Source organism: Haemaphysalis longicornis, unplaced genomic scaffold (genome assembly GCF_048455015.1).
Source record: "Haemaphysalis longicornis isolate Haplotype H1 unplaced genomic scaffold, Haemaphysalis longicornis Haplotype H1 scaffold_2, whole genome shotgun sequence".
Taxonomy (NCBI): domain Eukaryota; kingdom Metazoa; phylum Arthropoda; class Arachnida; order Ixodida; family Ixodidae; genus Haemaphysalis; species Haemaphysalis longicornis.
In genome coordinates this window covers 157,080,550-157,224,728 of record NW_027526295.1, presented here as the reverse complement: position 1 = coordinate 157,224,728, position 144,179 = coordinate 157,080,550, and the positions used below count along the sequence as shown (strand labels likewise).

The following is a 144,179-nucleotide window of genomic DNA, read 5'->3' as shown; positions in this document are numbered from 1 at the left end:
AAGCCCAAGCCAAAAAGGGGGTCTTCCCATGAACCCCCCCGACGACATGGCTTACCAGGCGCAGTTTCTTCTCTAGTAAACTTACTAAGAAACTCTATGCATCCCCCTTCCCCGGTCCGTTGTGGTGTGCCCACGGACGCCGATATGTTATGTCACGTCTAAATATTCGCTATGTTACAGTTGTATATTCACAGTAATATTACAGGTATAAAATTTTATTCCTGGAAGTGTGTGCTGTAGAAACAATTCATAAACCAAAGCGTTATAACCGTAGCACCCGTACCCGTAGTACCCGTGTACCCGTAGTACCCGTGTGTGTGCGCGTGTGTGCGCGGGGGGTGGGGGGGGGGGGGTGGAGGGGGGAGGGGGTTGCGCTCCTGGTGCTTAATTGTGCATCGATTGGCCAGAAATTGGTCATATTTCAGGAGGAAATTAGACTGTGGACTTGAGCAACAATGTTTCCCTCAACCTTACCCCCAACTCTCCAAGTCAGAAGAAACGGCTGACCGTCGCATCTGAAAGAATACTGTCATTCACGCAATTCGCTTACACCGCACATTTCCCACTGAATTTTACGTCCAATTCACTCTATACCAAGTGCGTACAGCCCACACCTCCCACCTCTTCCTTTCTCATCTTTCCCCTTCCCTTAGTTGCGGCAAAACCTGATCACCACTAACCATCTGGACGTCAAGCAACTTCTGGAATGTACGGCATCGATCGTCCGGTTCCACTTGCATTCCCGAACTAGGGAACAACTCTTACTTCACGGCTCAAAAACAGTTCAACAGTTCCGTACTACTATTACTACTACTACTACTACTACCTCTACTACTACTACTACTACTAATAATAATAATAATAATATAGCTACTACTATTACTACTACTACTACTACTACTACTACTACTACTAATAATAATAATAATAATAATAATATAGCTACTACTATTACTACTACTACTACTACTACTACTACCTCTACTACTACTACTACTACTAATATTAATAATAATAATGCTACTACTACTACTACTACTACTACACCGTGAAGTCCTAGTGTTTCCGGCATGATATCTCAAGACTGCTCACACCACCGATGAATATTAAAGGGGCCCTAAACAGGGATCCAAAGGTTGAGATTTTACGTGCGCAATCATTGGAGTACTATCCAAAGAACATACATTCTGTCGCAAAAATTGGGCCCATCTCCCCGCGAGGAGGACTCGAGTAAATGCGTCGCATAGGGGGTGGGTGTATTGCGTTAACGTTTAGTGTTTGGGGAGTTGGTGGTAGTGAATGCGTTGTATCAGCAGCTTCTTGACGTAGTTTGAATGAGTCAAGGATATAAGGCGCGTTCGTAGCCTCCCATTCTGTGTCGGCTTTGTGGCGCAGTGGGTAGAGCACCGTGTACATTGCGTTCCGCCCGCAAGGTCGAGGGATCGAAACCAGGCGCCGGATAGTATTTTTTTTATATAGTGTAGGGGGAGGGGTGCGGACTACGACTACGGACGTCAACGCGGGTGACATCGTGAGTTACTGAAATGTTCTGCATTTAAAATGATTTAAAAGCGTCCAGTATTAGCCGAGCTATCGTTCATAAAAAGGGCCCGCAACAAGACCTGGCGCATTCCCTCTCCGTCTCCGCTCCTCCAAAGCACTGTGGAAGCGGAGACGCCACCGACCAGACGCAAGACCTGATCGGTGACACCTACAGAAACAGGGTTGCGTCAAGAAGCGCGAAGCCATTGGCTCCGCTCGGCGGTACGTCACGCTTGTAGCAGACGACGGCAAAGCTCCGCCTACTACTGCTACTACCGCTCAGCGGAGTCGGTCGGTGGCCGGCCCGCATCGAACGTCTCCTCGCGTCGGCCGTGCTCGCGTCGGCGGAAACGAGCGCAAACGAGCGTTTGAAGGCAAGATAGGGGGCTTCCTAACTCAACATGCTCGCTAACGACAATAATTGAAGATTGCCACCGACGACTATAGCGGCTCGCTAGCGGCTCGCTAGCGTTAGCGTTTCGCGGTGAACTCGTCCCACCGAGGTCGGTGAAAAGGCTTAGCATCGCCGCAGTTATCCAGACACTGCTTTGCGAGGCCGCGACGACGACGACCCCCCGCGCAATCTTTCGCTGCACTATCACCCCCTTTCGCGTATTTGCAAACTGATTTTCAGCAATAGTCCCGCACTGGCGGGCGGTGACAAGTTTTAGCTGCTGCGGTGTATGCGTTATCGTGCGTACACCGCACAGTGGGCTGCTTGCCGACCGAGCAGGCAGATGCTTGCCGCGGTCGCGCGTGTAGCGGCCGTTTGTGCCCGCAGAGATTTTCCGTGTTTTTCAGCGTTATTAATACCTTGTAAACGACTACAAACTCAGCTACGCTCGTGTAACGGATGGCGACGATAAACATTCGTCCGTGCCACCCGTGCAGGACGAATACGCCGTGCCGCCGGTGCAGGAGCGCTGCGCGCAACCGCGTTTCTCCCAGAGCCGGGAACGCTGACTGGCTACAGCACTTAACGGGGCCCACCAATAGCGCAGCCGTACTGTTGAGAGCTTCGTGCGTCACACGGGTGCGTGACAACCGCTCTGTCTCACGTCACAGCGCGCAAGTGTGGCGGCAAGGAAGCGGTAGGTGAGCAAGGAAGAAAGAAAGCATCTTTATTGCGTGTTTGTGCGGCCCCTGCTTTACGCAGAGGTGTAATATTTGGTATACATTGTCGTGAAGGGGTACTCTAGCGATTGCACGATTGAAATGGCGACCTTCAGAAACCTATTTAGGGCCCCTTTAATAGGCGTATATAGCACGCACTTTTAGAAATTGAGCTTCAAATGGCCGCCTAAATACGTACGTTTTTTTATTTATCAATCATTGCCAACATCATCATTGTCATCATCCGTTTGTTCCCACTGCAAGACGAAGGCCTCTCTCATGTTCCTCCAGCCGTTCTTCTCTTGCAATGTTCTGCAGGTACATTTATTAGTGCGGTGCACTTTGGCGCCCGGTGCAGTGGTTTGGCGGTGGCGGCGGCGGCGGCGAGAGCGATGTCTGCGTATCAGAGCGAGCGAACGAGACACCGAAGGCAGAAAGGAAACGGAGGAGGAGCGTCTGGCGAAAGCGTGAAGGGTAGGGCGGCACGCGCTGCTATGGCGTCATGTCTCTCACTGCCACCCCCTACATTTCCCCCATGCGTCGCCGTCGAGGGGCGCACTCCCCCTAACACTTCCGGCAGACGCTCCTCCTTAGTTCGGAACTGTTTCCGAACCGCTTGACATTTACGCGGGAGGTTCAAACACGATTTGCAACAACATGCTCGGCGGCGGCGATGCGCTGCGAGATAACGGCGCGCGCCACCCCGCGTTCGCTGATCAGACGATCACTCCCTGACACGCAGCAGCTACGCGTCGTGACCGAGAAGACTGCAGTTCGCGCTGCGCACAAATTTCGCATTAGGGAGCATAGTAATCGTCAGCTGCGTTTTTGCTCCGAATTTTAAAGTGAAAGCTTTTTTTAGTGGGAGCCATGGCGTCCTATAAAGCAAACTAATACTAATACATTTCCCCATAGACCAGTTGCTCGACCGAAAAGCTCTGATAATATCTCTGGACACTCGGTGCGTGCGTGAAAAGGGGCTTCCACTGCGTCGAAATGGTTACTTGAACATCGCGAAAAAGGCATGGTTTTAAATAAGACAACACACGCATCGATCATGAAGAAGGAGTACAATAGTATACCTTTACCTCATAAACCACGTATCGGTATATGTTTAGGTCGTTCGTAGATGCATTTACTTCGTGCGCGAGAAACCGTTGTATGGGTTTGTTCTTCGTTTGCGTTTTGGGTCTTTGAAGGCTTTACGATCGATTGAACGCACCTTCAGCGAAGGTGGTTGGACGCGCTTTTAGCGAAATTTTTGACGCACTTTTGACGCACTTTTGATGCAAGAAATCGTTCGCGCTTCTCTCAACTTTCTTTAGGAAGGGATGGTAAAGTTGTTTTGATTTTTGTCTTCCTTCCTTAAGTTAACTGTCATCATCTGGTTGCAGTGCCGTCTCTCGGTCATTCCCTCTTTGTGATTCACGGTTTGTCAGTTCTCCTTATTACGTGCTCAACCTAAGTCCACGCACCCTATTCTTAGTTTAAGCTACCATGCCCTCCACCCGAATTGACTCTGTTTTACAAGGTCCTCATTTACTAACCATGAGCGTTACTCATCATGCTTCTTTCTAATTCTCGTTGGACTGACCTAAGGTTTCCTTCAAAGCGCTTGCAAGGTGGCGAGTTTACGGGCCGTACTCAGAGTCCCCCCTCCACTCCATTTGCTCCCTCCACTCGGCTGAGGGGAGGATTCTGCAATTCTTATGCATGGGGAAATCGATTTCAAGGACCGCCTCCACTGGAGGCTCGAGTGGAGGAAGGGACTCAGAATACCAGGGTAAGCCTTGTAAGTCATCAGCTGCAGTACGCATTGATTGTTGACCTTACTTTGCACTGACAGAGGTAACATACCGTTCATTATTTGAGCATGCTTGCCAAATGACTCCCAAGCACTATTATTTCTACGCCAGAATTATTTATTGAGTTTCGGATAAGCTCTTGCAACTTCTCCAACGTTCTTACCCCTATTCGCCAAGCTTTTGAAGTATTTCTTTACCTACGATAAGGGTTAATCTTTCTGTGTGCCTGTTTAATATTTCATTTGATTTTTTCATGCTCCCCTTTAGTCATATTACAGAGCTTTAAAGTTAGAAATATTGGCTTCATTCTAAAGAAGGTTTGTTGTGTACAACTGTTCCAAACGACGGAGAAAATTCTGCAAAATCTTCAGGAGCACTGTCGAAAACCCTTCTTGTTTCACCACTGTACGCCAGCAGAACGGTGCAGCGGATCTCCTCGCGTTTTCAGTGGCCAAAGCACCTCTACAAGCTTTGAAACTCCGCAAATTAATAGTCGAATCGATAATGCCGAGGCGTTTGGGACTCCAAACGAGGCCATTATGGAGCCATCCGCCCACTTTGCGTTCCCTGGGCCAAATTCTACTTCGTGGACGTGAAACGTTCCCGAAAGTTTTCATTAAGTGAGCTCAACTCCTCAAGCCTTTGTACTTTAATTGGACTTTGGACAAGCGTTTGTTTTTTCTTCGTTTCTCTTGCGTGGAGATAATTCCGCACTACTTACTTGTTCCCTAAAAAACTACATTAATCGGGCACCTTATTAAATAAAACGAAGGCGCCTACGCACCCAGGGTACATGGAGTAAGGATTGGCAATTACGAGAGTACGGCTTCCCTGGCCTTGAGCAAAGTAGGCTGTTCACGCCGTTTTCGATTTGAGAAAGACCAGACCGTGTACGCTGGCGGGGTCCACTAGTAATTACGCCTGAAGGAACTATACGTGCACTGAGGCATTAACGGCATGGTGCGAGAAGTTGTGCCCAGAGATTAGGGAGATTCTTGATTTAAGCGAACAAAGCAGAAATAACTCGTTCTTTTTTTTCTTTTAAGCTATTGCTTTTTCGCAAGTGTGTTTCTTTATCTGGAATTTCTGGTTCTGGCTATTCTTTCTACGGGCTGCTCAAAGGCTGTGCTGCAGTATTCGTTGTTCTTTTTTTCTTACTGCTTGTGCATTGAGATTTATATATTGAAAACTGTGTTAAATTGTGCTAACACAAAAAGCAGACTTTCCGAGCATTTTTTACACTTTACAAGGTCTAAAGCTGTCCTTGTTCATTTATTATGGCTGACAATAGAATGTTTCAGGTACGCATTTTGCAATAAAACTTTATGTTGTAATTCAAGTTTTTTTAAAGGTGCTGGTGAATACGCATCGCTGGGGAGGGAGAGGGGGACCTCGACGGCCTTGCCCCAGGCACCAGTGGAGGATAAGAGGGGGAACTCTCCTGAGCGGCCACATGAGCCGCCTGGTTGCCTGAAGAAAATGGTTCGTGGCCAGGTACCCAGTCGACGAGGATGTTGGAGTTGTTCCGTTTGAGGAGTTGAATTTGAAACAGAATTTCGTGGACGACAGGGTGGGTGGAATCATACGATCGCAAAGCTGTGAGGGCCTCGTACGAATCTGTGAGTATGCGTATGGAGGGCGGTAGAGGTGGGTCACAGTCAAAGGCGATAGCTGACACTGCGTTGTTAATAGTGTACAGCTCCGCATCGAGGCTGGAAAGTTCTTTGCCGAGTATGGTAGTGTACCCTGAGAGAACTGGTGCCTCGGGGCATTTCCAAGCAAGGCCCGCGCCGTACTGGTTTACGCTTGCGTCCGTGAAAATGTCCAGTTCATTCTGAAGGCGATCCCTATGGAGGCGTCGGATTCGCCGCTGTCGCAATAGAGTATTACGGCCAAACCCGGCTATAACGAACCCGGATAGAGCGAATTATGCTATATATCCAACAAAAGTATTTCAGTTACGGAAATACATGGGAAACATATTCCTTATAACGAAGTTCACATCCGATATATCGAACTCTGGGCGCCTAGAATGGCCGCCGAAATGCATGATCTCGGAGCGGCGATTGAGATGTATATGCCGCCACCACTGAGCAAGAGCCGCGATTGAGACATTGCGCCTCGCACGGAGCGATGTGACGCCCAGTACTTTCCGTAACTGTTTCCGAGGCGCGGGACTCTCGACCGGAACCCACCCAGTCAGCGAGTCCGAACCAAGACAGCAGCATCAGTGAACTGTGGAAAGAGCTCAACAACGTTCCCGATGATGTCGCGAGTGAAATCCGTCCGACGCTTATAATGAAGCGCGTTCGGCAGTCGATGGGCTCCGCCAATGCTTCTTAGATTTTTGAGGACGGGGACTCGAACTGGTGCAAACAATGTTTTGTGTAGAGAATGCTATGCTAGTTGAAGCCGCCAAAACGAAAGTGAAAACAAAAATCACCGCTTTTTTTTTTTTTTGCAACGTTGGCAGTTAAGGTGGAAAGTAGCTTTATTACTTGCAATAAATGGATTATTTTGGTATGGTAATGGCTACTGTACTGTGTTCGTTTCTGCATATGCGGATGGCGGAGTTGGGGGGGAGGGGGGGGGCGCTCCCGCGTATTGCGAACGCGTAACAAAAAGCTCGTTATAGGCGGGTTCGGCTATATCGAACTATTGTATATATCGAACTAATCGCGGTGCATATTGCAGTTCGCTATAAACGGGTTTGACTGTAGTACGCTCTATAGGTCTGCTATGCGTAGAAGTATCAATTGCTGGTCGCTGCCAGAGTGCTATGGGGACTGGGTAATCGGAAAGTACTGGTGGTCTTCTGGCGTCCCACTCTACTAAGGCGTGTCCCTGTTGTGTAAGGGGTCTTTTGAAGTCCGCCTGGGCTTTGGCCTCCTGAATGATGGCTTCAATAGGAGGAAGAGGTACAGCTTGCTCCAGTTTACCAATGGGTGTATGCTTTGGTAAGCCAGTGACTGTCCTGAGGGTCGCCCGATGTAGCACCTGAATGGTTTTGGTGTCGGTCTTGTTGAGGTCGTAAGCCGTTGCACCGTACGTGAGGGTGCTCACAGTGACAGCCCTGGCCATATTCAAGATGGCTTTCTGCGATGCTCCACCATATTTATTCGACAATCGACGAATGGAGTGCAGTATGGCATTCCATTTCTGTTTTAATCTTTTGAGCCAAATGCCAGGACTCTTTTTTGTTCCAATTGGAAGGCCTAGCAGTGTAATGGGCTCAGTTGAAGCAGATACATCACAGTTGACTAGGTTGACTACAATTTCTTGGGGCGGGTCAGGTGGCTTACAACCGTATACTGCCAAAAATTCGGTTTTTTTTTTTCAGGTGCGAGTTCTAGACCTAGCTGAGCCAGAATGAGCTCAAGGCTATTAGCCGCGGCCTGTAGCTCAACAACCTGGCCCTCTAAAGAATCAAAGTCGGCCGCTTCAGTCCGGACCGTGATATCATCGGCGTATATGGTGAAGCGGGCGCCTGAGTCAATTTCAAGTTGTCGAGCTACTCTGGTCATGGCCAGGTTGAAAAGTAGAGGGCCTAAAATCGACCCTTGGGGAACACCGCGGTCGAGGTAGTAAGTCGTAGGTTCCCATCCAGGGTGCGAACCGTGAAGGCGTACAGGCCGCCTTTGGAGAAATGCTCTAATCCAATTTTGCGTGCGGGCACAGGGGTAGGCACGAGCAAGTTCCTCTAGAATGACCGGGTGGCTAACGTTGTCGAACGCCTTTCGCAGATCAACCGCCATGATCAGGTCAGGAGTGCCGCGATGGTAGTGGGGGCGGTTAATTACCCTACGCAGAAGCCAGAGGCTATCATGCGTGCCAACATTGGGCCGGAAACCTGTTTGGGCTGGGTGAAAATACGGTTGGACATATTCCAAATAATGTGTGAGCCGATTGTTGATAAGGCGCTCGATCAATTTGCAAATAACGGGCGTGAGGGATATCGGCCTAAGGTTCTTGATTTCACTGGAATGCTTGTTGGGTTTGGGGATAGGAAAAATAAGTGTTAGTTTAAGGTGTTCTGGCACTTGCCCGGGCTCCCAGAGGTCATTAATCTGACATAAAAGGTGTTCCAAGGCCTCAGACGGGAGGTTTCGGAGGTGCTTCCACGTGACACCGTCATGACCGGGCGCAGAATGAAGCCGTCCCTGGCGGATTGCGATGCGTAACTCGGCCATTGTAAAAGGTAGCCCCAAGTCAGGGTCAGGCTGAGGAATATCAATAATTGGAAGTGGAGCGGGGGGAGAGGTGGAAGCATGGGGAAAGAAGGTACTTATAAGTCGCCGCTCCACTGTTGACGGGTCTGCGCTGGGGGTTAGGGTAGCGAAAAGAGGGGTTCGTTTGGCAGTCTTCTGAGTGAGGCTGCGGTGCAGACGCCAAAGCGCCGGTAAGCCTCTCGCGTGACTGAGGGTGTCACATAGAGTTTTCCAGTAATATTGGTTTAGCTCTTTTTGATAAGCGGTAATAAGTTGGTACTGTTTCCGAATCTTTTGGAGATCTTTCTGGCATTTTCTATTAGATCCGTAGGTGCGAGTGAGCTTATGTACTTTTTTCCAAAGGTTAGCCATGTGGTTGTCCATGTGCGGTGTTTCCATAGCACATTCGATGTCCTCCTGTGCCCGGGTAGATGTTGTGGTGATTAAGGAGCAGAAGTCCCGTAATGAGGCTGGGGGAGATGCACTCATTATAGCCTCCCGAAAGACATTCCAATCAATTCGCTTCATGGTCTTCCGTCGGCGGATCTTCTTCCGACGGAGATGGATAAGTATTGGGAGATGATCACTGCCCCAAGTTGTAGAGAACGGAAACCATTTGCGAGTAAGGCCAGGAGTAGCCCAGGTTAGGTCAGGGGTCGTATCTTGCTGCGAAGAATGAAGGCCAACTCGAGTGGTCATGCCTGGTTCATTAATTAAAATGCGATTTGAGGCCTCGGCGGCGTCCTCTCGCGCTTGTCCACGAGAATGAGTATGGGCATAGCCCCATGTGGTGCTCTGTGCATTGAAGTCACCACAGAGGAGGATTGGGGTACCGGGAAATTGGGCCATGAGAGCAGGAAGCCAGGCGAAAGAGACGTTAGGTTTTGTTGAGACAGGTTTGTAATAGGCAGTGGCCACGATAATAGCCTTACCGCTAGGTAAGCGGGTGTGCACACCGCGACGACTTCATGGTTGTCGGAGTTGAATTCGCTATGAAAAATTTGCTGGGCACCTACGGAGGAACGCACCAGAACTGCAGCGTAACCGGGGAGAACAGAAGTGGTAAGAGAACCACAGCGGATGTGATGAGGTATAGAGGGGTTAGAAAACGTAACATACCCAGCTACGTGAGGGGTACAGCGCGTTTCTTGGAGGAGAATATAGAGTTGTTGAATTTGTTTTATTTTGTGTTTGAGGATAGTTTCTTGTTGACAGAAGCTTCTGCAATTCCACTGTAGGGCAGTCGCGGGTGTACCTATTGTGGCTGTTTGGTGGGTCGCGATGGGACTTTGCGAGGGGGTTCTTTGGGGGGCTCTTGCTTGGGCAGTTTCTCAATAACAGATTTAATTAGGGTTCTGATCTGGCTGAGTTGGTTGTCAAAATTTTCCTGGTCTTTTTCTCGATCTGCCTGGCGCGCGAGATGCTCATAATGAATTTCCGTGCTGACAGCCTGGAGGGCAAGTTGAAGAGGGGAATCATGGGACGACTTCTTGGAGGTTGGCGTGCGCTTGGTGCTGGGGCTACGGCTAACGGCTAAGCCCTAACTCCAGCTGGCTACCTCAGCCGCCTACCTCCTATTCCCCCCTCAGGCGAAATTTTTATTAACAAATATATTGCAAATTCAGCGTACACACCTGAAACACTTCGCAAGTGGTATACCCCTCACCTGCCCCCTCGATGCCCTTACTGCCGTACCACCACTCCATCAGACCTCACACACCTAGTTTGGTGGTGCCCAGCGTTCGCCACGCACCGTACATTTAAATCTCCCCAACCCCATCCCGATCCACAACAAACTGATGTACAACTATTATATGAAATAGCGGTTTATTCAATTAAAAGCGGTCTGGCACGGGTTGTTTGAGCGGGTCCTCCCCCGAACGAACTGGTGTATGTGCACAAACCCTATTGCGATCACCATGAACTGGCCCATGAATTGCAGGTTCCAAGAACTGGCCCAGTTATTGAGTCCACTGAGAACGACCAGCATTAATTTGTTTATGTTCTCTTACCCTCCCTCCCCATTCCTTTCCCCCATCGTGACCAGTGGTCATCCTTTTCTATTAAAGGTTGTCTCTCTCTCTCTCTCTCTTTAAAGGTGCGAGTGTGATTTGTGACCCGGTGTTTCCACCGGATCTTGACCATTGCCGTAACCTACATGGCGCGAACATCGGGTTCACGCCAGTGACACAGCGGGAACAGCGCATGATCGCAGAGAAGGCCAATCAGAGATGGACTGGTCTACGTCACCCACCAATTAGAGCGGCGGGAGTTTTTAAAAAGGAGGAGCTCCGCCACCAGGTGTCGATGCGGCTTGCACTGAATGACTCGTCGCTAAGGAGCGAGTGCGTTGCTAAACAAGGAAGGGTTGACGACGAGAACATGGACGCAATATGGGAATGAGGAGCAGAGACTGTGCCAACGGGTCACTGCAGAACAGGGATAACAAGAAGCAGAAAAAATGGGCTTGGTAACGCTAGCAAGAAGAACGTGAAATGCATTATATATCGTATATATTTTGCATAAGACCTTGTTATTATTACCATCACGAATGAACGCGAAACTACGATCTCAGTCTCGCTGAAGACATATTAGCCTAACAAGATATAACCTACCATAGCTATCTGGGGCAGTCAGTTAGGGAAGGGGGGGGGGGGGGGGGATGAGAGGTGCCGCTTTAAAGTTGAGGTGACTCTGCAATCGTTCCGCTTTGTTGCGACGCCGGAATGGAATTGAAATTTATTGGCTACTGCGCTTGGAGTAATCGAATGGCAATTTAATTAGACGCCATTTTAACACAGATGGAGTCGGAATCAAATAGGTAGTTTTTTTAGATTAACTTTTTCGGTCTTAACTTGGATCTACGCAGCCGTATAGCGCAAAGCAATATGCTAGCCATTGAATTAGCATCATCGTTGCAACCAAAGCAGCTAACCCCTGCCTTTAGTGTCTTACCGAACGGTGAGCCATAAGGGACGAAACTGGTGGTTTACTCCAAAAGACAAAAAATATGAGATGGTGCCACATGTGCCTGGCACCCGCGCACAGGCTGTTGCGGAGGACAACTGCCACATTCCACGCATGCGTCATTCCACCCCCGTCCCTCTGCTATTCTCACCAATTTGTTATGCAGTGAACTAGCCCAGACTTACGCCTTAGTTGCCCCCATCTCCTAGCAGTAGCAGCAGAGCTCCCACTCTACTCCGCCGGGGAGATTTCCGCCTGTTTCCATGATTGTCGTTTAACAGAGAAGCTGTTAGACTCTGGTTGGTCGGGATTTTTCGTGGGTTTGCGGTTGCAGAAAGGACGTTGGAGCGGAGAAGCGAAGGGAATGTACGCGACACCATCGCTCGCGTGCCCCTGAAGAGCAAGAAAAAAATAAAAGAAGGGACAATAAAACAACTTCACCAAAGAATGAACGCGACACAGCCACGCGCGCGACTCACGAGAGGCCGACTCACCTGCCGAAAGTCAGCGCCGTTGAAGACCAGCGATTAATGCTGGGACTTCCGTTCGTGAAAATCTGCCGTCTCGCTCACGGCCGTGGGTATTTTGGAATAAAGGGGCGAGTCATTAGCGCGCCCACAAACGCCCAAACCACAGGCAGCCGTTCCCCAAATGAACATTATCGCCATGGTTTGGACGAAATTACACTCTTCCAGCCCGCATTTTTTATGCCAATTGGTTTTACCGTGCGTTTGCTTTCGTAAATCCAGCAGCGTCGTTCTGCTCTGTTACATAACGTAACAGAGCAAATTTCTTTAATGCGAAATATTTTTTTGACTACTTAACCCACTTTGCGGTAGCTAGCTGTCTGGCTGGCTGGCTGGCTAGCATACGATATAGCCTCATACGCGAGGCCATCCCCTACTTGCCCCTCTTCCAGAATCCCCTCATTCAAGCTGTGGCAGGAGGCACTGATAAATGAATTTTGCTGACAACTGAGGCTGATCAATAAGCAGGGTTGCGCGAAAGGCTGGGTGGCTGGTGGTGTCGTGCGGACTCACTTTGATGTGGATACAGTGGACCCAAAATTGTGGGTTTGTGCTGCTGCACAGTGCGACTGGTTGCGCTGCATGCAGTGGTCGTCCACCGGCATCGGTACAGTTAACGTACCGGTACAGTTAACGTACTGTGGCTGAACTTCAATGCGCGTAGCATGGCTGAACTTCCGGCAGCCGTAGTCCGGCTGGAGTCCGAGGACCGCATTTCGGCTGACCTTCAGCGGCCGTGCTTTGGCCGCACACCGGTGGCTGTCAAATGGCCGTAGTGCGATGGCTGGGGTCTGTCCGTATGAACGTAAGCCGGTCGACTGGCCTACGGAGACGGGACGTTGGATAGCCATGGGAGTACGGCTCTATACGGCCATAAGGTCCACATTTAGTCGCGGGCCGAATACGTTGCCGGAAAAAGGGCAGATAGAAAATTACTGGCCAAAGTACATCCGCTTGAGTTAGGCCGAACAGTCCTGTTCTGCCTGGCTGGGCAGCTCGGGCTTGCAGACTTAGAAGAGTCTCGCGGAACGAGCTGCTATGGTCACCGGCAGGCAGCGGCTGCCGGCCACCCACCGCACTTAACCAGACTTCTGAAATGAAGTTTACTCTCTCTCACTTTCTCTCTCTCGCTCACTAACTTGCCTGTAAAGGGTACACCACGGCACAAGGTGTACTATGGCGGTGAAGAAAACGTCCAGTAATGACGCCACGCATACTCCCACAACCCGCACTACTCACAATATTCAGTGCACTCACACCCGCAGTACGGCGTTTCTTTTCTACGACGAGCCGTTGATTTTTATCTGTGGATGCCTGTGAGGTAATTGCGGGTCATTTTCCCAAGCCAAACAGTGCATCACGTTTAATGATAATCATGTAAAATTACTGCGAGTATCAAAGTATCTGTCCTGAAATTTCAATCGGATGCTTTTCATAATGTTGCATGTTCGTGTGCAGAAACTGCCCACAAAATATCTATTTATTGTGTCCCTAGACGGTTCTATAACTGTGCGTTTTGCCGCATGGTAACTTTTATAACAGTTTACCCAAGTGTTTTGCGCTTAACACGAATAGCAGCGCCGCACTACTGCATCCGCGAATCCCAGTAGTCTTGTACCATTTTGTGTCATTCGTATTAGGCGGAGAACAAAATGCAGGTACTAAAGGCAAATCGGCGCTGAGTACTTTCACTGAATTCTCGCAGACTCACGCAGAAAAATGGGCCCACTGTTGCCGGGACAATGAGCGGGAATATGGAGCACTCTTTCTACATTACACGGGTAAGGTTCAGGCCTTGCCAAGAAATTAACAAATCAAATGAGCACTGTAAGGAACAGATAGCGAATTTCGTGGGATGGTGGCAAAACTATGGGTTAACGCTGTTATGTTACCCTGATTCATAGCCAATCGCTCTGGTACGATAGTTTTTGATGTCAGGGTTAGTAAATTTATCGTCCTGCTGCCTGCATTGAGTTGTGAAGAGTATGCTGCGGCATGCCAGCGAGCTAACGACAAAACAAGACAAAACGGCGCCAAATGTTTCCGCGAACACTATCAAGACAACAGGAAAAGACGTGACTCTGAACTCTGACATATATACTGCAATATCGCGCAGGCGCAAAAGTGATACGAAGCTCCTAATGCCAGCTATAGGGACCGGTCACTGCTATAATAAGTACACCTAGCACCGCCCCGTGGACGCTTGAGCAAACTTTGGGTCGGTGAGAGCCAGACGGTTGGCGCGCGTTCATATGTTCGACACCTCTTGATTGTTTGTTTTTGCGATTGTGTGAACGTTTTTGAAAGGTGTCTCGTGTTCGAAAACTGTTATCGTGAATAGTTTCCCCATGTCTCAAGTGCTTTTGTGCGGTTTCCGGACAATTACGGGGCTGGACTACTACTTTCGGCCTCGCGTGCGCGAGAAGGGACAGAGATTGTACGTTGCCGGGCACGTGTACGCCGTGAAAGAAATTAGAAATTGACGGGACAGACATCGTTGCGAAGTGCCATTCTCAGCAAGGGAAACGTATCTACAGCGCTTCTCTCAAGGTCAGTACTACGTTTTTCGTGTATCACGGCAAAATAAAGTGACTCCGGCGTATACAACGGCGTCCACAACACGTGCGTGTTTGTGTTGATTTCTCTGTTCGCGCAACCACACTACAGTTACTTTTTCTGTGGCCTTCTTCAGCACGGTTGGTTTTGTCACTAATTAACAATGCATTCTAAACGTTATTAGCTGGTGACAAAGTAAATCCAGTTCCACCCAGCGTGAAATCTGCTAATACAGCGGAGCTGCGCGTTGTGTTTACGAAGATTCCGTTTAGTTTCAGCTTTTTTCTTGTGAGTGCTGTTAGAGTCGTCTTAGCGGTAATTGTGATACAATTCGTTCAGGCCGTTCAGAATTCTCTGTAAAAGTATTTCCTCCTTCTCCCCATCCTCTGCTTAAACAATAATAACCTCAACTTTCACAGTATGCGCAAAACGCATTAAAGGAGTCAAAAAACGCGTGTGAATGTCACCTTGTCTTTGATATCTTACGCTCTCACTTGGAATGCATGGCCGAACTCTGTACACTTCGGGTAACAAAGTAAGGAAGTAGGCGGGATGCGTTTTGACATCGCTTTTGACACCACCTGCGAAAGGCTGTGTGCATATTCTTGTGCCGTCTTTTGGCATCCATTCGATGCCGTGAATTCCGCTGAAAAAAAAGGTTACTGCTGATAAAACAATAGTAGCGGAAGCCGTAATACCTTGTGTTATGCAAATACTACGGCATGCGATTAAAAAATATCGCAGTCTGTGATGTGTGTGAAACGCTGAAAGGAAACGTTTTAGTTTTACAGCCCTTCGCGTCTGCGCTGCGCACAATTTTTCTCCTTCCACTGACAAAAAATGTCATGGCTTTCTTACTCGACTCTTCGTACTGGAGAAATCCATTTCTTGCGACGCTCATTCTTTCAAGGCTGCCCGGGAAACCTGTACAGAGCGATGCCAGTCGGGACTGTGGCAGTCCTTCACGCAGCAGAAGCGGCGCTGCCACGAATTCTTTCCTGCAGTATTTTGATCCTTTCGGACACTATAACTTGTCATTATAACCGTTTCTTAAAAAACTTCCGCCACACAGCGTCGAACCGCACGCAGCGCGCGTGTTATCACGTGCCCTGAACGGCCGGTCACGACATCCACCGACCTAAAGTTGCTAAGCGGCGGCGAGAGGCGGCGCTGCAGTCCCAGGCAAACTTCACTGTCCCACCGCCACAACGTTTAACGCCCAACAAAAGAAAATTCTTTGGGAACTTTACTCTGCTGACGAGATTTTAAGGCGACAGCCTAGTGTTACATTCGGCAAGGCGTCCCCGAACCGGCCTTCATCGCCACCGACATGTTGTGGTAGCGTGGTGGACGAGCGGCGAGCAGAAGCAGCTGCCTTAGTGTTGACGACGCAAAGCCGAAGGCAAAACTTTACTGGTTTACTGCAGGGATAGAAATGGACAGCCACGATGCAGGAACAGCACCGTTCCGGGCGAGCTTACAGCATGACTTCAACGGAGCAGCAACAGGACCAGACGATGTCAGTCGAATGAATAATGCGCTCGGAGGGATCTCGTATTTATAACCCGAAGTGCTAACGGTAAAACAGCTTTCCTAGTGCTTTGCACATGGACCCACAGAGTACAGACACACGCGAATACTCCCGGGTTCGTGAGAGCGGGCGGTAGCGGCGCACGTTGAATCTGAGAGGAGATCTCGGCGAGCGACGTCCACTCACAGATGCATGTCTCGGCGTGCCTCCACTAGAACAGTTTGTTTTAGAGGCGAAGCTCCTAGAGCCGTGGGTCTGTCCATCCCTTGTGTCTCGTGGTACGTGACCGCCTAGTTCGATGACTCACTCGCAGGTGGCGCTACGTGACCGCCTAGTTCGATGACTCACTCGCAGGTAACGCTGGTGTGAGTGACGTCATGATGACGTCACTCGAACGTGACTGACACTATAAAAGGCAATCGCTGTTGACGCGCTTCCTCTTTCGCAACGAGTCACCGGATGGAGGAGGTGGTTGTTGACAAGGCTGCGGAGCGGAGGGCGCGCAGGGCGGCGGCAGCGCGCGCTCGCCGACAGGATCCCACCGTGCGCGAAAGAGAGGCCGAAGCATCTCGTCTAGAAAGTCGCGCTTAAACCGCGCGTCGGCAGCTTCGGGCTGAGCTCGCTTGATGCGTTTTGCAGCCGCCTCGCGAGCTCTCACTGCATCGGGGTTTGCCTGCCGATACGAGCGCTTGCTTGCAGCCTCACGAACCCTACAACAACAACAACAAACGAACAAGAACAAAATAAAAGAACAAAATAAAAGTTGATTTGTACAATGTACGCACACAGTCTTACGTCTTTCTTAATGATGTAATGGGCGAACTTTCACGGGAGAGTTACGGTTACCAATGATCTCCCCCTCTCGAGCTTCGCCCCACTTATCATCATTCATTCCGTGGATATGGCGTGATTTTTTGTATTTTAGCAGCTGCCGCGGCATGAGCCATGCACCGCCAGCGGGCACCTCGCAGCGGGTGCTTGTAGTTACGCGTTCCTGGAAGATGGGCTTTCCGGCAAAGCACAGGAGAACTTCGCCGCACTACCCCAATTTGTAGCACGCGCGCACAGGGTAGTGGTGCCCTGAATCGTAACGCCAGCGATGGCTTGCGTCTCTCTCAGGCTTGCGTCTCTCTCTTTGGTTTCGCTTCTTTATTTCCAGGAGCGGATTACTCTGACAGTCAAACTGTCAGCTGCAATGCACGCGGCAGCGTCCCCACAGCTCCTCCGCGTGCGCATGCTCTATTCCCGTGCCATCACGTTCACCTGTGACGCAGCTTTCACCAAGCTAATTATTGTTCCTTCTCAGACAGTGTGCTCAGTTAGCAGTGTGGCTAGCCTACTCGGCTGCGGCTCAGAAAACTCGCGTTCCAATCCAACGCGAACCATACAGTGTTTTAGGGCGCAGCCCTTTGCCGCCCGTCTCTGGGCATAGCCGCGTCGCTGTCGTAGCCGAGTGAACGATGGCAAGACCGAATAGTGAAAGAAAGCAAAGGAGGAGAGTGTCGCGAAACTGTGAGGGGAAGGCGGTTCGCCGTGGCGTCGTGAGCGCTCTCCGAAAGTGTGCGGGGGGAGGAGGGAGGGGGCAGTATGCTGCGCTCGCACGAGACGCTCGTCTGGGCGACACTGGCGCAGGCGTGAGGGAGCGTGCGCGTGACGATGGTCTGCGATCCCTGCCTAAGACGCGGGTCTCAATCCTTTCCTGAGACTCACTCCACGCCGCCGACGCAGAGGCTCATCATCGCTGCCGTCGAGAGAACCCACGAGTGAGTGCTGCCTCAGCACACTGTTGCTGTGGCCAAATATCGCATTAGGGAGTATCGTAACCACCAGCCAACTTTTTATTTTATTTTCTTGTTTTTGTTATGAAAAGAGAAAATATTTTATCAAAAGAGAAGAATATCATTTTGTTTCCATTTTGGTATCATTCTCGTTGAGGCCAACGACAGCGACGACGGTCACTTATCGCGTTTGTTGAGACGTCGAAAGCTTTCGCCTGCATCATAAAAACAACAGTTGCGCGAGAAAAACATTGAAAGCAATGAACTAAATAAGGTTTGTTCTACATTGTGCAATTTATTAGATGTGTCGCTCTCTAATTGAATAGAAGTGGGGCCACTCAACAGTAATTTTACTGCTTACCTAATTTAGTCGCGCGAATATTCGACACACGGCGTAATATCCCCACTAACGGAAATGCTCTCGTACTCAAATATACACCTATTTGCACTGCGCAAATATGACCTGAGGAAAGCAAATGGGGGTGGTTCGTCTTTTCCCTTATTGCTACTTTTTATAAGGGTTCGGATTGTCGTCGTCCTACTCGCTATTTGGCCAGCGCTGGCAGCTCGAATTCCTATGCAAGGAAGCACAACTAAGTTATACACATTCTCCCGCAGCTAGGGTCCCCGTTGGGCTTCGGAGGCCTAAGCACATAGTGCAGCTTGCCGGAAATGGGAAATGGAATGGCCCGTCCTAGAAGGGCCTCCCTTATAGCTTTGCACCGCACAGCGAGGTGCAATGGAATTGCTGAAGAACAGCTAAGATGCAAGATAGTGCAAAAAAGAATGATTGTCCTGACATTTCAAGATGAGTGCAGTATAATTGTAGCATATATGAGCCGCTCTGAGTACCGGAGATGGAATCTTGCGTACTCTATAAAAGGAGATGCGATGGGGATGATATACTCGTATGGGGCGGCATCACAACAGAGAACAGCTGTTTTGACAGTCCGCTGTTTCCTCGCTACGCTCTTTTGCGGCGTGATTCTGTCGTGTGCTGTTTTTACACCGTGCTGTTTTGTCGCAGCTGTTTTGTCGCTGGCTCGATGTGCGTCCTTGTCATTTTCGCCGCCTAAATGAAATGCTTGCATCCGGCAAATTTTCTGGGCTGCAGTTTTACTGCACAGACAACATCTATGTGCATCGCTAAGGCGCTGCACTACTGAGGGTGACGTCACTGGTGCTTTGAACTCGGTAGTGTTTACCACTTGAATGTGTCGAATAAGTAGCTTCGCTGCGTATATCAAGGAGCTGAGTGAGATGGCGGAAGTCGTGAAGCCTTTAGAGTTGAATAGCGGCCATATTCTATACTACCGGTGCTATGGGGATCGAAAGGAGCAGGTAGTATTCATTCATTCATTTCATTTTTCATTTGACTCAAAACATGAGGCTTTACAGGAGGGGAAACTTTATCTGGCCCCTGGCCGTCCAGCAGCTCGAGGCTGCTCTCGCCAGGCAGAAGCGGAGCGAGTCGCAGACGGGGGGGAAAGGGACGAACTCCCGAGTACCTTTCGCGCACCGCTCACGCCGACACCGGCGGGGCCTAGTCCCGAGGACGTCGTGAACGTGGGTGGGATGTGGAGGCTCTGCGCATCCCGACCTCCCACTCCCTGCTGGCCTCAAATAAAGTCTTTCTCTCTCTCTCTCTCTACCGGGCCCGTGGTGTTAATGCACTCTGAAATGTACGCATTGCGAGAAAATACAAAAACAAGCAGAATATAAGACATAAAAAGTGTGGAAATTTGAAGGACTACGCATAACAAGGAAAACAGTTCAGAAATGAGACATAATACGCGCGTGCTGAGATGACCAAAGAAGAAAGACAGGGTTTATAGGAAAAGACGTATGATAGAAAACATTTTATAAATAAAAGAAGCATAATAACCGCACACAGAGCTGACTATAACGCTAAAGTTTCAGTAGAGGAGGAGGAGGAGGAGGAGGAGGAGGAGGAGGAGGAGGAGGAAACTCTCAATTACATCGACGAGGCCACCCCGCCGACCAACCGGGGGCCCCTACTTGGTTCGTCGGATGGGGTGAAAATGACATAAAAAATTCGCTTACACACTTAAATAAATAGAAAAACCGAAACACACACAACATGCACATGCGCAATGAAATGACAAACTCATATGAACAAGAATTTACAATGTTCTGCCGAGTGCAGTTTCATGAAGAAACATTACGACTGCTTTTGTTACCATTCTGGGCCAAGAAGTTTCTGGTCCGTCTAGAGATCTGGGTGGATCTCTAGACTCATATGACAGGCTCGGAGGAGCCTTCACGGTATCCTTGCCCGTTCAAAACGAGGATGAGATGTCCCGGGCAACACAAGCCAGTTAAAATCGCCGGTGGGTAAAAAAGAGATTATTTTTAATTATGTAAAGAGCGATTCTGAGTGGGCCGCGCATGTGCAAAACATCGTTACCCGCGTCGATCGCTTTTGTAGCGTGAGCTACACTGGCCGAGGTTGAGCAGTTTCGCGTGGCCCCTGGAGAGCCGTGCTGCACATGCGCGAGGAGCAGTGGCGTCTCACGGCGCACAGCTGGCTCGCCGGAGCCGCTGCCGCCCCGACTGGATTGGATTGGATTGGAAATCGTTTTAACAGCAGTAGGCATGATAGTCGGCTAATCCTAGACAACCAGGAAACCTAAGAATAACCAGCTGAACCTTAGCTCACGCTACGTATATCCTGGCATAGCCGAGCTAAGCCACTGCTATTTTTTTTTCACTGTGATGACAGGCGCAATATCGGAACAATAAGTATTGTCCCAAGTTTCGACGAGGTATGTTAGGTAGCTGTGAAAGGTACCAAAATAGATGACTTAACATTGATAAAAAGGAATGATAACGCTCTCGATATGGGGTGAAGCAGGAGTGGCTCCCTTTTCTGCAGACGGTATTTATGCATAGGTCGGCAAAACAGAAAGAACTCACTCAAACTCAATCACAATTTTATTTTCATTCACGCTGTACTCAATCAAACTCAGACTCAAAAAGCTCATCTGTTCACAAAATCACTCGTACTCACTCATCAAATACTCATTTGTAATCATGCTCACTTGTACTCAAACGCATTTGTCCTCACGAGTATTCGTACTCAATCTGTACTCATGAGTACTCAATCTTCTGTACTCATGAGTACTACTCATTCTACACCCACGAGTATACTTATTCTGCACTGATGAGTACTACTCATTCTGCACTCATGAGTACTCAATCTGTACTCATGAGTATTCAATTTGTGTTACTCACGAATAATCAACTTATCTGCACTGTTAGCTAGCCGTATCTCGAATGGAAGAATAAATAGAAAAAAATAAAATGTTTAATTGATTAGAAAAACATACGTTACATATATATCAGGACAGAGGAAGAAACGTCTGACGCGGTGCACTGTCGTAGGGCGACTTACTGCGCGAAGGCACGTACATGTGAGAGAGCGAAACGGAACGTAAGCACTCGCGTTGCGTCTGGCGTCTCCTCTTGTTTCAGGAATAAAACGACGAAGTCTAGGCCGGGTCGGGCTCAGGGGAGCTCGGGACTTGTCGGTGCGGCCGTGGCCGTAAACTGAGGTTTTGTGCGTGTCTTCGGGTGGCAGCTTTTGTCGTTCGTTTTCGTTTCCGGGCGCGCTGATACTCTCGTAATCGTGCTCCAAATCTGAATTGTGCCTGCCCGGAGGCACAATGAAACGTTCGCGTAGATTGACGTCCGTTCGTATCCAGATCACTGTCCGCTTATTCACAGTTGCTCGATGCTGGCGTTTGTTTTTTTATTGTTCTGGATACTAGAAACTTCGTTAAGAAAGTGTTCGTCTCGTTGAGTTTCAGTGAATTTCAAATCTGCTTGATTTTATTTTGTGTGTGCCGTGGGATTGCCTTCGTCAGAACTGAACTTGACAGTGTTTACGGCGTTGCGTTAGCCGCGCCGCTTCCGTCGGCGATTGTGTTCGTGTAGCTCGTCGCGTACGTGCTTGATGCATGTGGGGGTGTAGACATCCGGTTTGTCCGGTGGCGAGTTGCGTTGTGTAGGGATAGCATAGTTCGGCGCGTTGAGGACGTTGCTTGAATTGTCGTGTGCGTTGCGTATGGTGCGGGAGCCGTTTGGCTTTTCGTTTAGTGTGCGGTAGCGTGGCGTTTTCGTAGGGTGGCATGGCTGATCGGTCAAGGTCGTTGCGGCTCCGTGCTCGCAGTCGCAGTGGTTGTTTCGGAAGTGAAACCGTTGTGGTGGGGTAGCAGGCGTGGTTCATGCCATCTGTTCAGTCCCACATTCCTTGGCATCACAAGCGTGACTTCATCGTTAGGGCATTCGATGCCTTCATCTGGATCGGGTTCATTTGTTTCCGTTCTTGCCGTGTCCGTGTCGTCGCTCAAGCCCTCGCCTTCTGCCCGTTGTTTCGAGAATACTATAATCGCTATCTCTCCCATACAAGCAGGCTCCGTTCGTCCCGAGTCCGCTTGCTCGCGGTTGCGTCCTCTTGTACAAAATGGTGTTTGTCGTGTGAGTCTCGGTCGGAGCAAGGGTGCCAGGGATCTTGTTCGTTCTAGCTCGGACATGCCGCATGCGCTGGCCGTGTCGTTGCTCGTTGACGGACCTACCTGCACGAGTGTTATGTCGTTCGTCCGCTGGACATCGAGCTGGAGCAGCGGGTGTGGAGAGCTCGTACGTTCCGGTAGGGTTGAACTGCGTGCGCTGGGTCTATTGTTGCTTGTGGCCAGGTGATTTCTGCGGTTGTAACATTCACTGGCCAAGTCCGGATAGCAGCAGTGGGAGCGGAGGATGTCGCGAATAGTAGTTTCCTCCGTGTGTGCTGGCTTGGTGGCGTTCCATGCGCTGTGCATTTCGTTCGCCGTGGTCATCTCCACTGGTTCAAGTTGGATATCGTTCGTCGCCTCTCGTGCGTTTTGTGCGCTGTGCGTCTCGTTTTATCTAGGAAACTTCCTTATAATTGGTGTGCGGTTGTTCGCCACGTATGGTGCTTTTCGGCCGCCGTGCGTCTTGTTCGCTTGTCGTGGCCATATCCACCAATCCGGATGTGATGTCGTTGGTTGCGTGGACCGGCGCAGGGACAGCACGAGCGAAAAATGTACGTACTGGCTCCGTTGCGTTTCGTGCTCTCAGCGTTCCGTTCGTGTACGTCTGTACCGGAATAGCGGGTGCCAGGAACGTGGTGCCTTCTGGCTAGTGCCCGCAGCGTACGTTGCGCGTCTCGTTGCTCGTTGCTGGAATGACCTGCGCGAGGGCGATGTAGCTCGTGGGCGAAGTAGCAGAGCAACGTGTGTTCGTTATCTCGCCAGAAATGCACTGACCTTCGATGCGTTTCCGTAATCGTGGCGATTACCTGGGAGAGGTCCGGTGAGCACGCAATCACAATTTGGCATGCGTCGTATCGTTCATGTGCGTGCCGTCGTGTATTCTGCCTATGTCCGGATCTCGTGCAGTCCAGGCACCGTGGGAAACGTGCGGCCGGCTCTCGCCAGTTGTCTCTGAAAACTTTCTCGTTCATAACGCACTCTTAACAACTGACCTGATCATATTGTCAAGTTTCTTAAGATCGTTTTGTCGTACCTTGAGATAGGGCACTGCATATGTTATGCGGCTGATGACGAAGGCCTGCACTAGGCGGAGCGTCTCGCATTCCTGGAGGCCCCCGTGTTTGCCTGATACTCGACCGATCATGCGGCTGATTTGTTCACACGTGGATTTAAGTTTGTTAAGGCCAATGGCGTTATTGCATTTGTTATAACTCCGTTCTAAAACGTCCACCGAACTTTTAACACAGCTCGGGATGCACAATACGATCACTGAGCTCATAGAGGCTCAGTACACGAGTCAAATCATGCGACTGTCAGTGACAACTACTGGCAGGCAGGTCCTTGAAGATCTCCGCATCGCTCTACCCCCTACCACTGAAGACAGAGCGGACATCCCTCCCCCTTGGCGCCGCAAACTAATCGTTAAACCTGTGCTCCGTAATGTGCATCCTGACCGAAACTCAGGAAGAAGGCAAGCCCGAGCAACAGCCCTAACGAAACAATATGGCACCCGTAAAGGCGTGTATTATGTAGACGCAGCGGGGCCCACACCGGAGGGCATTTGTACGGTTGCGGTCCTGCATGAGGGAATACAGGTGGATGGACTATCGGTGAAAACGAGTAAAATTGAGTTTGCTGAAGAGACGGCTATAGCTTTGGCCGCCACTCACTCTGACGCAACGCACGTAATGTCTGACTCGCACCACCTTGCCGACATTTCATCAGGGGTCGGATAGCACTTCTAGCTTGAAAAAAAATTCTCACAAATGCCAATCCAGAAACATCCGACACCATAAAACAACTTGTATGGGTACCTGGCCACCAGGGAGTAGAGGGGAACGAGGCTGCGCACACAGCCGCCCGAGCGTCTCTCCCCCGGAGTTCCTCTGACTTCCCAGGCTCTGACCGTACACTTGTACCTTACCCGCTAGCCACATTCTCTGAGGTCACAACATACCTGCGCCACGGTAGGCGCGCGTTCCCGGTGCCCGCCAAGGGTTTGGATAGAACTGAGGAGCGCCATCTTCGCCGGCTGCAGACGGGCTTATTCTACAGCCCCGCAATGCTCAAACACATCAACCCGTCCTTCTCGGGTTCGTGTAACTTCTGCGGTCAGTGGGCAGACACGTATCATATGGTATGGGCCTGCCAGCATAATCCAGGGTTAAAAGTCAAAGTGAAGCAAACGAGGGAGGGCTAGGAGGCGGCCCTGTCCGGTTGCTCGGACCTAGAGTCTCAGCGGGCTCTCGTCCAGCGGGCACGGGCGGCGGCCTCGACCAATGAAATCCCGGACTGAGGAATACCACCCACGCAAGAAAGGCCTAACCGCCTCTCGCTCTCTTTATCTCTGTCTTTGTACATTAGGAAAATTTTCCTCCTCCTCCTCCTCCTCCTCACGCAGCCTCCTGCTCTCAAACAGCGCCGCTTGCAGGGTCCTCTGCCGTTTGGTGGAGGAGGCAGCCTGAAGTAGCGTTGGCACATTCGTTCGTTTGGAGAGATGACGACGTTCTCCGTTGTCCTCTAGAAGACGCAAGACGATGTCGTCCTTACGGTCAGAGCAGGGTAGCCTTCGTAATCGTAGTGCGCTCACGAACGGCTGTTTATTCGCAGAGCATAGGACGTAGCGTTCCGTTGAAGACAGCAGTGTGTCGACCACCACTGGCATGGAGTCCGTCGGTGCCTCACGTCCGCGTGCCGCATTCTCGTAGTCGTGGTGCGGTTCGTCCACGTTGTTCGTCTCTTCGTCCGTTCGTCCTCTCATGGCCTCAAATCCTGATCCTGTCGACTGCAACATCTTAGCTAGGTCGTGGCTCGAATGAAAGGCTAAACAGAAAAAAAAATAAAATGTTTAACTAATTATGCGAGGCTAAACAAAATATGCGAGGCTAAACAAGGCGTCGCACGCGTTCAACTGGATATTATGATGTCCGATTCACAACTCACAAACGTGCTTAGGTGTACTCGGATATTTTATTTCCATTGCTGGGGCAAATTCCACCGCCACGCCTGTACGGTGGGGCTATATGCTCACTTGTAAATGGCACTACACGAGACCATATTACTAGCGAACCTGAGCAAAATGTTTCAAAACGGGAACCTAATAAAACCATATGGGCGCACGTACATCAGCCAAATTCTCGCTTGAATACGCACAGCGGAATGGTGCGGACAATTTCGGTGAGACAAACGTTACAAACCACGCAGTCGGTTTGACGGGAGTTACGTAAATTAACTGCGACTGTTGAAATGAGTGGTTCGGCTCACGAAACGACTACACAGCGTGACATGCGTCTACGGAAACTTGTGAAGACCGAAAAAGAGGGACTTCAGTACGCCTAGTACGTGCATTGTTAGCAGCCTCCACCACCTCTCCCCTAAAACAACTGGAAGGGAACAAGCGCAATGAAGCCGTCACGCGTTCACAGGCCGCGTAAACAAAAATAACTGGGGCAGTCAACAAGTGCCGTAGGAGTAGAGCAACTGCAGCCACGTTTCCCGCCGGGCCCTCACCCCCTCGTTTTCCCCTCTTCACCGTGACCCCTTTGCGAGCGACCGCCGAGAAACGCTTACAGCGCCAAACAGGGACCGGGAAAGGGAGGAGGTGCAGTTTTCGTTGTCTAATTTTGCCATCCTTGACTGTTAAGCTGCACAGCGGCACCGCTAAATGTTTGCGACTCGTACACGTGCGTCCGGACTCGAGCTCGTGATAAAACTTGCTTGCACTACTGTACTCACGAGCGCATATACTCAAGAGTACAAGCATTCGCAAAACCAGTATTCATGAGTATTGTACTCATGAGTACTGTGTACTCACGAGTACTGTGTACTCATGAGTACTCATACTCATTAGTACTCAAACTCATGAGTACTCGTACTCATGAATACTGTACTCATGAGTACTCATAATCATGAGTAGTGTACTCATCAGTACTGTACTCACGAGTAGTGGACTTGCCCCTCTACTCACTCGTCATCATACTCACCTTTTTTTTCTGGGTGTGTACTCAATCATCATCGTACTCACTCGTGAGTTTGAGTACAAATGAGTACAAATGAGTGTACTCACGAGTGAGTACGCCGACCTATTTGTTTATGTGTTCGTTATATAACGGAGCGACGGATCGCACATGTATCTAAGAGTTAGAACTTTTGCATTTCTGCCAGCGCTGCCTATTTTTAATTTTTAATTTTAATAATTTGCACATTTGAGTACTAAGTCACGGCATAGCTTGTTTTATGTGCATTCATTTATAATGCGTTGTTGGTAAACCATTGCACGATGTTTGAAAGTTGACTTTTAAGAACTTATTTTATATATTGACTCCCTACGTATGTCACGGCAGATAGCCTAGGAAAGTTCAGAGAGGGGCCTGGAAACGTGACTATTAAGTTTCTGATGTAGCATATGGTGGTCAACAGTACCGAACGTTTTTCACGCTTAAAAGATCTTAAAACATCGCCGGTGTTATTCAAGAGTTATATATTATATTGGTAAGGGTTGTGACAGCCATAAAGGTCGATTTGTTGGGGCAGAAGGTATGGTGGCGCGATTACAGGATACGCATTTTATTAGAAATTTTTAAACTCGTGTCAAGGTACGTTTTTCGTATTCGTACAGTGCGTTAATCACGCTAAGCAGGCATATATATATATATATATATATATATATATATATATATATATATATATATATTACATGATACAGGATACGCATTTTATTAGAAAATTTTAAACTCGTGTCAAGGAACGTTTTTCGTATTCGCCCAGTGCGTTAATTACGCTAAGCAGGCATAATATATATATATATATATATATATATATATATATATATATATATATATATATATATATATATATATATATATATATATATATATATATATATATATATATATATATATATATATATACAGAAAGATAGGTCGGCAGTCTACAATGCCAAAGGAGGCATAGGGGTGTGGTTAGGCTCTTTTCTTTTTCACAACGGTTAATTAAGTAAACATTTTTTTTAAATATACAGAAGAAAGAAAGAAAGAAAAACACGCGCCCAGAGTGGGGACCGAACCCACGCCTTTCGATTACATGTCGAATGCCTTACCCATGGAGGAAAAAAAAGCTTAGGAGAGGCCCCCAGCTATCCCCGCGCATTGGCAAAAGTGTGGAGAAAGTCACGTGTTTTCGGCGGCCATTGGAAGTCGCGTTAGCAACGGCGTCCTAGCAACAGCTCGCCCGCCGTTCGCCAGTCCTATGGAGGAAAGGCTGCGCCTGCCTTGTCGTCCGATTGCGAAGATTGCTGCTTCGCTTTGCTGCGCTGTGGTCTTGCGGAACTCGAAAAGGATGCTGCGAGTTGCGACAGCTGCGCCGATGTGAATATGTCATTTAATTTCTACTTGCAAGTGCACCTTGTACCACGTCAAGCTTTTGCTCCGGTCGCGATCACGACGCTCCTATTGAAGTGCAGATATTGTGAACGCGCCGTCCCGTCGTACGCGCGGACACCCGTCAGGTAGATTTTCGGGAAGTGATACACGGTGTGCAGTACGTAGGCGACTTTCAACCGAACAATTCGCAACTCAATTTTTTTGGTTATCGCCGCTGCATGTAGTTTGCTAGGCCGGCAATGCGCGGCAGTGCCTTTGCAACGGTAGATTCCCAGTTGATATAATTCCATCGTCCTATTACCTCAGTAGGTGTCCGTCTGTTGACTGGAAGAGTGCTGGATCTGGAATCTGGATCTTTTTGTGGTCTCGCTCTGGATTTCGCTTTTCAACGCGTCACACTGCGAGCTCGTTATAATGTGTATGAACGTTTTCAACTGATATCACCTTGAATTTATTGACACTGAGACAAGTTGAAACTTGGCGAAAAAAAGTTTATTGACGCCACCCACCCTCTCCTTTTTGTTTTACTCAATAAAACGTTTTGCAACCTCCTCCTCCTCCTCCTCCTCCTCCTCCTCCTCCTCCTTCGCAAAAAAATTCTATCGAAGGCACGCCAACAACGGTAAAAACATTCCACAATTTTTTAGCTTGAAATCTGCATGAAGTGCTGCTTACCTATATATATAAAACGGCCGTTTAATCGACTAGTCATCTCTGGGATTGCCAGTGAAACTGCAACGCAAACTTGGGCACTTTCCAGTCCGGTAGCCGCACGGCGTTCGCCCACTGTTTGCGGCGTTTCCATCGCTCGGGAACCTATAAACGGCGGCGATTGCAAACAAAGGATGAATGCACACCAATGTACAGCAATACTTGTCAGCGGAATGATGCACTAACCGGTGGAAAGTGACGCCCAATTCCTTGGGTACCGATCGCGACTTGCAACCTGGCACCGAGCATTGCGGCATTGTTAGAGCGATCCGCTTCGCAAAACTGCTGCGGCCACACTAAAGACGCGTAACGGTGTAACCGCGCGTTTAGGTTCACGGTCACGCGCTGCAAAACGTCCTACTACCTGCCTATCAGCTTATTTCCGCCGGCTCGGCGCTGGCAGATGCAGACGACAAGAGAGGTGATACAGGACGGAGGAGGTGGAGAAGGTGCACCGAGAGAGAGGGAAAAAGAGTCCGCCATTCGACTTACAGAAATGGCGTTTCCGGCTGCGCTGGGTGTGACGTCAGGGCCTCTCCTAAGCTTTTTTTTCCTCCATGGCCTTACCAATTCGGCTATCTGGGCGACTGTGTTCTCCTTCACTTTCTGGGCTAATTATATTTACTAGAAGTGTATCTGACTCTTGAGGGTGGTAGCCAGCGCCACTCTGACTACACGGGGAGAAGGGGACCTTCTTTTCAACCCCCGGGGCGTGACTTGAACGTCTACAGCCTGTCATGAGCGGGTTACTGGCGGGAAGCCCTCTTATGCTACCTAGGCATCAAGGCTGCCAGAACCGAGACCCTCGCTAGGCTTTCGCAGAATAATATAGTAAGGAAATGAGGGGCTCGTTGACGAAATACAGAAAGATAGGTCGGCAGTCTACAATGCCAAAGGAGGCATAGGGGTGTGCTTAGGCTCTTTTCTTTTTCACAACGGTTAATTAAGTAAACATTTTTTAATGTTTTTTTAATGTAAACGGTTAATTAAGTAAACAAGTAAACAAGCGAGGGTCTCGGTTCTGGCAGCCTTGATGCCTAGGTAGCATAAGAGGGCTTCCCGCCAGTAACCCGCTCATGACAGGCTGTAGACGTTCAAGTCACGCCCCGGGGGTTGAAAAGAAGGTCCCCTTCTCCTCGTGTAGTCAGAGTGGCGCTGGCTACCACCCTCAAGAGTCAGATACACTTGTAGTAAATATAATTAGCCCAGAAAGTGAAGGAGAACACAGTCGCCCAGATAGCCGAATTGGTAAGGCATTCGACATGTAATCGAAAGGCGTGGGTTCGGTCCCCACTCTGGGCGCGTGTTTTTCTTTCTTTCTTTCTTCTGTATATTTAAAAAAAATGTTTACTTAATTAACTGTTGTGAAAAAGAAAAGAGCCTAACCACACCCCTATGCCTCCTTTGGCATTGTAGACTGCCGACCTATCTTTCTGTATTTCCTCAACGAGCCCCTCATTTCCTTACTATATATATATATATATATATACATATATATATATATGTATATATATATATATATAGTCAAGAGTTCGCCGAAAGTTCGTCTGGTCAGGTATGCGGTCACTGACCAAGTCAAGGTAAAAACAGAGACGTTTTGGAACCCGTGCGGGTTCTTTGATCAGCACTAACCAAGTCAAGGTAAAACCAGAGACATTTCCGAACCCGTACGGGTTCCGAAACGTCTGTGTTTTTACCTTGACTTGGTCAGTGACCGCATCTTCTTCCTCAGCAAGATATATAGTTTTGAAAGTTCTATTCTCCCCTTATCAATGTATAGGTGTTATATAGCTTCTTTTGGTTGGTCATGGCACGCCTTTAGCATAGAATTCTGTGCTTAATTCCTTCTCTAGACCTGAAATAATTGGTGATCTAAAATAATGAAAAAACCTCGTCACTTCGTTACGCCACATGATGCGAAATCCCAAATTTAAAGTTCTACGAACTGCGAATCAGTTTTGCAGGAACAATAAAGAACGTCCCACAATTCAGCTTTCATTAAAGGTTTACTTTCTCTCTCTCTCTCTCTCTCTCTCTCTCTCTCTCTCTCTCTCTCTCTCTCTCTCTCTCTCTCTATCTCTCACAGTACTGAACGGTGATTAGAGGCTTAGAAAGGGCACACTGGGCTCAAAAATGCTCTCGCAAAAGCGAGAACATTCGTACTCAAAATTTATTTTTATGTCTGCCAACCAACGAGAGATTAAGGAATAAAGAGCTCGAAGTAGTAGTGAACTAGGCAGTAAACGAAGCGAAAGCTTGTATATATCGTTGTAATCCGGTATTTCAAAGCCGTGTGTGCCGAAGGGAGCTAAAAGCGCCTGTACAGATGTAGTCCTAGAAATACAAGCTAAAAAGGAAGTTTTTAAGATCTAACTTAACTATTATTTCTTGTTTTCTTTTTTAGATGATTTGCACCACCGGAAGAGTCATTACTTTGGGCGTGGGAACAATTAGTCTGGATAGAAGCTTATCTGTACTTTGGCAGAAGCTCTTGGATTGTTCAACTCGAGGAGTTTAGCAAAGCTATCCTAACGACGGGTAAGTTGAATCTTTTTGCCTTTTTATTATCATTCCCGAATTGCGTCTGTTGTAATGCTCTGGTTTAAAACTTTACGCTAGTTATCGACTTTGCGACGCAGTTGTTTACGTGTCACAGTTTGAAAGCTGCGTAAAATTAATTGCGCAGTCGGATGAGAGATTCAGCCACGTTCACCGAACGCGCCGCACGAGATTTTTTGTAGACGTCTGGGATTACGGAGCTTAGAATGCCGTGGCCCGTTCGGCAATCTAGTGGGTTAGGAACTTCTAAGCACGAGTTGGCACAGAGATTCAGAGAAAGGTCTGTTGCTGGCGGCATAATGAAAACAACAAAGGTATACGCCGCCCTTGTTTTTGAAGCTAGAGTTCCTTCCTCATTATAAAAAGCTTTTTCACTGCGCGCTGTTTGCTCTTACGTTCTGTTTCCATTACTCTGAGAAACTGCAACTGAAAAAGAACAAAAAACCGTGCTAAAACTGTTATTTAAACAAAAACACCTGTCAATTACGAGTACTCATGCTAACCTTTGCCACCTACGTGGTGCCAGTGCGTAGCCTGCCTGCTTAACTCGTGCTTTTTAATTAACTTGAACGCTAGCAACCTGGCATTTGAGCCAAGCGCCCAAAGACTTCAATGTGTGTTTTTTGTGTGTTTTCTCGACTCTCTCTTGTAAACACTTGGATGTACGATTTCTTGCTCACGGTTTGCGTTCTTTCTCTTTTCAGCTTTGCGCTTTTACGTTATTCTGGCTAAGGTTCCTCTTAACCCTGTAATTCCAAACGTATCAAATAAGATACGCCGTCTTTAGGATTTTTTTACTCGCTCCTGAGCCTTTCGACCTCCAAGAAATGCAGACTGTATCATTTCTGATACCTCCTAAGACTTTTTCAGGAAAGTATAGCGTGATAACTGGCCACATGAAGTACCAAATACAGTTTGAAAGGTGTATTCCTCCATCGTAAGCGCACCCGGCGGGTCTACACCTACTTTCAATGGGTGTATCAAACACTTTCAGAGGGTATGTGATACATTATTAAATACTTCTTGTGTAGGTATACATATGCCTACATGTAAATGGTTATATGCTACATTATATACCTACAGTATATATGTAGGTATATGTAGGTATATACTATATATGTAGGTTTATACTTCTTTTTATGCTTTTATGGTACGTTGTGTAATTTATAACTCTGGGAGAAAAAGTTTTCTTTGCGTTCTTTTATTATTTGAGTCACAAACTATAATGTAATAAAGCATTATAATTTTTATCTATTGTTTTCATTGTTTGGGCATTACAGCGTTAAAAATGCTTCAGTGCAAGCTTATTCATACTGAACCATTAACCAGCTCCACATGGGGAATATTGCAAGCAAATGCAGGTTCAAAAAGAATATTTGAAGAGAAAAATTGTCAATGTTATTTTTTTGAGGGAGAACGATCGATTGTGCATATTTTTCTTTTGGATTGCTTAGCAAATTGAATGCATAATCAAAAAATTGGCCGCGTATCTGCTCCTTTTGTTGCAAATGTCGACAAAAGACGATAGTCTTTATCGACTTTGGCCAAGCAAATATCTCCCTTCGCTTTCTCGCTCACCTCTCATGTTGCTCCTCTTGCATCGCACTCCTCCCAAGATAAAGATACCAAAGGTTTGCTTAAATCATTTTACATTTACCGCGTTCCACTGCTCCAGGCCGGGTTTCTCGATGCCAACGCTGCCGTACGGCGAACGCGAGTGAACGAGGGCGCCCTACTTCAACGTTTATACAACCGCGTTTCCCTACTCCACGTGCGTTGCAAGCAGAACGTGGAACCTATCTAGTGGAACCTTTCGTAACTGTTGCCGGTTGATTTCTTAAAATGGCGCCAGAAGCTATAGTGGCGCGGGCGACGGCAGGCGACGGTGGAGTGATTTTTTTTTCTGCAGTTTATGAAGCATTTAATTTCGCAAAATTCAAGCATGTATGATTTTTTTATAAAGGAACACTGCAAATATCACTTCTGTATTAATTTGTTGTCTTATATTTGCGTAATGTTTTGTTCTTATTCAACAATGTTGCCAAGTATGAACATTACACCGGACTTAGACGGATAGATTTAGCTATGACTATATACGACTATTGCGCAGGCATTGTTTTACTTTGGCCGGGTGGCTGAATCGAGTCACGACCGACAGACAGACAGACAGACAGACCAAAATTTCTGGGTTTAAGTAGCCCAAGAAAGAATATCGTCTTTAATAAATACATCTGAACCCAAAGCACGTCGCAGCGTAAAAACATTGATGACGAGACGGGGTGGCCTCTTGCGGTGTGCGTCAGGATGTGAGATTACTTGGCATTTTTTGGGCCTTTGTAAGTGTACGAGCTGTCACCTTGGTAGCTGCTACTTCACTGCGGCACTGTGTTCTGTATACGAAAAAAGGTGAATATGATTAGAATGCAGGAAATTCAAAGTTCTTGTTTGACAGCGTTGGCTGTTTAAGGGATGCTGCCCGCTGTTCGTCGGATACGATGCCACGACCATAAGGCTGATCTTTGAAGCGTGCTCCACGGCAAGCACGCTTTTGCTGCGGTGAAGCTAGCAAAACAGGATTACCAGTGAAGGAAACAACTGCAGCGTTGGGTGATAATATTAATAACAGCTTATGGTCCCTGTACTTATAGCCTGTGATTATTGTGGTAATTTATAATAATTTATGCCTATGGCAATAAAACCTGCCGCCAACGCTCTACAATAACCGTGCGCTGGTGTGTTCGTGTGGCCTACTATCGACAGAGATAGAGAGCGAGCGGCTGTGGTACTAATTCTTGATACTTCTTCCCTGTTTAATAAAAATAAGAAACTAATAACCAGCAGTTTCTTAATAACCAGCCAAGAGACGATTATGTTTAAGTTTTCCTATTTCTTACCGCTCTTTTACCTGTTTTATACTTCCCAAACCGCAACGTATTCTTGGGCCACTCGCATGGTCGAACCAAGTTACATAAGTGACGGTCTTAAGCGTGCCTTCAGTGCGAAAGTTTTGCAAAAAGCTCGGCGTAAATTTTTCTCGAAACTAAATAATATCTCTGGAACAGAGGTTCAATAGAGGTAGGTAATGGCGTGGGTTCTCGGTCGCCTTTTCAGAGTAGACACTAAGAAGGTTTTCGTTGCCATCGAGGATCACTGAAGTGGCCTCTGAAGTCGGCACGCCCGTCTCGGGACGGTTATCCCGCGCTTTGTCACGTCGTAAATGTTGACCGGCCCTTCATTTTATGACACGATCGGGAGGAAAATCAAAGTCGTAACTGGCCTATTTTTGCTCGTAAGGCGTCGGTACTTTCCTGGACAAGTACGATAGCGATGGTCGGATATATCTTGGACGCTCTTCACAATTTTTTTGGTAAAGGATATTCCCTAATCTTTGTTTTAGTTTTTTTCCTTTAGGCTACTCTACTTATGATTACTGCGACGTCTTGGATAAAATAATCGTTCCACTCACTATGCTTGTGTGAAAACAGCTAAAGCTGTTTCAAAAGATGAGTTACAATCAATCAACAGTTTCAATCAATGAGTACCAACCTATAAATAATTTCAAACAACGATAACTTCATAGAGCGCCAAAATTCGCAGCAACAGCGCGTAGTCTTTCTCAAGTATACCCTGAGAGCAACACACAACCACAGACTGCGATGGGCCGATGCTTGATACAACGAACAATTAGATAGATAGGTTCAGTCTATGAATTATGGCCATCAGCCATGCCTGAAGCAATGAATAAATTAGCTCACATGAACAATAACTCAAATCGGTAATGATTGCAGCTAGCGGCTGAAATTCGTGCACCCCCTATTGTTTCCGCTCAATCTTGATTTCTTGCTTTATGTACCCGTAATCCCTAATTTACTCCCCTATCTCCCCTACTTGTAAGGGCGGCATACTCGTATGATGAATTTATTCATTCTTTCGTGCTACAGGCATTGGGTGGGTAGTTATCAAATATGTCCGCGTTTGCGTCACGTGCGCTTCTGCGTCCTGCATGCGGGAGTAGCGCTGGCTTAATCTCGCTTCTCTTGCTACCTGTGACGTCAGTGGGAAGCGTCAGCCATATCAATGCAAGCAAAGCGTTCCGGAAAGAGAGAGAGAGAGATTTCTTTAATGAGATCGAAGAGGTCAGTCCAGCATAATGCTTGGCTCGCTACTTCGGATGGTTGGTGATCATGTAATGAGGATTAAATGCTAAAATGAAGAATACAAATAAGAAAAGGAAAAACAAAAAAACAAAATTTATCAAGCAGACGCACGCACACACATGTACGAAAAAAACAGCGACAGAGGCAGTCACAAGCTGGAGTCGAGTCCAGAGTCTCTAAGGAAACGCACAAGAGCTTTACAACCCCGCAGCGCACTGTCTTAACTATTCGAGGGGCCTAAAGAGTCCTTCATGCTGAGATTTCACGCCCGTAGTAAACTTCGTATTGTCATTCACGCCGAGCAGAAACATGGACAAACACAGAACAGGTGTTCAGTGTCCTCTCATACGCCGCAAAGGGGACTCAGAGGGGATGTCAGAAGATCGATCTTTTTAAGAAAGGTTTTGATATAAACTACTTTGAGGCGCAGGCGATGTATAGCACACTCTGTTTGCATCGATAAAGCGTTTAGTACACAAAACGTACACTGCGGGTCGACAGCGCAAAGGGGGGCGTACTGCAGGTCCGGGTTCCGCCAGTGCTGCTATTGCAACTCAAGTAAGTTTGACCGATGAAGTTTTGACTTCAAGAATTGTGTTGTAAAACGGGATCGAGCATTTTGTACCTCGGTAAGGGAAGTCTCTGGGACCAATGCCATCCCACGCGAACCAGATTAGTTCCCTGCGGGACACCGGCGTAAAATCAGTGTCCTCCTCGCCTCGACATGGCGCTTCAGTGAGTTTCAGTGAAGTGCCGGAAAGGGATATGAGAGCTGTTTAATTCGCACATCATCGGACGATAAGATACAAACACAGCTTTTGCAGCCAAGTCTTACTGCAAGGCTGTATGAACAATATAGAACACCGGCCGACTCAAATATATTGAAATTCTAGTCATCGAGTTGCCTCTTGCAGGAACGTATTAAGACCGGTGTACGAAGGCAGTAATTTTCTCGCACACGAGTTTTTTTTTTAGCAATCAACAGCAACACCTTTTTTAGAATTTTCGGGAACCTCTACAGCTTTAGAGATGCGGCTATTGGCTGGCAGCTATGTGGAATCACGTAAGACCAACGTTTTATTGTAGTATTGCACACAAGGTAACCTGCACCAACTGTAAAACTCGCGAAAATACCGTGCAGGACACGAGAACGTCTCGTCAATTAGTCCTAATATAAGTGCCATGTTCCTAAATGCTGCAGATACCTTCAAGCTGGCGAACGTCTAGCAGTGAATCAGTTAGATAAATTTCCGAATGTGCTGCTGGAATTTGGGAAATCGATAATATTTTTCAAATGCAGAGCATTTCAGTAACTCACGATGTCACCCGCGTTGACGTCCGTAGTCCGCACCGTCGTTGTCCCTACTATAAAAAAGAAAATACTACCCGGCGCCAGGTTTCGGTCCCTCGACCCTGCGGGCGGAACGCAATGTGCATGGTGCTCTACCCACTGCTCCACAAAGCCGACACAGAATGGGACGCTACTAACGCGCCTTATATCGTTGACTCATTCAAATTACTGCTGACGAGCGCTCTCTCGTCAGCAGTTGCCACAAGTGCAACAACATTAACGTAACGCAAACTACTTAACGTCGTGTGCCCCCGGAAATGCTCTGCATTTGATCGTGCCCCTCGCGATGGGGATGTTTATACAGGAACTCCTACTTCTAGCGGACTCCTGGCGCCCTCTTTCTGCCATTGTAGAGACTATGAGGCGGTCTTCCAAGGGCGCCAAATTTGAATTCTACAAAATCGATTTTTTTTTCCGCTGCAGCCCTTTATTATTCGCTAATGTGCGCTTCGTGGGCACTTCGACGACGCAGTTTTAGGGGCGAAGCACCTTAAGGCCTAGGCTTGTCCGTCCGGCCTCCGGCGTCCGTGCTCACGGCACAGCACCGTGTAAATCGAAACAGCCGTGAACAAAAGGTTCACAAAAGGTTAACAAGAACAAAATAAAAAGGTTCACAAAAGGTTAGAGAGAGAGAGAGAGAGAGACGCACAACACCGTGTAAATCGAAACATATGTGAACAAAAGGTTCACAAAAGGTTAGAGAGAGAGAGAGAGAAAGGGGGTGGGGAACGCACAGCACCATGTAAATAGAAAGATCTGTGAACAAAATGTTCACAAAAGGTAAACAAGAACAAAATAAAAGATTCACAAAAGGTTAGAGAGAAAGAGAGAGAGAGAGAGTGTGTGCTCCTGGAGAGCCGTTCTGCGCATGCGCGAGGAGCATTGGATCGGATTAGGTTGAATTGGATTGGATTGGATTGAATTGGATTGGATTGGAAATCGTTTTAGCAGCAGTAAGCACTCTCACGGGTGATTTACGGAAAGAACGATCCGCAGTGCTTCGCCCACTCGTCATGATTCCCTTCGCGGAGATGCGTGAATTTTTTTTGTCCTGTATTCTCACCACGGTCCCATATCCATTTTACATGGCGGGAAATTGGAGCTGTTTTGTTCCTCCGAGCCACTGCGAAGCCGCGAGTCGTAGCCACGTTACCAAGTTCATGCCCGAACGAATTCTTGGAACAGCGGGATGTGCACGCTCAATATCTTGTTCATTATTTACAACGTTAATTCACAATGTTTAAGTGCGTCAAGTTCTCTCAGTTGTCCATTCATTAGAAGTCCTTATTTTCTACACGCTTTCAGGTATTTAGTAGAATGCATGTTCACACAAACAGGCCAATAATAACGTCGCGACCTGGTAACGCAAAATAGTGCCACCAACCAAACTGACTGTGGCTATAGAATAAAAATCTCTATCTAGGCAGCAGTAGAACTTGCCATCGTTTTGGTCTCCACCACTAGGGACAATTACCTTACAGTTATGGCGGACGTTCGAACCGTCTGCCGTAACATCCTGCCTGGTCGCATACCCCCACGGCGCTCAAAATTATGTACTGTGCGCCGGCTCCCGGAAATACACATCATCTGGGCCCCCGAACGCCTGTCCTTCGGGATAGGCGAAACGGCAAACGCCGCGGCCCGCGTACGTACCCACTGGACTTTTTTTCCCTAGAAGGCGGAGACACACAGCCCCTTCGCTCACCCAAGCCCGTTCGTCTTACATCAAACACGGGCATCCTCGCCCAATACCATCACGAACGACGACGGTGCCCACTGCCCGCCAGCGCACCCCCGTGTATTTAGAGTCGAGGCGACGGCCATTTGCCGGCTTCGGCAAACACCTATGCCCACTGCACTCTCCTCCGGGCCATGTACCCCACCCTCCATCATGCTACCAGTATTGCTCTCCGCAACCTGGCACCCCGTACCCCATGGTATAGGAGTTTCGGCGAACCTCAACCCTTACCCCCAAGTCCCAACCATCACCCAACTTACGAGCAGTGCGTGGGCCAGCTGGCCAGCACCGACCTCTCAATTCAGCGCAGCCTGGTGGAGAAGTAAAATGCACTAAAGGGGCTATTTGGCCGTGTTGGTTGAACATGATGAGGGGGAAAAGTGCCCGGCTGGCGGCCGAACAAAAAGAATACTAGACACACATGAGTGCTCGTGTGTATGCACTTTTTTTTTTGTTCGTGCGCCAGCTGCGCTGTCATTCCCCTGGTGGAAAGGGCCTGGGCAGCCAGCGCCGACCAGGGCCACAAACAGCGGGCGCCCAACGACCAGTGCCTGAAGCTTGTTATCATAAAAGTTGATTCCGTCGACGCACCGCTCTGTCGGGACGTCCCCTATCCACTTCCGTACTGGACCAGAGCAGCTTGCGCAGCTCTGTAGTAACATATCTCAGACGGGGCGGCGATGTCTGGGTGAAAGTAGGTTTTAGGGGTGAATCCGCCTAGGGGCTTCGGCTGCTGGCGTATCCTGTCGTCTTTTCATGTAGTCACCGTACTAAAACGCGAGGACACTCGTTTCCCAACGCCTCGTGCTAGAACGTTTCATCTCCGTGGGCAAAAACGTGCACTAAAAGAACACACCGGCACACTCGTTTTCCAACGCCTCGCGCTAGAACGCTTCATGCTTAAAAGACACGAGACTTTTACAGCGAAGCTGTATTCCTCTACTTCCCAACGGTTTCATCTCCGTCGGCAAAAACGCCAAGGCGCCAAGAATACACTCATACACTGCATGCTTCGCCCTTTCCCACGTGTCACGTTAGTGGAGATGGCCCGGGATTTTTTTTGTTGTTGTTACCTTATTCAAATTCAAAATTCAAAATGAAAATTCAAACTTTTTTTTCGCAAAGTTGTGCAATGTTTCTCTGTATATATGTGTGTGTTTTTCTTCAGTAAACTTCGGTTGTTAGTCAGCATTGTGTCCGTGTTTCTCTCGACCGTCCTTCATTTCCGTGCGTTCCAGCTGAAGGTTTTCCAGTGATCTTGAACCAACTCGCCCAATCCCAAGCAATACTATAAAAAGCTAGGGACAGTCATCTACGAGTAGATCAAATCAAATCGAACGCAGATACATTTCAGGATGCTTACTCCCGGAAACTACAAATGTATAGCTTTAGAAGAACCACCTATTACAGTGAAAGGATTCGGACCAACTACGGTAGGCAAAAGCTAACGCACCTTATTCCTTAGTTTCTAAATTCAATCACCATGGCCACCAGCATAGAGAAAAAAAGTCGAACATCAGCAATTTTCATTTAAAAAAAAGGTACACGCTTATCTACTCACGCTTCAAACATGTTTTTTTTTTTAAAGATTTGTGCATCTCGTGTACTCTTTCGGAAACGCACTGCGCCTTAAATTCTTTCAAACCAGGCATAATCTTGTTCACCTGTTCGCAAATTTTCACTTGTTCACTGCTGTTCAAAAGTACGGTTTTGTTTTTAAAGGGCCTTTCAAAGGGCCTTTTATGTGTAAAGAGTGCATTTATAGGTGTGTAATCACTTATTTTCCTTTCTTCGCTATATATCTACAGTTATGGTATTTCCACTGTATTGAATTTATGTATTTCTGATTTAGACAAACATATTTAGACAAATAAACTTGAAATTTCCAATAACTTTTGTTTTCAACACAAAAATGTGTGGGTCCCCTGGACAAAAAAGGGATCATAGAACCTTGAAAGTGCCTACGGAAAACTCTCCTCATCTAGGTGCTCTTTCGTGCGGTCTCTCTCTCTTCTTCTTAATCCCTGGTAAGCTCAGATGATCGACTGCGAATTTTTTCATTGTCATCCTGTGTGCTAAGCTTTGAATTAGCTGCAGTGCAATAGCGATAGCTATAAACTGCTACTGCTGCTCACATAGCCTTCTCTTTTTCCAGCAAGAGAAAACCAAGGCCTGCAACCGCAAGGTGCCGAATTCGGGTGGCACGCCAACCTGGACTTGAATGCATGCACACACTCAATGCCGGCTTCGGCTTCGATGGGGTAACAAACAGGGCAGCAAGGATGGATGAAAGCCCCTCAAAAGGGAGGCCGTTGGCGGGTCCCAGCCGTAGTCAGGAACAAGTCCTACGCGAATCGTTCGAAGCGCAACCTCCTCGGCACGGGTAAAACCCAGGGGGAAGTTGGCTAGTGCACGTGTGTAGCGGTGCCGTAGAAACTCCTTTCTCGCGAGAAGAAGGGTGTAGTCATCCAGCTATAGCGGAGCACACGATGATGGAAGATAGGTGGCAAGGCAGTATGCAAAGTCTGCGTCTTACAATGAGGTGGAGGAAGGTAGCGCGGAATCCGTTCAACTTGATGTGAATGAGAAACTTTGGCAGCTTCAGATATTCATTTCTGTGGCGCCAAACGAAGCCCCCTCTAGAGCAAACCTTATTCCGAGGAAGCAAGACGCTTAAGTATTCTGAGCGGCTCCATTAAGACAGAATTTCAGTAGGAAGTTTGGACCAGTGAAACACCTGTAGCGCGTAGCTAAGCCGTAGTGGCGCTGAATTAGGGCCATGCAGGTTGAAAATTTTAATCGCAACGTTTATTTTTTTCACCCATGTAACGCCGGAATACCCACGCAAATGACTGGCTGGTAAACAAAAAGTATGTGCACTATTCTACAAATAAAGGCAAGTGCAGTCTTGAGCGAGTGCAAGTGCCCTCTAGTACGAGCTGCGAGCAGAAAACAACGCTTTAAACAATATGGAAGATTTGTAGATGACTCTCTACTTTGTATTTTACTCTTGAGTGAAACTAAAGCGACAGAAACGAAGACAAGATAAAGAAAATACAGGGACTCCAAATGTCACTCAAACTCGCCCAATTTGCATAAGTATTGCAAACTGAGCGAATTTGAATGAAAATCTCAATACAAACCGCGTAAACCAAAGAAACCAGTGCAATAAAAACCATTGCAATACAAACCACGCAAGTGCGCGGTTTGTATTGCCCTGCCCGCACTTACGGCTCACAGGCGATTATACCTTCGGCGTACATACTGCCGAACTGAGAGAGAGAGAGAGAGAGAGAGAGAGAGAGAGAGAGAGAGAGAGAGAGAGAGAGAGAGAGAGAGAGAGAGAGAGAGAGAGAGAGAGAGAGAGAGAGAGAGAGCTTTATCCGGCTGCTCAAGTCCGAGCCACGGAGTTATCATTCCTCGGAGGAAGGGGGTGTTTCACGCTCCTCCGACGGTGGCGGGCTTGGCGGAGGTGCACAAAGAGTTTCAATGTTGGCAGCCAAGAGGGACCACAGGGCTGCCCGTAGGTTTTCGGAGGGAGTGGTCCAGCTAGTCGAAACTTGGTCGAAACCTCAGCAGTCATTCAGGTATTACGGTCCCAGGGGGTAGATGAGCATTATGTAAGAATACTAGAGGATATCTACAATGGGTCCACAGGTACCGTCATCCGCCATAAGGAGAGCAGTAAAATACCTATAAGGAAGGGCGTCAGGCAAGGAGATACAATCTCTCCAATGTTATCCACAGCATGTTTACAAGCGGTATTCAGAACATTGGATTGGGAACAAATGGGCGTAAGGGTCACGGGAGAATACCTCAGGAACCTCAGAGTTGCAAAGCATGCTTTGCAACGAATTGCAAAGCATGCTTTCCGCGCTGGACAAACAGAGTAGAACGGTGGGCCTGAACATTAATATGTAGAAAACCAAAGTAATTATCAATACCCTCGGGACAGCACAGCGGTTTGAGATAGGTGGCGAGGCAGTGGAATTGGTAAGCGAATATATCTACTTAGGCCAAGTTGTGGCCCCGGATCCCAACCATGAGGCAGAGATATTTAGAAGGATAAGATGGGGTGGAGTGCATACGGCAAATATTCTCAGATAATGAATTGCAGCGTATCATTGTCCCTGAAGAGGAAAGTGTATGACAGCTGCATCTTACCAGTACTCACCTACGTGGCAGAATTTTGGAGGCTCGCTAAGAGGGTTCAACTTAAATTGAGAACGACTCAGCGGGCAATGGAGCCGAAGATGATAGGTGTAACATTAAGGGACAAGAAGAGAGCGGAGTGGGTCAGAGAACAAACGCGTGTTAAGGACATATTAGTAGAAATTAAGAAGAAGAAATGGACGTGGGCAGGGCATGTAATGCGAATGCAAGATAACCGTTGGTCATTAAGGGTAACAGAGTGGATCCCTAGAGAAGGCAAGCGTGGCAGGGGGCGGCAGAAAGTTAGATGGGCGGATGAGATCAAGAAGTTTGCGGGGATAAAGTGGTCGCAGTTAGCAAAGGACAGGGGTAATTGGAGATTAATGGGAGAGGCCTTTGCCACGCAGAGGGCGTAGATAGGCTGGTGATGATGATGATGATGATTATCATGATGGTGGTGGTGGTGGTGGTGGTAAACCACGAGTAGGGACGATTAAGTGCGAGTCAACGTTCGGGCTCCTCACGTGATGCGCCCGTGGCTGATGCATGATCTCGTGGCGCGGTCGGCGCAATGACTGACCCTTCTTTCACTGCGGGCAGGATGTCTCCTAATCGCTTCTTTTCAAACCGCAGAGAGACGACAACGACGGCTTGCCTTGCACTTTACCTTGACAAAAGACTGAGCCATAATTAACGCTTCGTTGAGAAATGACTGGCACTTTGTTTCGCGAACAATTGAAATTTCCGAAAGTTTCGGCTGTAACGTTATGCACGAAAAGGCATGCGTGCTCAGGGAATTCATGTGGAGGATAGCTATAGGGTATTGACGCCGAACTTATTGTTTACGTGCGAACGCGTATATCATGAGTGATGACGCTGAGGGCAGAATCGCCAGAGGCTATTGCAAAGCGGTCCATGAAGAACGTCGATGTTGCTTAAAACTAGGGCATGAAAAGGTGGGCTCTTCTTTTATGTAGTCGGAAAGTAGCCGGACCAACTACTGATTTATTGCGCGCTTATCTATACGACGGGGCTCCGTGACTTATTACCGCCTTTCGTATCCGGGTATAAATATAACCTTATCTAGTCGTTAAGCTCGTACGCGCACGCTTCCGACAATGCACGGGCTGTCTGGAAGACTACGACGCTGGCAAAAAGAATCAACCGGCCAATATGCACAAAATGCCCTCCTAGCGTGAAATTCTTTCTACCGTGGGTCCCAAAACCTTTGGAAATAAACTTGCCACTCGCGGTCAACCTGAACTAGATGTACACCATTTGTCAAAATTTTGTGGACCAATCCTAAGCCTTCTCGAACACAAAGAATTCAAAGAATCGGCTTTACCTTTACACGTGACAAAAATATTTTAAGGCAATAAGGAAGGAAGGTTTTCTCTAGCTTTTGTGCATAAAAAGTTTGAGCCTCGCTCTGTACGTAAGCTTGTACATTGATTTTTTGCAGCCTACGTGTTTCCGGCTTGGCCCACAAAATTTTGACAAAGACTGTACATTCAGGTGATCATTTTAGGGGCTGTCTGGGCGTATTGGTTGAACATAATACTCTTCTCTTTAATGTAATTTCACTTTGGCAATTATAGAGTTCCCTTTTATTGCACAACTCACCTTTTTTGCAAATTCTGACATGCAGTCGCAATAACTTGAAGGCCGCCGCCCAAGCTTCGCTCTGAACCCGCTGATTAGCTTGATGATATAACAAGAGGAATTTGACCAGAGTGGCCCAATTCAACTCGCGCTTAAAATGGTTTTCTCCTATAGTGGCCATATGAGTAGGAATGACAGTGTGCATGCTGTCCTCACCGCCTTCTCGAAAGGACTGAAACCTGGCAAAAATGTCCGCGTATCTAGACAGCTGTTGTAGAGAGGGCACGAGGCGCGCCTACAACTCTCGAAAAAAAGGCCCCGGCCTTATCTCGGGCCACATGCAACTGACTGGTTCCAAACCGGTATCCAGTGGGCATGCGCAGCCCCGTAAACACGAATGCCGTCTCTCCTCACGCTTTGTCCCTCGTCTTAGCTTCTGCACCTCTTGTCGCCGTAAGAAGCTGCCCCGACTGGGCCGGGCCGGGCAACAAAAACGGAGAATTACTCGGCTCAGCGGGAGCTGCATGACAGCACACTGGAGAGGGTCATCCTGACTGGGCTTCCCTTTCTTCTCTTTTTTGCGCAAACTTGAATTATTTTTGTTGCGTTCTTCCTGCGAACCCACTCAGCGCATTCAGTCTTCATAAAGTAATCTCAATTGCGGAGAGACACCTGGCACGTGCGCCTAGGAGCGAACAGTCTATCTCCACATCGGCTCCGTGGTTTTCATGATTTAACGCCGAATACTCGCGAGTTATCGCCTACCTGACAAATGTACGACCTTCCTGGGGTGTTTCGTCACCCGGGGAGGTACGCCTAACGCTTCCAGAGCCACCCGCGACCACACTATCGACGCTTCAAGCCAGGCCCGAACCGCCGCTTCGCTAAGCCTAAGCAAGGCGGTGATGGGTTCGCCGTTCCCGGCATGGCGGAGCCATGGGGAGCAGCAGGCGCGGCTGCGGCACAGAGCAACGACGCATCGCCCGAGCGCACAATCGTCGCTCAAACTCCGAACACGTCGCGGCAAGTCATCGGAACAGCGGTGCGGATGGTAACCGTTGTTAAAGGGGAACCGATAGCAGCTCAAGAGCACGGTGACACCGTGGGATGGCTGCAATGCCATCGCCGAAAGTTCGGCCAAGCTCTGCAGCAGTTCCAGCGTGACGCAACGAGTCCACGCCACCACTCCACCACCGTCAACGACACAGCGACGTTCAACAAGGGGAAGACCCCCCAAGGGCAACGACGTCCAGGCCTCCCTGCGAGTAAGCGCCCCCGTCCCAGACCACCCAGAGACGATATCAAGGTGTCGTCATCCGCCCGCGGGAAGGCATGAATGTAGCTCGTGTAAGTGACGCTACGTTGAGAGACAGCGTACTACAAGCCACCGGCCTGGAACTGGCCGAAGCAACCGAAGACCTCCTCAGAGTTAACCACGAGCAGAACATCCTTGTGGTAAGTACTGCCCTCTTAGATCGAGCTGAACGTTATGCGCGCATCGAAGAGCTCAAAGTAGGGGAAACCTCATTCTCCGCCAAAGCGTATGTCATGACCCCAGAAGACTCCGTAAAAGGTGTGATCCACAGTGTCCCTGCATACGACTCGGCAGAGGATATAGCTCAAACCATAGTTTACTCAAGAAACCCCACCGCATTGCATGCGAGACGCATGGGCCGAACAAATTCGGCGATTATCGCCTTTTCCGGCAATAGAGTGCCGTACTTAATCTACTACAGGGGAGCCGAGTACAGGTGCTACATTCACAAGAAGAAGCATGAAGTTTGCTTAACCTGCGGCAAGCTGGGTCACCGAATGGATGTGTGTCCTTATCCGTACCGTTCCTACTGCAGTGCCTGCGGACTCGCTAACCCTATGGACGAACATGAATGTGTCATCCAGTGCGCCCTTTGTGGCAAAGACCATCCCACGGGCGACAAACAGTGCGTGCAGCGCTAGCGCACTCCATTTATTCTCAAACAGCGTCAGTGGCGGAAAGAACAAACCGTTCGTCAGTCTTCGCAAGGACGCCGAAGGGACCGCTCCGCTTCTTTCCCCCGGCTGTCCGATGCCTGGCCTCCTGCAGGCGCAGCATCGGCAGGAGACACCAGTGTACCAGCCCAGCGACGACCTCGCTCTAAATCGAAGAAGCGTGGTCCGAGGCACGGCTCCACTGTAGAGCAGGATCGGCAGAGCATCAGAAGAACACCGGATGGAACGTCGCAGGTGAGCTGGGCAGCGACGGCCTCCCTAAAGGGCAGTTCGTAGGGACACACTCACCAAGACCCTTCCCAAACATCAACCGGTATCGCATACGCCGAATTAGCTAGCATACGCGCCAGACTCGATCAAGTCTTGGCTGAAAACAGACAGCTCAAGGCAGAAATAGCACAACTCAAACGTAGCAAAACCGCTACATCTACTCCGGCCACGAAGACCGCAGTTCAAGTCACACATTCCTCAGGACTGACCCCTTCCCCAGCGAAATGACGAGCCGACGACAACACGTCCCGTCAACAACCAATAGTACACAACGACCTATAATTACTGGAAAGCAAGCTGGAAAAGAAATTCGGCGAGCTATTTGACAAGCGGCCAACATGGTAACCACTCTGGCTGGAGCACTGCCGGGAAGGTAACATCCCTGGAATATAGCCTTTGCGCGTGTTCCGCACAGCTCCCCAGGTCCCACAAGGCCTCCTCCCTACGCTCGTACGCATGCAGTGAAGGCCGCCACGATTCTGAGCAACGAGACTGAACAAAACACAGCTCGCAATGATAACGAGGAGACGTAAGAACAGCTACCACATATGGCAGTGGAACTGTAGGGGGTACAGATCCAAAAGGGGAGTATTACAGCAGCACCTAAATTTCCTATATCATAATTAACAGCCAACGCCTTTACGCCCGATGTAATCGCCCCACAAGAAACAGAAGTTCCGGCCAAAATCTCAGGGTATAAATCGTATCACTCGACCGCAGCTGACCCAAACGCCCCACAAAAGCAGCGGGTAACAACATTGCTGCACAGAAACATCCCCGCCAAACAACTGTATGTTAACAGCCCTTGCCCTGAATACGTATTTTTAGAAATTCTTCCTACGTCTGCTCGGCACGTCCAGAGATTGTACATTTTAAATGTGTACAGCGCACCCAAACAGTCGCGCAACCTCATGCAGCTATTACACCAAGCCTTCCACACGTCCCGTGGACACCCGTTGGCCATTTTGGACGACTTCAATGCTCCACACCCCGCATGGGGCTACACAAGGCCAACTAAAAAGGGCAGAAAGTGTAGGAAGCCATACAACAACTCAATTTGACACTTCTGACCGATCCGGCACACCCAATGAGGCGAGGCAACAGTGTCCAACGAGACACCACCCCTTATATCACACTCGTATATAAGGCTCCAAGCGCTACTCGGACAAACACCTTTAAAGACTTGGGCAGTGCCCACTTCATCTTGGAGACTACGCTTACAGCAGGATCGTCTAAACCCACCGGCCGGAAGCACAAGATAGTAAACTGGGACACGTTCCGTAAACTAAGGCGGGTGCAGGACACAAAAGAAGAGGACCCTACCATCGAGGACTTGGACACATGGGTGCAAAGTTTACAAAATGACGTTGACCTGTCCACACACGTAGTACCGGAAGAGGCTAGTCTTGAAAATATAGACTCACGACTTCTGCACATGTGGGAGGCCAAAGACAGTATACAGAAGAGGCTCCGCACGCAGCGGCATAACCGCTCCTTGCGCAGAAGGCTCGCTAGACTCAACAAGGAAATCGAAAAACACGCCGCGTACCTCACCAACCAACAATGGAACACTCTGTGTGATCGGATGGAAGTGCAGATGAATACCCCCAAAACATGGCACACCATCCGCTGCCTATTAAACCCAGAGGGAAGACGCGTTACTCAGCGTAACAACCTACTGAGTATTTTACACGAGCATCAAGGAGATGAAACCGCATTACTGCAAAAGCTGCGCGACCTCTACACTCAAACTGCCCCCTCAGAACCAGCTAGGCCATATGCCAGTAAACCCAACCTCGAGCTGGACATTCCCATCACCAAAGCAGAAGTGTATGATGCTATCGCTCACCTCAACACGCGATCTGCACCAGGCCCTGACGGTATTAACAATTGTGTAATCACCAACCTTGATGACTCGTCCATACAGGCTCTTACCGCCTACATGAACAAGGTGTGGGACACGGGAAATCTTCTCCCCACGTGGAAAAGCGCCCTGATTAAGCTCATTCCCAAAACTGGAAAGGCTCTAAAGTTAGAGAACTTGAGGCATATATCACTGACCTCTTGCCTCGGGAAGCTGATGGAGCACGTGGTTTTGACCTGCCCCAACCGCCACATAAACACACATCAGCTTTTCCCACACACCATGGTGGGTTTCCGGTCTTCCCTATCAACGCAAGACGTGATGTTACAACTTCAACATCAAATAATTGCCAGGTCGTGTCTCCACTTGATTCTCGAGTCATAATGGAGCTTGACTTGACTAAAGCCTTTGACTGTGTGGCCCGCAGTGCCATCCTTCATAATCTGAGTGGCTTAAATGTGGGCAACAAGGCGTACAACTACATCGCCGACTTTCTGTCCCAAAGGACCACCCGAATAACAGTACAGGACCTCAAATCTTACCTTATAAGTCTGGGTAGCCGTGGCGCCCCGCAGGGGTCGGTCTTATCACCATTTCTATTTAATGTGGCCATGATTAAATTACCTCCCCTACTACAGCAAATCTCTGACGTGCATCACAGCCTCTACGCTGATGATATAACAATCTGGACCGCAGGATGCAGGGACAGAGACATTCAAGAAAGACTACAAGAGGCTGCCACGATTGTTGAAAACTACGTCTCCTCACGCGGACTCATGTGTTCGCCTCAGAAGTCAGAGGTCCTCGTCTTCAGACCCACCACAGCCGGTCCGAGGCCGAGAAATTATCCGGATATACAGGTTCAGCTACAGGGAAGATGCATACCTCGAACTGGGTGTATGCGTATTCTGGGTCTGCGCATACAGGAAACGGGGACCAATACGGTCACAATACAGGCCCTGCAAAACGCGGCTACTCAAATTAGTAGGCTAATTGCAAGAATAGCGAACAGACACCATGGGCTCAAAGAGGGCAACATCCTACGTCTCGTGCATGCTTTCATTATAAGCAGAATTACCTACGTCACTCCGTACCTCAAGCTCACTCGAACAGAGAAAGAAAAAGTTGAGCGTATTATATACGCAAAGCCATCAAGTTAGCAGTGGGCATCCCAATCTCGGCCTCTGACGAACGACTGATGGAGATGGGCATACACGACGAACTCGTCGAAGCCCAGCGCACAGCACAGTACAACAGACCATAGCCAAAAGCGCCACCGGAAGAGCCATCTTAGATCTTCTCCGCAACTCCTACACAGACCAACACGGAACAAAAATTTTGCTTGGGGACGAGTTACGCGCGCACCTCAGTGTGGTCCCTTTACCTAAAAATATGCATCCGTAGCATCATCAAGAGAGACGGCTGGCCCGAGTCACGGCACTTCACAAGCAGTACCACTCCCAACTCAAGGTCTGCTACGTTGACGCGACGGACTACACCAGACGAAGAGCGGCAATCGCTGTTGTAGTAAACCAGCAGGGCAATACGGTCGCATCATGCTCCTTCACAGAGGCTCATCCTGAAATTAGGGAAGAGGTAGCCGTCGCTCTGGTCGTTGCGGGCACGTCGGCCACGACCATTATCTCCGACTCCAATACCGCACTATGAAATTAGAATAATATCCAAAGCTGCAGCCAAGATAATTCAAAGCAAACCAATCCTGCCCTCACGACATATTCGTTTGATATGGACACCAGCACACTCGTCTCTCCCGGGAAACGAGATGGCACACGAAGCGGCCCGAGGATTCAGCTACCAGGCCGACTTCGAAGACAACGTGCCGTCATCAACGGTAAGGGGGGGGGGGGGGACAGGCTGGCTACATATCAAGAAATTACCCAGCATTACTCGCCATCTATCATTGATCTAACAGATAACAGAAACATGGCTCAACGATACTGCTCCGATAGTAAAATTCTTGTCAGTCAAGAAGGAGGATGAGGAGGCAAAACGTTTATTGAGAAAACAAAACGGTGGGTGGCGTCCTCAGTTCAGGAGGCCGCGCGCCGCCGCTGCTCGCGTGGCCCGCTGGATCAGTCTGAGCTGCTCCGGCAGGTTCGAGCTGGTCAACGCGCATTCCCACTGTTCGGGGGTAGGGGAAGGGAGAGGAACAGGGTGTTGAGGGCACAGGAAGACGAGGTGAGCAGTGGTGGCTGGAACTTGACAGTCCGGGCAGTTGTAGTCGAAGCGTGAGGGGGAGATGTAAGAGAGGATGGTGGAGTTATAGTATGTGTCAGTTTGTAGTCTGCGCCAGATTCGTGATTCTTCGACGCACAGGGTAGGGTGGGGCGGAGGATATTTTCGGCGAGCGTCGCGGTAGTGATATAAGATGTCGGTGAAGCAGGGTGGAAGAGGATGGATAGTGGCCGTCGTAGAGTCCGAGCCGCCTGGCCCTGTAGGGAACGCCCGGAAGTGAAGCTCGCGGGCTGCAGCATGTGCTGCTTCATTCCCAGGGAGTGAGGCGTGTCCCGGGGTCCACACGATTGTTATTGTAGGTAGGTCGCGAATGGCTTTCAGGAGCTTGAGCGCCGCCGGGGGTACTCTTCCCTGGAGGTAATATCGGCAGGCTTGTTGAGAGTCTGTAATTATGGTTAGGTGGGTGGTGGGTGTGTGGGTGGCCGCCGCGAGGGCAATGGCGGTGGCTTCAGCAGCGTTCGAAGAAAGATGAAAGAAGGTAGCGACGTTGAGAACGGTGCCCTCGTTGTCCGTGACTGCTAGGGTCGAGCGGGGGTGTGATGGGGTTTGGGCGATGTCGCTATAGCGAGCATCCGGGGCTGAGGAGTACTTTCGTTCAAGGTGCTGCAATCTGGCTTTTCGTCGGCCTGGGTTGTATATGGGATGCATGTGACGTGGAATTGGTGCCACCTTGATATTGGTCCGGATATGGGGAGGGAGGGGGTGAAGCTCGTTATGAGGGCTCGGCGTGGGGCGGCCTAGTGCCCTGAGGACAGTTCGGCCGGTAGGAGTGAGGGACAGGCGTGCCAATTGACTTGTCCGTTGTGCTTTGAGGAGTTCAGAGAGGGTGTTATGCAGCCCCAGTTGAAGCAATTTCTGTGTGGCGGCGAAAGCTGGGAGGCCTAGAGCGATCTTGTAAGCCCGGCGAATGAGTGCATCCAGCTTGCTCTGTTCTTGAGGTTTGAGGCAGACGTAGGGGGTGCCGTATGTGAGGCGGCTTAGAAGTAGGGCGTGAACGAGACGGCAAGTGTCCTGTTCCCTCAGTCCATGTTGGTGTGTGCAGATTCGCAGGATGAGATGGATAAGTTGCGATATCGTGCCCTGCAGTTGTGGGAGGAGTGCTGCTCCAGACCCATCCACGTGAAAAGGCACGCCGAGAATTCGCAGGGTTTTTACTTTCGGCACCAGTGCATCTTTGATAGTAACTTGAGGGTCTAGCGGGTGGTGCTCGGGGGTCGACCACGCGTTCTGGAACGGAGGACCAAGAGAGCGGACTTTTGGGGAGCACAGGTTAGGCCGCGAGGTGCGAGATACTGGAGGGTGAGGTCGATAGCTTGTTGTAAGGCATCTTGTCGGTAGCCTGGCGAGCCTTTGTTTATGCAAAGTGTCATATCGTCCGCATAAAAGGCGTGGCGTAGATCCGGTATGGTGGAAAGTTGTTTAGGTAGTTGAAAGAGGGCCAGATTGAATAGCAAGGGGGAAATAACCGACCCTTGGGGAGTCCCTTTGGCTGGTGTGTTGAAAGTAGGGGATTTGTATGGGCCAAGGCGGATAGTTGCAGTTCGGTCAGTAAGAAAGGCGCGCACGTAGTCAAAGGTTCGAGGACCGCATTGCGTGTGAAGGAGCCCTTCTAATATGGCGTCGTGCGTCACGTTGTCAAATGCGCCCTGGACGTCTAAGGTGAGGATGGTGCTGGGGTAAGTCTTGCTGAGGTTGTCGATAATTTGTTCTTTTAGTTGTATGAGCACATCTTGAGTAGACAGGTGATTTCCGAAGCCAAACATGGTATGGGGAAAGAGATCTTTAGTTTCGAGGTAGGCCGGGGATGCACCATGTGTTCGAAAAGTTTTCCCAGGCACGATGTTAGAGAAATGGGTCGCAGATTGGTGGGGGTAACAGGCTTGTGCGGTTTGGGAATTAGGGTTATGTCTGCGTGACGCCATTGAGGGGGCAAGGTGCCTGCTTCCCAGTGGTGGTTGAAAAGAGTGAGAAGGGATTCTTGGGCTTCATCGTCGAGATTCCGAATGAGCTTGTTGGTGATACCATCCCTACCCGGGGTGGTATTGCGAGTGAGGCGTCCCAGGGCTTGTTGGAGTTCGGCGTGGGTGAACGGGGCCACAAGTGCTTGGTTTGGCGGACCCGTCTAGCTGGTGGCCGGAGGGGGTGGGTGCGTGACTGGGTGGCCGAACAAGTGATCTCTGATCGAATGTAGGAGTTCTCGGGGAGGCCGGTCACTGTTATGTATGAGTCTATTAATTTGGTGGTTGGTGGCCGTTCGAGTAGGTTTTTCGCCGATTAGTTTCCGGAGGATGTGCCAGGTGCGCTTGGTGCTGAGAGTGCCTCTTAGCTCGTCGCAGAAGGAGGGCCAGTTTTGTGTCTGCAATGTTTGAGCGTACTGGGTCGCTTGTAAAGTGATTGCCGCAATATGTTTCTTGAGGGTGCGGTTATGCTTTTGTCGTTCCCACCATTGGACTAGCCCTCGGCGGGCTGCCCAGAGATGGAGCAAATATGCGTCGGCGGCAGGATTCTTGTCGGTGAGGGGAATTGTTTCGGTATGCTTTTGAACGAGATTTTCTAGGGCCGATGTCCACTCTTCTAGGTTTTCGGTGATGGAAGGAAGGGCGGTGGATCCTTGCGGAATGCGGGCCAATTAGTGATCTTTGTGAAACCAATTTTTCGGGTTGTGTGCAATTGAGGTATCACGATTTGAATGAGGTAGTGGTCACTTCCGAGGGTGTCTGGAGTCCTTTGCCAAGTCAAATGCCCTATGTTGGCTGCGAATGTGAGGTCTGGGGAGGTGTCGCGTGGTACACTGTTCCCCAGTCTGGTTGGAGTGGCCAGATCATTGTAAAGAGCGAGGGCGTGATGCTGGGTGGCGTGGAGGAGGGCTGTTCCCTTTTTTGTAGCCTGGGAGTATCGCCAAGAGTAGTGTGGGGCGTTAAAATCGCCGAGCAAAAAGAAAGGATTTTGATGCGCTGTCCGCTTGGCGTCGTGCACGAGAGTGTCGATTGCTTGCAAAGAACTTAGAGGTGGGCTGTATACGTTTAGAACAAAAACGCTGGGTTCGTTTCTCCGAGTTGGAAGAATTTCGACAAATGTGTGGGCGATGGGGGGAGGTTAGGCTATGTTCTTGAGCGGTGAGGTGCTGGGCCACTAGTATTGCCGTGCGGTGTAAGGGATCTTGGGTGTAGGCCGTGTACCCGCGAATTCCAGGGGCAGGCGTGTCGGTTTCCTGGAGGGCGATGATATCGGGAGGGGCAGGGGTGATGTAGAATCCCAGTTGGGCTTTTTTGTTATTTAAGGATTGGCAATTCCACTGATATATGGTCAGGGCCGGGGAGTTAGACATCGTCGTTGGGGAGGGCAGTGGATAGGGCAATAGGATCATGCGTATTGGGTGGTTGGAGTTTGGCTGAATTTAATTTTTTTCGCTGCGATAGAAAAGATCGAAGAGGCGGTGGTGTGCTCATTGCAATTTGTAAAAAAATCATTGCTCTACCGATTATTATTAACTCATTTCTTGAATGCGTATTTGTTTCTTTGAGGCTTGGTTCTACCGATTTAGTTTCACGCAATCTAGCTGAAATTTTCTGGTTTGTTTTTCTTGCTTTATTTTTGTGAATGGTGTTACCGTGCTTAGCGAAATATTATACACATGTGTATAGTTATTCACTGTGTCATGAGAAATGCATGTACTATTGGTGTAACAATTTGATCAGTTGTAAGCGTTTTTTATTATTTTATTTATTTATTTATTTATTTATTTATTTATTTATTTATTTATTTATTTATTTATTTATTTATTTATTTATTTATTTATTTATTTATTTATTGGTATTGGTTGTATCAGCTGCTTTATATTATGTTGTGAACTTGGTCGTATATATTTTGGATGTAGTTATTTTCTTGGTGTTTTTTTACTAGACAAGTTGCTTTAGATTTTTTCTGTTTTTTTTTTTTTTTTTGTGGCAAACTTTGCTCTGTACAGATACCCAAACTGTCTATATCTTTTGCGTAAAATGTACACGCAACGTTGTTGAACTGCAGAGGGACAGAGTCCTCGCCAAGCGATTTAGCCTTTAGTCTCTGTCCCTGTAGCACACTATGTATTTTGGTTTCTTCCAATAAAGGATTGATTGATTGATTGATTGATTGATTGATTGATTGATTGATTGATTGATTGATTGATTAATTGATTGATTGATTGATTGATTGATTGATTGATTGATTGATTGATTGATTGATTGATTGATTGATTGATTGATTGATTGATTGATTGATTGATTGATTGATTGATTGATTGATTGAATTATTGCCGTTTTTTATCGACCGCCTGACATGAATGCAACGTTCGAAAGTGAATTTCATCGTGTTGTTGTCGAAGTATATGCATGCGGTTTCCAAATGCGGTTCTTGTAATTTTCGGTGACTTCAACTATACCAATATTGAATGGTCTACGCTATCTGTTTCATCAACCGATACCCAGGCACGCGAATTTCTAGATTCTCATCTCGACTTTTCGTTGTGCCAGCTTATCGAAAAACCGACACGTTCCTCGACCACATGCGCACATATTCTTGATTTACTTCCAACTTCTCATTCCGCCCTTTTCACTGACATAGCCCATCTCGATGGGCTTTCTGATCATGACATAATTACGGGAAACTTAACTTGCTCACTCAATGAAAGGAGAATTACTAACAAACGTATAAGGTGTTACAACCGTGCCAACTTTGATGAAATTAGTGCAAAATTATCCAGTTCCACTGAAGTTTTTTTAGATACCCATTTGTCACGTTCAATTGAAGATAACTGGAACCTTTTTTAAAAATGCTCTTTCAAACTTAATTGATCAGTATATACCAGTCATTACCATAAAAACAAGTAACATCGCTCCGTGGTTCAATAATCAACTACGCCGACTTAATAATAAAAAAAAGCGACTATTCAGACTAGGAGACAAAACCAGATTATCAGATTCATGGTGTCGTTATAAAGCATGTGACAAGGCATACCAACGCCTTTTAAAATCTACTCGTCGTCGCTTCTTCAGTCGTGATTTGTCATCAATGCTAAAAAATAAACCCTACACGCTTTTGGCGCACGATAAATCCTAGTAACGAACCCAATGTAACCCTCGCTAATACTGATGGAACCGCTGTTCCGGAATCCGAATGTGCTCAGTTATTAAATGATTCATTCTTATCGGTTTTTACTCGTGAGGATATTACTTCATACCCGGACATAGATGTAGTTTCCGGTATTAATATGATTGAAATAATAATTGATGATATATACTGAAAAATATTTCCTCCGGTATCTATCGCTATTTGGCAGCAGTCTTTTCTCTATCATTATCAACAGGCACCATTCCTCAGGACTGGCGAATAGCAAAAGTCGTGCCGTTATTTAAATCTGGGGATCGCTCATCCCCGCTTAATTACAGACCCATATCTTTAACTAGTACCATATGTAAACTTTTGGAACACATTATACACTCACTGGTAATCTCTTATTTAGGGGAACATAATATCATCTTCAAATACCAGCACGGTTTTCGCAAGGGCTATTCATGCCAAACTTAACTCGCAGGACTTACTCATGACTTGCGCTCACCATTGGACGCCGGCATTCAAACTGACGCCATATTCCTTGACTTTTCAAAAGCATTCGATCGCGTCCCTCACCATTGGCTCTTATTAAAACTTAGGCAGCTTAATATTCACCCACTTGTTCTCGCCTGGCTGCAAGCCTTTCTTTCCAGTAGAAAACAATTCACGTCTGTCAATAACTTTAACTCTCCTTTTGTTGAAGTTTCATCTGGAGTTCCTCAAGGCAGTGTGTTTGGTCCCTTGCTTTTCCTTATTTATATATTAACGACTTACCCTCCTCAGTCAATTCTAAAGTTAGGCTATTCGCTGACGATTGTGTCATTTACCGTAACATTTCTTCTGAAACTGATCGACAATCTCTACAATCTGACCTTGTCTCTTTAACTTCGTGGTGCACAACGTAGCGAATGACACTAAATTCTTCTAAAACTAAGTTAATGAGTTTACAAAAAAAGCGTCCCGTATTCCAACGTCTTACTTACTGAATGATACTTCAGTGGAGCTTACGACCTCGTATAAATATCTTGGTGTTAACATTGTCTGACCTATCATGGCATCACCACATTAATGTCACCCTTGCTTCAGCAAATGGCTCCCTCGGGTTTCTTAAACGTAACCCCCTCGCACTTGCGTAAACTGGCTTATTTATACCACCCTTATCCGTCCTAAAATAGAATATGCGTCAGCCATTCGGGATCCCGATCAAGACTACATTATTAATAACATCGAAAAACCGTGCTGTGCGTTTTATTTCTTCCGTTTACTCACGTCACACCAGCGTCACTTCATTGAAGCTTCGTGCCGAACTTGAAGTCTTATCACGTCGCCGCAAAATCGCTCGCTTATCCATACTTCATAAGCTCTACCATCACACATCACTTAACGAGGACTTCTTTAGGCCACCCCCTGCTATCGTTCCGCGCCGCGATCATTCCTTTAAAATCGAACGCTTCCCTTGTCGCACATATTTCATTACGCTAGATCGTTCACACCGCGCACAATAACCGAGTGGAATGACTTACCATCAAACATTGCAACCGTCACCGATATCACTGAATTTCAGAAGTTACTAAACACGGGTGCAAATGTGTGAGCCTTTTGCGGTATTACCCCTTGTTTTCACCGCAAACTGAGAAATAACGGACTTTTTTTTTTGCTTTTGTATAAAAATGCGTATGTTTCATGGTTCGCTGTGTTTGCCTAATTCTTTTATTCACAGGCGTTTTTGGTGATGTCGTTTCTTTATGCTTTAATGGCGCGTGTGCTTGTTGTAAGCTAGATTGCGCTTTATTGTACTCTTGTTACTCTACTTCTTTCTTGTTTAGTTTATTTAATAATCTATTTGTTAATGTAGTTTTATTATTTATGCTGATTATTTAAGATTGTGCGGAAAGAATATTGACCCTATATTTTACTCTAATCTATTTAGTAGCTGTATAGTTTTTCAGTTTGCGTGTTTTCTGGTGTTGTTAATCATTTTCATGTACCTGTATGTGTTATATCCCCCCATATGTAATACTCCCCTGTGAGAGGGCCCTTAGGGGTATTCTGAATAAATAAATTATTGATTGGGCCGACGCACACTTCCAGCCGCTCATCGTACACTTAGCAGAAGGCAGTCGGTTGCATGGCGCAGGATACAATCGAACACCTTCCCACACCCCGCCCTGTGCCACCGCAACTTTCCAGAAACATACACAGATAGTGCAAGTGGTGCGGCGCCGCAGCCGCCACGCTCCAACACATGGTTTGGGCGTGTCCCAGTAAACCGGAGACGCCCACACCAGGTGTACGCATTAAGAGGCAGAGAGAGAGAGAGATTAAACTTTATTGTTAGAAAAAGGGTTGCGATGGAGCTATTTCAGCTCAGTCACAGGTTCCAATATGCTTCCCGAGCCTCCTGGCCCCTGTTGATCAGCCGAAGTTGGTCTTCCAGGGCGGGGCTGGTCAGCAAGATCTCCCATCGCTCATCCTCTATGCTGACGGAGTCAACAAGAATTGGGGGGGGGGCTTGAGTTTTGTGCATTCTCCGATGGTGTGTTTCAGGGTGCCTGGTTTTGAGCATAGGGGACATTCTTTTGCGTGTCTAATTGGAAACATGCGGTTCAGGAGTAGAGGGTGTGGGAAAGAGGCTGCCTGTATCTGTCGATAAATTGATTGTTCTTCCCTGGATAGTTTAGGGTGAGGGCGCGGAAGGCTTCTTCTATTCTCCCTGTAATGTTTGAGGATTTCTGCATATTTGGTTATTGGGCGCATCCCTTCTTCCGTTTCCTCTGTGGCCCGGAGGTTTAAGTCTCGGGCCTGTCGATGGGCGAATTCGTTGCCCTCGATCGAGGAATGCGCAGGGACCCAAATGAGTTCGATTCTTGTTTCCGGGGGTCCCGCTTGTCAGGATTTTGGCGGCAGTTTCTGAGATCCATCCTGTTCTGTATCTGCTGTAGGCTTTCATTGAGTCCGTGAGAATTGTCGCTGTACCAGGTTGCGTTAGCGCCAGTGCTATGGCGGCCTCTTCCGCTTCCTCTGGCTCCGTGGTGTACAATGATGCACATTTCACTATTTCGTTTCTTGTGGTCACTACTATAGTTGCTTTGTTGGAGAATTTGGGCAGGGCAGCATCAGTGTAGAATATTCCCTCATGTCTCTTTTCTTCCAACAGTTTGTTAATTGCTTTTACTCTCGCCTCCCTTCTTCCTTTGTTTCTGTTGGGGTCCATGTTCTTTGGGGTTGGTTTGGTCTCGATTTGTGAAGTCCATTGGTCTGGGACTTGTCGCTTCGTGACGTGTGGCGCTTCTTGCCATCCTATCTTCTTAAGTACAGCCCTTCCGGCGTCCGTTTTGCTGAGGCGAACTCGTTGATTCGAAAGGTGGGCTTCTACTAGCTCGTCAAGCGTGTTGTGCATTGCCATGCGCAGAAGTCGCGCTGTTGACGAGTTTTGCGGTATCCCCAGGGTTTGTTTGGTCGCTTTTCTGATTAAAGTATCTAGGTATATGGTGTCTGCCTTTCTGAGATTCAGGTATGGTGCTGCGTATGTTATTCTTGATATCACGAAGGCCTGCACCAGACGTAATGTGTCGTCCTCTTTCATACCTCTTCTTCGGTTGGAGACTCTACGTATCATGTTGAGAATCTGGTCCGTTGTGGTCTTGAGCTTTTTCACCTTTTGCGACGCCTTGCCGTCTGCTTGTATTATCAGGCCAAGGATTTTGGTATGCGTGCTAGGGGTAATCCTTGCCCCGTCTATTTCGACTTCGACTATTTCGACTTCTCTCGGGGTTTCTCGGTCCTATGACGACTAGCTCAGACTTTTGAGGGGCGCAGCTAAGTCCGCATTTTTGCGCGTATTCGTTGACTGTGTCGGCTGCCCTTTGGAGCGTCGCTTCCATCCATCCTTGGGATCCTGTTCGTTTCGAGCCATATCGTTATATCGTCTGCGTACAACGCATGTCCCAGGTGTTCTATTTTGCCTAGAAGTTTCGGCAGTGGGAGTAGGGCCAAGTTGAAAAGCAGGGCAGAGAGGACCGATCCTTGCGGGGTTCCTCTGTCCCCCAAGGAGATAGGTTCGGACATCTCCTCTCCTATCTTGATTTTGGCTGTTCTGTGGCTGAGGAAGTCTTTTACATAGTTGTACGTGCACACTCCACATCCTGTTGTTTTTAGGTTGTTGAGGATGCTTCTATGCGTCACGTTGTCGAATGCTCCCTTTAAATCTAGTGCGAGTATCGCTCTCGGGGCTTGCTGTGTTGCTGGTTTGACTACCAGTTCGTTGAGTTGTACGAGCACGTCTTGCGTTCCGAGGTGCTTGCGGAAACCATACATTGTTTGGGGCATGATGTCGTGTTCGTCCAGATGTCTTAGGAGTCGTTTGAGTACCATTCGCTCCATCACTTTTCCGGCGCACGAGGTGAGAGAGATTGGCCTCATGTTGTCGATGTGCGGGGTTTTTCCTGGTTTGGGTATAAAGAGTACTTCTGCTTCTTTCCATTCCGGTGGGAGGGTTCCCGTCTCCCATGTCTTGTTCATGTGATTGAGGAGTTCCGTCCGGCTTCTGTCGCTGAGGTTATGTAGCAGCCTGTACGTGATCGCATCGGTCCCTGGGGCGCTGTTCTTGTTGCTTTCGTCTATGGCTGCAAGCAGTTCTGTTTCGGTGAAAAGTTTGTCGAGCAATTTGTTTTGCGGACCGGAGTAGTCTTCGATTTCTCCTTCTTCTCTTTCCGTTTTGAGATACTTCTTTTTGAGGTCTTTGATTAAGTCTGCTTATTTCCCAACCCGACGTCCAAACAGTCGTCCAGCTGGCGGAAGACGCCACCAGGGCCCATGGGTTCCTTACCGCCGCCTGAAGGGACGAGGACACTTCCACTCCCAAGCAGTGATTCCGTCTTAACAGAGACGACTATAATAAAGTTTTTTCATCATCATCATCAATTCCGGATATGCAGGTAGGTTATTTTTTCTGCCCTGTGCACGCAAAAACGAGCAGTAATCGTCGTAAACCCACAGATCCTGATGTTCGTGCCACCAGTTGATGACCGCTAGAACATTGCAATGTGATCCACGGCAAACCTACCAACTCGTACGCAAATATCCTAGAAATATCCTTTTCGGTGGCGCGCGTGCCCTTTTCGGTGGGCACGCGCACCACCGAAAAGGGCAGACCTTGCGCAGGCCTGCGCCACTCGGTTCAAGGAGGTCGACCCCAGAGTTTTTTGGAAGGTATAGTTATCTTAAACGCGATAAAGTTGGCTTGTGTGCCTGTCTGTCTGTCTTTCAGTCTGTCACTCAGATCAGCCAGAACTTTACTGGAGATCCTGGCCATACATACATACATACATACATACATACATACATACATACATACATACATACATACATACATACATACATACATACATACATACATACATACATACATACATACATACATGCATACATACATACATGCATACATACATACATACATACATACATACATACATACATACATACATAATGTGCCAACGTAAAGCACGCACACCGTGGTTCTGCTACAGTCGACACTGCGAACTAAGTACTCGAAGCATATAGCGGAGCACAGGGATGAATGGGACAAACTTCTTCAGCTTCAGAGACCATAGAGAAACCAAGAGGGCTGAAAAATGTAGGCACGCAGGGTTCTTTGTTCAGGTCCAACATATCGATATCGAAATAATCGTGATTTTTCTGCACTTCCATTTACCTCGCCAGATATGACGATGTATTATTTTCTTGGCCGTCGGTGGAGTTCATAAAATTAAATTCTATGTGAAGAACTATAAAAAAAACATAGTCGATCTATTTTTGCGACAACGCCGCGGGTGCCCTTTCTACCAGACTTTGCACCGCTGTGTCGGGCTCATTGGCCGGCCTGGCCTGCAGCCGAAAGCGCGGGCAAAGCCCTTCGAGTTAGCCAGTGCCAGGTTGACGCGAACGGTGGCTGGCACCACGCCCAACTTGGTCTGCAGGCGGCCGAGAGTCGCGCGGCTGTGGTGGTCGCACAGGGACAGCGCAAAGTTTACGAAGAAAAGCTGTTCCGGCTCGAGCACACGGACACGGCTGACGCGTACGGAGAGCCTGGGAGATCTCTGCCGCTCGCGGAAGGCGTCGAGCAACGGCGCCACAGAGGCAACGTCGCGAAACAACTCCTGCACGTCCACGCGGTCTCGCCAGTTGGCATCGCCGGGACTTGACGCCCAGTAGCGGGCCCCGTACTGGTTCAACAGGCACTGTTGAAGACGCTCGAAGTGGGCGCTCGAGTTGTGGCTCCACCAGACGTGGAGCGAGAGCGTCGGGTCGACAACCTTGCCGTCCAGAGAGTCGAGCGCGCGCAGCAGTTCGGCCAGGATGGGTCGGCCCACGACCGGCAGGAAGGACGCGTGGATGGTGTTGGAGACGCGCGTCAGGAACGACACCAGACTCTGGGGCAGGAATAGATGGTTCCGCAGCGGGTAGTAGTAGCTGCTAGGTGTGCCGAACACGCGCAGCGGGTACTGCGCGTCCAGGTCCAGGTTGGGCGCCCGCGACGAGAAGTAGATGCGCCGCGTATGACGCAGCAAGGCGACGGCGCTGGTCAGGGGCTCGTCTTCGCTGAGCAGCGGCGTGGAGACGCCGTAGTACAGCGCCGGCCAGTACAGGCTGGGGGCGGTGCCGAACACCTGGAAGCTCATGCCGGTCAGCTTATCCTGCGCCAGCCGGCGCTCGTTTGGACGTAGGAAGGATAGGCGACTCGCACGGCGGCTGGCCGCGTGCACCAGCGAGCTGGCAAGCGCGGCAACCTGCCGGTCGTACTGGCTGCGGTATACGGTGGTAAATTGGCGGCCCAGAGACATGCGTGCTAGCATCGCCGAACCGTAGCGGTAGGTACGCTCCAGCAGACCGAGGCACGCCTCCAGCCGCTCGGGTACTCCGCTCAGGCCTCGGCTTGATAGCTGCATCAGGAAAACGGACCAGGGCTCGTCGGCCGGCAGGAGCGGAGAAAGCAGGGCTAACAGTCGCAGGCCGGCGTAGTTGGCCAGCGTCCGCTGAGGAGCCTCTTGGACGAGCAGCAGTGCCTTGCCGAAGAAGGAACACCGCTTGCACGCGATGGTCGTGTTGGCGGCCACAGTTCGCGCGCCCCTCAGGGTCTCTGCGATGAAGGCCGTCCAATTCCACTTCGCCACGCTGCCTAGCTGTCCGACGTGCATATAACGTTGCTCTAGGGGGACCAGCGAGGCGCCGCGAATCGCCTCCAGGTGTTTCTCAAGGGCCACCACATCAGCAGCTAGCCTTGACACCTCAGACTGCCTGCTGCTCGCGTTGGCAGAAGCAGCGCTCGCGTTACCCAGCGCTGCGAACAGCAGCTGCCCCAGCTGAGTTTCGTAGTCGACTAGCGAGCCGGACGAGCGCCGGTGCAGCAGGAACTGTCGAAGCAGCGTCTCGGGTGGCTCCACGTGCAGCTGGTAGTCGTCCGTCTGCGACAGGTCCCTGCGCAACGTCACGCTAGCAACCACGCCTTCGCCCACTTCGCGCTCCAGGCCCGCAAGCACCCGTAGCAAGTTCCAGTCAGGCGGCGGCTCGTCGGTGTACGGCCAGCCACCGAGACCGAACCGCGAGAGAACGTCACGGAACTCGTCCCAGCCGGCGGACGACGAGGTAGTCTTGTCGCAGAGGTGCAGCATCCGGACCGCTTGCGCCGGGAAACTCCAAACGCCCTTCTCTATCAGAGGCTTCATGTGGCGTGCCAGCGAGTCGCGCACGTCCTCGAGCAGCTGCGCGACCGAGAAGTCGGCGTATGGTTGGTTGTCAGGCCGCTCGTCTTCGCGAAACCAGGCGGAGGAGCACACGTGCCCGTAGAAGTCGTCGCACGGGTCCACCGACTCGTTCAGGCGGCCCCAGAGGTAGTTGCTGTGCCAGCGGCACAGCGCTGTCTTACACTCGCCCTCTGGCTCCTCGGTAGACATCTGCCTCTCGTAAAGGCCCTCTAGAACACGCAGGATGTACTCGGTCTGTATCTTGAGCCTGACCGTGAAGACGGTGCACACAATTCCCAGGGCGAAGCTAAGCCAGATGCAACCCAGGAGACCCAGGAGTCGGCGATGCATGTCCAAAGCGAAAAGCAAAGAGCAAGGGATGATTCGGTCTCGAGGGAGCGTGCCGAACGTGAAGCGCGTGAATGGCGTGTGCTTCTTTCTCACCTGACTTGATTTGCGCCCAGAGCGGCTAATGCTATCGCTTGGCGCGTTAGTACAGGAGCGAGCGATTACAACAAAACATTAATGCCTGCACAATGTGAAGTTGAAATTTCCTCACTTCTAGCCAGCGTAGATTCATTAAAAAATGGTGTGCTCTGATCAAATGATGGTCCCGAATTGCTGACCATCATCTGTGAATGTGAAAGCATTAGATGGCCCATTGGTAAAAAAGCTGGCGTTTTCGTTGTTGGCGTCTGCGTCTGGTACGAAAAAAATTCCCTCGCACTTCCCCGAGGAGGAGAGTGTGTAAGTGCGAATGCACGGTTGTTGATTGCGCGATTACGGTGGATATCGTGATCTTAATGAGTAGTCGAGAGATTACACACACGCACACAACTACAAAGAAAGATATTTCACTCGTTATTGCTGGTACCGCTGCCCGGTCCGCCATCATCGTTATCGAGATGCAAGACCAGCGACCGCTCTCGACGACGGCGCGCGCTCGACTAATACCATTAATACCCTCCCGCGCCACGCGGCCGCTACACGAGCGCCCTCACGCGTCGGAATGCGGAGCGCCCGCTACGCGAGCGAGAGCTCTCCCGCCCGAAGTGGAGAGGAGGCGCCCAACACCCGCAGTCACTGAGCGGAGAGAGGAGGAGGAGAGTAGCGCCCGCCGTTACGGCGAGGGCTACACGAGCGCCCTCACGCGTCGGAATGCGGAGCGCCCGCTACGCGAGCGAGAGCTCTCCCGCCCGAAGTGGAGAGGAGGCGCCCAACACCCGCAGTCACTGAGCGGAGAGAGGAGGAGGAGAGTAGCGCGCGCCCATCTCCCCCCGTTGCTAGGGAAGACGAGGAGCGCGCGCACCCGCAGCTGTTGCTATGCGGACGACGGCGGCGGACGATTCAGGCTCGCTTAAGAAGTGCATTCGCACTTAAAACGGCTTCTCTGGAATCGTTTCATTGCACCAGGCGTTCCACAGCACGAAGCGTTCTGTAGCGAGAACATAAACTCGGCAGTATCGAGAGGTTGTCGTCCATGCCAGTACACCGCAGATGGGGAGGTTGGAAAAATGCTTACTTGCGCGTGCGTAAAAATCAAAAACGCTTCCTTCGTGCGAAAATTCTCGAACTTATCTGGGGCGAAACGATTTCTAACGAAGTTCGCGCGCAAGAAAATCGGTTCAGTTTCAGTTTCGCTTTCGTTCTCGGGCAGAGATTCTGTCGCAGATCAAAGCCGGCAAAGCAGAGAGGTAGAGCAGAGGAGAAAAAATACAAAAGGAAGAAACATTTCAGGAGGAAGTGCATGTCAACTGCCGTCGCTTTTGCATGTTTGCTCACACGGACCAGAAGTTTTCGTAATGTCGCTGAACCTTGGCAAAACCCGCTTGCAAAACATGCAATGAGTCACGTGCCGCGAGCCACGCCCGAAGCGCCTCTGTACGGAGAATTTGCGCACTCGTCAACCCAACATGGCTGACCTTGCGTGGTGGTGCGTTGCTCGTCGGCCGTCAAGTATGACGTTTTTCCTGTAGTTTCCGGGGGAGGAAAACGATCTGATGAGTTTCGGAACGTAGATGCGGCGACGGTAAATGTAAGTGGACGATCAAACTCTGTGCTGGCGTTGCGTACCGAACGATATCGCTTGCGCGCATTCACGGCTCCCGGTCTCCGTACTACGTCAGTTTTTATCGCCCCTTGTCGGAAGAAAATGAATTACCTCTGTCGTACTACCGTGTTTCGCCGTAATTTGCTGAGTTTACCTGCGAATGTGAACCGTTCTGCGTTGCGCGTTTTGCTTACGTCTTCTTTGACACCTGGATCCTCTACGCACCGAAACTGAGGGGTTCTGGAGAGGTATTAATCAATCAAATAAATGACGAGCTTGGTTCGTGCCTACCGCTCTAAAGCGTAGTAATCTGCTGTGTACCTCCCAGTTAATTTGTTTACAGCGATGTGTAAGCGAACACAAACTGGGAAGAGCGTCACCGATTATCTGCAGTGATTATTCATCTGTGCTTGCGCGTACTACGTGCGACGTAATGTATTTCCCTTATCCGTGTCACGTCGTCCACAGAGTGGTCTATTGTTCCCTAAACATCAGGCTACCCCCACCCTAACATTGAGACAAAGGCTGTCGTAATCGCACAGATGGCTCTCAATGGTATCTTCCACTATCTCAATGCCGTTTGCACATCTGTCAAACACCCCCTCCTACGCCCCCTCTTTCATACATTCGCGTGAGTTGCCTCACAACAGCTGCAATCAACATCAATGCGTGGCGTTGTTCGCTGCACTGGCTGGCTCAGCACATCACAAGAAACTGAGCCGTTCCCACGATTTTGGCTGAGCTAAGGAGTTTCGGATGTTGCTATATTACTGCTGCATTATGTGTTTTGGCCAGGCTATAGTTTTAGGCTGTCAGTGAAATTGTATTTTGCAGAAACGTAGGTTCACGTTTCCGGAAAATCGTCTCTGTCCTGGCATTTCTAATGGAAGGAAACATTGCACTAGCTTGCAGGACATCTCCAGTCTTTCAGCACTTGAGCTCCCAATACTATAATACGTTTTAAGTTTTTTTTTCTTTTATCTCATGTGCCTGTACTGACATAATGACACATTGAGTCATCATGAGACCTATATCTGACATGCTGCATTGTCCTTGCCTTCTAGATGTCGCTGGGACCCCTCGCCTGGGTGGGGTTGGCTGTAGTTCTTTTCTGGTCATCATTCGGCTTTTGGGCTTGCCTGTTGCTGCCCTTATGCATTTTAGTTACCATCCTAGGGTGAGTACGGTCACCTCAACATGGTGCATCTCAAAGTTATCGAGGTGTTGATGCTAAGTGGCAAGTGGATGCCTGCTTGTGTGCTTTTTTAAATCACTTGGAAGGAAATTCTCTTGCTATTTCAAATGCTGTTTGCATGTAGTAAAAGAATGTCATAAATTCAGGCAAAGCTTGTAGATTGTGTCCGGTTTTTGAGTTCCTTTATCTAACTTTGGTAACTTCTATACATACCTATATTACAGCATTGCACCTTGTCTGTCAAACCACTAGGACCAATACGGCCAGCTGTTCTGGCGAAAAGCGAAAACGCTCGTGTGTACGAGATTTCGGCGCATGTTAAAGATCCCCAGGTGGTCAAAATTGATCTGGAGCCCTCACAACGGCACATCTCATCACCTGTGTATGTCGGCGCATTAAACCTCACAATCAAATCGAGGCCATCTGTTCTCAGTTTGAGCATATCGCCTAAGTTGTGCCTATTGATGGTAATCTGCTCAAAGAGGCTTGTTACTCTTGTGGCCTCTAGGGGTGCCCATCAGCTTGAGTGTATATCCTGGTGATTGCACCTTGTGTGTTCTGTTATGATCCTAACCTCTTGCCTTTCTTAGTGCTTTCACGTGGGCGCCCTTTGGCCAGTGATTGCGGTCAGTAGGAGGAGAGAGTTATTTAAAAATTCACTATTAGTTTGTGAGGCCCATTTTTCTCTCAATGATTGACTGATTTTGTTTTTGTTTTTTTTGGTTCAATGTTGTAAACTTCTAGTGATAATTCGTCAGCTGACTTGCACTGGATGCTCTGAAAACTCTTCCACATCAAGGCCAATTTTCTTTTGGGTTTTGCTGTATCGAAGGCAATAAAATTTGCTCTCACTGGCAGTTTGCATATGAGCACTGTGCAAAAGGCTCCACTTTCAGTTACCTATAAATTTGTTCCTCACAGTTGTAGTATTGGGGGAATTTTTATTTATCCTTTTGCAATCTGCATGCCAACACTGCAACTTTCACTCTTTGGCCAAAGTTCAAACTCGTATCTACAGTACTTCATCATTTGTTCGAGTACATGTCCATTAACAGTTATGTGTTTAGTGTACAATTATCCAAAGAAATCTGTTATGGGGTTCATTAGATTCGGATGCTACCAAATATATTGAAATGACCAATCGCATCCATGCAAAATTAAAAAAAACGTAGCTTTTACATCAGTCCAAAGTGAGCGTAAAGAGCAAAGACACCATTTCCAGTAGCAAACTGAGTTCTGAAGAATAAAAAGACATTAAAAGTCATCTAAACAAGAAAAAAATTGTGCTAGTAGTGCACCTAAGTAGTGACGAAGTCATGGTAGTTCGTGGGAGTGTGGAATGTGGAACAAATGCAAATTTTCAGTTTGGCCAATGATCTTGTGCCAGAAATAAAAATATTGTATGCTTTGGTAAAAACTGTCATCTCTCAATATATTACAGCATGTGCAGTGACATTGACAAAAAAGTGATTGCTTTAGCTCCAAAGTGGTCACATCCTGTAGGATTCCTTGTCCTTCTTCTAACTTATGTGAGAGGGCAGACCATTTTTTGTTTTGTTGTGTTTTGGGAGTTTTAACTCACCAAACTTACGCTTGTGCTATGAGGCGCGACGTAGTGGAGGGCTCCTGATTGGCCACCAAGGGAATCTTTTATGTACGGTGAAATCTCGACAGACAGGTGTTTTCGCTTTTCATCTCCATATGACAAGCAGCCTCACCTGCCAGAATCAAACTCTTGTCCTTAGGCGCAGCAGCACAACAGACTAAGATGGATGGCAACAAATACTTCGGTGGAGTGTAAATTGTTTAATTACATTTAGAAACTTTTCTCGTTTCAGTCAACTCTTGTTATCGCTGTTGATGTGTGCAATGTGTTAGCAAGTCCAAAGTAAGAGTTACCTGCCAACTTGTTTTTTTTTTTTTTTCTATAATTGGAACTATTAGCAAGAAACAGTATCTCAAGGTTCAACTCTGGCACTGTGAAAACTTTTTTTTGTTTTACATATACTTGGTAAGAACTTCACTGGGATTAAAGACAACTGGGCGAGTTGCAACACATTCATGTAGCAAAAAAAAAAACACTGCATGAAGCGACAAAAACAAGAAAGCACAGAAACAAATGCTCGTCTTTGTTCTCCCTTGTCTTAAAGGCCAACTAGAGCGAAAATTTTGACCTCTTGAAGACGCCATTATTGTATTCTGACGAATTTTGGCTTGCTGGCGGACTGGGCTGGCAAGAATGTCACGTAACTGTTTGCACGATCCACCAGTGATGTTCCGTACTGGAGAGGAAAATTCCCATTGATAGGTTCAGAAATTTCCTATTTTTAGCATTTTCCCCCCCAAGGTTTCTCAAGAATTTCCTGCGAAATTCCCTGCATTCTCTTTCTGCAGCTGGTAGATCTTTACGTGGATTCCTGTTCGATGTTGGGCATTAGGCAGCACCACCCATGTCTACTTTACGTAGCCTTCCGGACATAGTCACTGTTCAGAGAATCAGAGTTTGAGTGAACTAAATTCTACTACATTTGCCGCTCAGCAGCATTTCATGTTTTGTACCAAACAACATGCTTACTATGCATACTAAAGATCTAAATGAAAAAAAAATGCTTGTATGAAAAAAAAACAAGACGTTGTTGGGTAATTGAGGTAATTTCTGCTCAGCGCCGGGACTGCCAGTGCCATCTCTTGTTGACAGCACGCAGACTAAGGCACACCCGAAATACTTTTTTGTTTATTGTGCAAAAATACATGCGAAGCAGGCTTCAGCCGTCGCTGCATCACACTTTACTAGCTCTTTTTCGTGGAGTATTCTTCCCTCTATGCTCCCTCCTGTTTTATAAAGTGATTTGGAAGCAGTCTTGGATGCTTGTGGCTTGGGGGAGCATGACTGTGAATATTTGAACATAAATCTGACGAAGTGTTAAGGGAAAATTTTAAAAGAAAACAAAGTAATAAATGATGCGAGGCCTAATTTACTGGCTTTTTTTTTTCCTTTTACTCCACGACTCCTAAAATTTCATGCATCTATTAAAAGTATAGACAACTGGTTTTTGTCGAGTGTATTTTCTCTTGCTCATATGAAAGCCAGCGTTTTATATAGTTTGGTAACCAGAGGCAATTTATAAACAAATTGGTGGAAATCATTTTAATTTGGCACAAAACTTTCCAAAATCTGAAGGTTGGCAGTTTTGTTGCATACAAACCTGGCACTACATTACGTGTCTTGGTCGCGTGACCTGCAAACCTAGCAGCTACTGAAACTGCTGAAACATTTATTCACTTATTGAAAATCTTTTAACACAACTATTTGTATGCTCAAATTGTATATGTATTTTTAAACATTCTTTTGGAAATTTTAAAGACATGCTGCTGCGTCGCTGCTGGGTGGCTCTCAGTGTGGCTAACTGAACATCTATGCCCGGAATCAACAGCAGCGTTCAATAAACAGACCTAGTGAAGGAGCTTCCTGCTTGCGTTGTACGTTGTTTGACGACTCTGCCTGAGTCAGGGGTCTTCCGTCTGCCAAAATATTCGTTTTCAGTTCCCAAAAACACCAATGGCTGCTTAAAAAGAAAAAGAACACACTCAGGGAGAATCATGCTGCCAACCTCCACAGCATGGAGCCATCATTCTACCTCTCGTCCAACCCAACAGATGCTGCCTCGGTGCAAAATAGAGTATGTCAAACTAGGCCATCAAAACATACTGCTGGCTGCTTTTAGTGATTAAAAAGAACACATAAAGGTATATAAAAACCTTCAATTCAGAATTTTTTTTAGCTGGGGTCAATTTTTTTAATACCGCTTTTCATCTCGAATACAGACAAAAGTGTCTTGCCACGTAACTGTATGTCATGGTTGCCGGTATTAATTTTGGGAGGACACGTACGGCTTGTAGATCTAAAAAATTTCAATTTAAGATGTTGCGTTGAGGTGTTTTAAATGATTCCCTTTCATTTGGGATAGAGAGATACAGTACTCGACAAAAATCGGTTGTCTGTCCCTTAAAGATTAGGCCAAAATTACAGCCGAAAATTCGCCGCACAGAACATCACTGCAATCTGCCAGCAGGTGCAGTTTAGTTTGCTACGGAGCTGTTCTAAACGCTTTTAATTTATTAACCAGGCATTTTACAGGAATACCAGTCACGGTGCAGTTGATTTGGTGGGGAAAATAAGTTCGGCCGAGGTATAATTTTGCCGCAGTTAACCTTTACTTGCTTCAGGCAAGGCAGTTTTTCTCCAACATGACTGCTTTACAGTGCTTGATAGGCTCTTAGCGGTCAGTAAGGAAAGTGTAGAACATTGGTTAAAAAAATTGATCACATATTTATTGAAGGTTTTAGGATGCCATCTGCTTAGTTGGCAAGTGGGGCTGCATTTTTGACAGATGTGGTGACCTTTCGCATAACACTGCTGCTTTAGCTAAAGTTTCCGTCGTGTCTGGTCTTTCCAGCATTGTATTTATGGGCTACCTGATGGAGTATCAGCAACAGCTGGAGCCGTCTTATGACCCCACTTCGCCGCACATTCCAGAAAACCACTGCATCAAGGGCCTGCCCCAAGTGAGTGAGCGGTTTTGACACGATACCACGGTCTCAAGTGTTGCGGGAAGGGAACGACCAGGGAGGGGTTTATCGCAGGGGTTGAGGGCGGTGTACTAGGCTTGATATGATTTCAGCACCGTGGTCAGTTACTTCCACCTGAAATTCAGATGAGGTAGCTGCTCTGATTTTTGTATAAGCCGCGGTTGTAGAATTGTGTTGAAGCATGAGCCAGTTAACTGCTTTTAGTTTTGCGTGTGCCTGTGTGTATTCTCTCCCCCTTTTTACCTGTCCATACACCCCTATTTCTAGTAATGCGCGAAAACTGACTACACCAAATGCCCGTGCACTGATGCCAAAGGGGCCCAGGTGAGCCTTTTGAGCCTCTCCGTCTCCCACCCTTCCTGTTTGGGCTTCTCTGCAGTGACAGGAAGCGAGGCAGTGAAGCGTGGGCAAGCTGGGTGAAGAAACGTCGACCTGTCAGCATGATGAATCCATTGTGCATTGTTGGGCCAGGCGTTACTCAACTCATTGCTGTTTTCTGTTTACTAGTTTTGGCGTGACCAGTGAAACCATTCTAGCCTCTCAATTTTGAAATGGTGGTGGGAAGGAGGAGAGCAGAAGTACTTATTTTTTTCGTATGCCCGACTGCACATGTTCCCTGCAGAAGTTCCTTTGTGGGCTGGCTGAGTGGTGTATTTTAACACGTGTCATTTAAGTGCTGGTTGAGTTCTTCTTTACATTTGCAGATCTACAAGGACTGTACGATACTACTTAACCGATGCCCCCGTCTCTTTTTCACGCAGATTACAATGGCCATTCTAAAGCCCCCCAAAAAGGCCCGCTACGCACGATATTTGACGGGGCACCCAGCGATTGATGATCCACTGTCGGAGGTATGGCTGTCGTTCTACTGGATCAAATGTTGTTATTATTTTTTTTTTCACTGGGTTGACCCTATCGACCGTGGTGCCGTATATTTTGGACATGAACCGAAAGTCTTCTAGCAATCTGAGAACAATACCAAATGAGCTAGTTTTGCTGGGAAATAGTTCTTCAAGGAAAGCCACTGACGATATCAATCACTATTGTTCGTTTTTTGCTGAAACTGAATGCTAGAGAAGAAGGCATTGAAGTAAAGGCCAAACTGATGTCAGGGCGGCCCCAGGGACTGAAATCCGAGTTTTCTAAAATTGCTGTAAATCCAAAAATACTTGCACCACCAGCCCTATTTTTTGTATGTGGGCTCACTACTTCTCCAAATTTTATAAAAACAAGCAACAAATTTTTTTTGCTGTAAATTTATATTTTCGTTGCCTAATGACCTAACTAGATGTCATGCTTATAAATCACTAATAACTTGCATCGCAAGCTCAATTTGTTTGTTTGTAAGGTTGAAGGGTTCAAATGAGAGGTGTGCACGGGCCCAGGCTTACTCGAGCTTACCCGAAAGCCCGGGCCCGGGCCGGCCCGCGGGCCGGGCTCAGGCCACCCGACTTACTTTTCCCCCAAGCTGGACTCTGGCCGAAATGTAAATGCTTCAGACGGGCCGGGCCGTCCTGACAGCCCGGGCTGGCCTGGCACAGTGAAGCAATACTAATTAAGGTTTTCTATGATATCACAGAAACTACATGGTGCTGGCGCGGTAAAAACACGGATCAGGACTTGTTATGTTTAATTGGGGTTGTTTTGCCCGTTTAATGTTGGTTTTGCCTGTTATCATTTCCCGTATGATGCATTTTACCACCTTGAGGTAGTTTTCGCTTCCAAACGTGCCCCAATCAGGCGCAGGCCCCTACAGTATTTGGGTTGGAAACACGCAGCAGGGCTGGGCCGGGCCGGGGCCGGGCCAGTCCTGGGCCATAAGGTTAAGGTCTTGGGCTGGCCCGGGCCGGTCGGCCTTCTTTGTCGGGTCGGGCCGGGCCTACTGCGATAAGCACCGGGGCTGGGCTCAGGCCCAAATTTTTGGCACGTGCACAGCTGTAGTCCAAAGATTAGGGAAAACATACAGAAAAAAATTTTTCATAGGAAGAAAAGATACATGGCTGAAAGGGTTAATGTTCCAAGCTGCATGTGTGTGTGTTTTTGTTTATAATGGCAAAAATATTACATTACATTATAGTATATACCAGAAATTAAGCAGATGCTAAAATGCTATTCACAAAGTAGTTCAAACCTCTCTTCAGTTCAACCTTTTCTCTCAATGTCAATGGGTTTACCAGTCGGGCTTGCATGTTTGTTGCTGTTTTGAAAGCGGTATAATTGGGTGATGCAATATTGCCAACAAGAACCTGCATTTTTTTCTGCTGAGTGAACTGTGTGTCTTTTTCCCTCTTCTTTTTTCATAGGTACTGAATTACATCCTGCGCGACTATGTGTACACCTGGTATCTTGACCTCTCGAATGATGAGGCCTTCACGGATCACATCCGAGACCTCGTCCACCAAGTGGTCATCAATCTCTCGTCTAGGTACTGTGCGCATTAAGAGCGGAAACTGTTTTTCTTTGTCATGTGGCATTTTTCTGTGCCAAGTCTGATTTCCCACAGAACTTTGCTTGCAAGTTGTCAGCGTTGCAGGCTGTAATCTCGCAGATGTTTGACAATAGGAGGCTTACAGGGGCTACGCCACTTGCTGATGGGACCCATTGGCAGCCTGCAGCTGTGTATGTATAGGAACTATACCCATTTTAGCAAGTCTGGGGTCTTCTTGCAAGCATAAGAGCATTTTCCTGAAGCAAGAGCGAGAAGACAAAAAAACCAAAAACAATTGGTGGTCCATTTAGACCTGCTAAAAACACAAAGGGAACCATTAGAACCATTTGCATTTCTAATTGGTTCCAATTGAACCAGTTCCAATTCAACCATTTGTGTTTTTGGCAGGTCCAAATGGACCTCCAATTGTTTTTTACGACTGGGTTTAAACCTGCTAGGTTTTAACTGCCAGGTCTGGAAATTAATGATGCCATATTTGTGAACAGTAGCTGCCTTATGCATTTGACGAAGTTTGCATGACAGAAATTGAAACACAAAGGACTTCTGAAAATTCATTATTTTTAGCAGATTTTTTCCTAATTCACATGTATTGGGGGGGCTTTTATCAAAACAATATTATGGCATTTTTTGCATTTTAGCATCGTGTCCAAACTGTCATCTTGCTACAAATAATGTTCACTACCTATCGTTTCACTTCCTCTGTATTCTGTAGTACAGAACCTTTACTGTGCAGTAATTTTTACGAAATACTGCGGTACTAGGCTAGGAAAAATTTAGAACCACTGCAGCGGGTGCACATCTTGCTGTAGCACAGCGGAAACATGTTACGATGTAAACCATCCTAGTTGAATATGGTGGGTTCTGTTAAACTTTTCACATTAAACTGCAATACCATGGTATATGTTCAAAGAGCAAAAAAAAATTGTTTGAATTTTTGTAAGTCCAGATTAAGAGAGCCTGAGTTGGACAAGACATCACGATTATTTCGTGCATTTGCTTGTCAAATGCGGCTCTGTTATCGGTGTTTCTTCTTGAGTGTTGCCAGTGTTTTCTTCTCATGGTTTTTTATATTCGCTGCCTGAGAACGACGCTTCCTGTGACAAGGATATTGACACTTTTTTCATTTTTCCGCATGACTCGCAGGGCCAAGGGGGTGGACTGGGTCCAGTACCTCACCATTCAGCTAGTCGATGACTTTGCCTCTCATTTGCGCCTCTTCCGCCAAGCACAGACGAGGCTTAAACATAAAAAGGATGATGGTGAGAGCCTGTGGGGTTGTCTGACACGAAACTGCATGCCCTTGGATTTAAAATGGCTAGCACTAAGCCTAAAATGCTTAATGAAAGCCCAGTGGGAATTGCCCGTCAATGCCCATCGTAGTAAAAGCTTTCTTTTGGTTTATTTTCATCTGATGTTGTGAAAGGCATTTTGTTTACTTAGAAACACTTATTAAAAAAAGGGGTATACAGTTATTCGAAATTTTCGGAGCTAATCGAATAGGTCTTACTAGAACTTGATTTCCATTCAGTTCAGGGATTTTTATGTTCTGTGTCTTCGTGTAGTAACTGCGGTCTATGCACTAGCAATCCACGTTGACGTGCCAAGTGGGGCAGCTCATGTTGTCAGTGTACAGTGGCATCTTATCATGAAATCGCACGAAGCTTCATCTTTGGACGATTATTTGGGCACATTACACGAATATAAGCATGGGTCAACCACTAAGCCTATTGTGACCCCAAAACTAACCATCTTGAGAATGAATGTCGCACGCACTCGATGGGTCGTACATCAGCTGACGTACAGTGAAACGCAAATGCATGTTATTCTAGTCTGCTTTTTTCCCGCCCGCATTTACCGTCTTCAGAGACCGTAACGCTTTTAAAAGGTATTGGGTATTATGGATGCTTGATTACTTGAATGTAGGTACCAATACAAAATATATATATATATATATATAGCTTCTCCATAATGTGTTTCATAAAATGCGTATAGTTAGTTTCTGAATAATCATATTCGCAATTGCAATACCAAGTATTTGGGTTTGCAACTTATCGACATAATTCGTGAATATGCTTGCGAGAGTGTTAACTCTTTCGTGACTGCGGAAAAATGGCCGATTTTGAGTGCTTCCACGAAACATTTTTTTTCTCTTGAGCTACTCAACACATTTAGCAATGCTAGCTATGCATGAAATTGTAGCTTATAGATTGCTCTTTCAAAAACATACCAGCAGTTTAGTGAAAGATACCATTATTTGCAGTTTATTGGTCAAATAAACAAACAAATGCACTAAAATATATACGCAGTGCATATGGGCGGTTTTACTTAGCCTAAAAATTTTTTTAGGAATTCTGAGATATACAAGTTGTTTCTACATTCCTAAGCTATAATTAAATATATACATCAACGCTATGCACCAAGTTACAGATTTTTGCAGGCCCACCAACCTAGCGGCCCTGACAGCTGTGCCACGCTGCGAAGCAACTCGAGATTAAGTCGGTCTCTCTAAAATATGCATCTGAGCATACCTGTTCACGTTCTGACACAAAATCCTTATCACTTCAGCGGTAAAAAGCAAAAAAAAAAATTCCAGCGCTCTTGAGAAGCGGCACGCGTTGCTCCACAGTGTTAATCTGTCACGAGTGCTAGGCTATCTTGAAAGTGATAACGCGATACGGCGCGATGCGTTTGGCAAAATATCCCTGCCGCACAATGTCTAGTCCCTATACATGAAGGTAAAATCGCAATCATCAGATAGGAAGCAGGTTTTATTTATAAATACAGCAAGAAGTCAAAAACTAACCTTACCTGTCAGCACCTGTCGCGGTCTGCGGCCGTTGATTGGGAGCGTCTACATCAGAACTAAAATCTGACGAATAGACACTGTTGCTGCAGTTACCACTGCTGCTTTGGTAAAAAAAAGCAGCAGCAGCAGCGGCCAAAGTCCCTGAAAGAGCTGTCCGCCTTAGCGGAGCGCGCAGAAAAACAGGACTCCATTTTCACCTAGCTTGCCGCTACTTGGGTTCAAATTTCACTCCCGACACTGCCTACGTTCGCAAAATAGAAACATAAATAATCAAATGTAAAAATGAGTTTTCAGTAAATACGCCAGGTAGCATTAGTTGTGCGCAAAGCGCCGTTTTTAGCTTTCGTGAGAGGTTTGAAAATCATCGTCCACTTGTGAACGATGGCCTATGGCGTGGTCACAAAAGAGTTAAACGCGCTTTGTTTCACCATTATGCTGTTAATGTCAGAAGTTCTAAAAATAAGTGCAGGTCACCATGGACAGCGGTTTAATTGCAGCCTTGACGCTACAACACTGCGTATCTTATCCATATTTTGCTTGCCTTGCCCTAGAATGCAGTGCTTTGACAAAGCTAATAATATTTTTTAATGTCATCGTTGTCCAAGATCTGCTCTTGATGGGCAGGCTTACTTATGCTTATCCCATTTTGTTTCCAAGCGAATAAGCTTTCGTTCTTTTTTTTTTTTTTTCAGGATCAGTGCAGTATGCATAAATTATATTTCTTATTTTTGTTAAGGCTGTTTATTTATGCTCATATTTATGACTTTGTTATGTTTAAATGTTTACAAATTTACATGAACACAGGCTTTTACTAAAAGGAATTTTTTCACTTAAGTTCTCAAAGCAACAAAAAAATAAAAATAACCACTCACTAAAGCACGGTTCCTCAAAGTGGGTTCCACAGAACCTATGGGTTCCGCAGGCTCCTCCCCGGGGTTCCGGGAGCCACGGATAAATTTTCCCTGGTTCCGCATTCGCCAAGTCACTTAGGTGGCAAACCCGAGGTGCAGTTGATCTAAGGAACCTTCATTACTCACTCCGGAGTGTCAATAAGCGCATCTCAGTGCATAAGAGAAACGCGGGAGCTGCGGAGTAAATCCAGAAAACGAGCCGCGCGATTAAGCTATCGCACTTGAATCTTGGAGGCCTTATGTTAACCCCATACGCATTTCTCCTATTTGAAGACAGGTGCTGCTAACGCGCTCGCGTAATGTCGAGGGCAGGCATTCTCGACACTAGCCTATCTCGAAAATAAGCACAGGAATCGGCTGAATCCAGCAGCCGACACGCGGCTGGCCATGAGTGGGACTGAACCTCGCAACAGTTTGTTAGTGCAAGGAAAGCAAGTTCAGTTGCATGTCAGTGAATAAATTTTTTATACATATACCCTTGCTTTTGAATTTATTGCACATGACATGTAGCTAGAACCTAATGAAAAATGCTTCCATGAAAGCGGAGAGGGGAGGGGGTTCCTTGGCACTTAATGAAGCTTATCAGGGTTCCCTGGGACCAACATGCTTGAGAACCCCTGCACCGAAGAGAAGAATCGTCGATTATACATACATTGAAAATATGCTTCTACTTCCACCTTTTTAAAAAAGCTCTCACTTCTTTTTGCAGCGGATGTGTTTTGTTGTGGGTGTGTGTACTGATATTACTCAAAACGTAAAAGACGTCTTTTAAAATGCCCAGTCCTGTCGTCATTGTAATTTACTTGAGGTTTGTGCTATTTCAAACGAAGCACAGGGCACAGCTGTGCAGGAGAAATAATTTTTAAGCGCCCGCCCTTAGTTCGAATTATGCCTGAGCTGTTGTCTCCAACGATGCCCAAGCATTGCTTCCTCAAGTGTTTTACAAATCATTGTGCCATTGCTATCGTAACTGGCATTGTGCATCCAGTGACCGAATGCTGTCGTAGCTGTTTGTGTACGAAGTGAAAACACACCACGCTTCTCAAAGCATGCACTCGTGCCTTTCCCGACGCATTTGCAGATCTTGGTGGGAAGAGCCCCGATTTGCTTACGTTGTTCTTCAGTTTGGAAACCACCATGGAGCGTAGCATGTGCCGTGATCTAGTCTGCATTTCCAAGGAACGGGAGATGGGTGAGCATGGGCTTCCCTTTGGAAATAGTACAAACATGTTGCGGTCATAAAGTGCTTCGTTTTTCTTGTCATCAACCATGCGCGCTGTGCTGCTCTGCTTGTCAGGGCACTTCATACTGTGGAAACCCTTTGCGGGCACTCTGCGAATGTTTGTTTGCGAGCCGCCGTGCCGATAACGATACTGATCGTGAGCCAGGCCGACGCTGTTTGTAGCTGATCACGAAAAGCTGGGGGCCAAGATCTCTGCTTTGCTCCACATTGGGGTGTCAACTGTAATGGAATAGCATTGAAAGTGATTGTCCGTAGACATTCAAGATCAGGTCAATATAAAGAACAAAGTTCTCTTGTAGGCAGACTTATCTAACTTAGATTGAGGGTAGTATGCACGTTTCTCGCTTTTAAAAGTCAAGGGTTGCGGTGTGTGGAAAGACTATCTGATAAGAGGCCCGAGTGTGAGTGATGCAAGGGGTTTTCCGAAATAGCAGCCGTCACCAAGCGAGCGGCACAGCTTACGTTGTGTAAATAACGGCTCGTGACTACATTTTTTGAGCAAAGGAGAAAGATATTGTGTGAGTGATTTTTTTTTTTTGTATTTTGCACTTGTCTACGCACTGATTATTGTTGTTACCCTCCCCTTCCTATTTTATACCTGCAGCAGAAAAAGCTGGTTCCTACTAAAAGCCTCCTGGTTTCAAAGGGCTGTTATCAAAGCTTTTACAATGACCAGAGGCTCATTCCAAAGCTTTTTAAGCTCCTGAAACAGGAAAGTTAAGAAAGTGGGGCATTTTTCTTTCAATGAAAACCCTTTAGTAATAAGATTGTTGCAGCAGTGGTCACAGGCTAAATTGTCGCTGGCTTAGTAATCAAACAGGGTGTCTGGTTTTCAACAAACGTGCAGTAGTCTTCGTATCAGTGCGTGATTGTGGCGCACTGTTCCTGCAGAGTACCTCCAGCAAGTCGGAGAAGTGCTTCTCTACCTGCTCCTGCCCCCGGATGACTTCCAAAACAAAGTGATGAGGATATTCCTGCGGGTAGGTCAACTTTTTCAGGCAGCCCTGTGCGTGTGTGGTTGCGTGCGCCTGCATGTGTACATTTGCTGCTCTTTGTGCTTTGAGCAGCTGTGCTTTACAGGGGTGGACATATTTTCTGCGGGCATAGTTTTGTGGGAGGGAGAAAGGGAGGGAGGGAGGGGGAGAGAGAGAGAGAGTTTTTGTGCGGATATCACTGTTCTTCTGCTCATTTTTCGTTATGGTCTTGTTTTCTTTATTGTTGCAGGAACTCCTTGTGAATACAGTGCTCCTCCCAGTGATAGACCTTGTATCTGACCCTGACTATGTAAACCAGACCATTGTTTGGATGGTGAGTGTGTCTCCGGCTATCAGTCAATTCTTGAACCTCGCACCTTCTTCACAGTTTAGGTACACTGATGTATTCTGCATGAAAGCTTTGGCGGAATTGCATTGCACACTGCAAGAGAACCAGCGCCAGAAGTCAGTTCACTGGAGCCAAGGGAAAACGAACAAGTGAACCCTAACTTGCGACTTAAGTTTTGTTGCATGTGAAGTATTTGTACTTACATGGTACGCAATGAATATAGATAGGGTAGTGGAAAATTCCCTGAAACAGTATGGAAAACAACACTAGACAAATGTGGAGAATATTAGATGGGGACTGTGTAAAAATTATCGATATGCGAATCACAGCTTTCAAAACCACATCTTATTTGGAGGGCAGTGCCTGAAAATCAGTTCTTTCAGCATCAAACTGGAAAGTGTGCTCTCGACATGTGCCTGAAACTGCTGAGAGGAATCTGCGTAAAAGCTTCTAAACACTTTTGTTAGCCTTGGGAGCAGCTTAGCATATTTGCTCATAGTGAGAGGAAGCTTGCATGCCAGTAGGCTTTCCCTTGTCCCCTGAATTGTTTTTCTTTCTTATCATTTGCAGTGCTCTAATAACATTCCCACTAGCGATGAATTTTTGACTGTATTAAAATGCACGGACAACATCAGCGAGTTGGAAGCCGTGCAAGAAATCGTCCTCCAGGAGATCGCTGTACAGAGGTCGAAGGACTCCGGAGGAAATGATGGTGAGGCACCTGTATCATGAATATACCATATTCTCGTGCTTATAACATGCACCAATACCTGACAACTTTAAAAGGGAAGTTGGGGTGGCAACAACCTTAATACATGATGCGTCTTGATGCCTGCATTGTCACAGTTCCCAACGGGACATACTCGTGCATAAAGCCTTTTTTTTTTATGAACATTGAAAAAACTTAATTGCACATTGCATTGTTTGAGGAATATGTGGGCATATTTTTTTTGTATTCCTTCAACCTGCAACTTGGGGGCGCAAATCATACGCGCTTAATTAAATACAGTACGTGAAAAAACACTAAGTGTGCCACCAGCTGAAGTTTGGTTCTGCCTTAGACGTGCAGGCAAGACTGCTACCAAATACTTGTTTACCGTATTTACTCGCATAATCCTCACACTTTTTTTTCGGAAAAGTCAGTGAAAAGATAGGGGTGCGAGAATTATGCGGGGAAAAAAAATCCGGTGCACAGTGTTGCCAATTTGCCTTCTGCCAGCCCGCTAAATATAGCGGTCGTTTTTTTGTATATGTAAGCTCAGTGTTGCCAACAGCAGCTATTTCTTTTTATTTTATTATTTACAACGTAAACAGTCTCCCGTCGATCAGCGATCATGATTGCTGCCTTTGCTTTCTGGCGCGCGCCCTATCATGTGCGTGCCCTACTCCACTAACGCACGTTGAAGTCGGTGACGCCAGGTGACGCCGAAGTGCCTGCCTGCGGCGCGGTTGCCGTGTTCGATCACGTACTCTATCGTTTTCAATTTGAAAGCGGCAGTGTAGCTGGCGTTCTTCGCCATGGCGAAGCGGCACCAAGCACAAAACAAAGCGATCAAAAAGTTCTCAAAATGGCAGCGAGCTATCCACCACTGACGCGAGTGACTCAATAGAGAGTTTTAGCATAGCGTGCTCCGTCCGCTAACGCTACGGCGGTGGGTAGCGGGGCGCGACTGGGGAGAGCAAATTCGTCACGGTGGGGTGGATTACTTCGGCGCAGCCTGCCTTCGCCATGCCCGCTCTTTCCCTCCGCTGAGGGGTAACCTCCTCGCACTCCCCCCGCGCGCATGCGCAGTCTGGTCCCGCTACCCGCTAACCTTAGCGTAGCGTACGGGAGCCGCTATGCTAAAACTCTCTATTGACTGCTGCCGCTCAATGACGGGACCACGACGGCGACATGACGACACGACAGCGGGCTGCGCGAACATTGTCTACTTGCGCGCACGCGAAACATGCGCGAAACCGGCTCAAGGACAGTGTGAGTAGCGTGTTAGGGCGCCTGTTAGGGAGTAGCCATGCAGGTTGTTAGGGCGCCTGGATGGCCTTGGATACACAGCGCTCTCCGCCGAACGGAGAGGCGGCGAGGAAGGGTGCGCGTTGGAGAGCGCATGCACCATGTGGGTTTCGCGAGCAGGCAACTTTCGCCGCTGCAAAGTTGGGGGTGTGAGGATTATGCGAGGAACCAAAAAATCCAAGTTTTGGTGGCTCACATTAGGGGTGCGAGGATTACGCGAGTGCGAGGATTACGCGAGTAAATACGGTATTTTATCTGTTTGTTGTTCTTTTTTTTTTTTTTTTTTTTTTTTGCTACGAGCTCATGGTATTTACCTTTGGACAAATGACTTGTTTCTACAACAATACTTTTTCCCCATGGGGCACCTTGAGCAATCTTGGTGTCAGTGAGTGGGGCTGTGCTTAAAACTGGGGCGAGAAGTTTTAAAGGGAAGAGTTTTAAACATTGAATGGTGGCCACCAGCAGCACGTGGCCCCAACCTAATTACCAGCACAAAGACAACAAGCATAAATACTGGTATTTTCACAGCAGAAGCATTCAACGTATTGACAACAGTACAACACATAGCACAAACAAAAACACAACAATCAGTTATCCTTACAGACTCGTTAAGAGTTGTCACAGCATTACAAAGAGTGACCCTGAACGAAGTCATTAAAGCTGTAATGACAGCCTATGTTCAGGAATTGATGATATTACTAGTGTGCCGGGTTCTTCGACGACACTATGGCACATGAAGCAACTAAATGGCAGACCAGGCTGCAGCGGTGGCTGACGCTTACAGTTACTGTAAGATTCCACAACATCTCTCACTATCTTTAGCAGATCAACCAGTGTTTATGGACAAACATTTATAACCTGTCATGCTGGATTTTCAACAATTATCTCTTGCGGCAACCTCAGACCCTCTCAGTGCTGATGGTTCATTCATGGGCACTGGGGCCTCACTCACAAAGCATGCCTTGAAGTTGCAGGCACCTTTCACGTCTTGGCTGTTGTCAACTTCATCCATCTTTATTACCATCCTCACGTTTTAGATCAGGGGCCTTCTACGTTCATATATTAGCGTTTTTTTTTGTTATGTCATACTGATGCTATACATACTTTAAACACAAACACAATACACTGAATGGTTACTTAACATATTTCTGGCGCTCTTTGCCCTTGGATGCACGTAGCCATAAATGCACACACTCGTCTTGTGAAAAACTACCCGAAAACGCCTGTGTGTACGAGACTTCAGTGCACGTTAAAGATCTGCCATCGTAGATGCCTTTCTGGGACAGTCGTAGGTGCATAAGTGCAAGCTCTTGTGCTGGGGCGTCATTTTGTGGAAACCATGTGGTAACGGAGTTCTCCTGCTGGCTAATGAAGTGTTTACCCCCCTTGTGGTGCAGACACGGTGATCAAGAAGCAGCTGAACAGCCTGCAGTATGTAAAAAAGGTTGTGGAGGCCAGGCTGCAACGGCTGAACGATGGGAGCCTGGACACGGACTCAACAGGCCTGCCCTCGGTGAGTGGGAGCCGCACGTCGTCCTGGTCTCAGCAGAAACCCATTGAAATGTCTTGTGTCTGGGAAATCCTTCCTCTTCAAGCTGACTATGGAGGTAACTGTGTGTTTGCCTCACTCATTTTTTGTCTTCCTTCCTGCCTTAGCAAATTGATTGGAAGAAGTTGACAGCACCGGGGGTGGAGCTGTTCCAACTGCCATTTGATGTTGTCCTGGCAAACAACATTGCTCTATCCTATTTCATGGGTACGTTGGACCTGTTTTCAACTCTCCGTGTACTTACGAGTAGCGGTACTTTTCTTAGAAATCTAAAAAAAAAAAGTAAACACATTTGTCTAAATAAACAGGTTATTGTGCTGTAGAAGGATATTTACCATTCCCAGTGGTTCTTTAGAAAATGGAAAACTTGAAAAGGTGGTGAAAAGGAGAAGGGTGGGAAATACAGTCGAATCCCGCTACAACGAAATTGACGGGACGTGCGAAAAATTTCGTTGAAGCGAAAATTCGTTGAGGCGAAATCTGCCCCAACACACCACGGAAAGGCCAGAAAAATAGTCCCGTACGTTTCCGCAACATTGGCAGCATAATACAATGTTTAGAAAAAGGAGTGACGCGCCATAACTCATGTTTATTCGGATAACAAACATACCAATGGTTATCTGTTTTTTCACTGCACCCAAAGAACGCGTTTACGGAGGGGGGTGAAGATATGCAGGCGCAAAACGTATCGCTGTACAACAAGGCGTGTCCACCGAGCTGATTACTTGCAGATAGCTGCTAGGCCGTCGGAAGCCCCCCTCTCGCTCGTGGCAGGAGCAGTGCCGTTATCTTATCCTCCGACAATGCACGGCAGCTACTGACCTTGGCAGGCAAGACGCGCGCGCTTGCATTTAACATGACCGCGCGCTCGCGACTAAGATAGGATGACTAGGCTTCAAGACCAAACACGCAAACATGACTTTTGCTCTTGGCTATGAAGAATGGTTGAAGGAAAACGGCAAGGACAGCTGCTCACAACGCACACATGACGGTAGAGTGAACTAGCTTATTCTAGTTCACTCTAATGACGGCACCGCGCCAGCAGCGGAGCACATTCATGCAATTTCAACTGGATACGGATTGGCTGTAGCTCTGGGGCTCCGCCTTGGCGAAGCGGGCCTGCGCCTCGTGTAAAGACGGCCAGCCACATCGTTATCACCATCAAGCAATGGCGCGCGCCTGAGTTATTTTTTGTTTTGTTTTGGGTGGCGGTGTGTTCGCAACGCCCATGTTTTCGGTGAAACTAAGCGTCCTGAATGTATAAAAAGTTACAGATAGCTGGCGCGCTATGCTTATTTTATTGTAAAATAATTGTTCAAACCCAGCCCAAATCATCGAAAATTTCGTTGAAGCGAAAGCAAGCCTGACAAATGGTTCGTTGCGGCGAGGACTTTGTTGCATTGACTTCTATGGCTAGCTGACAGGGAATTGGAAATATTTCGTTGAAGCGGAAATTTCGTTGAAGCGGCGTTCGTTGTAGCGGGGTTCGACTGTAACACTTTTACACCCGCTTGCGCACGAGGACACTGACCGGGTAAGATGTACATAAAAGCGCCAATCTTCCCCTAGAATGGAGGTGCTCGATGAATACTACCTAGTACCTTACCTTTGTGCTGGACAATGTACATACTACAGTCGAACCCCACTACAACGAACGCCGCTTCAACGAAATTTCCGCTTCAACGAAATATTTCCAATTCCCCGTCAGCTAGCCATAGAAGTCAATGCAACAAAGTCCTCGCCACAACGAACCATTTGTCTGGCTTGCTTTCGCTTCAACGAAATTTTAGATGATTTGGGCTGGGTTCGAACAATTATTTTACAATAAAATAAGCATAGCGCCAGCTATCTAACTTTTTATACATTCAGGACGCTTAGTTTCACCGAAAACATGCGCGTTGCGACCACACCGCCACCCAAAACAAAACAAAAAATAACTCATAGGCGCACGCCATTGCTTGATGGTGATAACGATGTGGCTGGCCGTCTTTACACGAGGCGCAGGTATGGTGTACTAGAATGTAGTACACTGTAGCGCAGGCCCGCTTCGCCAAGGCGGAGCCCCAGAGCTACAGCCAATCCGTATCCAGTTGAAATTGCATGAATGTGCTCCGCTGCTGGCGCGGTGCCGTCATGTATGCGTTGTGAGCAGCTGTCCTTGCCGTTTTCCTTCTACCATTCTTCATAGCCAAGAGCAAAAATCATGTTTGCGTGTTTGGTCTTGAAGCCTAGTCATCCTATCTTAGTCGCGGGCGCGCGGTCATGTTAAATGCAAGCGCGCGCGTCTTGCCTGCCAAGGTCAGTAGCTGCCATGCCCTGTCGGAGGATAAGATAATGGCACTGCTCCTGCCACAAGCGAGAGGGGGGCTTCCGACGGCCTAGCAGTTATCTGCAAGTAATCAGCTCGGTGGGCATGCCTTGTTGTACAGCGATACGTTTTGCGCCTGCATATCTTCACCCCCCTCCGTAACGCGTTCTTTGGGTGGTGAAAAAACAGATAACCATTGGTATGTTTGTTATCCAAATAAACATGAGTTCTTGCGCGTCACTCCTTTTTCTAAACATTGTATTATGCTGCCAATGTTGCGGAAACGTACGGGGCTATTTTTCTGGCCTTTCCGTGGTGTGTTGGGGCAGATTTCGCCTTAACGAATTTTCGCTTCAACGAAATTTTTCGCACGTCCCATCAATTTCGTTGTAGCGGGATTCGACTGTAGGTACCTAATCTGCAAAAAAGATAGGGCTCTTAATTTTGCACAAAACACACATGCATGATGCATCGAACTTTGGTTTTTTTGTGTGTGCGATTATTGTACTATACAGCAGGAATCGCCAATTTTTGTGGCACATGTGCAATCCGGAGTTGTTTTTTCTTTTTATTCCAGAATTCATGACCAGTATTGGAGCTCAGAAGTACATTTCTTTCTATCTTCACGCTGAGGTAAGATAGCAATGGTTCAGACGACCTAATACAGTCTGGCGATTTGAGACCTCAACATTGCGCAACAAGGCGCCATTTTTTTTCCTGACCATAGAGTCTAGAATTAGCATTGTTAGCTAGTGAGGAAATCGGCAGTACCTGCACAAGCCTAGCAGGGCAGCTGATGGTTGTCAGCTTTATTGCTGTGTCTAGGTTGTGCAGGGCACTGCTTTGAATTTTTCAGCAGCTTACTAGTCAAGTTGCATAACCTCACAAGAAGTATTCAGTTGCTTTTACACAAGTTGAAACGTCTTTTTTTCCCCCTCTGCTAGGGCTTCAAGGTGTCGGCGGAGCAGCTACTTAGCCAAACCCACACGGAAGATAGGAACACAAGTCTGGAAAGTCTCAGAGAAGCTGCAACGAACATATACGAGACATACATCGCCGAAACGGTAAGGAAGATTCATGCTTGCATTGAAGCGTAGTTAAACGCCTTTTTGTTCAGCTTTGAACTTTGGGGGTGTGCCAGTTTTAAAGCGGGGGAGCTGGGAGGGTGAAAAAGCCCTTACCATACTTCTTGGTGCATACCAGCAGTTTTTTTTTATAAATCGAGACAAAAATGTTTTTGAAGAAACTTATCAGCAGATCGGTACGAAAATGTCTTTGAAAAAACATTATTTGTTGTGAAAGTCATTTCAAATTTCTTTATCTCTTCCCTTCATTGAGTTACGAGTATTCTCTTATTTCTACTACCGTGTTTTTACAGCCTTTCTGTTACCGCCCTGGTGAACCATCGGTTGCTAGTTCTCCTCACTGCATGCCTAGCACAACTCCATTTCTTTCTTTTCTTAGTTTCGAGCTAGGATGTCTCCCACCTGAGTCTGCTCCCTACTCCAAAACGCCTGTGTCCTGTCTCCAAGTGTTACCCCCGTCATTCCTGTTTCCATAGGTAGTTGGGACAAGCTAAGTTTTCTTTCCAGGTGCCTAGCAAGTCCCCAAGTTTCTGCCCAGTAAATCTTTGTTCGTTGTTTGGGTTTTGTTAGCTGGTGAAAAAAAACTCTTTGCTCTTTGGTGCTCGGCGGGGCTGGCAAATCAAGGAGGAGTTTGAAATTGATAATTGGGAATTAAAATGATGGAAAAACTATATAAAATGTATTTACAGCTTGAAGATTGTAACCATTGCAGTCTTACTGATCGACTGCTCTGCAGTTACGGCTTAAATCTAAAAGTCTGTATGTGCGTTGTACAGAGGCTCGCTGTTCCACTTCAAATGTTACAGCCCACTCTTCCCACTGCACATCTCGCACAAGCAGCAAGAACTTCGTACAATACTTGCAGTGCTACAAATAGGGTCTATCAGTTTCACCTTGTAGGGTAATCCGATTGTGGGGTCGCATGTATGTATGCGCAGTATGTACACACACGCATGCATGTACAAATTCATTGCATGCATTTTTTTATTGGTTTATTGCAGTTCTACAGTGATACCATGCTGTAGCACAACAACTGCTGGCATATCTGAGGATGCATGTGTGGGTCTGTTGGTAGCTGTTCATTTTTTCCTTTTTCAAGCACCAATACATGAGCCATTTCTTTGCTTTCAAATGTCCAGGCCACATCCAGGATCGTCGTCGACGAGGTGCTGGCAAAGAAGTTGCTACGCAAGCTGAGGGTCGAAACACCAGACGAGTTCTGGTTTGATGACATTCAGCAAAAGGTACTCACTTTGAATCCACTGCTGTCTTGAGTTTTGCTACTGTTGGTCACTTTCAAGGAGTTCCCTTGTGCTTTCAACAAATATTTCGCTTGGTGTAGCACCGATCAAAATGTACTTAGACTACTTATGGCTAAAATAATTTTGCTGAGGTGTCATTTTCTCATCCTTTATTTCTAAAGTCCTCTAAAATGCAAAAGTTCACTGCAAATTTTTTTTAGTACCAATTAGGGGAGTGCAGAGTGCAAAAGTGCAAGCACGCTGACCAGACAAGATTATTTCCAAAGCAGTATAGATTTTTAATTGAACATTAAATCTGACAACTCAGAACCTGTTCACTGCGTTTGCTCTTTGCCTAGAAAGTTTTCCAGCTCAGTAACAGGGGTGGAAATGCTCTCGTGCACAGCTTGTTACGAAAGTCATTGTTTGAGGTTGGTTAATCGCTGCTGTGATGATGATTTGCCTTTGTCATAGAATGTGTGCTAAGAAACTTGGTGGTATTTTCCTTTTCCTGAAGAAAGAATTGAAGGGTAGTTGCTGTTGCGGAAATTTAGGATTGCCCCAGAGTTTGTTCCCTGCTTTTTTTCTCTTCCTCTCATCTAGAGGTCTGTAGATGAGCAAGTTAGAGCAAGTTAGATGATAGTTTTTGGGAGGCTGTGAAAAGCACTTGGAACAGTCGCATGCCATCTTACTCACCTGTACCTTACTCACCAGTGGTCGAATTCCTCGGTCAGCTGCTATTTTAGTCTAGCATTGACAGGCAATGCTGGTTCCCCTCTCAGTTCTTTGAGCTCCTCTGTTCAACGTGTCGAGCACTAGGTGTTGGTACACTGCAACCCCTTGTTCACTCAAACACCTGCCATGCCGTTGCAGGTGGCACAAATCATGCAAGAGGAGCAGCACTTTCCCAGCTTCATGAAGTCTGAGGGCTACATAAAGCTGCTCGCCGAGCTCGACCTCCTCAAAGATTTCGGCTCCAAGTCGGACGAAGAAGGTAGTGTTGTGCACCCGACCCCAAAGTTTGGCTTTGATGGTTCCGTATATTGTGTCAGAAATACACAAAGCATCCACACTTGTGCTTGCATGTGGATGCCTTCTGAGTCTCTGCATAGGATAAAAAAAAAAGTTGGCACAGCTTGCGCTAGTGATGCAAAGCTTTAGAAACAGCAGAGCTGGTGGCCTCTTTCCTTTTGTCGGAGACCCAGCTGCTGCACCTGACATGGATTTCAGAACTTTCCGCTGAAAGTTCTGCATGACTGGCATGCCTGGATATATTTGTGTCCGCAGCCTTTCATATCGCTCCCAAAGTGGACCGCATTAGCATGCTCTAGAACCCACGGCAACCGGCGTCTGTTTGTGAACTCGGCGTCTGTGCTCCCCACTTCAGGCGTGAATGCACGTGAACTGATGAGGAGAACAGCACGCTAGAGATCACGCTACAAATGCTGGGCAGAGTGTTCTCGAAGGTTGAGTTGACCGATGCTCACATGCGCTCGGTATTCTTAGCAGCAGAGCTGTTGTAGCTGACCGTAATGTGTGGTGTGTAACACGTTAAAAATACCAAGAAAATTCCGAGCGCTCGTCAGCACATGCCTTGCAGTGGCCGCCGGTTGCCCCCTCTCACACAGTGGCTTTAGCGAGGGAAAAAAAAAAAAAAAAAAAAAAAAAAAAAGCTGAATACTTTGAGGAGCGAGAAAATGCCAAGTGCTTGTGAGCACGTGCCTCGCAGCAACTGCCAATTGTCCCCGGCTCGCGCAGCAGCTTTAGCAAAACAAAAAACAAAAAAATATCTGGCAAACATCTTGAGGAGTGCCTCGCTTCGCCTAGCAACCAACAATGCCATAGCTGACGCAGCACCTGCTCCACAAAACCTCGACGCGACTCCAGGAACGCCGCGCATGTGTCGTGCGTGTACACGCCGCCGCTGCGCCCCTGCTGTCGTCAAGCTCTACCGCACATGTAATGCTTGACATGAGTAACACGACGATATTGATGCATATACCGATGACTACTACTAGCACACTGCAAAGCGAAACAATTGCAAACTTGTACGAACGCGGAGTGATGTATCCTTCAGTGCTGACATACAAAGAAATCCTGCAGTTTCGCTATGGTTCAAGCCTTGTGTGACTTAGTGCAAGATTCGCCGGGTGTTTTTTTTTTTTTTTCCCCGAGCTTCTTATGTGGCGCAAGCCCACACGCACGCCTCGATGGTGCCGAGCACTCCTCACGGGGCACACGCTGACATGCGCTTGGCTGGGCTGAGTTTTATGGTAATACTCCATGGCGAACTGTAGGCTTAAAACAGCTCTGCTGTTGAAAACAAGTAAAGCATGGCGTCGGTCTAGTTGGGGGAATATCGTTGGGAAAGGTTGCGCTGGGGACTTTTCAGAGAAATGGACGAGAAAAAAGGCGTACACTTTGTCATCTTTGCAACAGAGCTGTCTTCGTGACAAAGCGTACGCTTTTGTCGTGTCCGTTTCTGTGAGAAGCCTTAAGTGCTATCCTTTCAAACCAAGCGTAGGAGAGGCCAACAAGTTGAGACCCGTCAGTCTGTGGGTGCAGAATAAGAACTTAGTGCAGATAGCATCTGTGTCTATGCAATTAGGAGCCATCAGTTCATTGATGTTTGTTCTGTGGTGCTGTTTGCCTTTGCAGATTCCTTCAGTGGGGCCAAGTCTGCAGGGAGTGGGGTACGTTGCTTTCTTTTTTTGACGCTTATTGAGTGACCCAAGTTTGGTTACACCTTTGAGGGGGGGGGGTCAGTGCCTCATATGCAGTGCTGCAGTGCTATTGTAACATTACAGGACGACTGTGGCAGTCTCAACTCCCTGGAGCAGGATGACGAGCCGATAGAGTTCCTCAACAAGGACATGCCCTCCGTGCCTGCCGACACAATGGAGGTCACCACCAACAGCAAGGGGGCCCCCCTGGAGGTGTTCCTCATGGCCAACATCTACAACACAGGTTTGTGGGGACAACCACACTGTCCTTAAATTTGTGCTGCGTTCCATTCGCTGTTCCTGGTAAGCAGTTGGTATCAATGGTGTCGAGATATAACTGGAGGTATCCGTGACAGATTTATGAATACTTTTGGCCATATTCTGAGTTTGTCCTCACTCAATGTGTGAAATATACCGCTTAGTGGAAGATACCGCTGTGCTTTTACATGCGAAAACTGCCGTCGAGGATCTCCTCGACTGGAGGCTCAAATGGAGGAGGAGTTCAGAGTACCAGGGATTGATTCATTCAAGCAGGGAATGTGAGTGCAAAAGCCGGGTCGCGCAGCGTCTACTGAAGTCTGTTTCAAAAGAAATCTCTCAGCTCTTTCCGGTGAGCTTTAGTGCGTAATGTGACCGTCATTCTAGTCTGCATCCGTTTCCCTGCGTTATTGATTTATTGGGAAACAGGCACGTGGCAAGCAAACTTTATTTCAGGCATGGATCTCCGCGTTTTTTTTTTTTTTTTTTCTTTTGGTTGTTGGTTGGGGCATGTCTTGCTAAGTGAAAAATAGTGTGAATAACTCCCACCTAGCAGCAGTGTTAAAAGCCAAAAAGGAGTTCCCTCTTCTTGGGATGGAAACCATTTGGCAATCATCCCTCTAGTCATCTTTAAGAGCCTTTTCGCTGCACTTGCCACATTTGCCACTGAGACATTTTAAAAATCTGAAGGGCTGCTTTTATAAGTTCTACTTACATAATTCTCTTGGGTTTTTTCTTTTTCTTGCATGAAAAAGTTTTTTTTTTTTTTTTTTTTTTTTTTTTTTTTCGAGGCATTTCAAACATGTAAAAAGTAGCCTTTCGGAGATTGTCTATGCATTTCAACTCGCAGACAAGGAAAGAAAATTGCAGGAAGCAGTTATCTTCCCATGCCGAATGAAAATCGCCATCGGCCCATCGCATGCACTCTCCTTTTTCCCTCTTAGCAAGCTGGCCTGGCTTGTAACTAACCTTAGTATTGATTGCTCATGTAACCCTTTTGATTGCAACGGCTAATCAGACATGTTCAATTCAAATGTGCCACCCTCTCCGCTTACACTTTAAAATATGGTCATATTTTCGAGGCATTGGTAAAATGAGTTTCCTTTCCTTATGGAATTTCCTTTCCTTTACAATGAGTAAAATGAGTTTCCTTTCCTTTACACTAGGACAAACCAAAGAGGAAAATTAAAAAATTTTAGTGGTTAAAAAAATTGTTGGCAGCAACAGGCCTAAAGGACCCATCCCTGGATAAGTCTGATGAGTCTTTGCTCTAGAAAAAAGCTTTTTATTTTCTGGCCTCAGTGTGAATTGAACAATGCAATGCTTTCTTAGCGTATTCACTTCACGTTTAGGCCACTGTCACTGTTTTTAGAGGTATTGCCGAGAAGAATGGGTCGTCAGCTCTGGTGAGAAGAAAGCAAAACCTGTCACCTCCACAGATTGCTAGTGACGAGGGGTGGACTTCTGACGCGGGGCTTCGGCGATGAGAATGAGACAGAGCCTTGAATTGAAAAACAACCAAAGAGAGAAATTCATGCCAAAATTCGAGGTACTGCACAGGCACAAAACGGGAACATAAGTGAGAGGTAACACAAAATAACATAAAATAACACAAATACAAGCAAAGCAAATACTACAGAAATAGTAGTATAAACAAGGAGAGTTAACAAATGTTATAATGTAGCAAAGTTAACTAAAACGTTAATAGTTCGGTGCATATGTAAGAGACGCAAGTCCTACAATATTCACCGACTGGGCCAATGATACACTGCTGTCTCAGAGGCAAAGTGGCTACCTTGGAGGGGTTGTTCAGGTGTAGGCCAAGCTGTCTAATGACGAATTTGGAGATTTAGAAAGCCAGGAGCACACTGGGGCCTTCAAAGACGTGGGTTGTCGATGGCGATTCACGCATGGGCAAAACTCACTGTGGCATCCCGACATTCCAGTGAGACTGTGTGGTCTCGGCACGGGCAGGCTTTTATAGCCACGCTAATGCGGAACAAGAAAAACAACATACAAAACGCCTGCCGCAGTCGGACTGTCTGTCTTCCTCCTTTCCTCTTTCTCAAATCATTGCTTGCTCAACACAGTGAAGGTTATGCAGTTTCTGGGAAAGGGCTCGAAGTTTCTCATTTCTGCAGAGCGGCGGGGGTTTATTTTGCTATCTACTTTGTTAGTGATCTGTCACGCATCAATGCACCGCTTCTTTTTCGTATCGTGGGCGACCAAATGACGAGTCAAAAAACGCACTAGGAACGGGAATGCTCTAGAGGCCTCCCAGGGAGTACAATGGAAACTCTCAATAAATCAAGCGGCTGTACAACAATATCAGGCACTGTACGCATGAGTTTGTGACAGCCACCCGCATCTTGACGTTGCAAAAGCAAAATGGGATTGAATAAAATAAACCTTCTCTTTTTGCGGATACGACCGTGGTTGGTCTGTGGACCATAACCTTGTGCCCTTTCTTTCCCAGGCATAGTCCGTGAGGCAAACACGTCGTACGCCCTGTACGCCATTTCCGTGACCCGTCGGGATCCACAGTCGTCTGGGGAGGAACGTTGGTGCGTCTTCAGGAGGTACAGCGACTTTGACGACTTCCACATTCTTGTCCTGGAGAAGGTAAGCCGCTTGCGCTACCTGGAACACTCTGCTGTGTGGTGCACTAGTGCACTAACAGCTCTGCGAGACACTGAATGATCAATAATTGTCGGTACACTGTGCAAAGATTTTGCTTGCATGCTTACAAATGTGACTCTCCAACTCGGCTGTTATTTCCCTTTTGTTTAGATTGCCTTAACTTGTCATTCCCCAATAATAATTATGAAAGTAAAGCTGTAACTGGGATTTAGACTAGGTGTGGCTGTCTTTCGGCAGCTGCGGAAGTAGAACTTATTTCTAAGCAGCTGTATTTTAAATATCGGTTTGCAGCTACCCACACTGAGCCTTGTTTGAGCACTGCCGTGCAGAAAACTTTGTCTTGTTTTGCGAATTTTGTTTTACATATCTTTTATTAGAATGTCTTGAAGTTATTCACGTTTAGCACTGATTTTCTTTTGTTGTAAATGGAAGAGAGTATATTACTGCAATAGCTCTTTCAATGATGACCTCCCCCCCCCCCCCCCCCCCCCCCCCCTCCTTAGATTTTCTGTCCGCAAAAATTTGCACTATAGTACAGCCTCTTCAGTATGTTCCATGCTGATACATTGCTTACGATTGAAAACAAAAAAAACTTTTTAACAAGCTGCTGTTCCTGGCCGTAATGTTTGTGGGGTCATCAGAAAACCCCAGGTCATAGTTACTCCCACTACTTACTGTGCACATGAGCACGTGCCTCACAAGGAGCACCCAGCGTTGTCCAGGCTTGGGCATAGTGCTTTTAAAAAAACACCAAGAAAACAGTTCACGCGTGTCCGCGCCTCAAGGGCGGAGCACAAAACAGCTCTCACTACAGGCGCCCAGGTCACGAAGCTGGTTGCCGCCGGTTCTAGTGCGTGCTGAGGCGTTCCACTTTGGAAGAAATGTGAAAGCCTGTAGTTGTAACGATCCGGGCCCGCCAGTCATGCATGAGGAAGATGACGATATAGATGGATATGACGATGACCACAGTTGAACCCCGCAATAATGAGTCCGTCAGAAAAAGCAAAAAGTTCACTTTTGCGGGAATTTCGTGGCTGCGAGAATGAAACAAACAACAGGAAAATCGCCCGCAAACCAAAACTTTCCAAAAGTCTGTTATATTACATCACGTGCCTTACCTTGCCGTGACTTCGCAGCTCACTTCTCGCACAACAAGAAGTGTTTCATTCACTGCTAGTCCTGCGTGCCTAAGAACAACCGAATTGTGTTGTTACAAAACATCCATGTTACAAAACGCATACAGAACATCTCGTGGGTTCACCTTCTCTGTATGTTTTTCTCCTTGGCCCTCCGCACCGAGTATGTCCGAGCATGCATGTGAAGTCCAGCTTCTTCTGTTGGCAAACTTTACCAGAGAGTAGCACCTCGTTGTTCCATTGCTGTCTGTAAAACTAAGTGAGCCCCGCTTTGTTGACTCCCAGAAAGGCCGCAGCCGTCAGTTGCGTTCTGTGTTTCTGGATGGTAGAGTGAGCTGCAGGCTGTTCCAAATTCATCGGTGCTATCCTCCCTTCCTCCACTTGGGCCACATGGTGGCTGCCTTATCTTATAGCGATTAGAGCTTCTGCTTTTGGGCTGGCGGAGGCATCGTATTGAGAGCAAATCCTGACGATTACCGCACAGAGACAAGGAAGGCACGCGTGCTGCTCAGTGGTAGCCAGCTAGCGTAGCCAAAGCCGTGCCACGAGTCACCCGTGTGTTTCCCCCTGGTGGTGTTGCTGCGTGGCTGCTTCCACGGCCGCCTGGTGCACGGTATTTTTCGTAAACAGATATGGCAGTGGCCGTGCAAGCGTGCTGTGGCACAAGTTTTTGCACTTTGAGTCCAAAGAAAATGCATTTGAGCACTTTTTGGACTCTGTTAGCCTCAGAAGATGGGTGGATAAAATTCTGGCCGGATTTACAGCGAACTTCATTAATGTAGGATCACTTTCCAAAAACATTATGTTGCTATGAGAGATGAAATACAAGGGCTTCTATGGTCGTTTGCTGGGGGTCTGGAAATATTTCGTTGCCGCAGGAATTCTGTTCTCGTAGGATTTCGTTATCGAGGGGTTTGACTGTTCTACTACCACAGTGAAAAGCGATGACCGGAACTTGTAAATAAGCAATTTCAAACCTAAGGCAGTGTGTGATGGTGTGTCCTTCAGTGCTTACATATAAATCCTCCTTTGGTTCAAGCCTTGCACAACGTAGTGCAAGCTTTGCCAATTGTTTCTACACGCACGCACTGGTAATAAATTTCCAGGTAGCACAATCTCCTAGCTAGAGTACGTGACATTTCAAATTAGGCTTGAGTGGTACGTTATGTGACTGACATAAGGCACTTGCATGCGAGTGAACAAAGTCCCTGTGTTAGGCTAATTGGGCTCCATGCTATAGGGCCTTTTCGTTGTTGTTTCCTTCTTCTTCTCTCTCTCTCTCTCTCTTTTTTAAAGTTGTTTTTCTTTTATGCTTTAGCTTATCATGCAGGAGAAGTCATGTGCAAAATTGCATGCCCTTTTGGGGTAAAAGAAAGCAAAGATATGCTTAAACGTCTCTCACAAACTGGTTTGTTAAAGTGGAAAATTTTTTCGGATTCGGATGCAAAACTCGTACACCAAGTGTTATGGTCGTTTGCACACTTGAAACCCTTCTTTTCACGGGTTACACTGGAGGAAGCAGGGCAAACCTGTAGGGACTCTAAAATTGCTGGGAGTTCTGCTTGTAAGAAGTCCAAATTGTCGGCATTATTGCTGGATATGGGGTGGGCATAAAGGGAAACAACAGTGTGTATTACTGAAACCCAAGAAGTGCAAAGATGGTCAAGGAAGCAACAGCACGAGTGCTTGATTGTGCTTGAAGTTCACACTTGTGTCTTAATGAGGCGTTCCACCAATGAGCTCATCTGGCCATTTGTTGAGTTCCTGTGCTCCAGCCCTGCAAGGGTATTTGCCTACCCACATGACTGTCAGTGCTAGAAGTGACCTTGCCAAGTGCAGTCTAGTCACTGGCTGGAAAAGGACTGTCTTAAAGGTGAAGCTTTGTGAACTAAAGCATCTGAAGTGGACGACGCAATTGTTTAAAATTACAATAAAACCTTGTTACAAGAGACTCCCAAGGGACCCGGGAAACGTGTCTCTTGCAACGAAGGTCTCTTGTATGCAGTGTTGCTAACATGGCAAACACAGGAGAACCAACCAAACCGCTTTCATTCAAATATCTCTTATAACCAAGTGTCTCTTGTAACAGCGTCTCTTGTAACGAGGTTTTACCATAACACTCATCCTTGGAAAGCAAGGGGCTGCACTCGTTGCAATGATGTGATTCGAATTGCGTGTGTTTTACCTGCCTGCCTACTCTGCAGAACCGAGAAGCCAAGCAACCCGCAAACAACCACTGTGTTGACGAGAAACTTTTACTTTGAAGATCAGCATAGAATGAGGGCAACCCTGATTGGGTGAACCCCTGGGAAGTAACAGTAAACAGTAGTAGGGCAGGTCTAATAATACTGTGCTTACACCTTCCGCATCAGCGACTGAAAAATTGCATTGAACTACAGCTTTTTTTTTTCATTTGTATCTGTCGTCTTCCCCATCGTTGCTGTTTACCTGCATAGTCGAGAGTTTTTACATTTGTTGAAACATTGTGTTGCCGTTGAATTGTGTGGGTGGTTGTGGCTGGGCCGCCCCTGGTGCGTGTAATGTCTGATGGTCTCGCCCCCTCTCTCCCTCCGTGCCCCCCCCCCCCCCCCTCCCCCTCTCCCAGTTCCCGAAGCTGTCGCGGCTGCCCTTCCCGGGCAAGAAGACGTTCAACAACCTGAGCCGGCACTTCCTGGAGCAGCGGCGGGGCCAGCTCAACAGCTTCCTGCAGCAGATCCTGCAGCCCGAGGTGCTGGCCGCACACACGGGGCTGCGCGACATGGCCCTGCACTTCCTCGAGCCGGGCACCTACGAGAAGGGCAAGAAGCAGTTCGCCCGCACGGTGAGTGCTGCCTTTTTTAAGACTGTCGGAAGGGGCGGGAAAGGGAAAAAAGGAAGGCGGTAGGCATCTGTTTATTTTGAGGACTTGGAAAGAATCAAAGCGGTTCACCAGGACAGGAGGCACCACTTGTTATATTGAAATTGGCAGGAAGAGGTGCAGCTTGTCAGAACGGGGGTAGCCTTTGTTTCTTGCGAGGGCGGGGAAAGAAAAGGAGCAGCTCGACCGGATGGTGGGCATCCTTTTTATTTGGAAGACAAGGACAGGCAAGTTTGCCGGAATGGTAGGCACCCCTTATTATCAGGAGGGCCCATGTGCGCAAGGTGGTTTGCGTTTTACTAATAAGTAAGAATCGCAGCCAACTGTTGTTTTTTTACAGTAGTGAAATGTTGCAGGGGCACTGCAAAAGGCTGACCTATGTGAGCTTTAAAATTTCATGATGATACTTTCAGTAGCTTTTGTGTTACCAGGGCTTACGCATTTCCCGCTCATGAGGAGCCTAGCAAGGTGATGAAACTTGGTAGGGGGCCGTGAATGCTCATACTCGGGTACAATTTTAGAATGACAACGGAAGTGGCTGCTGCGCCTCATCGCTGCAGCTGGCTGTTCCCCCATGCAGCACGAAGAGTGCATTACGGCAAGTATTTTCAAAGTGACACAAGCAATTTTCATTATTTTCGGCAATTGATCTGCTTCTGCACTACAGCAGCAACACCAAGCAAACTAGGTGAGAAAGAGGAGACGATGTCACGCATAAAGCGTAGTCACCTTTCAGAAGGCAGGCACACATTGAAATCCGGTTCCGTCCCTTTTGCAGAGTGATCCGTACAGAGTATGCCTTTTTTTTTTTTTGTAAAGAGAGCATTATTTTTACCTGTACAGATTACAGTGCAACTGACTGTGCTGAAAGTATCACGTAAGATGATGGCCCTAAAGTGAAAATGTAAAAATGTTATATTCCTCAGAACACTCCATAGGAGTGAAATTAACAGGGTAAAAATCTGTGCAGTGGTTTTTATACTGCATTTTTCACAAGCAGCAAAGAACTTGAAAAATTCACTTGTAAGCGACGACCCCCAAATTATACAGGGAACTGTTTTTTTAGTGGGCACCAACAGCAAACTCCTTGCTGTCTTTGCTTGGGAGTGGCATTCTGGCGCTCTGCCGTGTAATTCGGGGCTGAAGGGATGTCTTTTAAGCTTATTGAAGGTCCTTTTAATGTGTGAGAATCTCATGAAAAAAACAAATGCAAAAAGAAATGGCACCCACAGATCTGCATTACCAAAAGCATGGCCAGAGACCATCACTAAAATTTCCATAGGCAGCATGCAGCCTGAAGCCCCTTATCAAAATTACTGTAACATATTTTTTCTATTTTATATTCCTATTCAGGTGAGTCACCATCATACCCTGACACTTTTTGGCCATGACACCCTGACCCTTGCCGAAATTCCCACTGTTTTGCAACATACCCGGTCAGGTCGATTGGCCAGTCATGATGGCTGCGGCCATCAAAGGCTCACGAATCATTCAAAAGATCCCACGCGTCCACTCCCAAAAGAGGAGAACTATGCGGGCTGGGGGGGTTAGCGCAACACCACATTTGTGTCTCACCCATCTTCATCAGAGCTCCTCTTCCTCGTCATTTGCAGCAAGTACTGAGAGCAAGGCTGGCTTGGAACACGACTCTGGGCTATTCCTGGCTGTCTCCTTTCAGGGCCTCATCTTCTTCTTCATCACTTGCCTCCAAGCTGCGGGTACCGATTGACGTCGTAAGGCTTCAAAGCGTAACGCTAGGCCTAAACTCCAGCGCATACCCTGCAGTTGCTACTGTTAGCCTAGTAATGGTCACATCAAACATTGTTTGAATTGTGTAACCCACTTCTTTCTGCAACGTTTCAGAAGCATTTAGAGTGCTGGAATAAAGGGCTACGTGCGCACGCAGTTGCACACACCCGCGGGTGGTGTACTGGGCATTGCCTTATTCGAAGTCTGTGTGCGCGTACTCTGAATATTGTGTGCACACTCGGAAGCCAGGCGAAGTGTTGCATACCTACAGAGCAGTTCATACCCCCAGTGAGGTCTAAGGCAACGCTGTATAGGAAAGAATGTGCGCTATTACCGCATGCTATTTCATAGTTGGCACAGTCAAACCACCTCTAAATATTTATTGTAATGCAACGGCATTACGAGGCTTATTCAGCAATTTTCAGTGGGTACTGGCACCAGGCATGACTGGAAGTACGTCGTCAACGCTAACCAACAAGGACTGTGACGGCGAGCGCCCATATGAAGCTGAAAACGGGTGCAGTGACAACTTGAGTGTGGAAAGGAGGCGGCGGGCAGGTAGACTCGCTGACAACAGAGCAGAGAAAAAATGTGTGATTTCAGCCAGCACCATGCCTGTTGGTGCTTCTGACGATGAGTCGTCGTTTTTTTCTAAAGCAGTGTATAGGCCCGTTGCTCTAATTGCTGCCGGCTGAGCACCCGTGCCGTATCACTCATCATTGTGGCAGGGGCATGGGGAGAGGGGGGGGGGGGGGGGGGTGCAATTTAGTGCAGACCACTCAGAATATTGGCTGGGGCATCAGGCACTTTGGCAGGATACTCTGCCGAAGTTTCTTCCTCTTTCTGTTCCTTCAGCTCCGACTGTTAGCCAAGCCATATCAGCGTGCGCTTGTTGCTCGGCTTTGGAGCAAGTGAGCGAAAGGAAAGGAGACAGGACTGAATTTTTTGGCAGGTTCTCACTCATAGGTGTGTTTGTGTGTGCGTGTGTGTTCCTAAAGTTCACGACTGTGGTGGCATCCATCTGTGGACGCTGATGGTACTTTTAGGTGCGTGTGTGAGCGTGCGTTTTCCTAAGTTCACGGCCCTGGAGGTGTCCATCTGTGGATGCTAACAGCGCAGTCCTTCCTCTTGAAGACCCCCCCCTTCCTTGGGCTGTGTGCATGTGCAGGTGGGCTCCCTGGTGAACCCGCTGAAGTCATCGGTGCGCAGCATGGGCAGCATGGTGAAGAACGCCCCCGAGAACCTACTGGACGGCCTGCGTGACAGCATCATCAAGGTGCTGCGCAGCCGCCCAACGGCCTCTCCCGTGGACGTCATGATACAGGGCGGCAGCGGGAAGGTCGGGGCCAGCATCGACATCGAGGTCAGTCTCCTCCTCGCCCCGCTCCCGCTGCTGCTGTAAAAAAGGGTAGCCTCCCCTACCTTCTGAATTGAGATCGAGGGATTGTTTGAAGCCCTTCTCACCCAACATAAAACTATTTTTTTAATTGTAGAAAGCATTCGGATAAGGATTTCTTTTCAGTTCATTAGTTTTTGTGAAGTCTGTGCCTTTGTGTCACCACCTGTAGCGTGTTCTGCGGAAGTTAGCCAGTACTGGAAAGCGCACGGGTATTGATGAAATGGAGCTGTTCATTTAAAAAAAAAAAAAAAACGTTTGGGATGCTCTGCATTCTGAAGAAGGGGAGAAATTGTAAGGAAGTTTTTTGGTTCAGGACTTCATGTCAGTTTGACAGTCTTTGTGACGTCTGTGCTTTTGTGTTGCTGCCTGTAGCCTTCTGTACTGAAATAAAGCTGTCACGAGAGAAAGTGGGGGATAGAAGAAATGATGAATTATGCATTGAAAACGAAGAGAGGTGTTTGGAATGCTATGCACTCTGGAGAGGTGGAGGGGGCCATTAGGGGATTAGAGAAATGCGGTCTGTGTTTTAGGAATGGAGCAGTAGGCAGGCAGCTAAGTGGTGGCAACAAAAGTGTTTCGATTCTGCTCAGTATTTTTGCTTATTATTTTGGGAGTAGCCTGAAGAGGTCATCGGGTTAGCTTTCTTGTCGTAGCATTTCGTCGTGTCTCGGTGCGTGTGCTGCTGTTTGTTCCATCCTGAAGACCATGCACTTGAGATCTCAGCATGAGCGTCGTCCACTTTATTTACGCTGACTGCATCACTTGCACAGTTTTGTCAAGAAGCGGGCACTCCATTAAATGCAGAACTCTCTAAATCAGCGCTTCGCTTGCAGTGAAGCCTTGCGCAAAAGCCTTTTGGTGGCGCTCGACATTTAAAAGTTCCAGAGAGTTGTTTTTCTTCACCCCGACCGTTTTTTGCTTCAGACGCAGGACAACATTCCCCTGCGGATCATGCTCTTGCTGATGGATGAAGTGTTTGACCTGAAGAGCAAGAACCAGTGGCTGAGGCGTCGCATCGTGGTCATCCTCAGGCAGATTGTCAAGGCCACCTTTGGGGACACCATCAACAGGTCCGCTTCCTTGTTTACAATCCCCCTTGTTTCGGCAAGACAACATACGCGCCTGTTTTGTTTGAAAGAGCTAGCCCTTGATTAATCACACAGCTCTGATCCGGCCCAGAGGACCTTGACCTTAAAAAAATGGATGTCACTAATCTGCAAACTTTCAAATTTCCCGCTATGCAACGTCAGTAGTGACACCGTTGGGGAAGCACCAAAGACAGACTGACCAGCCAACTGCAGTGAAAATGTCAGCTTTCATCAGTTTTAGGGGCGAAGCCCCTTAAGGGCTAGGGCTGTGGCATCTCCTGTCGTCGTCGTCGTAATCGTTGTCGTAATCGCCGTTCGTCTCGTGTAGTCACGGTACTAAAACACCAGGAAACTTGTATACGCCTCGAGATTCGCGATCGCTGCGCCGCCTGCCGCCACTTCCCCGCGGCGTTTGCGGGATTAGCGCTGCGTGGCTGATAGGTGGTCATTCAGTGTTTTGGTTCTCTTTCGCTTCTCTTTGCCTTTCCGCGCACTAAACAACTTGTTAAGGTGACGTCTGTAAGCTAACTGCACATGTAGGGCGCTTAAAAAAAACAGCGGCGTCTTGGTGGAGCGCTCGAACGCCAACAAGAGCTACCCGGGGAAGGCGGTTCTGCGCGCTTCTTGGCCGCTCTTGCGGGCGTCGGCGACGGCAGCGGCATATGACCGCTGTCACCTTCGAACACGTCAGCACAAGTGAATTCTGTTTATTGTCACCTCGTTTAGACCTGATATTGGCACCGTAAGAGGTTGGTTCGTTTTGCAGCGCAGACAACAAATGCGGCTTTGCTTCGAATATGTACGTCGTAGAAAAATATGTTTCGGGGATGTGATAACCCAACAGCGTACAAAAACTTGTACCTTTTATGGGAATATAAGCCACGCGAAAATGTTAAGTACACTCAAAGGCTGTGCATTGTCAGATACGTGCCCACTCATCCATGCCTTATGGTAAGAACCAAGGTATATGTTAATGACCACGGGAAAATGAATGGTTTGCAAGTCAGGAGCAATAAATAGAATAGTCGTACGGGAATAAAAAAAAAACCCGAGTGCAGCTTCTGAAATGCTAAAGACGTTTGTTTGAGCAAGGTAGTATTCACCAGACCAACTAGATGCGAAATGCACTGATATTTCGCTAGACATGAGGGGGGGGGGGGGGGGGGGGGGTGAGGAGGAGGACGCTCAACTGTCGTTGTTTACAAATGCGGAGCGTAATCAACAAATTAACGTTTTATTAATCACACACACAACTGCGTGTTCACTTTTCGTTTGTTTTTCGCCTTCAACGAACAGCTGATCATTCGGCGGACGCATTTTTTGAAGAATATAGGGTAAGCAGTTCACAAGAAATACAGTGTAGACCATTTATAACGTAACCGCTTATAGTGCGGGACCGGATATAACACGGGTTTTTGTGACCACCGGTTTGCCTCCCATAGAACTCAATGCATAAGCATACCGCTTAAGATGCGGTTGGCCGAAGCACAATACCGTTTATAGTGCGGTTTTTCGGCGGGTCTGCTCATCGAGCGGCGCAGCTGGGGCATTGTTTTAGGGTAGCAAAAGAAAAAAAGAAATGATGAAATCGGCCATCTGACGCAGCGCGCACCCCTTGCTCTCCTCTAACTTCGACACAGAAGCAAAAAATAGGCACCCTTCAGTTCGCGCGTACGTGATAACCACAGCTGTCCTTGCTTGATGCACCTCGGAAGATAGCGACTGGCTCCCCGTCCGCGCGTGGCAAGTTGTTTCTATTAATCGTGAACCGCATGGGCCGTTTTCGCACACGAATTGTGCACATCGGCGCTGCGCGTGCGTTTTTTTCGTGCTCGCGTCTACGATTCCGCGCTGGCGGTGGCTTCTTCGCGTGGCAGTGGGAAGAGCCTGACGACTTGCACCAATGGAAAGACGCGCACCTAATGGCGAGAGATTCGAAGCGCTCCAAGCCGGCTAGCCGCGCCAGAGGTGTTTAGGCTAAAGTCCCTCAATCAGATGAAGGGACTTTAGTTTAGGCTTACCACCGCGGTATTTTTTGATGGACGCTTTCACAAGGAGCGTGGATGGCAGTTTATATTCCACTTTGCGGTCACATTATCAGCTCTTTTCTTGCATGAGCATCTTCGCTTGCGCCTCGTGCGGCATTTCAGCGAGCGGTTAGAAGTGGTCGCTGGAGCTGCCTGCACCACTTCACGGCCAGTGCCGACGCCATGTTGCCACCTCTTACCGCGCCGCACACATTACGTCAGTTGTATCCGCGCCGGCATCGGCGCGCCTGCGGCGTGCGCTGCACGTTTTCGCGAGAAATCGCTCCATGTGGTTCACGCTTTAGAATGTTGTGCAGATAAGCCACCGCTCTTCCCGAACACGCGAGCCGCGCGAAGATTTCCACCACCAGTACGTTGCGCTGATAAGCAGCCGCCTTCGGCATCGTGAACGCAAGGTGGGGTAAAAAAAAAAAAAATCCCGCTGGCCTTTCTTATCATGTCCTGCGGCATCTTCATAGACGCAAAAAACGCAGCCATGGTCTTTCAAAACACAAACACAACGGAAGTTAAAGCCGCACTTGCCGTTTGTAAGACCGCGCTTTTGCAATGTGTGAGACCCGGCAGCAGCGGCTGGTGTTAAAAATAATACGAAATAAAGACCCTTCCTTCGTTTTTAGGCGCTGTGCGTTTGGGTGATAAAAAATTTAGGATGACTTGAGAGGTAGGTGGCGATTTTGTTGAATTCGCGCACGTTTTGGTTATAGTGCGGTACCGCTTATAGTGCGGATTTTTGCGGCTCCCGCGACATACGTTATAAGCGGTCTACACTGTACGAGGTGTCGTTGAAAGAGTTGGTTGATTGATTGCAGGGTTTAACGCGCCGACGCAACGGAGACGATGAGGCACGCCGTAGTGGACGGCTCCGGATTAATTTTGACCACCTGGAGATCCTTAACGTGCCCCGAAATCTGGTACACACGGGCTCGTTGGAAGAGTGTCGTATCTGATAAGGGTCTCTGATTTCGGTTTATGCTAGATTCTGCAGTCTCCCAGTGTCATACGACGATGTTTCGAAGAAAAGTTTGGTCGCGGACGCGGATTACTCTATAAGCCCATCTTCGCGCTTCTCGTGGAGGATAAATGTAACAGATGAATTCTTAGCGAGCGCTCACCTACGTACGACCCAGCGTTAAATTTGCCGTCGTGTGCTGACCCCGGAGTGTAATTTTGCATTATCCATCGTACTTCTTTGGTACAATGTTTGCGAAATTTACGCCGCATTGGCTTGTTCAGGGTACTGACCAATATCTGATATGTGATATTGGCAGGCGTAACTTGCATGGTGTCAGGTATATACCCGAGTGCTCCGCTGGATTTTGTAGTGCACGAAGTCGATTTACATAATAGTGTGTATGGCCGCAACATGACCATCGGAGGAACACTGCTTACGGAGACACTGCCACTAAATTTCAGAGCAGCGGAATTGCAATCAGCTGCATGCAAATGCTGGCTTCGGGACGCCGGCCTGTGACACACGCCCGGCGCTTATATAGATCTTTCTAAGATCGCGTCATAAACGTTTATACTCTCGTGAACACACCAGGCTTGCAAACAGAGTGCCTGCTCCACGTTATTCGGTATTTCGAACGCGGACAAACGGTAAATCGGTGTCTTGAACGAGCCCCAAAAGCAACGGCGACAGGGGGGAGCGGGCCGGGGTCTCCCGCGCCTGCTTTCGAAACGGGCCGCTAGGGGGATTTCAGTGGCGCCCCTACAGGCCGCGCTCGAGGCGTATAGGCCTCATGCTAGCACGTAACGTCTACTCAAAGAACACCGGGACACTTGTTTACGCCTCACGCTAGAGAGCTTTGTGCTTCAAACACAGGAGACTTATGGAGCAAAGCTGTATACCTATACCCCACAGTGATTTCATCTCCGTTGGCAAAAACACCAAGGTGCCAAGAAGGCACTTATACTCTGCATGCTTTGCCCCTCACCAGGTTTCATGTTAGTGGAGATGGCCCTGGGTTTTTTGTTATTACCTCGCCAATAGTTTGAAATTTTCATTACAAATGGCGTGTCGTTCTGGCCTGGTAATCTTTCGAATGAAGAAATTGAATTTTGTTTTATGGTCTTTTTAACAACCATTGCAACAGAGTTTTACATCATGTTGTCTTTAATCCCGTGTGGTACATGCTTACTGGTTCTTCTTTACTTGCAGAAAAATCGTCGACTACGTTGAGTGGATGGCATCGACTGAAAAAATAGCCGAATACATCACAGCATTCAAGTAAGCACAATCTCTTCCTTTTATAGCAGTTGGCACCCTGTCACATTTTTGCTGGTAAGCAGATGTTGTTGGGGGTGTTCTCATATGTGCATCATACAAATCGTACTGTTTTTGGTGCACGTTACAGCTCTCCACTGCCATATTCCGCACATTAGGAAGCTGCTATATTGGTTGCTTCTGAGCATTTTTTGCAACGTTCTAGTTAAAATGAAGGAAAGTTTTGACATCCACCTAAATGCAGCCATACGGCTACAAAGGAAAGCTATACAGCTTTCTCAGAAACTTCGCAGTTGAAGAAAAATTCGTCCTGGTCCAGGATTCGAACCCGGGACCACTGCTTAACCGGAGCAGTCGCTCTACCAACTGAGCTAACCAGGAGGCTAGTCGTTAGTAGCGCAAAAGCGAATTGATCAACAACTGGAAGTGAAGGACAGGTGTTAATCGACCAGATTAATCGATCAGATGTCAAAACTTTCCTTCACAGAAACTTACTCCACCTTGGGGATTTCCCCTAAATCTGGTCGATTAACACCTGTCCTTCACTTCGAGTTGTTGATCAATTCGCTTTCGCGCTACTAACGACTAGCCTCCTGGTTAGCTCAGTTGGTAGAGCGACTGCTCCGGTTAAGCGGTGGTCCCGGGTTCTAATCCTGGACCAGGACGAATTTTTCTTCAACTGCGAAGTTTCTGAGAAAGCTGTATAGCTTTCCTTTGTAGCCATATGGCTGCATTTAGGTGGATGTCAAAACTTTCCTTCACAGAAACTTACTCCACTCCACCTTGGGGATTTCCCCTAAATCTGGTCAGTTCTAGTTAAAAATTTGGTTCTCTATGAAGTATTTATGGAGAATTCGAACTAACTAATTAGGCAGTGAACCAAAAATGCTTTACAGTGTCCATTAGTTCCACCCCTCCTATTCGCAAATTTTTTTTTATATATCACAGCTCATTTGGGACACCCTGTAATGCATACATGTGTGTGCGTGTATTTGTGTAGCATGCGTTGCGTTGTGAAGTCATGGTAACCGTGGCATGCGCTCCCGAAATTGCAGGGACGCCCTGTGGCCCAATGGGTTCCCAGCAGAGACGCGTCCAGAGAGGGACCAGAACACCAAGATGAGGACCAGAGTGGCAGCCAAGATGATCATGCTCTGCAGCCTCACCGGTATGCCTGATCATTATCGTTGCTGCCAACAGCAGTCAGCGATGGAATTTCTTTTTTTTAACAGTGAAGCTTTTAGCACGTCGTAAATTTTCGTGTCTGCGGTTGAAAATACCAAGAAATTGCAGAGCGCACGCACATGTGTATGAGTGCAGGCCTTGCGGCAACCGCACGGAGGTTAACAAAAACAATAAAATGCCGAGCGCTCATGTATGCGTGCCTCGCAGCGAGCGCCCAGCGTCTCCAGCGCACATTTGTGAAGCCGAGAATACCATCTTAGGGAGATTGGCCAAGGTTGGCAAAAAAAAACTCCAGTGTTCGCCATAATCATGGAAGCACTTGCTCGGAGCAAAAAAGACTCCAGCAATCGCCGTAATCGTGGCAACGCTTGCTCGGAACAGGAAGTGCATGTCTCAGCGTACGCCCTTCCAAGGTGATGTCCAGGGACTATCACTTTAAAGGGACACTGAAGTGATATGTAAACATTGCGGGATTACTAGCGCAAATTGTAGTCCGGAGTCCCCAGGCCATGTTTCGACCACTCTAGGCGCGTTTACGCGATTTTATTTAGTAGAAAAACTAATTCAAAAATGCTGTCCTCCTCTCTTTACGCTCGCCCATTTTCTGTGGCGTTTTCGTGTGACGTCAGGAGGGGATGAGCTGGCAATTGGCTGCGCCACGGCTGCGCTACTGCACGGCTCCCCGGCCGACAGAGTCAGTCGGCCCAGCGTTTCGTCCGCCGGCCGCCGGCAGGTCGTCGCAATCAAGGAGGTTAAAAAAAAATTGCTTGGTCGCAATTCGTTCGCTTAGTTGAAACGAAGCCAGGACACGTTTGTGAATGGAAGAATGTGCCTTTCTTTACTTGGTTTGTTTGTACACTGTATCTAGCTCCAAGTCAAGTTCGCTTCACACAAGTGCTGCACAAGCGCACATGCGACGCTTCGCTGACTGGTACGCCAGTAGGAAAATATAAGGCCTCTTGAAGGCGGGAGAAGAGTCAGCGAAGTCAATATAGGTACTAAGGAAATAAAATCAACTGATATTTTTACCGTACAGCGTAAAACTAGGGCGCGGGAAGCACTTTTTTGCGCTGGGCAAACAAGCACAGCGGTCAGCAGCACGACTACGCATCTGCGAACGCTTTTCCCTCTACGAAATGCAATTGCTAGACGTGAGCTACTGTGGAAACTCGGGCGACGCTTACTGCACGATCGCAGTACAACAAATAGTCACCTAAGCTGCTTGAAATGCCAAAACTAAATAAAAGTGTAAACCGGTTGTACAATATTAGCAAGGCCTTCGCGTCCCGCTCCGTGGCTCAGTAGTCTGGGGCGCTGGGTATGTCACCGCAAATGTTTTGCAAGTCACGAGTTCAAATCCCCGCGGGTACGTGCTTTTTTTTTTTTTTTTTGTAAGTTAACTTTTTTGTTTTCCGCCGATGTTTTCTATATTGAGTTCACCTTTTTTTGGGCCGCAACGTTCATGGCTACACGAACTAGTTCACAAAACGCGCGCAGGCTGGCACATGCATGGCGCGCTAGCGAGTTCTCGTTGGCGTGCATAAGCACCGACTGCTTGCAGGCAGTGGGCACAGGCCAGAATGAACAGACCCTTGGCCTGGTGCGAACACGCTTTTTACGATACAGGCATGAGGGAGGCAAGCTCCAATTATGGGGGAAAAGTGCATGGCATTTGGGCGTCTACGGGTACGCGGAGGGCGTTCATGCACTGCGTAGGTTTCAGCTAGTGAATGCTACGATTCCAAGCCGTCCTAGGAGGCTTATCTTTATGCATTTTTACAGCTGACAACATGGCAGAAGCGCGGTACGATGATTACTGAGTCATTGAGAATGCCCATCCAACAACGCCACCGGTTGTGTTTTACAGAACCGAAACCGAAACCGAAACTTGTTTGGTTGCTCACCTTGGGCATCGTCCAATCACGGTGCCCGCTCCTCCTAACGTCACAGCTTTAGTTGGTGCGGCCGCCGCAAACCGCGCATGGTAGTTTTTCTTCTTTCGCGCTTTGTAAAATAATTACCGATTTGCCAATCGTAAAAACGATGAAAAGTGTGCTAATTTGAGCCAGTCTACACAGTGCAAGCAAAAACGGGAGCTTGACAAATTCACTTCAGTGTCCCTTTAAGAAAAAAATGAAAGAAGCTCACACTTATAGCAACAATGATGGAGTAAAGGTCGTTGCGGCAGTGAAGAAAAAGCAAATCGGATGAAATTGGGGACTTAAACCTTTGTGATGGCTGTGAGGGTCGCGTACAGTTTCACTACCTTCAAGTCTTGCGCGTTAGTGTAAGCTTCCTTCATTTGCTTTTGCCTGAGAATATTTTTTTAATGATCGTTTTCAGAGAAATAAAGCCAATTAACTCAGTTAATTCAAATTAGTTTTGGATTGGGAATAAGAAAACAATGCAACCAAAAATGCCAAAAATATGAGGAACGCATGCAAGCATTGTATGGGAATGGACCCTTTATCATCACTTTGGCCTGCATCTATGTACATGGCAGCCAGGGACAAGTCTTGACGGTACAGTGGAAACATGATAATACGACTTTCAAGGGACCGTGCAAACACGTCGTATGACTAGGGTGTCGTATGATTGCGATACGGGTAAATGCCGCCCTAATACACAGTCTCACGTGATTGGTGGGCTAAGAACTTATTTAAATTACAGTGTAGACTGCTTATAACGTACGCCGCGGGGGCTGCGAAAATCTGCACTATAAGTGGTATTGCCCTATAAACACATCATGCACGAATCTAACCACATCGGAACCTACCTCTCAACTCATGCTTTGTTTATTGTAACTCAAACACACGGCCCTTAAAAACAAAGGTGCAGTCTTTATTTTGTTGTTTTTTTCTACATCAGCTGCTGCTGCAGAGTATAACAAAGTGTGAGCGGGTTCTTACAGATAACGAGCGTGGCTTTAGCTTCCTTTGTGTTTGTGTTTTGAGGGAGCATGGTGTATTAATGGATGCCATGAGACAACGTGATAAGAATGCAAGGCTGTTCTTTTTTTAACTCCACCGTTCATGATGCCGAAGGCAGCTGTGGTTGCTTATCAGCACAGCGTACAGGTAGTGGAAGCCTCCGGTGTTGCCGCTCTGTATCTCCAGATGTTAGAAAAGGGAAAGGGTGGTTGTTTATCTACACAGAGTTGTAATAGAAACAACTTACCGTGCACAGAGGGGGTCCTTATCTTACGAGGTGCATCAAGCAAGGACTGTTGTGGTTATGAGTGCAGATGGAACGCACGAACTAAAGGGTGCCTATGTTTTGCTTTTGTGTATTAAAGTTAGCGGAGAGCAGGGAGCGCACTGTGTCAAATGGCTTTTTTTTTTTCTTTTTTTTGTGACTCTAAAATGATGGCCTGGCTGGGCCGGTCAATCAGCGGACCCGCCAAAAAACAGCACTATCATCGGTATTGTACTTCAGCCAACCACGTTTTCAGTGGTATGCTTTAACATAGAATTCTATGGGGGGTGAACCGGTGGTCACAGAGTTATATCCAGTCCTGCACTGTAAGTGGTTACATTATACGGTAAAAACTGGTGTATTCAAACTCCAAGGGGACGCTGCTTCTGTTCGAATTTTCATTAATTCGAACTGAAGCGGCGTCCCCTTGGAGTTCGAATCAATGAGTTCTTACTGTATAATGTAACCACTTACAGTGCAGTTTTGAACCAGCGAAGGCAAAGCATAAAAGCCGTATGTGCGATTGTGGAGCAGTAGAGCATGTCGGCAATTGAATACTTGAAAAAGGCCGTGGTTTAAACCTGCCTTTTACACTTGAACTTTTTTCTCTAACAAGCGGATGAAGCGGAAGGCCTCCTTTTCGCGTACAGTGCTACCAAACTTAAAGGGGCCATGCAGACAAAATACAAGTGTGTTTTATTTGAAAGATTTGGTGTTTTATAGCGCCCCAAGCGCTTCTCTGGCAGCAAACCATGCTTTATTCACTGAGGAATTGAGCAGTTTAGGCCAAAATTTTTATTTCTCGCTAAATCGTGGGTTTCGTGACGTCTGCAATGATGTATGCTGGGCACGTGTTCAGGCGATACGCTGTTTAGTTTCAGCGAACTGTGAACAGCCTTGTTAACCATCAGCCCTCCTAGATGGCACCACAATACCGCTCAGGTTCACTGACCGTATTTGCACCTGGCTTGTTTTTGTTAAGGTTGGTAGTAATTGTTTCGTAAAACATTGGGTATGCTTCACAAATGGGGTCACGTAAGACAATGTCGCTTATTCCAATCGGCCAGTGTCTTGTGAGACAACCCCAAATCGCCGGATTGTTGTGCAGCTATAACAAGCATAGTGCATGCAGTACCAACAGCAGTACATACTGGTGCTTCTATATTTTAACATACTTTCATAACTTCCACTGTTTCCTCCACCATTCTTACTGCTATAAAAAGAATATGGATTAAATAGCTCATTCTGCAAGCTTATAAGCTTTGTCTAACTTGCGTTTGCTTTTGCCGGCCTCAGCCAATTGCACAGCTGCCCATAATACGTCATAGGTTCTAGTGTGGGAAATGAGCTAGTGGGTCGCATGGCCATTCTCTTTTTTCTTAATTACAGTATAACGCTGTTACAACAGACCACGATAGTGATCATGATTTCAGACTGCAGTAAAAGAAGTAGGAAGAGTCCAAATACTGTTACTGCAGACTTTGCCTGGCGGAATCATAGATGAAGTGTGTATTAACTAAAGTTTGGACTTTGTAACTGTTAGAAACACATTAAAAGCAATAAAAGTATGCCAGTTATTTTTCATTTTCCAACTGAAACAGGTTGGTATTTAAGACCCCCCCAAAAAATAAAAAAGACGACTTGGGTTTTTCAGTAGTTCCATCCCCGTGTCGCTATGAAGCACAGCACGACATCACACGCGTGAGCATGATTTACTGTGTTCCCATTGTATGACACCCCGCATATCTTTTCATTCACTCATACTATTATATTACTAAATTCAATTCCTCAACCTACGCTTGTGCTTCTGTTGTCTCCAGATGAATATAATCTAAGTGCAAGTAACTTTCGTGTTGCTACGCTTGGAGATTCAGCCCTCTATACTGTGTGGGGGCTTACATGTTTTTGATTTAACCTTGGTAACTTTCATATATAAACATCTGGTCTATTGCACTAACATTGCTAAATTTTCAATCCTTTCACCTGACTGGCAGGACATCACATTGATTTAAGGGGGGAACATGGCTCTTAAAATAATTTCTTTTAATTTCTGAGTAAACTCTCGGAAACTTCTCGTTCTTGCTACTTTTTTACCACTGATTTCAAATATGGCATTATTTTTTGAGTCAGTCACTAAGTGACCAGGACAATTAGAGACAGTGAGCCATTTTTGGAGGAAGAATAGACAAAACAGTGTTCGTCATGAAACTGCAATCTTTATATTTTCCGATACAATGAACTCTGGTGAATGCAATAAGAGAAGTGGTTTTTGGATGCACCGCTTGGAACTAATTTTACAGCTCATCAAACTTTGGTGTTTGAAATGGGAATTCAAAATGGTTACTTGCCACTGGTGCCACCATAGAGTTTCATACTAATATACACTAGAGGGAAATCTGGCGCCACTGTCTACGGAAGCCGCGCTTCAGCAAGCGTTCCGTCATGTACCGGTCAGGCACGTTCCACTTGTCCTTGGCATGGCTCCTGAACAGGCTGAAAAGTTGCCTCTGGCTGCAAAACGACAATATTACTCTAAAATATTATTGAAATTTTTTTCGTCATTACAAAATTGAACTTCCAGAAATATTTACTTGTCAGTAATTATTTAGAAGCTTTATGCACCATGCAGAAGAAAAGAAATGTCACCTTCTTGCTTCGAGACAAAAAAGAAGCCATATGGCTAGCCAAGCCAAGTAGGCGAGGAACGTCGCTAGCTGCAATGGCGACGGCCACGACGGCCCGCGACCGCAGCGCCGTTTTCCCTCTAGAATTTATTAGTATGAAACACTATGGGTGCCACCGACCTGCCGCAGTGGCTCAGTGGCGAAGGTGTTGAGCTGCTGAGCATGAGGTCGTGGGTTCGATTCCCGGCCGCCGCGGCCACTTTTGTGACAGAGGTGAGAAACAAAAACGCCTGCGTGTTCAACATTTTGGCGCACGTTAAAGATCCTCAGGTGGTCAAAATTAATCCGGAGCCCTCTGCTACGGTGCGCCTCATCGCCTGTGAAGTGTCGGTGCAATAAACCCCATAATCAGTCAGATCAATTACCTACAACCTAGGGTATTTTTTCCCCGTCCGCTGAAACGGAATAGCACAACTCGCGCTGGCTGCATTTTCCAAGTTGTCAGTCACACCAGCCGTCTGTTCAGCAGAACGAAACTGCACGAATTCGTTGTAATAAGCGGGTCGTCATCAAACCTGGGAATGTAAAATCAGGGTTCCACTGTATTAGCACAGTTGGCTACGTTAGCAGTCTTACCATAAGCCTTGAAAATCATCATGCTGGCCAGTGATGCGGGTATTTCCTGCATGTTCTTTTCCAGAATCTTCTTCTGGGTGGCAGCACACACTGGCTTGGCCTTGTTGGCGTGCATTGTGACGTGCTCTTTTACAGCACGAAAAAGAAAAAGAAGTTAGATAGGGTGACGAAATTCCAGCTTTAAGTTATTCCTGCACAAAAAACTGTTTTTTGTCGAACAGAAGCCGAAGGAGAGCTACAAAGGTGTGGTCTTTCAGTGAAAACAAAAAGTTGGGCAGCCTTTTGTGTCCGTTTAACCTTACACCCTTTTTTCGCTCTCTCTCTCTCAATCACTGCCATTCAGACGAGCTGAAGCACATCATCGGGAGCGACACGACGCGTCGGGGCATGCTGTGCGTCTTCGAGATGTTCCAGCACGCGGCGCTCAACCGCCGGCTGACCTACGTGCTGCTCGAGGGCTTCCTGGCCACCCTGTTCCCCAGCAACCGCTTCAGCGAGCTGTTCCGCCACATGCACGCCGAGTCGCCCACCATATCCACCACTTCGCTGTCTTCCACGTCCAGCCGCGACGTCATCAGCATTGGTGCCCGGCGCATCGAGGTGCGGTGACACTCCCCCCCGCCGGCACTGCTTCTTCTCGTCATCATCAATGGTTCTCCCTTTGGACCACACATTTTTGTTACCCACTTTCTTTTCCGATTCCTTTGAGGCGCGATTTCGGGTTGACTCCTTGGCAGGGAAAAAGCTGTGATTACCCTGCTGCCTGGCCAGCCATCCCGAGTTGTGTTTATGTGATAGCTTGCGGGCGGCACCCCTCCCTCGGCTGCCCGCAAGCCCCGATTACGAGTCCACCCATGAACAGTCCCCTCGTGTCTTGTCTTCTCTGGAGTTCCGCAAGGTGGTCTCCTCCCCCCTCTGTTGTTCGTTTACACTACAATCGCGCATGGCAGCGTGTCGTACGCGTGGCCAATAGTCATTGCTGGATCTGTCGACTGTAGAGTGTGCTGACAGCGGAGCAGGTTTTTTTAGCTCTCTTGAGCCAATTAAAGGTCTGCGCCTAATGCGATATTACTTTTTCGGAAAGGTGAGATCATGTCAAGGGGGAGGTGTCACCTTGATCGGCACTTGAATACGAACACCGTAGGGCTTTTCTATTTAATAGTTTTGGCACCTATTTGTAAGATATATACCCCTTGCTTTTATTATGCCTTCTTTATTGTAAAGTAATCTGGGTATTTTCTGCGATACCAAAGTTTTTATCTAGCTAGCGGAATTTTTTTTTTAACATGTTTACATTGTTACTATTCTCCTTTTTGATATGTTGAATAATTTAGTCTAGCTAATCTGAACTGCTTTCGGTCGTCGATGGCAAATGTGGCTCATTTAGTCCCGGAGTGATATTTTGGGTTGAGCCTCCTAGCTGCGTGTGTACAGATTCTTATTGTAAACATTGCCATTTCACGTACTATATTTTGTTGTTAGGTACTGTACAGTTAGTTTGCTTGCATTCACAGCCCTGTTTCGAATCATTGTACAGTTCCGGATCTGTCGTTAGTGGAGGGTTTGCAACCAGTGTTCACCAGTTATAACTCACCCTGAACGCTGATTTGCTGTATAATGTGCTACATGTTTACTTTCGACGTCGATATATACACTGCATTTTTGAAAAGCCAATCATTCTAAGAAAATCAAAAATAAAGCACATATTTTCTTGTTTATTGATGTGTTCCACTATGCTCTTTTTTACTCGGAATGGCGAGCATTGAGAATTGAGAAGTGTGGCAAATTCAAAGAGAGCTTAAAGCACTGGCACTGGCAACACTACCTCTGTGACTAGCCGTGTGATAGTCAGAATCTCGCATGCTACTCGCAGACACACAGACAGAAGTTAAAAAACAATGCAGCAGACGGTTGGCAAACTCTGTTGGTGTAGGCTTAGGGTTGCCACCTTTCCTCGAAAAAAAACCGGCCCTTCGGGGGGGGGGGGGGGGGGGGGGGGGGGGGGGTGGTACATAGAATGCTTAATTTGTGTTGAAAAAAAGACTCCATGTTTTTGACATGCAGTGCCGTTTATTGTAGCGTTTTCTTTTCTTAGAGAGCCCCTCCCTCTCAGGCAGCGCGCTCGTACGCGTATTTTCTCTGCTCGCGTGTCTTTGCGCAGTTTGTCAACACATATTTGTCATCTTAGTTGTTGAATTGACGCTTATAAAACGCCAAAACGGACATAATTGCGGCACGAGGACCAAAAAACTGGCCAATGACGGCCAGTTTCAAGTATGCACTGGCAACCGGCCCACTGTTTAAAAAACTGGTCGAGCCGGTCCAAAACTGGGCAGGTGGCAACCCTATGTAGACTGCTGTGGAGAAGCAATGTGGAATCATGTGGCATGCTGTTGAAGACATTCAGCATTTTTGCTTACATTGTAATCTTATTAAGAATCAGAGCTAAAGGGTCTAAAAGTTGCATTAGACAGTCCACTCTAATCACACTCAACAGTCTACATAGCTGGTTCAGTACAGCCTGGGTCTGCTAGAGGCGGGCATTGGTCATTGCTGTTGTAAGTTGTACAGTGCTGCCAACTACTGGGAACTCTGTGCACACTGGCTCTGGGCACTGGCCACACTGGCTTGCACTTGCTTTTACTTTCATTGCACGGAGGCCTTTTCTCGACCGATGTTCCACATCTGCACACTTTCATAAAGGAGCAACAAATTCGAGGTAGAAATGATGGTGTAGTTCCAGATGAGAGCCAGAAAGTTTCTAATTTTTGTGAAGAGTGCAGTCCAGCCAGTGAATATGCATTGTTGCAACCTGTGAACCATGTGCTAATGATATACTCTACCTATCATGCTCCCATTGTTACAATGTGAGGAGAGGTATGACCCACGACCGCTCGTAACTTCAACCCATATCGTGATCCCACTTATCATTACCCTTGACACACTAGTGATGCAGAGCTTGTCTCCCGGTTGGTAAGGAATAGTGAAGGTGGTGATGCCAGAACATCTCAACTTGTGTACACACAGATTTTTGCTTGCAGTCCAGGCAAGTGTCATGCTTTATGATAGAAATGGGCAGCATTTCATACTTCCCAAGCACTTTGCTGCATTTAAGAATACTGAAATGCTGCCAGTACATGACTTCGGAAGTGACGTTTTTGGTCATTGACAGGCTTCAAGGCTACAGTGCCCCACTCACTAGAAGCAGCAAGTGACTGACGGCGGAAGGAAGGTAGTTTCTTTGGGCATTCCAGAGTTTGTGCTGTTTTTTCCAAAGCTTTCGCAATGTCTTTCTGGTTGCATTGCAATAGTCGTGAGGGTTTTCGCAGCTTGACCTAGAGATACTCTACAACACATGAACATTATATCAACATTCATATTGACAAGCTGCCGATTTCGCCAATTGGTGTTAATGTCCTCTTTGTAAGTGGCAGTTTTTCTATGCTAAGATGTTCACCTGCCTTACTGTGGTGCCCTATTTGTTGGGCTGATGGTGTATTTGCAACTTGTATTTGCAAATACACCATTAAGATTGTCGATTGTCTAGAATGTAGAGCATTTGAAATTAGCAACAAACAAGGCACCAGTGGTGTACTGTTCTATGTCAATTATTCTTAGCCTGTGATGTATAACAATAATGAAAGAAGCCTAAAATTTTAGGAAGTGGTAACTAGCAGAAGGCAGTTCGTACCCTGCCTTTCGAATTTTTAGTAATGCTCTATGCGTTCAATCGCAACCTGGCAACGGTGTATAGTTTAGGATTTAGCAACACTACACTTCGCTGTTCACCTGTGCTTCCTGACTTTCTCCAGGTCAGTGGAACTCATTTTGAATACAAGGCTGTTAGTGCTGTCATTAAGCAACCAATTGCAAACAGCAGACCTTTTTCTGCATACTATATAAAGATGCGATCCAAGAACTATCTATTGTGCCTTCCATTTGAAACCCTTTGCATCAAATTTTTTTTCTTGCTCACCTAGAATTCTCAACTAGTGCATTTCCTTTAAAAGGCATGCTTTGCCAAGAAAAACATTGCAGTTTTCTAACACGGTTTCATTTCCAGTCCAGTTCCATTTCTGAAGTCTTCTTTACTTCTGCGGCTTTTCTTGACGTTGCCCACATGCGATTCTCTTTGCGTGTTGTCCAGAATCAAAAAGAGCGATTTTTCGGTACTGCTGAGCATGTTTCAAGTTGTTTGTGGAAAGGCATTTGCATGGAAAAAAAAATGGCGCAGATTTTATAATGTGATAGGGAACAGTAAGCAACGCTGTTTAGTGTACATCAAGTAACTGGACGATTAGCGTTCTTTGTGACCAGCATTGTGTTATGTGTACTTTGTGCGTATTTTGCTCTGTCCCATCTATGCCTTTTGGAAGGCTTATTGACTGGTGGTTGCCATGTCATGCACAGGCCTGTGCCACCGCTGTTGTGTACTGGTACTTTATTTTACGAATCTTACTATTATGCTTGCCATTGTCAGGAGCTTAGTCTCCGCATGCAAGGCACTTTTGCCAGTATGACTGTACTTCTGCCATTCGATTGTAAAACGCAGGTTGCATTATGAATAGCAGGTTGCAGTGTAAGCATAGCGATTCAGGCTTTTTGGAAGACGATAGTCCTGGGCCAGGTAAACGCTCAAATTCTCTTCTGTCTGTGTCCAGAATTACCCAAAAAGAAAAGGAAAGAAATGAAACGGCTAGAAAGGAAATTTTAAGCTCCACCAATGGGAGTCGAAGCCACGTGTTGTGCGTGGAAATGGGAGCACTGCCAGTTGGGTCTCGCCAGGCAAATGACTGTCAGCTGTTCAGTGGAATGATCGGTGCTTGTGTTCAACACCGTCATGCTGTGGATGCTAGTGTTGCCCTGTACGGTGCTGGTTGCTGTACCGACTACTGCTGAAATGTGCAGAGGGTATTGGGACCCACCCGGTTGCGCACTAAAAAGGTGCGTGTATCAGGGTGAGGATTGCCGTGCTTTCATAGTGTGTCCACCAGTGCATAGAGTTCAAACTAAATTTGAATTTTTGGACAGTCTGCGAAGTACGACATTGACAACTAAATTAAGGAGTAGGGGCATTAGATAGAATCTGCAGGAAAGCTGTTGTCTTTAAATGCCATTTGCAGGGAAGCAGGCTGACACAGGGGCAATTTTTTTTGCAGCTCTTTGCCAATTTCACACGGGAGTTTGAGTGCTGCTTTCTATTCACATGTCGCTACAAACTGGTTTGTCATGTCTGTTGATAGCCTTTCATGAAGATAGCCAATTCTTGACACATCAATGTGAGTGACACATTGTAATGTACAGCCACGAGGAAGAGCTTACGTACAGCAGAATTTCCAATTTCTTGTGAATAATGCAGCTTGCACCCTTGCAGCCTAGGAAACGTTTTATGCTTGTTAGTGTTTATGTAAGGCTTAAATACATTACCTCTTAAGCGGCCTTGAAGGAGAGAAATTTCCCAAAATAACCATGCTAACGGTCCGTAAACTTTTGCTGATAACAGCGCAGGGTTGAGCCATTGTTGTGCACATGGCTAAGCATCAAGTACTGGCCGAAAGGTGCAGTTTAAAGTTTGAAAGCCAACATGCTCATTGCGGTCCTTGCAGCTATTCCAATGCAGCTTCTTTGCTGGGAAATGGGCCTCACAGCTGTCTTCACTGTTCTCTCATGCGTGTTATTCTTGCCAGAATGACCAAATTCACCGAGAAATGTTTCTTAGCATCACATCGCTTTCACGTGTCTTTTCTGTCACTGCTCACATTTTTTCACGTCCAATATTTGATTCACTCTGGTCACTGACGCTAATAGTTTTAGAATTAAACTAAGCACACAACGAAGAGCGTAGTGATTATTTTTGAGACCTAAAAAATGCTGTCGGGGATGTAGGGACAGTTGTGTAAATGCTACGGAGGTAGTAATTAACTGTGAGCTCTCATTCCTTTTTTATTCTCTTCGTCTTGTTTCGTGAAGTGCCGTACTGATATTTCAGTGTATTTCACAACGAGGCGGGATAACGTCTCTCGTCAATCTCTGTCCATCAATGAAGGAATCGTGGGTGATACACTGTGTCTGTGTTAAAGCGGCCCTCAAAACTGTGCAACTGGATTGTGTGGCTGTTGTGTCCATTAGAGTCAAGCTTTTCAATCGGCGTGGTGGAGAAAACGTGCGTTTATCAGCGTTCTGTGTAATTTTTTCTGTCTCTCTTGTTTAGTAGGGTTTGAACGTTGCAAGCTGGAGGATTTTTGTCCAAATTGCGATCATGCACAAAAACATGTTAAAGGGAGAAAAAAAAAGAGGTGAAAATTTGTAATACTACTAAGTGTTAGGAATTTGGCATCTAACATCTTTAGAAAGACTACGAAAATATTTCTTCACTAATAAAGCAAACATTTTGAATGGGTGGCGATGTGTTCTGACTCCTTCCCCACAGCCATGCCCCAATTTCGCGGAAGTACGGAAGTAGCCAACTTAGCTCTAACTGATCATTCTTATTAAGAGACATGTTCAGACAATTGGTCTTTTTTTCTTTTCAGTATTGCTAAACATGCAAGCATTAGTGCTATTACAGTGACACCCCGACTATAGGTTGTATTCACTGGCGAGGCACGCACGCAGGCAGCCATGTTAGTGCGCCGTCACTGGTTACGTCAGGCTCCGCGGGATGGTGGTGCTTGTCCGTGCTAATTACATGATGTGTGTTGGACGTTCCAAACTCTATCCACAGAATGAAAAGTGCGATTAATAATATCTCTGTTGACACCACCGTTGAGAATCGAGTTGAAACGGAGCAGACGACATACGCTTGTGTTTTTTTTTTCTGCGGTGCGCGGGCGCGGTGGCACAAGCCGCGCCATGTCGGTGGCCGTTTCCAGTGTTGCCAAGCGAAGAAATTGACAACTAAACTTTTCAGTGAATACCACCTATACGAGGACCCACTTGTTACAACAAATCAGTGCAGTCCCAGCAAGCTCCACAAAAAAAACAACATAAAAACCCAATCATAAGATGCGTAGGTACAGGCATTTTACTTGACACGATGGTTCATGCAAGACCCATGGGGTGGAGAAACCTGCACCCCATGCATAAACTGTCTGTCGCATTCGTTTAGAGGAGGAAGGCTATAACTTATAAACCATGAAAGGTGGCTGTTGGACCCTGGTCCAACTCCGTCTGATCGACTACTTGCCAGTGTACCAGACAGGGAGTGCCAAGACATTTGTGAGCATCAAGGTTACCTAAGTCGACAGGATACCTACGTTGCTTTTTGCTATGGCGTACAGTAAATTCATCCCCCTCCCCCACATGAAGAAAAAGGAACCCATGGTCCCTGAAAAGGGTCTGCACGGACGTTTTTTTATCTTCACTGCCTGCACTCTTGTTCACCAAGTCTGATAAATACTCACTTTTTTTTTGTAATCAAATTTGTTGAAAACTCAAACTGTTTTTAATCTCAAAATTTCTCGAAGGCATTAATGCTCAGTCTTGCAAAGCCAGGAAACTGGGAACTGGAGAATTGGTTATCAAAGTCATCAACCAGTTTCAAGCCACAAGTCTCCTGAGCCCTGATCGCATGGTCAATCTGGACATGATGGTCGCACCCCACTACAGCTCAACAGCTGAGACAGGTCTGTGGAACGGAACAAAATCTGATTGTCCGAAGAGCCTGAGGGATCTGGGATTTGTCTTAACCACTTTACCACAAAACACCTCGTGTTCATTTAACCTGTAGCCACTGTACGTTTCCTGAATGAATGCATGTTTCATCTGTTCTGTCCGCTCCACTGCTTCAAGTGCCAGCGGTTTGGGCAAGGCATCAACCTTTGTCATGGCAGAGTAACCTGCACAAAGTGTTCAGAGCACAACTGCCTCACTGCAAACTCTCAGTCACATCAGTCCACCCGCCTTCACGTAACTGCCAAGGACAACACCAACATAGTCCCAGACATGCTAAAACATTCCAGCTTGGAAAGAAAATCAATGCAGGGTTTGTGTGAGTCCTCGAAAACCTTTATAATTCCTGAATTTGAAAAACTTGTTTCAAAGCCTTGCAAGTCGTGGGATATTTACAGATCTTTGAAAATCGTTAGATTTCTCGAATTTTCAACAGCAGAGCTGTTTAAGCTTGAGCTTGGTCCGGTGGCGTGAGCAAAAGAAAAAAATCCTGGGCCATCACCACGAACGTGAAACCTGGTGAACGTTGAAGCATGCAGTGTATGCTTCAAAAAAGCAAGCATGCAGTAAAAAAAAAAAAAAAAAAAAACACCTGGTGCCCTTGGCGGGGCGAGGAGCGAGAGCGCAAAAGCAGCGCGCGTCAGATAACAGCGAAGGGCACGCGCGAGAGCTCAAATCTCAAATCTAGTCAGGCCCAGCTTCCAACAGCGTCTCGAAGCCGGACTCAACTCTACTCGATCGGGGAACGCGTGGCATAAAAGAAGGTGCGTCGGCGGCACACAGTGCCTTGTGGCTCTGTGCTGAGCAGATTTTAGGAGGCCCTAGCTTGTACGCAGAGCTATCGAAGCCGCGGCTGGCCTTCGCCCATCCGCCACCAACCTTCAGTAACCGTGGCTCAAATAAATAAAAAAGCGGGAGCTCATCGTATATGGACTTACGCCACAAGATGAGCTCCCGCCTTCATCGTCTTTATCGTGTAGCGATCGCCGGCGCGCCCCGGGTCCGCCGCACCGGAGACTATGACGACGAATCTGTCAAGTCGTCACGTGGAGACGGCCACTGGGGCGGCTGACGGAGAAGTGGAGGGTGCGCTAGTGGGGCGAGGACGCGCTACAAGAGGATTTTAGATGCGACTGCATCTCATTCACTCGCCTTGACCCTGCATCCGGTGTCGGCGTTGTTGTCGGCGTCCGCCCCTCCCCCATTCTCCTCGCCGCGTGAGCTGCGCTCTCCGCCGCTCACCCCCTCTCCTCTCCGATAGCGAACACTCGTGAGGGGCATTGGATTAGATTCGAATGGATTGGCTTGGATTGGATTAAAGTGGATTGTCTTTGATTGTGTTGCGCCATAGCCGCGGCAGACGCACTGGCGCCGGCGCGTCCCCTCACCGTTATGCGCGCTATAAAACGCGGTACCTGCGCCGCTCCGCTCCATCGTTCCAGCGCCGTTCCTCCGCTGTCCAACGCTGCAACGTGAACCCTCTATGCGTCGCATCTACACAGGGGTTCCCGCGAGGGGAGGTGGGAGATTTTTTCCCTACGCGGCTGTGCCGATCTGAAGACGACGAAAGGAATGACGATGATTTCTGCTGAATAAAAGTTGCTTTACAGTACCGTCCAAAACGGCTTTGCACTGCTGCTGGGGTCCGGCTGCTCCCTCTCTCCTGGGATCCACTGTCAGTGAGCGAATCAGAGAAGCTAGGTCGACCCCCAGCTCTGCCCTTTCTCCAGCCTTTCACCACTAGTGCAAGCTGCACCATTTTTTCGTTTAACACTAGCAAACAAACAGATGGTTGAAAGAGGAAATGCCACCGGAGCCATTCGACGTGACTTCTCTGAAGACAAGTACAATTGAAACATTGGCCCCACCATCGTTCCTAGCTATTTTTTGATGATTTCTTATCATGGAAAATATAAGCCTCCATCTTCCGTTGAACTTCGTTATAAGGTTTGTGACAGCGAGGTCCTTGGAAGTTCACACACGCTGCCTTGTAAGTCCTTGAAAACCTAAATTTTTGTCATTCAAGCCAACATGAACCCTGCAACATCAAGGCCAAAGTACGCCGACACAGCTTGCCGGGGAGGGGGACGGGAACGGAGTCAGGTCACAGTGACGACCAAATTCAGACAGGATGACTTTATGGTCTTGCGTACAGCTGCCGGCTGTCCTCACAGTCGCCAAAGCATCCTACCGTACTCCAGTACCTGTGGTGGTAACGAGAGCATGTACGCGGAGGTACTCGCCCCAACTTCCGCGTGCGCAGCTAGGTCTTGCACGAGAGGGGGCCAAATGTAAGGCACCTAGCCAAATGCTTATCAAAGCGACCCCCCCCCCCAACCCCCCTGTCCCTAACCTCAAACCGGCCCCCTCGAAAATTACCGCTGCATTTTCTTCCCCAAGAAAAAAAATTCCCTCGCACTTCCCCGAGGGGGAGAGTGTGTAAGTGCGAATGCACGGTTGTTGATTGCGCGATTACGGTGGATATCGTGATCTTGGAGTGGAGAGGAGGCGCCCAACACCCGCAGTCACTGAGCGGAGAGAGGAGGAGCAGAGTAGCGCCCGCCGTTACGGCGAGGGCTACACGAGCGCCCTCACGCGTCGGAATGCGGAGCGCCCGCTACGCGAGCGAGAGCTCTCTCGCCCGAAGTGGAGAGGAGGCGCCCAACACCCGCAGTCACTGAGCGGAGAGAGGAGGAGGAGAGTAGCGCGCGCCCATCTCGCCCCGTTGCTAGGGAAGACGAGGAGGAAGACGAGGAGCGCGCGCACCCGCAGCTGTTGCTATGCGGACGACGGCGGCGGACGATTCAGGCTCGCTTAAGAAGTGCATTCGCACTTAAAACGTCTTGCGCTAATAGACGCACCAAATTCCTTAAATGAACTCTTCCATCCAATATGTCCACCCAAATCAGAAAATTGCAGTCGGGACACTTTCTTAGATTGTACATCGCAGCCAACTATTTTCCCCCTGCTATTTCCCACCACCGTCTTGTTGCGGGGGTCCGATGCACTAAGACGCACCCGTGTTTGATTTTTGTTAAATTTTATTCCTTCCTTATTTTTATTTCATTTCAATAAGCATTTAAAAAATAACCCGACCTGTCTCTTTGTGAACCCCATGTCCAAAGGAGCCAGCTGGGCCGACGAAAACTTTTTCAAGCAATTAAAATCCGGCAGATAAGGCGACTCAGGGCAGCTAGCAGCCGAATTTCACCGTGACTTCGAAAGCCCTCCTTGGTTCCACTTTCGCTGGCAGTAAAAATGGGACAGACCCGCCGCGGTGGCTCAGTGGCTAAGGCGTTGCGCTGCTGAGCACGAGGTCGCGGGTTCGATTCCCGGCCGCGGCGGCCGCTTTTCTGATGGAGGCGAAAAGCAAAAACGCCCGTGTGTACGAGATTTCGGCGCACGATAAAGATCCCCAGGTGGTCAAAATTAATCCGGAGCCCTCCACTACGGCGCGCCTCATCGCCTGCGTTGCGTCGGCGCGTTAAACCCTACAATCAATCAAAAATAAAAATGGGACAGCCGGCGACCTGCTCTAGCTGTTGTTGTGGAAGCAGGCCCCCGCAGTGGTGCTTCTATGTGCATGGAAAACAGCTGAGTTGGCGCAGCTGTCTTTGCTTTTAGTTGAGCCAGCCCAGAAATGGAGGGGAAAGCCCAGCGCGAGAAATTTCAAAGCTGATACAACTTATTTTTGTGGTTCTAAGCACCCTCGCCTACTATCGAAGAGAAATTTGGAAAAAAAAGTTTGCATGCGATCTAATCACCCCCTTTTCTAAGCAACCATTGCAAGGTGGATTTCAGACGCGTTGAAGCAGGCCCGAGTTGACGTTGTCGTCAAGTGATTTATGAAGCTTTCAATTACAAACCACTTCAACGGAACAGAAGACGACCTACTGGGGATACTGAGAGCGGCCGAAGTGGCACAACAGGCTCGAATGGTAGCGACGTTGGCTCGGTATCATACATAAGCGGTGCGTTCATAGTCTGTACCTATTTTTCTTTTGAATGTGTGCCTAATAAAACATTATCCCTTGCGCCCGTCTCGTCGAGATACCGCCGCGAAAAAAAGTGGCGTGGAAAGGGGGCAATTAGTTTTTCGAATCTAAGCACCCGGGCCCTCACTTTGGGCATCGCGAGTCTGGAAAAAAAGGGGGTGCTTAGAATCGAGTAAATGCGGTAACTATGTGAAATGCTTTCTTTGTAGGCGAAGGTAACTACCTCAAAGTTTCAATCGTAACCGTTCAGTATAACGTATTTGAAATCAATTTTAATCTTTGCACGCCGCAGAAAGTTTAGAACGCATACCGTTTCTACATCGGCATCAGCATGGCGCCATCTGCTCCTCGCCTCAAACTGCCGATGTCAGGGCTCCCGTGACGTAGCCAAAACGATGGCTGCTGTTGGCGCGCGCTGCTTCGTCTTGTGAACCTTTTCTTTCCTCCATGGTCTTGCGAATGCATCACGTCACAGTTGTAGGACTGACGTCATGCTGCCCGGGCGCGTGCGACCACGGCCGCCTGGACACGCGCGCGCGAGCGCGCAGATCCGCCGTGGTTCGACGGGAACAGTGACGTCAAGTGCGCCCTCCTGTCATGGCGGCCGCCTCGGTGTTTGTTTAATTGAAACCGAAAGTGGCACAAATAAACGAGGCTGTAAACAATTATTTCTTTTGCGATCGACCGTCCAACGTGCCTTTTTATGATTAGCAGGCTGGGCACCCATAGCAGCAAAAAAAAAAAACACGAAAATTTCGTGCCAGTCCTCCTTTACTTCTGCCAACACCGAGCAAGTTTGGATTACTGGAATTCGTGTCCACGCAGCCGTCAGTGTTCCTGCCAGCCTCACTTGCCCCAGAGTGGCTGGGATGGTAGTTGGGGCAGCGAGCTGTGCGGTGAATGCACCAGCGTTGGTGCGAGCTCCCCCGGGCCCAGAAATTTTCTCCGGCACCGTTCTGAGTCACCGGGGTTGGCTCTATGTACCGGAACGGGCTGGGACTCGCTGTATGGCTGGTGCATCCTGCGCTGTTCTGCGATGCACCATCCGTTGGCTGCTGGTGACGTGTCACTTCGTGCCGGCGGGGCGAGCACTCACCTGGAGCACTGGGCGCAGCAGCCGGCAGGACCGTTAGGGCCTCTGCAGTCTCCGTGGGGCTGCTACTATCTCCACCCCGACTCTCCTCTCGGCCCGGATGGTGAGGCGTTCCGAGAGTTGTGGAATGGAATGGCGGCAAGCAGCCTTCCGAGAAATCGGTCCGTGCATGGGTGGCCTGCTGACATCCCAGCAAGTCGGAGGCCCCTGGTGTGCTCCCGTTGTTCGGAGCATAGCTTCCCTGCATGGGCGTCGACACCGGAAGATGAGGACCGAGCAGCAGCCTAACTGAGGCTGTGCCGCTGAGGCCGGACAGTGACGCGTTGCTGGCCTCTGGAGTCGCTCGCTGTGGGTCAGTCATCAGGAACTGGTCGCCCGAGTAAGCCGGCTTATGATTCTCGGAATACCGGACGGGGTGACCCGTCAGCTGCAGAGTGCAAGCAGCGTCCGGCATAGTTTGACGTGTAGAATGGAAGCCGTGAACGGGCGATGCCGGTGCAAGAGCCGTCGGACAAGATGGCTTCCCAGTCAGTGAGCTGGTCGCGAGCTCCGCGAGCCATATGATGATGATGATGATGATGATGCTTCCCGGAAAAGAACACGCACCCAATTATCAAGATGAGAAAATGTTTAACTGGCTGTAGCGGACAGCTTAATGACAATTGAAACGCCGCATGCAAGGTTTTCAGGTGCCAGTATAGAGTGAAAAAAGGAAACGAAAAATCCGATAGTGGAAGGAATTTGGTTGGTTGCAAGAAAAACAACAATACAAATAAGACGATTTGGCTGTGGCGCCCACAGAATATTGCACATTCCTGAGTCATATACTCCTGCCTATAAGCGTTGTCCTATACCCCACTACGGGTATGTTTTACTCTGGAATATTGAATACTTCGCCTGACTTCAGATCACGCACAGAGAGTAAGGGGCGCAGATTTCTTGTGATCCACCCTCCTGGTGCTTGCGCTCTAAGTAATCGAGGAATTTATCGTTTTCTTGGTACATGTCCCAGCATTCACCGCTGGTGGCAGCGACTGCAGTATACATTCCTGCCCACAAAAGCCTTGTCCAGTCAAAATTCAGAACAAATCTGAGCAAACTCTGAAAAAATCTGTGTCGGTGTTGCAATTAAGAAGAAAAAGAGCGGGGACATACATTTTTACGACTGAAGACAACGGCAAGTGTATGAACAGATAAGGTTTACCTTATATCGAAAAGGTTGCGTCGTGAGTCTAGTACTTGATGCTCTCGCATATCGTAGACAACCAGCGCTGCACTTTAATGGCTGCCCTTGACTGCTCAATAAAGATGTTTTTACCACCGGAAGACCAGTGCAAGCTGAACATATTTCGTACTGACGTGGAGAAAAAAGTAGTAACCATAAGCCACGAACCTATATAAACCAAAAGTGGTCATCATCATCATCATCACCAGCCTATCTACGCCCACTGCAGGGCAAAGGCCTCTCCCATTATTCTCCAATTATCTCGATCCTGTGTCAACCGTGACCAATTTATCCCCGCAAACTTCTTGATCTCATCTGCCCATCTAACTTTCGGCCGCCCCCTACAGCGCTTGCCTTCTCTAGGGATCCACTCTGACCACTCTTACCCTTAATGACCAGCGGTTATCTTGCCTTCGCATTACATGCCCTGCCCACGTCCATTTCTTCTTCTTAATTTCTACTAATATGTCTTTAACACCAGTTTGCTCCCTGACCCACTCCGCTCTCTTCTTGTCCCTTAATGTTGCACCTATCATTTTCCGCTCCATTGCCCGCTGAGTCGTTCTCAATTTAAGTTGAACCCTCTTAGTGAGCCTCCAAGTTTCTGCCCCGTAGGTAAGTACCGGTAAAAGTGGTTATTCAAGAGTAAAACCATGCAATTTGTAATTGGCTTTATTGAGCAGTTGTATCAAACTTTAGAAAGGTAAAAAAAAAATGTGTGTCCAGATAGGTCAATGGCCTGATCTGACACGGCGGGTTAGTCCTGAGGTGTCACTCTATAGCCTTGCACGGCAGGAGACGGGTTGAGGGCGCGGGATAGTGCGGAGATTGAATGGCGGCACAACAAACATACATGGTTTTAACAGAAGAGCTGTTTAATCGAGCGTTACCCGAAAACTCAGCCCAGTGGAACGCACGTGAGAGAGAGAGAGAGAGAGAGAGAGATAACACTTTATTTAACCAAGGGTTAGCGCAGCTTGGTGGCCGAAGACCGTAGAACTTCGGCGACTGTGGCTGCCCGACCCGTGAGTGACTTCTGGAGATCCAGGCTTGAGCATCCCAGCGCTGCTTCCCACTGGTCGAGGGAGGTGATGAGAGGGTAGGGGTCACACTTGCAGGCCAACATATGGTGATGTAATGTGGCCCGTTCTCCGCAATGCTGGCAGAGTGTTGTGGGGTACAGTGAGGGGTGAATGTGATGAAGTACGGCTAAACAGGGGAGGGATTCAGTTTGAAGCTGACGCCAAAGGCGTTCCTCTTCCACTGATAAGAGATAAGGATGGGTGGGCGGGAGGGTATTTGCGGCGGGAGAGGCGGTAATGCTCCGTGATCTCTCTGTACGTGAGTAAAGTATCACGGGTTGATTGATCTGGCTCCATGAGAGGCAATGCTGGCATCACAGGCCCGGGAGACGAGAGCTCGGGCTGCGGTGTGTGCCACTTCATTTCCTCCAATACCCGTGTGGGCAGGGAACCAGATCAATTCTACAGGATCAGTAGGTGGTTTTTGATTAAGAATTTGGTGGGCTTGAGGCGAGATCTGGCCTCTGGCATAGTTTAGAACGGCCGCTTTCGAATCTGAGAATATGAATCGGGGTGTTGGCCTATGTGTGAGTGCAAGTGCTATCGCCGCCTCTTCCGCCACTTGAGGGTGACGGGTTCGGATGGTGAGGGTCGTGAGTGGGGGAGAATCGGGTGAGTTTATGACTGCCAGGGCAAAAGCGTCCACGTGACGATACTCCGCTGCATCAACATACAGTGTGCCTGAATCAATGGGGTATTTTGCTGTTAATGCACGGGCTCGTTGCGCCCTTCTTTGGGAATGATATTGGGGGTGCATGTTTCGAGGAAGGGGCCGAATAATGATGTTTTCTCTAGTCACATTTTCGATGAGTGATTTTATCTCGGGCTCTTGTAGGTAGCCAATGTGCAAGCTGTCTAGGAGGGCTCTACCGGCTGCACTGCGCGTCAGGCGGCCAAGCTGCCCCGTGCGATGTCCTTCGATTAGCTCTGTAGCCGTATTGTACACGCCTGTGCTCTCCAGTCTGGCAGTGGAAGCTCCTGACGGTACTTGTAGAGCGGCTCGATAAGCCTTCCGAATTAGGCAATCCACTTTTCGAATTTCCGTTTCCGTGAGGCTAAGATACGGGAGCGCATATGTAATCCTACTTATTATTAGGAATGCTTGTATTAGTTTTAGCCTATCTTTTTCTTTGAGGCCATGTCGTCGAGCTACAATTCGTCTAAGAAGCCCGATTATTTGCGCTACATGAGCCGATAATTTCCTGATGTACGCTGTGTTTCGTCGGTCCTGTTGTAGATGCAGTCCAAGTATGTTTATTTGTATTACCCGTGGTACGGGTGTACCCCCCAGCTGTATCGTGATTGAGGGGTCTCGTGGTGCTCTAGATTTCTTGGGTGGAAAGACTAATAGTTCGGATTTGGCTGGTAAACAGTGAAGGTCAGCCAAGGCCGCGCCTTCTTCTACGGCTGTTGCTCCAGCCTGTAGGGTGGCTTCAAGTTGAGCATCACTACCTCACTTTACCCAGAGCGTGATGTCGTCCGCGTAAAGGGTGTTATGCAATTCCGGTATCTGATCTAAGGTGATCGGTATATGAGCCGCTGCTAGGTTAAAGAGCAACGGGGAAATCACGGATCCCTGAGGAGTACCACACGATGGAAGCTGTATATCGGACAGTGTGAGATTTCCCAATCGGAGTGTGGCCGTCCTTTGTGTTAGGAACGCGCGCACGTAGTTATATACTCGAGCTCCTGGTCCTATGCGTTCCATACTTCTCAGGATAGCATCGTGGGTAACTCTATCGAAGGCTTTGGTTAAATACAGGGCTAAAACAGCTGTGGCATCCGCTATGGGTGGGTTTTCTAGAATATCATGATGCAGCCTCAAGTGTATATCATTTGTGGAAAGCCCTGCTCGAAAGCCGTACATATTGGGGGACAGAGGTTGCGTGTTTTCGATGAAACGATTTAACCTAGCTAGAATTACTCGTTCTAGTTAATTTGCCAATACATGAGGTTAGCGAGATGGGTCTTAAATTTTCCAGAGATAGTGGCTTGCCCGTGAGCGTGTTCATCGTGAGTGGCCCCCGGAGTCGTCCAACTCGACCTTCGAAAACACCAGCCCAGCGTTCGTGATGTAATCCCTTGCGTGCGGTCCTCTTCTCCAGCTCGCGTGCGTTCGCGCCTGAAGTGGAGAGCACAGACGCCGGGTTCGCGCTACAGACGCCGGGCCTGCCAGTCATAGAGAACTTTCAGCAACAAGTTCACAAATCCACGTGAGGCGCAACAGCCGAATTTCACACGAAGGGAGAGGGGTCGCCAGCTCTGCCGTTTCTCCAGCCTTGCACTACTAGTGAAAGCTGCGCCATATTTTAAAGGCGAAAGCCTTAGAGCTTTGTTTCAAGCATGCAAGTTGTGAGGTACAGAAAATAGTGAGGTACAAAAAGTATGACCGCGAGCTGGGGATCGCGTGCTGGGAAGGGGAAACAGCAGTGGCGGAGGAGGGTCGGGGGAGGGCTCTGGGAAAGAGCAATGGAGCGCAGCGCAGGAGTAGGATAGGCCGTTGTCGAACGTGCAATACGAGCCGCCTTGAGAGGTGATGCCGACAGGAATGGACAGGCTGGTGATGGTGAGCGAGCGCAACGGGCTTCCGAAAGTGCTCTCCGGAGGGCTGGTCAAGTGGCGACAGGTGTGGCCGCAAAGTTCAACAGCAAATGAACAGGAGCTCCAACTATGGGCTTTCGCCTTCACATTGTTAGAAAGTTCTAAACATCGATCCCCGTAGTTTTCGCTTCGTGAGAGTCCCAATTTACTCGTATTGTGCTGCATACCCACAGGGCAGCACATATTCACAGAGGTGTGTTGCCCAACGCTGTCCCGGAATTTTTTCGTTTCGTGCGGGTGAAATCATGAAACACTTTCTTCAGCTTTTTTCGAAATCTTGAATGCGTGCAGAACGTATTCAACCAACACGTCCAGTACTTAAATTAGGGGACGCAAAGCACCTCAGCCCCAAATTACTGCACTGTGCTTAACAGATAACTTAGAAACTTGCTCAAAAGGTACTTGCTCAAAAGTTCCTCTCCCTTTCCCGGTCTTGGCATTCTTCGACCACTGGAATTACGTCACTACGGCGGTGTAGAGGCTACCGGCCATATTTCCTTCAGTTGCAGGAGCGAATGCATTCGATAGCTTCGATAGAAGTCACAAAAGCAAAGCAGAAACGGAAGGCGTGTCTGCTGCGACGAGCAAATCACGCAGTGCCGCTCCATGCTGGCGAGAACTATAGATTGCGCAGTGCTTCCAGACGCGAAGGAAAGAGTGAAAGCGTTTATCAGAAGTGTGTCCCTTTTAACTCCTGCAGTGTTTCCAGCACAGCACTAGAGTAATTTCATTCTTACAAATCATGCACAACTTTAACGCCATCCAACAACATTACAGCGTGCATCTTCACCCTTTACTTCGAATCCACCCCTCCCTTTGTTTGCACCCAATCCATTCTAAACCCTTTTGGAGTTCCTTATTTCTTAGACGGTATCACTTATAAGGGTAAGGATACACAGACATCTTTTGTGCGTATCCCAGCCGATAAATCCGTGTCTGAAAGTACCAGGCCTCGAGCGCTGCACCTTGAAGCGTCAGGAATCTAGTGAGACCACGGTGTTGCCGCCCTTCTTCCATAAGTGTGCTTAAAGGAGTTAGTGGAGCAAGTTGTTAAGAGCTCCCATTCTACTCGGCAGAACGGGAGCTGTAACGTGACTCGCTGGAAGAGAGAAAAGGGCTTTTTGTGAGCAGTCGTTAGGTCACAGGCGTGAGTACCGTACCGCACAGGGTTTGGTAAAACCCCACGTGCGTGAGAGACAAGCGGTTTGCTTGGCTTCTCCTGATTAAAGAACCGTGAAGCAAATGTAACCGGCCCCTTCAGTCGCGTTTGAGTTGCAGAATTTAGGATTTGACCCTGTTATGACTGCTGAGCGGGACGTCATGGAGTTTAATCTGGCCGCATACAAGGCAATTTTATGTCTTACTTTTAGGCCACAATACAAGTGATTGATTATGAAACCAACGTGTATCCGTGCATCCGTAACCAAGCAGCATGAAACTGTCGGGCACGCGGCATTATAGGTTTTGTGCTGAATATTATTATTAAACCTTTATTCTACAAAAGGGATGATTCGTGGCCTTGTCGTGGTAACGGATGGCGAAGAGGGAGGTTGTGCTGCTATTTGCGCCACCTTAACTGTTCTTATGTATACAGTCCTCACAAAGCTGTGGAAGACGATTGGGTGCATGCGATGCATCGTGAACTTGGTCGTTATACGGCAGGACGAGCCGGCCAATGAGGTGGTCTTACTCCGGTCCTCAGAGGCTTCCCTAATCTCTGTGGTGCTGCTGGGAACGTGCGCCAGCCACTTGGCCAGCACGTCTTTGGTGAAGGTGGTGCCGCCCTTATTCCGGGCGTCAGGACAGCCCTGCCTGCCGGGCGCCTATCCAGTCTCCGCCGCACCGTATCTTCGAGGGTCCGGGGTTTGCGGCAGGGAGACTGGAGCTTTTGGTCGCACTGCGGGGCGCCCGGCCGCTGGACCAGCTGTTGTGGCCGCCGGGCTGCGCCAGGGAGCGGGACGGAGTCCACGAGGCCCTGGGCTCATACCTGGATGCATCGGTACTCATCCCTGCACTTAGCTTCCTAGCCGAGTGATTTGGGACTAAAGACTTTGGGCAGAGCTCCAGAGGCTTTCTCTTCATCTTTTCTCTTTCTAACATCTTTTAGATCTTCTGGTGTGCGTGCGTGCGTGTGTGTGTGTGTTCTTTTTATTAGCATTATCACGTAGCCTATCTTCTTTCTCTCTCCTATCTATCTGTCTGGCATCCTCTTTCCCCCTCCCCACACCAGCAGACATTCCGGTGTCCACGTTTAGGCATGACAAAATATGCCTGCAGGCGGTGTTTTCTTTAAATTTCCCGTCAATAAATTCATTCATTCATTCGGGGCCTCCTAGGAGTGCCCTACGGGGGCAGTGGCGTGGTGGCGCAGAGGGTCTCCCTGATGGCAAAGCGGAGGGTCCGCCATCTGCAGGGTCCAGGCCGTTGCCGCGTGTGGGGGGGTCCTGGTGCGATCAGTCGGATTGGATGCTTGTTTCATCACTCCCTCAGTCGTGAGTGGCTTTACATGACCACACATGGCACAGTTCAGTGTAGGCAGTCACACGCAAATCACTTTGATGAGGTTGTACTTGGAACCGACGACAAGGGTGCCTCCGTGTAATACCACCGCCTCACTGCTGTCACTACACGTATAGTGAGTGCCCTTCTAAGAACCGAGATTTGCCCTGTTCTAGGAGAAACTGGCGCTGTTTTCACGAAAAAAAAAAAATCGTAACCAGCGTCGTCCTCGTGGCGAGTAACGCACGGCGACGAGGGAACGCGCGAACTTTCAGGGTGTATATGCGTAAAATCACATTTTTTTTATTTGAACGCATACAGTGGGTTGTTTAGTATGGATTTTATTCTTGACGAACGGCGAAAAGCCGATTGGCTTTGCTTTAAAGGGAGCCTGCAACACGTCTTGTACAGTGCAAAAAAACTGCGCGACGTTTAGATTACACTGCCAATAATACCTGAGCCAAATATTACGCGTGCACGTGAAGTGGTAAGCACGCAAATCTCACGGTTAAAAACACTGGAAAACCAACCGCGCTCTCTTCAGTTTCCCTCATTATTATGCATCACTGGCACCGCTGTAATTATGTCATTTCAGCGGTGGCTGTCCTATTGGCGGTTGCTGGTCAACTTCACAGCTTATTTCTCGCATTTGCTGCGATGATCCACCGTCGTCGGCGCTGTGCACCAACCTTTTCTAGGCCTCAAAATTTGAACAGTTTTTGCGTTTTCTTTGTGTTTTTTGCGTGCGCGCGAAGTTTGAGTGACGAACTAAAAAAATTCCCCGCATTTCCCCGAGGGGAAGAATGTCAAAGTGCGAATGCACGAGTTGAATTTGCGCTGTTCGGTAATGGTCGCGAAAGAGAGATCACACACACACACACACAACTACAAAGAAAGAAAGATGCATTTATTCACAAACACCTATTTGTGTTGTCGTAGCGGATCTCAGCTTTGAAATTTCGTGTCAGTACTCCTTTAAGCAGGTGCATTAGCCCTTCTCACGCCCGATTCTAGGCCAATCCCCCACGTGGGTATGTGCCATGTCAGCGGCGAGGTAGCGCGCGCCCATCTCCCCCCGTTGCCAAGGAAGACCAGGAGATTCCTGGCCAATCCCCCACGTGGGTATGTGTCATGTCAGCGGCCAGGCTGCGCGCGCCCATCTCCACGTGCGCGGACATCGCCGGTGGACGCAGGTTCAGGGTCGCTTAAGAAGTGCATTGCACTTAATACTTCCTTTTCAACCAGACCATTCTAGAACAAACGTTTATTGCTTCAAAAACGCCCTACCAGCCTAAGCGCGCGCTTGTGAACAGACAGCATTGCCTGCTTTTTGTTGTACCAGGCAGGGAATTGACCCCTCCACGTAGCGGAGAAAAAGAGGAAACTTCCAGGCCTGTGATATATCGAAGGCCACCGAAGAGAACGCCACAAGCTGTCCTTATATCTGGGAGTGAGCGCGCGGCTTTCCTTGCGTAGTCCGCGGTCGAGTTGAGAGGGAACGATTAGCGCGGTTTTTCATCGCGCGTCGCTTCCGTGATAGTGAACGGAATTTAGATGCCACGCATCTCATTCACCCGCCTTGTCCCTCCATCCGGCGTCGGCGTCGTTGTTGTCGGGGAGGGCGCTGCGGTCGCCGAAGTGAGCAGACGCTCCTCACATCGGCTCCGCCGATTATGTTCGACTGAGCCCGTATTTCCTCACGGATCGTGAAAATTTTGCTACCAAGTTAAGTAACTAGTCACGCCGACTACGCCGACACCAAATTTTGGTGAGTGGGACCACTTTTCCACCCCCTACCGGAGATTCAAGTCTGGCCAACGTGGTGCCGAAACTAAGCCTAACCACACCTAGGCTTAGCGCGACTCCGAACCGGCACGCTTGCCGGCGCGCCCTCCGGTGCGCGGCCACCAGCGGCCGTTAGTGCGAGGATGGCCTCGGCAGTGGAGACGGAGTGTGAGTTAGAGATGACTGAGGGAGAGGTGCAAGAAAACACCGACGAGATGCTCGACCGGACGGGCGGCCGCCTAGCCGTCCGAGTCGAGGGTAAAGACCTACAACCGGGAGACACGGCAGGATGGACCCGCGCCGTGGAGAAGATACAACGGCAAAGAGAGGCTTCGCGACTGAGGGTCGGCGGCGACAGCACCGGTAAGAGGAAGGACCCACCTAACTCCAAGGCGCACTTCGCGCGGAAGGTCACCGAAAGCATGGCCAGGGCTGCACGCATGCCGGCTAGCATTCCACGCGACGAGCGGAAGGTTATACTCAGGCCACGTGGCGGCTTGGACGCGAGACGCATCGACGCGTACAAGTTGGAGAAGGCGATCATGACGGAGGCAGGCATTCCGAGGGAAGAATCCATGCAAGACACGGTGTGCTCAACGCGGCGCAGAACGTAGTAGTACTGACCACCCCGAGTGCGCAGAGGATAGCGAAATATACAAGGATACAGACACTGACTGCTCATTGAGGGTCGGTCGTACGAGATCCGAGCTTACGAGGCTGCGCCCAAGGGCACGGTCAAAGGGGTAATACATAACATAGCGATCGAGCTCACGCCCGAGGAGATCAGAGAAAGAGTGGTGAATGCACGCAACCCCATGGTGGTGGGCGCCCAGAGAGTAGGAGGCTCCACCGTGGTGATCATACTCTTTCAGGGGCACAGAGTCCCCGACACGGTCATGTTCGGCAGCTCGGTGGTGCGCTGCTGCCTGTATCGTCAACACCACCAAGTGTGTCACCGGTGTGGTAAGCTCGGGCACCGTCAGGACGTCTGCCCGCACCCGCAAACGCGTATATGCTTTGCGTGTGGCACGCCCAACCCCGAGGCAGACCACGAGGCGAACTGCAAACCTCACTGTAAGCTGTGCGGCGGAAAACACCCGACCGGCGCAACGGGGTGTGCGAACCGGTTCAAGATGCCGTACGAGGTGAAGAGGCGGCGTTGGGAACGCTCGCAGCCGGCTACACATAGAACGGAACACGTGCCTCGGAAGAGAACCGTTAGCTTCCCGCCTCTCGAAACGAAAGGTCAAAGAGGCAGGAGCGACAGCTGCACGCGCGCCAGCACCGAGCGCGCCGACCAGACGGCGCCGGTGAGGCGCCGCAGTAGAAGCAACAGTAGAAGGCGCCGCAGTGCTAGTGGCTGTCGTCGCCGAAGCTCGCGTTCACAATCGGGAGAGAGAGTACAGTGGGCAGACGTGGTTCAGCGCTCTGCGAGACAACACAGTCGAGACGGAAGGCCGCAACCGCAGCCAACGGACGCTATGCAAGCGCTACGGGAGATGAACGCCAGATTGATGGAAGAGAGAAGGCAGCAGGACCTACGAATGGAAAGCTTGGAAAAGCAAGTGAAGCGTCTGAGTAACCTGCTACAGCAGCAGCTTCAGGGGCGGACGACACCGCCGGTCGCGGTCCCGTGGCAAGCCGCGTGCCCCCCGACCCTGACGCCGAGACACCTGCAGAAGGGTCGACAGGAACAAGACGTGCAGGCAGTGCGGCCGGCGTCTCCAGAGGCGAGACCCGCACAACCACCACAACAGACGAGCAAGACGGTGCCACAAAAGCCGAGCAAGGCCCCAGAACCGAAGAGAAAGCCCAGGCTACCCACGCCCCCGCCGGCGTCCGACACGGACGAGCGAGTGGATGAAGAGGCGGCATCCCCGGAGACCGAAATATCGGACTCGGAAGAGGACATGGACGAAACAGAGCGAAACAGAGGAGTCAAATCTGGCAACAGGAGGGTATCGCGAGTCAGCAACGCAGCGCGCATTAGGCGCTGCATGGCACGGATAGAGAAAGTCGAAAAGGAGCTGAAGGAGGTAAAATTGGCAGTCGCCGAGATACGGGATTTCCTATACAAAAAGTTCGGGCAAGATGGACCCGCACCGAGTACCTGCAACCCAACCGTTGAGCAACCAGTCCAATCGACATGGCAGCCAAATCCGCAAAAGTAGTGAGGCCGGGCTCCGGTCTAGTTGTCTGGCACTGGAACGCCAACGGCTTCCGGTGCCGGAGGGCGGACCTGCAGAAGCTTTTGAAGGGCATCGATAGGCAGCCCGATGTTATAATGGTGCAGGAGACGCATATGGCGAACCCGCCGTCCTTGCCTGGCTACCGGGTACACGCGAGCCCGCCGAGCGCTCGAGAGTGTGGAAAGGGAGCCGCGCAGGGGGTGTGCACGTTCATTAGGAAGGGCCTCATCTACATCGAACACGGGAACCTGCTGGGGAGGAGCAACATCGAGTACTGCGCCACTGAAATGCTGATCGGGAAGAAGCGAAAGGAGGCCTTCCTCCTGCTTAATATCTACAGTAATCCGAAACACACTAAACAGAAATTCAAGACCCCTCTCTACAAGGCCTCGAGGGTTGCTCCCAATGCAACGACCGTAGTCTGCGGAGATTTCAACGCGCCTCATGAGGAGTTGGGATATGGCCGCACGACCGTTAAAGGCAGAGAGCTCCTCGAGGACGCTACGAATGCGGGCTTTACACTGCTCACGAACCCGAAGACCCCTACGCGCATAGGCACGTCGATCACGAGGGACTCTAACCCGGACCTCTCCTTTGTGCGAGGGGCTGGCGGCCTCGTAACCCGGAGAAACACTGGGCTAAACTTGGGCAGTGACCACTACATTATTGAGATGATCCTCCCTACCAGCCAGACCCCCGCGCGATGGAGAGGAGTACGCCAACACCGGGTCACGGACTGGCCTCGCTTCCGCACCGTCATGCAGGATGCGTCTGTAGGGGATATCACCTCCTTCGAGGCGTGGACCGAGTCACTGAAGAAGGCGGTCGAGGAAGCGACCGATACTGTCGATACGAGCGATTACACGCAGCAAATGGACAGCCGCCTGGCTCATATGCTGGAGGCCAGGAGGTCGCTGCAGAACAGATGGAAGCGCCAGAGAGGTAATCGTAAGCTTCGCAAGAGGGTTGCGGAGCTGGGGAGAGCCATCGAGCGGTACAGCAAAGAGCTGAGCGCCCAGCAGTGGCACGTGGTCTGTAACGCCGCGGACGGGCAGCTGCACACCGGGCGAACCTGGAAACTCCTGCGGCACCTCCTCGACAGCACTTCCACCCGAGGGTTTCAACAACACAGGCTCTCGCAGATCATGGCCACTACCGTCAAGTCGATCGGCGAACGAGAGACCGTGAGAAAGATTAACGAAAAGTGCCTCCCACGCACGGCGACAGAGAAACATGCTGACTATTGCGGCACACCCAACCCAGGCCTCGACAGTTGCATCGAGAAATGGGAGGTGCGGGCAGTACTGCAGGAGTTGAACTGCAAATCGGCGGCGGGCCCAGACCTCATACCAAACAAAGCGCTACGCAACCTAAACGACGGGGCGATTGCCGACCTCACCCGGTACTACAACCGCTGTTGGCTAGTCGGAAAGCTGCCCCAGCAATGGAAGACCGCGCGTACCGTGCTGATCCCCAAGCCGGGCAAGCCACCAAGCATCGACAACCTGCGCCCGATGTCCCTCACGTCCTGCGTGGGGAAGATCCTGGAACACGTACTAAAGAACAGATGGCAACGCTACCTGGAGTCCGAAGGCCTCTACCCCGAAACCATGCTGGGGTTCAGGGAGAGGCTCAGCACACAAGACGCCAGGCTAATGCTGCGACACGAGATAATCGACAGACCCGTCCACTCGCAAGACAACAGGGCGGTGCTGGGCCTCGACCTACAGAGCGCCTTCGATAAGGTGAAGCATTCTGCTATCCTGGCGCAGGTGTCTAGCCTGGGCTTGGGCCAGCGCTCGTACGACTACATTCGAGAATTCCTGACTGGGAGAACTGCGAAGATCCAGGCCGGGGACCTACAACTGGAAGAGCGAGAGCTGGGCAGCGTTAGCACGCCGCAGGGCTCGGTCATCTCGCCCCTGCTATTCAATCTCGTTATGATCGGGGTGGCCTACAAGCTGCTCTCGGAGGTCCCGCAGGTCCGCCACAGCATCCATGCGGACGACATCACGCTGTGGGTCCCCGGGGGGAGCGACGGTCACATCGAGGACACGCTGCAGGCGGCCATCAATACCATAGAGGACCACCTCGACGGCACTGGCCTCGTGTGCTCCCCACAGAAGTCGGAACTACTAGTCATTCCTCCGCCTGGCAGGAACCGAAAGCAAGCGCTCGTCGGCGCCGAGGGAATTACTCTCCGCACGAGGGACGGCACAGTCATACCGAGAGTGCAGGTACTCAGGGTCCTCGGAATGCTTCTGGAAGCCAGCGGCGGCAATACTGCCACAGTGAACCAGCTGACCACCAAGATTGGGGCAGCCAGCCGCCTCATAAAGAGAGTGGCGACGAGACACCGGGGCATGAGAGAAGCCAGCTTGCTTCGGCTAGTGCAGTCGTTTGCCATTAGCCACGTCGCGTACGTGGGGGCCTGCCACATGTGGAAGGTCCAAGAGCGAGAACGAATCAATGCGGCAATACGGAAGGCTTACAAAGCGGCCCTGGGTCTATTGGACTGTACCAGCACGGCAAGGCTCTTCGAGCTGGGCGTTCACAACTCCATGGAAGAGATTGCCGAGGTGCAAAGGACCGCGCAACTGGAGCGACTCTCGACCACCAGAACGGGCAGGAACATCCTCGCCCGGCTGGGACTCGATGGGCGAAGTGCACGTAGCGAGGCGGTTATGCTACGACAGACGGAGCATGCGCTCCCGTCGAGGACCCTGCAGAGACTGAGGGTAACGCCTCTACCTCGCAACGTCAACCCCGACTACAACCCTGAAAGACGTGCGGCAAGAGCGAGAACCCTTACGAACACGTACGCTAGCGACACCGGCGCGCTCTTCGTGGACGCGGCACGGTACGCCGGATCAAGAGACAAGTTCGTGGCGGTGGCGGTAAAGGCCACCACCGGGGAAATCGACAGCGCGTGCAGTGTGCGAGTGCGATCGGCGCAGCAAGCTGAGGAAGCGGCAATAGCGCTCGCCCTTACGGACCAGAGGTGTTCCACGGTGTTGAGCGACTACCGCTCTGCCATCAGGAGCTACGCCCGCAACCCTGTGTGAAAAAGTGCTGTGAAAATCTGTGAAGTGCAGTGCAGTGACTCCAATGCAGCGGACACTGTGCCGGCCACCTACCTTCGGTGGTTCCCGGCGCACACCCCCGCGACCAGCGGCCCGCACCCCAACCGCAACGAGACGGCGGACGCCGCCGCGCGTGCTCTCACCCACCGCGCGGAGGCGGCCGGAGGGACGGGCCCGCTGAACGCCTCCGAGGAACCGCACGAAAGCCGGACCGGGGGGCCTGTGAGTGGCGGTGTGGTGCGTGCAGCGAGTGCAAGTGTTCGGTGTAGTGAAATGTCGGGCCCCAGTGAGGTGAGCGAGGACGACGAGGAGGCGGACCGCTGCTGGTATACGCCGAGATGTTGGACTGGTACCCTGCCGGTCGCCAGACCATGCCACCGCCTCATCCAAGACTCACGCGAGAGCAGGCAGTGCGGTTTAGGCAGCTGCAAACCAACTCTGTGCTCACGCCGGCGCTGGCGCGCTACGTGTACCCGGAGGTGTTTGACAGTGAGCAGTGCAGTGTGTGTGGAAGTGCAACAGCGACTCTTACCCACATTCTCTGGGACTGCACTACGGACCTGTGTCCACCCGGGTCACACCCGGGGGGCTTACCGACGGACGTGGTGTGGGCTATGAAGTGCAGTTGCAGGTAGTCCAGCGGGTCGAGGCGGCTCGCGCCCGGCAATCCCGAGGGTGGGCTGATGCCGCGCGGGACCGAGGGATGCGAGCCCTCGAGACCGCCCGCTGTCCGGCAGGCCCGAGTGGAGGTCGGGGGGACACCGCGCCATGACGACAGGCCTAGAATAGTCGGGCTGTGGGCGATCCTGCGTGGTCCGCCTGCAGCCTCCGTAGGATTTTTGATCCAATAAAGTCGATTTCTCTCTCTCTCTCTCTCTCGTTGCTGTCGGCGTCCGCCCCTCCCCCATTCCCCTCGCCGCGCCAGCTTCGCTCTCCGCCGCTCACCCCCTCTCCTCTCCGATAGCGAACACTCTCTCGCGAGGGGCATTGGATTGGATTGGCTTGGATTGGCTTGGATTGAATTGGATTGGATTAAAGTGGATTGTGTTGGATTGTGTTGCGTCATAGCCGCGGCAGACGCACTGGCGCCGGCGCGTCCCCTCACCTTTATGCGCGCTAGAAAATGCGGTGCCTGCGCCGCTCCGCTCCATCGTTCCAGCGCCATTGTCCAACCGCTGTCCAACGCTGCAACGTGAACCCCCTATGCGTCGCATCTACACAGGGGTTCCCGCGAGGGGAGGTGGTAGTTTTTTATAATTCTTGCGGGTAAAGATTGCTGGGACAATAGACTTTATTTCAAAATACATTGCATAAGTGCTGCAGGATCCCTTTACGGAGATCGCGCTGTTCGGTCAGAGTCAAGACAAAAATTTGCTATGGTTTAGCGTTGGTTAACCCTAGCTGATGGCGAAAGCTTCACTGCCCTGGCTAGGCCCATTGTCGAGATATCGTTGCGGTGGGGTTTCGCAATGATACACAGACATGTTTGAATGAAAAATTCCCCGCATTTCCCCGAGGGGAAGAATGTGAAAGTGCGAATGCACGAGTTGAATTTGCGCGGTTCGGTAATGTTCGCGAAAGAGAGATCACACACACACACACAACTACAAAGAAAGAAAGATGCATTTATTCACAGACACCTATTTGTGTTGTCGTTGTACTTGATTGCTAGAGCGGATCTCAGCTTTCAAATTTCGTGTCAGTACTCCTTTAAGCAGGTGCATTAGCCCTTCTCACGTCCGATTCTTGGCCAATCCCCCACGTGGGTATGTGCCATGTCAGCGGCCAGGCAGCGCGCGCCCATCTCCCCCCGTTGCCAAGGAAGACGAGGAGATTCCTGGCCAATCCCCCACGTGGGTATGTGCCATGTCAGCGGCCAGGCTGCGCGCGCCCATCTCCACGTGCGCGGACATCGCCGGTGGACGCAGGTTCAGGGTCGCTTAAGAAGTGCATTGCACTTAATAAACTGTTTATTCATCCTATTTTTTCGCCTCACGGTGTTATTTACACCTCGCCGCTGTACGAGTGACCACAGCAGAATGTTTGTCTTCCTCCATCGCACACAGCTCTGCGCCGCACGTGGCTACGTCCTTCCTTCGTGGCGCGCGCTTATCGCTGCGGCGGCGGCCTCCTCGCCTTCCTCCGCCAGGTGGCGACACGGTTCCCGCGCACGTCTCCGTTCTCTCCCCGCCTATCTCTCCCCGCCATCGGGCCGTTGTTCCGTGCCGGGCGCTTGCGGAAGGGGGTGTGGTTTGACCTCTATCTTTCAAAGGCAAAACTGGTCACCCCGCGTACACTGCCCGAGGTAGCGTAGTGTAGCCTTCGCTACAAAAGATTCCGACAACACCCAGGTGACAACACACCTGCAGTCGACGGAAGCTTCACTTTGTGGCGCCGCCCCAGCAGCTTGCGTCGTCCGCTGCCGCAAACGGGCACGCTCCAGGAACGATGACGCTGGGCCTGAGCCACGAGTGGCGAGTGCTGACCACTCGCTTGCGGTGCGCGCTGGGCACGAGCGTGGAATAAAGCGGGGCCACCAGAGTTTGGGTCCACGGCGCTGTAGCGTGCAGACGTGTGTCTTCTCATCTCTCTGTCGCCGTCGCGACATTGGTGACCCTGACGTGATGCAGCGGAGCCACGTACTCAGAATGGACCCTCCCCGCGACGCCAGCGGTCCTTCTGTGTCCTCCGCTGCCTCTTCACCTGGCATCTCCGCCGTCGCTTTCCGTTTGCCCCCCTTCAGCGCTAAGCACCCCGACGTGTGGTTCCTTCAGGCCGAGGCAAGCTTCCGAGTGAGTCACATCACGTCGCAAGAGACCCGCTTCAACCATCTTCAACAGTCATTGCCTATTGAGATCGCGGTTGAGGTTCGTGACATCCTTGCCAACCCGCCTACCACGAACCCTTGCGACACGTTGAAGGCTGCCATCTTGAGCCGCACGAGCCCTTCGGAACGGCAGCGTTTCCAGGGGCTGCTTTCTGCAGAGGAGTTGGGTGACCGTCGA

The 144,179-nt window shown here is 48.5% G+C and overlaps 2 protein-coding genes across 2 annotated transcripts; one reads left to right on the top strand and one right to left on the bottom strand.

Annotated features, from left to right (window-relative positions):
• Positions 1 to 61,337: 61,337 nt before the first annotated feature.
• Positions 61,338 to 63,908, bottom strand: LOC144167467 (neprilysin-1-like). The gene has a single exon (XM_077696724.1). The coding sequence runs from the start codon at positions 63,774 to 63,776 to the stop codon at positions 61,524 to 61,526; it is 2,253 nt and encodes a 750-aa protein (XP_077552850.1). The 5' UTR covers positions 63,777 to 63,908; the 3' UTR covers positions 61,338 to 61,523.
• Positions 63,909 to 65,300: 1,392 nt separating this feature from the next.
• On the top strand, positions 65,301 to 120,351 carry LOC144169377 (sorting nexin-13-like). Its single transcript, XM_077698497.1, has 25 exons — positions 65,301 to 65,460; positions 66,540 to 66,652; positions 71,128 to 71,236; positions 72,022 to 72,111; positions 73,564 to 73,685; positions 74,853 to 74,968; positions 78,508 to 78,618; positions 79,561 to 79,649; positions 79,894 to 79,977; positions 80,563 to 80,704; positions 83,401 to 83,516; positions 83,660 to 83,759; positions 86,438 to 86,493; positions 86,805 to 86,924; positions 88,085 to 88,189; positions 89,060 to 89,180; positions 90,845 to 90,879; positions 90,994 to 91,153; positions 93,644 to 93,789; positions 97,549 to 97,764; positions 100,718 to 100,912; positions 101,873 to 102,018; positions 106,246 to 106,314; positions 107,367 to 107,479; positions 114,295 to 120,351. Exons 2-25 carry the CDS (start codon positions 66,540 to 66,542, stop codon positions 114,558 to 114,560), a joined length of 2,940 nt encoding a protein of 979 aa, XP_077554623.1. The 5' UTR covers positions 65,301 to 65,460; the 3' UTR covers positions 114,561 to 120,351.
• The last annotated feature ends 23,828 nt before the right edge of the window (positions 120,352 to 144,179 follow it).

Bases quoted from the DNA above. Each gene is read 5' to 3' on its own strand.
- LOC144167467 (XM_077696724.1), bottom strand. From the start codon at position 63,776: ATGCATCGCCGACTCCTGGGTCTCCTGGGTTGCATCTGGCTTAGCTTC.
- LOC144169377 (XM_077698497.1), top strand. From the start codon at position 66,540: ATGTCGCTGGGACCCCTCGCCTGGGTGGGGTTGGCTGTAGTTCTTTTC. The intron at 80,705-83,400 runs GTGAGGCACCTG...CTTGTGGTGCAG, and splicing joins GGACTCCGGAGGAAATGATG to ACACGGTGATCAAGAAGCAG. The intron at 93,790-97,548 runs GTAAGCCGCTTG...CCCCTCTCCCAG, and splicing joins ACATTCTTGTCCTGGAGAAG to TTCCCGAAGCTGTCGCGGCT.